Below are 144,179 nucleotides of genomic sequence, written 5' to 3' on the forward strand. Positions count from 1 at the left end.
GCACATCTGGAGGCATTCTGTAATCTGGGGACTATCAGAGTGTTGTTGATACACAGAAATTGCATCGGGATTAAATACAACAGTCACCATTCGCACTTTCCTCCATGGGAGTAATGTCTCAAACAGTCAACGCTTTGATTGTTCCCTGGAAGTCCAGTAGTAGTTTCGATTCACATCTGGAGGCATTCTGTAATCTGTGGACCTTCAAAGTGTTGATGAAACACAGAAATTGCATCGGGATTGAATACAATTGTCACCATGCGCACTTTCCTCCATGGGAGTAATGTCCCAAACAGTCTTCGCATTGATCGTTCCCTGGAAGACCAGTAGTGGTTTCCGATGCACATCTGGTGGCATTCTGTAATCTGTGGATTATCAGAGTGTTGATGAAACACAGAAATTGCGTCCGGATTGAATACAACAGTCACCATGCGCAGTTTCCTCCACGGGAGTAACGTGTCAAACAGTCTACGCTGTTATCGTTCCCTGGCAGACCGGTAGTAGTTTCGATTCACATCTGGAGGCATTCTGTAATCTGTGGACCTTCAAAGTGTTGATGAAACACAGAAATTGCATCGGGATCGAATACAACAGTCACCATGCGCACTTTCCTCCATGTGAGAAATGTCTCAAACAGTCTACGTTTGTATGGTTCCCTGGAAGGAAAGTAGTACTTTCTGATGCACATCTGGAGGCAATCTGTAATCTGTGGACTAACAGAGTGTTGTTGAAACACAGAAATTGCATCGCTATTTAATGCAACAGTCACCAAGTGCACTTTCCTCCATGGGAGTAAAGTCTCAAACAGTCTACGTTTTGGTCGTTTTCTGGAAGGCCAGTAGTAGTTTCCGATGCACATCTGGAGGCATACTGTAATCTGTTTACTATCAGAGGGTTGTTGAAAGACAGAAATTGCATCGGGATTGAATACAGCAGTCGCCATGCGGACTTTCCTCCATGGGAGTAACGTCTCAAACAGTCTACGCTTTGATCGTTCCCTGGAAGACCAGTAGTTCTTTCTGATGCACATCTGGTGGCATTCTGTAATCTGTATACTAACAGAGTGTTTTTGTTACACAGAAATTGCATCGGGATTGAATACAACAGTCACCATCCGCACTTCCCTCCATGGGAGTAATGTCTCAAACGGTCTACGCTGTGATCGTTCCCTGGCAGACCAGTAGTAGTTTCGATTCACATCTGGAGGCATACTGTAATCTGTGGACCTTCAAAGTGTTGATGAAACACAGAAATTGCATCGGGATTGAATACAACAGTCACCATGCGCACTTTCCTCCATGTGAGAAATGTCTCATACAGTCTACGTTTTGATGGTTCCCTGGAAGGTAAGTAGTACTTTCTGATGCACATCTGGAGGCATTCTGTAATCTGTGGACTAACAGAGTGTTGTTGAAACACAGAAATTGCATCGCGATTTAATGCGACAGTCACCAAGTGCACTTTCCTCCATGGGAGTAAAGTCTCAAACAGTCTACGCTTTGATCGTTTTCTGAAAGCCAGTAGTAGCTTCCGATGCACATCTGGAGGCATACTGTTATCTGTTTACTATCAGAGTTTTGTTGAAAGACAGAAAATGCATCGCGATTTAATGCAACAGTCACCAAGTGCACTTTCCTCCATGGGAGTAATGTCTCAAACAGTCTACGCTTTGATGGTCCACTGGAAGACCAGTAGTAGTTTCCGATGCACATCTGGAGGCATTCTGTAATCTGTGGACTATCAGAGTGTTGTTGAAACACAGTAATTGCATCGGGATTGAATACAACAGTCACCATCCGCACATTCCTCCATGGGAGTATTCTCTCAAACAGTCTACGCTTTGATCGTACCCTGGAAGACCAGTAGTAGTTGCGATTCACATCTGGATTCATTCTGTAATCTGTGGACCTTCAAAGTGTTGATGAAACACAGAAATTGCGTCGGGATTGAATACAATAGTCACCATGCGCAGTTTCCCCCACGGGAGTAGTGTCTCAAACAGTCTACGCTTTGATCGTTCCCTTAAATACCAGTAGTAGTATTTGATGCACATCTGGAGGCATTCCGTAATCTGACTTCTATCAGTGCGTTGTTGAAACACAGAAATTGCATCGGGATTGAATACAACAGTCACCATGCGGACTTTCCTCCATGGGAGTAATGTCTCAAACAGTCTACGCTTTGATCGTCCCCTGGAAGACCAGTATTAGTTTCCGATGCACATGTGGAGGCTTTCTTTAATCTGTCTTCTATCAGTGTGTTGTTGAATCACAGAAATTGCATCGGGATTGAATACAACAGTCACCATGCGGACTATCCTCCATGGGTGTAATGTCTCAAACAGTCTACGCTTTGATCGTCCCCTGGAAGACCAGTAGTCGCTTCCGATGCACATCTGGAGGCATTCTGTAATCTGTGGACCTTCAAAGTGCTGATGAAATACAGAAATTGCAACGGGATTGAATACAACAGTCACCATGCGGACTTTTCCTCCATGGGATGATGCCTCAAACAGTCTACGCTTTGATCGTTCCCTGGAAGACCAGTAGTAGTTTCCGATGCACATCTGGGGGCATTCTGTAACGTGTGGATTATCAGAGTGTTAATGAAACACAGAAGTTGCATCGGGACTGAATACAACAGTCACCATGACCACTTTCCTCCTTGGGAGTAATGTCTCAAACAGTCTACGCTTTGATCGTTCCCTGGAAGACCAGTAGTAGTTTCCGATGCTCATCTGGAGGCATTCTGTAATCTGTCTTCTATCAGTGTGTTGTTGAAACACAGAAATTGCATCGGGATTGAATACTACAGTCACCATGCGGACTTTCCTCCATGGGAGTAATGTCTCAAACAGTCTACGCTTTGATCGTCCCCTGGAAGACCAGTATTAGTTTCCGATGCACATCTGGAGGCTTTCTGTAATCTGTCTTCTATCAGTGTGTTGTTGAAACACAGAAATTGCATCGGGATTGAATACAACTGTCACCATGCGGACTTTCCTCCATGAGAGTAATGTCTCAAACAGTCTACGCTTTGATCGTCCCCTGGAAGACCAGTAGTAGTTTCCGATGCATATCTGGAGGCATTCTGTTATCTGTGGACTATCAGAATGTTGTTGAAACACAGAAATTGCATTGGGATTGAATACAACAGTCACCATCCGCACATTCCTCCATGGGAGTAATGTCTCAAACAGACTACGGTTTGATCGTACCCTGGAAGACCAGTAGTAGTTTCGATTAACATCTGGAGGCATTCTGTAATCTGTGGACTAACAGAGTGTTGTTGAAACACAGAAATTGCATCGCGATTTAATGCAACAGTCACCAATTGCACTTTCCTCCATGGGAGTAAAGTCTCAAACAGTCTACGTTTTGGTCGTTTTCTGGAAGGCCAGTAGTAGTTTCCGATGCACATCTGGAGGCATACTGTAATCTGTTTACTATCAGAGGGTTGTTGAAAGACAGAAATTGCATCGGGGTTGAATACAGCAGTCGCCATGTTGTCTTTCCTCCATGGGAGTAACGTCTCAAACAGTCTACGCTTTGATCGTTCCCTGGAAGACCAGTAGTTCTTTCCGATGCACATCTGGAGGCATTCTGTAATCTGTGGACTAACAGAGTGTTGTCGTTACACAGAAATTGTATCGGGATTGAATACAACAGTCACCATCCGCATTTTCCACCATGGGAGTAATGTCTGAAACAGTCTACGCTGTGATCGTTCCCTGGCAGACCAGTAGTAGTTTCGATTCACATCTGGAGGCATTCTGTAATCTGTGGACTTTCAAAGTGTTGATGAAACACAGAAATTGCATCGGGATTGAATACAACAGTCACCATTTGCACTTTCCTCCATGTGAGTAATGTCTCAAACAGTCTACGTTTTGATGGTTCCCTGGAAGGTAAGTAGTACTTTCTGATGCACAGCTGGAGGCATTCTGTAATCTGTGGACTAACAGAGTGTTGTTGTAACACAGAAATTGCATCGCGATTTAATGCAACAGTCACCAAGTGCACTTTCCTCCATGGGAGTAAAGTCTCAAACAGTCTACGCTTTGATCGTTTTCTGGAAGCCAGTAGTAGCTTCCGATGCACATCTGGAGGCATACTGTAATCTGTTTACTATCAGAGTTTTGTTGAAAAACAGAAATTGCATCGGGATTGAATACAACAGTCGCCATGTGAACTTTCCTACATGGGACTAACGTCTCAAACAGTCTACGATTTGATCGTTCACTGGAAGACCAGTAGTAGTTTCCGATGCACATCTGGAGGCATTCTGTATCTGCGGACTATCAGAGTGTTGTTGAAACACAGAAATTGCATCGGGATTGAATACAACAGTCACCATCCGCACATTCCTCCATGGGAGTATTCTCTCAAACAGTCTACGCTTTGATCGTACCCTGGGAGACCAGTAGTAGTTTCCGATGCACATCTGGAGGCATTCTGTAATCTGTGGACCTTCAAAGTGTTGATGAAACACAGAAATTGCATCGGGATTGAATACAATAGTCACCATGCGCAGTTTCCTCCACGGGAGTAGTGTCTCAAACAGTCTACGCTTTGATCGTTCCCTTGAATACCAGTAGTAGTTTTTGATGCACATCTGGTGGCATTCTGTAATCTGTGGACTATTAGAGTGTTGATGAAATACAGAAATTGCATCGGGAAAAAATACAACAGTCACCATGCGCACTTTCCTCCATGGGTGTTATGTCTCAAACAGTCTACGCTTTGATCATTCCCTATAAGACCTGTAGTAGTTTCCGATGAACATCTGGGGGCATTCTGTAAAGTGTGGACTATCAGAGTGTTGATGAAACACAGAAATTGCATCGGTATTGTATACAACAGTCACCATGCGCACTTCCCTCCATGGGAGTAATGTCTCAAACTGTCATCGATTTGATCGTTCCCTGAAGACCAGTAGTAGTTTCCAATGCACATCTGGAGGCATTCTGTAATCTGTGGACTATCAGAGTATTGATGAAACACAGAAATTGCATCGGGATTGAATACAACAGTCACCATGCGCACTTTCCTCCATGGGAGTAATGTCTAAAACAGACTACGCTTTGATCGTTCACTGGAAGACCAGTAATAGTTTCCGATGCACATCTGGGGGCATTCTGTACTCTGTGGACCATCAGAGTGTTGATGAAACACAGATATTACATCAAGATTGAATACAACAGTCACCATACGCCCTTTCCTACATAGGAGTAATGTCCCAAACAGTCTAGGCATTGATCGTTCCCTGGAAGACCAGTAGTAGTTTCCGATGCACATCTGGAAGCATTCTGTAATCTGTGGACTATCAGAGTTTTGATGAAACACAGAAATTGCATCGGGATTGAATACAACAGTAACCATGCGCACTTTGCTACATGGGAGTAATGTCTCAAACAGTATACGTTTGATCGCTCCCTGGAAGCCAGTAGTAGTTTCCGATGCACATCTGGAGGCATTCTGTAATATGTTTACTATCAGAGTGTTGTTGAAACACAGAAATTGCATCGGGATTGAATACAACTCTCACCATGCGGACTTTCCTCCAGGGGAGTAATGTCTCAAACAGTCTACGCTTTGATCGTCCCCTGGAAGACCAGTAGTAGTTTCCGATGCACATCTGGAGGCATTCTGTAATCTGTGGACTATCAGAGTGCTGTTGTTACACAGAAATTATATCGGGATTGAATACAACAGTAACCATGCGCACTTTCCTCCATGGGATGATGTCTCAATCAGTCTACGCTTTGATCGTTCCCTGGAAGACCAGTAGTAGTTTTCGATGCACATCTGGAGGCCTTCTGTAATCTGTGGACCTTCAAAGTGTTGATGAAACACAGAAATTGCATCGGGATTTAATACAAGAGTCACCATGCGCACTTTCCTCCATGGGAGTAAGGCCTCAAACAGTCTACGCTTTGATCGTTTTCTGGAAGACCAGTAGTAGTTTCCGATGCAAATCTGGAGGCATACTGTAATCTGTTTACTATCAGAGTGCTGTTGAAAGACAGAAATTGCATCGGGATTGAATACAACAGTTGCCATGCGGACTTTCCTCCATGGGAGTAACGTCTCAAACAGTCTACGCTTAGATCGTTCCCTGGAAGACCAGTAGTTCTTTCCGACGATAATCTGGAGGCATTCTGTAATCAGTGGACTATTAGAGTGTTGTTGTTACACAGAAATTGTATCGGGATGGAATACAACAGTCACCATCCGCACTTTCCTCCATGGGAGTAATGTCTCAAACAGTCTACGCTGTGATCGTTCCCTGGCAGACCAGTAGTAGTTTCGATTCACATCTGGAGGCATTCTGTAATCTGTGGACCTTCAAAGTGTTGATGAAACACAGAAATTGCATCGGGATTGAATACAACAGTCACCATCCGCACATTCCTCCATGGGAGTATTCTCTCAAACAGTCTACGCTTTGATCGTACCCTGGAAGACCAGTAGTAGTTTCGATTCACATCTGGAGGCATTCTGTAATCTGTGGACCTTCAAAGTGTTGATGAAACACAGAAATTGCGTCGGGATTTAATACAATAGTCACCATGCGCAGTTTCCTCCGTGGGAGTAGTGTCTCAAACAGTCTACGATTTGATCGTTCCCTTGAATACCAGTAGTAGTTTTTGATGCACATCTGGAGGCATTCCGTAATCTGTCTTCTATCACTGTGCTGTTGAAACACAGAAATTGCATCGGGATTGAATACAACAGTCACCATGCGGACTTTCCTCCATGGGAGTAATGTCTCAAACAGTCTACGCTTTGATCGTCCCCTGGACGACCAGTATTAATTTCTGATGCACATCTGGAGGCTTTCTTTAATCTGTCTTCTATCAGTGTGTTGTTGAATCACAGAAATTGCATCGGGATTGAATACAACAGTCACCATGCGGACTATCCTCCATGGGTGTAATGTCTCAAACAGTCTACGCTTTGATCGTCCCCTGGAAGACCAGTAGTAGTTTCCGATGCACATCTGGAGGCATTCTGTAATCTGTGGCCCTTCAAAGTGCTGATGAAATACAGAAATTGCATCGGGATTGAATACAACAGTCACCATGCGCAACTTACTCCATGGGATGATGTCTCAAACAGTCTACGCTTTGATCGTTCCCTGGAAGACCAGTAGTAGTTTCCGATGCACATCTGGAGGCATTCTGTAATCTGACTTCTATCAGTGTGTTATTGAAACACAGAAATTGCATCGGGATTGAATGCAACTGTCACCATGCGGACTTTCCTCCATGAGAGTAATGTCTCAAACAGTCTACGCTTTGATCGTCCCCTGGAAGACCAGTAGTAGTTTCCGATGCATATCTGGAGGCATTCTGTAATCTGTGGACTATCAGAGTGTTGTTGAAACCTAGAAATTGCATTGGGATTGAATACAACAGTCACCATCCGCACATTCCTCCATGGGAGTAATGTCTCAAACAGTCTACGGTTTGATCGTACCCTGGAAGACCAGTAGTAGTTTCGATTAACATCTGGAGGCATTCTGTAATCTGTGGACTTTCAAAGTGCTGATGAAATACAGAAATTGCATCGGGATTGAATACAACAGTCACCATGCGCACTTTCCTCCATGTGAGAAATGTCTCAAACAGTCTACGTTTTGATGGTTCCCTGGAAGGAAAGTAGTACTTTCTGATGCACATCTGGTGGCAATCTGTAATCTGTGGACTAACAGAGTGTTGTGAAACACAGAAATTGCATCGCGATTTAATGCAACAGTCACCAAGTGCACTTTCCTCCATGGGAGTAACGTCTCAAACAGTCTACGCTTTGATCGTTTTCTGGAAGCCAGTAGTAGCTTCCGATGCACATCTGGAGGCATACTGTAATCTGTTTACTATCAGAGTGTTGTTGAAAGACAGAAATTGCATCGGGATTGAATACAACAGTCGCCATGTGAACTTTCCTACATGGGACTAACGTCTCAAACAGTCTACGATTTGATCGAACCCTGGAAGACCAGTAGTAGTTTCGATTCACATCTGGAGGCATTCTGTAATCTGTGGAACTTCAAAGTGTTGATGAAACACAGAAATTTCATCGGGATTGAATACAATAGTCACTATGCGCAGTTTCCTCCACGGGAGTAGTGTCTCAAAGAGTCTACGCTTTGATCGTTCCCTTGAATACCAGTAGTAGTTTTTGATGCACATCTGGTGGCATTCTGTAATCTGTGGACTATCAGAGTGTTGATGAAACACAGAAATTGCATCGGGAAAAAATACAACAGTCACCATGCGGACTTTCCTCCATGGGTGTAATGTCTCAAACAGTATACGCTTTGATCATTCCCTATAAGACCTGTAGTAGTTTCCGATGAACATCTGGGGGCATTCTGTAATGAGTGGACTATCAGAGTGTTGATGAAACACAGAAATTGCATCGGTATTGTATACAACAGTCACCATGCGCACTTCCCTCCATGGGAGTAATGTCTCAAACTGTCATCGATTTGATCGTTCCCTGAAGACCAGTAGTAGTTTCCAATGCACATCTGGAGGCATTCTGTAATCTGTGGACTATCAGAGTATTGATGAAACACAGAAATTGCATCGGGATAGAATACAACAGTCACCATGCGCACTTTCCTCCATTTGAGTAATGTCTCAAACAGACCACGCTTTGATCGTTCACTGGAAGACCAGTAGTAGTTTCCGATGCACATCTGGGGGCATTCTGTAATCTGTGGACCATCAGAGTGTTGATGAAACACAGAAATTACATCAAGATTGGATACAACAGTCACCATGCGCCCTTTCCTACATAGGAGTAATGTCCCAAACAGTCTACGCATTGATCGTTCCCTGGAAGACCAGTAGTAGTTTCCGATGCACATCTGGAAGCATTCTGTAATCTGTGGACTATCAGAGTTTTGATGAAACACAGAAATTGCATCGGGATTGAATACAACAGTCACCATGCGCACTTTCCTACATGGGAGTAATGTCTCAAACAGTATACGTTTGATCGCCCCCTGGAAGACCAGTAGTAGTTTCCGATGCACATCTGGAGGCATTCTGTAATCTGTTTACTATCAGAGTGTTGTTGAAACACAGAAATTGCATCGGGATTGAATACAACTGTCACCATGCGGACTTTCCTCCATGGGAGTAATGTCTCAAACAGTCTACGCTTTGATCGTCCCCCGGAAGACCAGTAGTAGTTTCCGATGCACATCTGGAGGCATTCTGTAATCTGTGGACTATCAGAGTGTTGTTGAAACACAGAAATTGCATTGGGATTGAATACAACAGTCACCATCCGCACATTCCTCCATGGGAGTAATGTCTCAAACAGTCTACGCTTTGATCGTACCCTGGAAGACCAGTAGTAGTTTCGATTCACATCTGGAGGCATTCTGTAATCTGTGGACCTTCAAAGTGTTGATGAAATACAAAAATTGCATCGGGATTGAATACAACAGTCACCATGCGCATTTTCCTCCATGGGATGATGTCTCAAACAGTCTACGCTTTGATCGTTCCCTGGAAGACCAGTAGTAGTTTCCGATGCACATCTGGAGGCTTTCTGTAATCTGTGGACTATCAGAGTGTTGTTGAAACACAGAAATTACATCGGGATTGAATACAACAGTCACCATGCGCACTTTCCTCCATTTGAGTAACGTCTCAAACAGTCTACGATTTGATCGTTCCGTGGAAGACCAGTAGAAGATTCCGATGCACATCTGGAGGCCTTCTGTAATCTGTGGACCTTCAAAGTGTTGATGAAACACAGAAATTGAATCGGGATTTAATACAAGAGTCACCATGCGCACTTTCCTCCATGGGAGTAATGCCTCAAACAGTCTACGCTTTGATCGTTTTCTGGAAGACCAGTAATAGTTTCCGATGCACATCTGGAGGCATACTGTAATCTGTTTACTATCAGAGTGTTGTTGTAAGACAGAAATTGCATCGGGATTGAATACAGCAGTCGCCATGCGGACTTTCCTCCATGGGAGTAACGTCTCAAACAGTCTACGCTTTGATCGTTCCCTGGAAGACCAGTAGTACTTTCCGATGCACATCTGGAGGCATTCTGTAATCTGTGGACTATTAAGTGTTGTTGTTACACAGAAATGTTATCGGGACAGAATACAACAGTCACCATCCGCACTTTCCTCCATGGGATTAATGTCTCAAACAGTCTACGCTGTGATCGTTCCCTGGCAGACCAGTAGTAGTTTCGATTCACATCTGGAGGCATTCTGTAATCTGTGGACCTTCAAAGTGTTGATGAAACACAGTAATTGCATCGAGATTGAATACAACAGTCACCATGCGCACTTTCTTCCATGTGAGAAATGTCTCAAACAGTCTCCCTTTTGATGGTTCCCTGGAAGGAAAGTAGTACTATCTGATGCACATTTGGAGGCATTCTGTAATCTGTGGACTATCAGAGTGTTGTTGAAACGCAGAAATTTCATCGCGATTTAATGCAAAGGTCACCAAGTGCACTTTCCTCCATGGGACTAATGTCTCAAATAGTCTACGCTTTGCTCGTCCCCTGGAAGACCAGTAGTAGTTTCCGATGCACATCTGGAGGCATTCTGTAATCTGTGGACTATCAGAGTTTTGTTGAAACACAGAAATTGCTTCTGGATTGAATACAACAGTCACCATCCGCACATTCCTCCATAGGAGTATTCTCTCAAAGAGTCTACGCTTTGATCGTACCCTGGAAGACCAGTAGTAGTTTCGATTCACATCTGGAGGCATTCTGTAATCTGTGGACCTTCAAAGTGTTGATGAAACACAGAAATTGCGTCGGGATTGAATTCAATAGTCACCATGCGCAGTTTCCTCCACGGGAGTAGTGTCTCAAACAGTCTACGCTTTGATCGTTCCCTTGAATACCAGTAGTAGTTTTTGATGCACATCTGGAGGCATTCTGTAATCTGTCTTCTATCAGTGTGTTGTTGAAACACAGAAATTGCATCGGGATTGAATACAACAGTCACCATGCGGACTTTCCTCCATGGGAGTAATGTCTCAAACTGTCTACGCTTTGATCGTCCGCTGGAAGACCAGTATTAGTTTCCAATGCACATCTGGAGGCTTTCTGTAATCTGTCTTCTATCAGTGTGTTGTTGAATCACAGAAATTGCATCGGGATTGAATACAACAGTCACCATGCGGACTTTCCTCCATGGGAGTAATGTCTCAAACAGTCTACGCTTTGATCGTCCCCTGGAAGACCAATAGTAGTTTCCGATGCACATCTGGAGGCATTCTGTAATCTGTGGACCTTCAAAGTGCTGATGAAATACAGAAATTGCATCGGGATTGAATACAACAGTCACCATGCGCACTTTACTCCATGGGATGATGTCTCAAACAGTCTACGCTTTGATCATTCATTGGAAGACCAGTAGTAGTTTCGGATGCACATCTGGGGGCATTCTGTAATGTGTGGATTATCAGAGTGTTAATGAAACACAGAAGTTGCATCGGGACTGAATACAACAGTCACCATGACCACTTTCCTCCATGGGAGTAATGTCTCAAACAGTCTACGCTTTGATCGTTCCCTGGAAGACCAGTAGTAGTTTCCGATGCACATCTGGAGGCATTCTGTAATCTGTCTTCTATCAGTGTGTTGTTGAAACACATAAATTGCATCGGGATTGAATACAACAGTCACCATGCGGACTTTCCTCCATGGGAGTAATGTCTCAAACAGTCTACGCTTTGATCATCCCCTGGAAGACCAGTATTAGTTTCCGATGCACGTCTGGAGGCTTTCTGTAATCTGTCTTCTATCAGTGTGTTGTTGAAACACAGAAATTGCATCGGGATTGAATACAACTGTCACCATGCGGACTTTCCTCCATGGGAGTAATGTCTCAAACAGTCTACGCTTTGATCGTCCCCTGGAAGACCAGTAGTAGTTTCCGATGCACATCTGGAGGCATTCTGTAATCTGTGGACTATCAGAGTGTTGTTGAAACACAGAAATTGCATTGGGATTGAATACAACAGTCACCATTCGCACATTCCCCCATGGGAGTAATGTCTCAAACAGTCTACGCTTTGATCGTACCCTGGAAGACCAGTAGTAGTTTCGATTAACATCTGGAGGCATTCTGTAATCTGTGGACTTTCAAAGTGTTGATGAAATACAGAAATTGCATCGGGATTGAATACAACAGTCACCATGCGCACTTTCCTCCATGTGAGAAATGTCTCAAACAGTCTACGTTTTGATGGTTCCCTGGAAGGAAAGTAGTACTTTCTGATGCACATCTGGAGGCATTCTGTAATCTGTGGACTAACAGAGTGTTGTTGAAACACAGAAATTGCATCGCGATTTAATGCAACAGTCACCAAATGCACTTTCCTCCATGGGAGTAAAGTCTCAAACAGTCTACGCTTTGATCGTTTTTTGGAAGGCCAGTAGTAGTTTCCGATGCACATCTGGAGGCATACTGTAATCTGTTTACTATCAGAGGGTTGTTGAAAGACAGAAATTGCATCGGGATTGAATACAGCAGTCGCCATGCGGACTTTCCTCCATGGGAGTAACGTCTCAAACAGTCTACGCTTTGATCGTTCAGTGGAAGACCAGTAGTTCTTTCCAATGCACATCTGGAGGCATTCTGTAATCTGTGGACTAACAGAGTGTTGTTGAAACACAGAAATTGCATCGCGATTTAATGCAACAGTCACCAAGTGCTCTTTCCTCCATGGGAGTAAAGTCTCAAACAGTCTACGCTTTGATCGTTTTCTGGAAGCCAGTAGTAGTTTCCGATGCACATCTGGAGGCATACTGTAATCTGTTTACTATCAGAGTGTTGTTGAAAGACAGAAATTGCATCGGGATTGAATACAACAGTCACCATCCGCACATTCCTCCATGGGAGTATTCTCTCAAACAGTCTACGCTTTGATCGTACCCTTGAAGACCGGTAGTAGTTTCGATTCACATCTGGAGGCTTTCTGTAATCTGTGGACCTTCAAAGTGTTGATGAAACACAGAAATTGCGTCTCAATTGAATACAATAGTCACCATGCGCAGTTTCCTCCACGGGAGTAGTGTCTCAAACAGTCTACGCTTTGTTCGTTCCCTTGAATACCAGTAGTAGTTTTTGATGCACATCTGGTGGCATTCTGTAATCTGTGGACTATTAGAGTGTTGATGAAACACGGAAATTGCATCGGGAAAAAATACAACAGTCACCATGCGCACTTTCCTCCATGGGTGTAATGACTCAAACAGTCTACGCTTTGATCATTCCCTATAAGACCTGTAGTAGTTTCCGATGCACATCTGGGGGCATTCTGTAATTTGTGGACTATCAGAGTGTTGATGAAACACAGAAATTGCATCGGTATTGTATATAACAGTCACCATGCGCACTTCCCTCCATGGGAGTAATGTCTCAAACTGTCATCGATTTGATCGTTCCCTGAAGACCAGTAGTAGTTTCCAATGCTCATCTGGAGGCATTCTGTAATCTGTGGACTATCAGAGTGTTGATGAAACACAGAAATTGCATCGGGATTGAATACAACAGTCACCATGCGCACTTTCCTCCACGGGAGTAATGTCTCAAACAGTCTACGCTTTGATTGTTCCCTGGAAGACCAGTAGTAGTTTCCGATGCACATCTGGTGGCATTCTGTAATCTGTCGACTATCAGAGTGTTGATGAAACACAGAAATTACACCGGGATGAATATAACAATCACCATGCGCACTTTCCCCCATGGGTGTGATGTCTCAAACAGACTACGCTTTGATCGTTCCCTAGAAGACCAGTGGTAGTTTCCGATGCACATCTGGGTGCATTCTGTAGTGTGTGGACTATCAGAGTGTAGATGAAACACAAAAATTGCATCGGTATTGAATACACCAGTCACCATCCGCACCCCCCTCTATGGGAGTAATGTCTCAAACTGTCTACGCTTTGATCGTTCCCTGGAGACCAGTAGTAGTTTCCGATGCACATCTGGAGGCATTCTGTACACTGTGGACTATCAGAGTGGTGATGAAACACAGAAATTGCATCGGGATAGAATACAATAGGCACCATGCGGACTTTCCTGCATGGCACTAATGTCTCAAACAGTCAACGCTTTGATCGTTCCCTGGAAGACCAGTAGTAGCTTCCGAGGCACATCTGGAGGCATTCTGTAATCTGTGGACCTTCAAAGTGTTGATGAAACACAGAAATTGCATCGGGATTGAATACAACAGGCACCATGCTTACATTTCTCCATTGGAGTAATGTCTAAACTGTCATCGCTTACATCGTTCCCTGATGACCAGTAGTAGTTTCCGATGCACTTCTTTAGGCATTCTGTAATTGTGGACTATCAGAGTGTTGATGAAACACAGAAAGTGCATCGGGATTGAATACAAGACTCACCATGCGCATTTTCTTCCATGGGAGTAATGTCGCAAACAGTCTACGATTTGATCGGTCCCTGGAAGACCAGTAGTAGTTTCCGATGCACATCTGGAGGCATTCTGTAATCTGTTTACTATCAGAGTATTGTTGAAACACAGAAATTGCATCGGGATTGAATACAACTGTCACCATGCGGACTTTCCTCCATGGGAGTAATGTCTCAAATAGTCTACGCTTTGATCGTTCCCTGGAAGACCAGTAGTAGTTTCCGATGCACATCTGGAGGCATTCTGTAATCTGTGTACTGTCAGAGTGTTGTTGAAACACTGAAATTGCATCGGGATTGAATACAACACCTCCATGCGCACTTTCATCTATGGGAGTAATGTCTCAAACAGTCTACGCTTTGATCGTTCCCTGGAAGACCAGTAGTAGTTTCCGATGCACATCTTGAGGCATTTTGTAATCTGTGGACTATCAGAGTGTTGATGAAACACAGAAATTGCATCGGGATTGAATACAACAGACACAATGCGCACTTTCCTACATAGGAGTAATGTCTCAAACAGTCTACGCTTTGATCGTTACCTGGAAGACCAGTAGTAGTTTCCGATGCACATCTGGAAGCATTCTGTAATCTGTGGAGTATCAGAGTGTTGATGAAACACAGAAATTGCATCGGGATTGAATACAACAGTCACCATGCGCACTTTCCTCCATGGGAGAAATGTCTCAAACAGTTTACGTTTTGATCGCTCCCTATAAGACCAGTAGTAGTTTCCCATTCACATCTGGAGGCATTCTGTAATCTGTGGACTATCAGAGTGTTGATGAACACAGAAATTGCATCGGGATTGAATACAACAGTCGCAATGCGCACTTCCCTCTATTGGAGTAATGTTTCAAACAGTCTAACCTTGATCGCTCCCTGGAAGGCCAGTAGTAGTTTCCGATGCAAATCTGGAGGCCTTCTGTAATCTGTGTTCTATCAGAGTGTTGATGAAACACAGAAATTGCATCGGGATTGAATACAATAGGCACCATGCGGACTTTCCTCCATGGGATTAACGTCTCAAACAGTCTACGATTTGATCGTTCTCTGGAAGACCAGTAGTAGTTTCCGACGCACATCTGGAGGCATTCTGTAATCTGTGGACTACCAGAGTGTTGTTGATACACAGAAATTGCATCGGGATTGAATACAACAGTCACCATCCAAACTTTCCTCCATGGGAGTAATGTCTCAAACAGTCTACGCTTTGATCGTTCCCTGGAAGACCAGTAGTAGTTTCGATTCACATCTGGAGGCATTCTGTAATCTGTGGACCTTCAAAGGATTGATGAAACACAGAAATTGCATCGGGATTGAATACAACAGTCTCCATGCGCACTTTCCTCCATGGGAGTAATGTCTCAAACAGTCTACGCTTTGATCGTTCCCTGGAAGACCAGTAGTGTTTTCCGATGCACATCAGGTGGCATTATGTTATCTGCGGACCTTCAAAGTGTTGATGAAACACAGAAATTGCATCGGGATTGAATACAACAGGCACCATGCGTACATTTCTCCATTGGAGTAATGTCTAAACTGTCATCGCTTAGATCGTTCCCTGAAGACCAGTAGTAGTTTCCGATGCACATCTGCAGGCATTGTGTTATCTGTGGACTATCCGAGTGTTAATGAAACACAGAAATTGCGTCGGGATTGAATACAACAGTCACCATGCGTACTCCCCTCCATGGGAGTAAACTCTCAAACAGTCTACGCTTTGATCGTTTTCTGGAAGCCAGTAGTAGTTTCCGATGCACATCTGGAGGCATACTGTAATCTGTTTTCTATCAGAGTGTTGTTGAAAGACAGAAATTGCATCGGGATTGAATACAACAGTCGCCATGTGAACTTTCCTCCATGGGACTAACGTCTCAAACAGTCTACGATTTGATCGTTCACTGGAAGACCAGTAGTAGTTTCCGATGCACATCTGGACGCATTCTGTAATCTGCGGACTATCAGAGTGTTGTTGAAACACAGAAATTGCATCGGGATTGAATACAACAGTCACCATCCGCACATTCCTCCATGGGAGTATCTCTCAAACAGTCTACGCTTTGATCGTACCCTTGAAGACCGGTAGTAGTTTCGATTCACATCTGGAGGCTTTCTGTAATCTGTGGACCTTCAAAGTGTTGATGAAACACAGAAATTGCATCGGTATTGAATACACCAGTCACCATCCGCACTCCCCTCTATGGGAGTAATGTCTCAAACTGTCTACGCTTTGATCGTTCCCTGGAGACCAGTAGTAGTTTCCGATGCACATCTGGAGGCATTCTGTACTCTGTGGACTATCAGAGTGGTGATGAAACACAGAAATTGCATCGGGATAGAATACAATAGGCACCATGCGGACTTTCCTGCATGGCACTAATGTCTCAAACAGTCAACGCTTTGATCGTTCCCTGGAAGACCAGTAGTAGCTTCCGAGGCACATCTGGAGGCATTCTGTAATCTGTGGACCTTCAAAGTGTTGATGAAACACAGAAATTGCATCGGGATTGAATACAACAGGCACCATGCTTACATTTCTCCATTGGAGTAATGTCTAAACTGTCATCGCTTACATCGTTCCCTGATGACCAGTAGTAGTTTCCGATGCACTTCTTTAGGCATTCTGTAATTGTGGACTATCAGAGTGTTGATGAAACACAGAAAGTGCATCGGGATTGAATACAAGACTCACCATGCGCATTTTCCTCCATGGGAGTAATGTCGCAAACAGTCTACGATTTGATCGGTCCCTGGAAGACCAGTAGTAGTTTCCGATGCACATCTGGAGGCATTCTGTAATCTGTTTACTATCAGAGTGTTGTTGAAACACAGAAATTGCATCGGGATTGAATACAACTGTCACCATGCGGACTTTCCTCCATGGGAGTAATGTCTCAAATAGTCTACGCTTTGATCGTTCCCTGGAAGACCAGTAGTAGTTTCCGATGCACATCTGGAGGCATTCTGTAACCTGTGTACTGTCAGAGTGTTGTTGAAACACATAAATTGCATCGGGATTGAATACAACACCTCCATGCGCACTTTCATCTATGGGAGTAATGTCTCAAACAGTCTACGCTTTGATCGTTCCCTGGAAGACCAGTAGTGGTTTCCGATGCACATCTTGAGGCATTCTGTAATCTGTGGACTATCAGAGTGTTGATGAAATACAGAAATTGCATCGGGATTGAATACAACAGACACAATGCGCACTTTCCTACATACGAGTAATTTCTCAAACAGTCTACGCTTTGATCGTTACCTGGAAGACCAGTAGTAGTTTCCGATGCACATCTGGAAGCATTCTGTAATCTGTGGAGTATCAGAGTGTTGATGAAACACAGAAATTGCATCGGGATTGAGTACAACAGTCACCATGCGCACTTTCCTCCATGGGAGAAATGTCTCAAACAGTTTACGTTTTGATCGCTCCCTGTAAGACCAGTAGTAGTTTCCCATTCACATCTGGAGGCATTCTGTAATCTGTGGACTATCAGAGTGTTGATGAACACAGAAATTGCATCGTGATTGAATACAACAGTCGCAATGCGCACTTCCCTCTATTGGAGTAATGTTTCAAACAGTCTAACTTTGATCGCTCCCTGGAAGGCCAGTAGTAGTTTCCGATGCAAATCTGGAGGCATTCTGTAATCTGTGTTCTATCAGAGTGTTGATGAAACACAGAAATTGCATCGGGATTGAATACAGTAGGCACCATGCGGACTTTCCTCCATGGGATTAACGTCTGAAACAGTCTACGATTTGATCGTTCTCTGGAAGACCAGTAGTAGCTTCCGACGCACATCTGGAGGCATTCTGTAATCTGTGGACTACCAGAGTGTTGTTGATACACAGAAATTGCATCGGGATTGAATACAACAATCACCATCCAAACTTTCCTCCATGGGAGTAATGTCTCAAACAGTCTACGCTTTGATCGTTCCCTGGAAGACCAGTAGTAGTTTCGATTCACATCTGGAGGCATTCTGTAATTTGTGGACCTTCAAAGGATTGATGAAACACAGAAATTGCATCGGGATTGAATACAACAGTCACCATGCGCACTTTCCTCCATGGGAGTAATGTCTCAAACAGTCTACGCTTTGATCGTTCCCTGGAAGACCAGTAGTGTTTTCCGATGCACATCAGGTGGCATTATGTTATCTGCGGACCTTCAAAGTGTTGATGAAACACAGAAATTGCATCGGGATTGAATACAACAGGCACCATGCGTACATTTCTCCATTGGAGTAATGTCGAAACTGTCATCGCTTAGATCGTTCCCTGAAGACCAGTAGTAGTTTCCGATGCACATCTGCAGGCATTGTGTTATCTGTGGACTATCCGAGTGTTAATGAAACACAGAAATTGCGTCGGGATTGAATACAACAGTCACCATGCGTACTCCCCTCTATGGGAGTAATGTCTCAAACTGTCTACGCTTTGGTCGTTCCCTGGAGACCAGTAGTAGTTTCCGATGCACATCTGGAGGCATTCTGTAGTCTGTGGACTATCAGAGTGGTGATGAAACATAGAAATTGAATCGGGATAGAATACAATAGGCACCATGCGGACTTTCCTGCATGGCACTAATGTCTCATTCAGTCTACGCTTTGATCGTTCCCTGGAAGACCAGTAGTAGCTTCCGAGGCACATCTGGAGGCATTCTGTAATCTGTGGACCTTCAAAGTGTTGATGAAACACAGAAATTACATCGGGATGAATATAACAATCACCATGCGCACTTTCCTCCATGGGTGTGATGTCTCAAACAGTCTACGCTTTGATCGTTCCCTGAAGACCCGTAGTAGCTTCCAATGCACATCTGGAAGCATTCTGTAATCTGTGGACTATCAGAGTGTTGATGAAACACAGAAAGTGCATCGAGATTGAATACAAGACTCACCATGCGCATTTTCTTCCATGGGAGTAATGTCTCAAACAGTCTACGATTTGATCGTTCCCTGGAAGACCAGTAGTAGTTTCCGATGCATATCTTGAGGCATTCTGTAATCTGTGGACTATCAGAGTGTTGATGAAACACAGAAATTGCATCGGGATTGAATACAACAGTCACAATGCGCACTTTCCTACATAGGAATAATGTCTCAAAGAGTCAATGCTTTGATCGTTCCCTGTAAGACCAGTAGTAGTTTCCGATGCACATCTGGAAGCATTCTGTAATCTGTGGAGTATCAGATTGTTGATGAAACACAGAAATTGCATCGGGATTGAATACAACAGTCACCATGCGCACTTTCCTCCATGGGAGTAATGTCTCAAACTGTCTAACTTTGATCGTCCTCTGGAAGACCAGTAGTAGTTTCCGATGCACTTCTGTAGGCATTGTGTTATCTGTGGACTATCCGAGTGTTAATGAAACACAGAAATTGCGTCGGGATTGAATACAACCGTCCCCATGACCACTTTAGTCCATGGGAGTAATGTCTCAAACAGCCTACGCTTTGATCGTTCCCTGGAAGACCAGTAGTAGTTTCCTATGCACATCTGGAGGCATTCTGTAATCTGTTTACTATCAGAGTGTTGTTGAAACACAGATATTGCATCGGGATTGAATACAACAGTCGCCATGTGGACTTTCCTACATGGGACTAACGTCTCAAACAGTCTACGATTTGATCGTTCCCTGGAAGACCAGTAGTACTTTCGAATCACATCTGGAGGCATTCGGTAATCTGTTTACTATCAGAGTGTTGTTGAAACACAGAAATTGAATCGGGATTGAATACAACAGTCGCCATGTGAACTTTCCCCCATGGGACTAACGTCTCAAACAGTCTACGAATTGATCGTTCACTGGAAGACCAGTAGTAGTTTGAGATGCACATCTGGAGGCATTCTGTAATCTGTGGACTATCAGAGTGTTGTTGATACACAGAAATTGCATCGGGATTGAATACAACAGTCACCATCCGCACTTTCCTCTATGGGAGTAATGTCTCAAACAGTCTACGCTTTGATCGTTCCCTTTAAGACCAGTAGTAGTTTCGATTCACATCTGGTGGCATTCTGTAATCTGTGGACCTTCAAAGTGTTGATGAAGCACAGAAATTGCATGAGGATTGATTACAACAGTTACCACGCGCACTTTCCTCCATGGGAGTAATGTCTCAAATAGCCTACGCTTTGATGGTTCCCTGGATTGAAAGTAGTGTTTTCTGATGCACATCTGGAGGCATTCTGTAATCTGTGGACTATCAGAGTGTTGTTGAAACACAGAAATTGCATCGCGATTTAATGCAACAGTCACCAAGAGCACTTTCCTCCATGGGAGTAATGTCTCAAACAGTCTACGCTTTCATCGTTCCCTGGAAGACCAGTATTGGTTTCCGATGCACATGAGGTGGCTTTCTGTAATCTGTGGATTATCAGAGTGTTGTTGAAACACAGAAATTGCGTCGGGAATGAATACAACAGTCACCATGCGTAGTTTCCTCCACGGGAGTAGTGTCTCAAACAGTCTACGCTTTGATCGTTCCCTGGAATACCAGTAGTAGTTTTTGATGCACATCCGGTGTCATTCTGTAATCTGTGGACTATCAGAGTGTTGATGAAACACAGAAATTGCATCGTTAATGAATACAACAGTCACCATGCGCACTTTCCTCCATGGGTGTAATGTCTCAAACAGTCTACGCTGTGATCGTTCCCTATAACACCAGTACTAGTTTCCGATGCACATCTGGGGGCATTCTGCAATGTGTGGACTATCAGAGTGTTGATGAAACACAGAAATCGCATCGGTATTGAATACAACAGTCACCATGCGCACCTTCCTCCATGGGAGTAATGTCTCAAACTGTCATCGATTTGACCGTTCCCTGAAGACCAGTAGTAGTTTCCAATGCACATCTGGAAGCATTCTGTAATCTGTGGACTATCAGAGTGTTGATAAAACACAGATATTGCATCGGGATTGAATACAACAGTCACCATGCCCACTTTCCTCCATGGGAGTAATGCCTCAATCAATTTACGCTTTGATCGCTTCCTGGAAGTCCAGAAGTAGTTTCCGATGCACACCTGGAGGCATTCTGTTATCTGTGGACCTTCAAAGTTTTGATGAAACACAGAATTTGCGTCGAGATTGATTACAACAGTCACCATGCGCAATTTCCACCATGGGAGTAATGTCTCAAACAGTCTACGCTTTGATAGTTCCCTGGAACGAAAGTAGTGTTTTCCGATGCACATCTGGAGGCATTCTGTAAACTGGGGACTATCAGAGTGTTGATGAATAAAGAAATTGCGTTGGGGATTGTATACAACAGTCACCATGTGCAATTTCCTCCATGGGTGTAATGTCTCAAACACTCTACGCTTTGCTCGTTCCCTGGAAGACCAGTAGTAGCTTCCGATGCACATCTGGAGGCATTCTGTAATCTGTGGACTATCAGAGTGTTGATGAAACAAAGAAATTGCATCGGGATTGAATACAACAGTCACAATGCGCACTTTCTTACATAGGAGTAATGTCTCAAACAGTCTACGCTTTGATCGTTCCCTGGAAGACCAGTAGTAGTTTCCGATGCACATCTGGAAGCATTCTGTAATCTGTGGAGTATCAGAGTGTTGATGAAACACAGAAATTGCATCGTGAATGAATACAAAAGTCACCATGTGGCCTTTCCTCCATGGGAGTAATGTCTCAAACAGTTTACGTTTTGATCGCTCCCTATAAGACCAGTAGTAGTTTCCCATTCACATCTGGAGGCATTCTGTAATCTGTGGACTATCAGAGTGTTGATGAACACAGAAATTGCATCGGGATTGAATACAACAGTCACAATGCGCACTTCCCTCTATTGGAGTAATGTTTCACACAGTCAAACTTTGATCGCTCCCTGGAAGGCCAGTAGTAGTTTCCGATGCACATCTGGAGGCATTCAGTAATCTATGTTCTATCAGAATGTTGATGAAACACAGGAATTGCATCGGGATTGAATACAATAGGCACCATGAGGACTTTCCTCCATGGGATTAACGTCTCAAACAGTCTACGATTTGATCGTTCTCTGGAAGACCAGTAGTAGTTTCAGATGCACATCTGGAGGCATTCTGTAATCTGTGGACTATCAGAGTGTTGTTGATACACAGAAATTGCATCGGGACTGAATACAACAGTCACCATCCAAACTTTCCTCCATGGGAGTAATGTCTCAAACAGTCTACGCTTTGATCGTTCCCTGGAAGACCAGTAGTAGTTTCGATTCACATCTGGAGGCATTCTGTAATCTGTGGACCTTCAAAGGATTGATGAAACACAGAAATTGCATCGGGATTGAATACAACAGTCACCATGCGCACTTTCCTCCATGGGAGTAATGTCTCAAACAGTCTACGCTTTGATCGTTCCCTGGAAGACCAGTAGTTTTTTCCGATGCACATCAGGTGGCATTATGTTATCTGTGGACCTTCAAAGTGTTGATGAAACACAGAAATTGCATCGGGATTGAATACAACAGCCACCATGCGTACATTTCTCCATTGGAGTAATGTCTAAACTGTCATCGCTTAGATCGTTCCCTGAAGACCAGCAGTAGTTTCCGATGCACATCTGCAGGCATTGTGTTATCTGTGGACTATCCGAGTGTTAATGAAACACAGAAATTGCGTCGGGATTGAATACAACCGTCACCATGACCACTTTCCTCCATGGGAGTAATGTCTCAAACAGTCTACGCTTTGATCGTTCCCTGGAAGACCAGTAGTAGTATTTGATGCACAACTGGTGGCATTCTGTAGTGTGTGGACTATCCGAGTGTAGATGAAACACAAAAATTGCATCGGTATTGAATACACCAGTCACCATCCGCACTTTCCTCCATGGGAGTAATGTCTCAAACAGTCTACGCTTTGATCGTTCCCTGGAAGATCAGTAGTAGTTTCGATTCACATCTGGAGGCATTCTGTAATCTGTGGACCTTCAAAGTGTTGATGAAACACAGAAATTGCATCGGGTTTGATTACAAGAGTTACCATGCGCACTTTCCTCCATGGGAGTAATGTCACAAACTGTCATCGATTTGATCGCTCCCTGAAGACCAGTAGTAGTTTCCAATGCACATCTGGAAGCATTCTGTAATCTGTGGACTATCAGAGTGTTGCTGAAACACAGAAATTGCATCGGGATTGAATACAACAGTCATCATGCGGACTTTCCTCCATGGGGGTAATGTCTCAAAAAGTCTACGCTTGGATCGTTCAATGGAAGACCAGTAGTAGTTTCCGATGCACATCTGGAGGCATTCTGTAGTCTGTGGACTATCAGAGTGGTGATGAAACACAGAAATTGCATCGGGATAGAATACAATAGGCACAATGCGGACTTTCCTGCATGGCTCTAATGTCTCAAACAGTCTACGCTTTGATCGTTCCCTGGAAGACCAGTAGTAGCTTCCGAGGCACATCTGGTGGCATTCTGTAATCTGTGGACCTTCAAAGTGTTGATGAAACACAGATATAGCATCGGGATTGAATACAACTGGCACCATGCGTACATTTCTCCATTGGAGTAATGTCTAAACTGTCATCGCTTACATCGTTCCCTGAAGACCAGTAGTAGTTTCCGATGCACTTCTTGAGGCATTCTGTAATCTGTGGACTATCAGAGTGTTAATGAAACACAGAAATTGCGTCGGGATTGAATACAACCGTCACCATGACCACTTTCCTCCATGGGAGTAATGTCTCAAACAGTCTACGATTTGATCGTTCCCTGGAAGACCAGTAGTAGTTTCCGATGCACATCTGGAGGCATTCTGTAATCTGTTTACTATCAGAGTGTTGTTGAAACACAGAAATTGCATCGGGATTGAATACAACTGTCACCATGCGGACCCTCCTCCATGGGAGTATTGTCTCAAATAGTCTACGCTTTGATCGTTCCCTGGAAAACCAGTAGTAGTTTCCGATGCACATCTGGAGGCATTCTCTAATCTGTGTACTGTCAGAGTGTTGTTGAAACAATGAAATTGCATCGCGATTGAATACAACACTCACCATGCGCACTTTCATCCATGGGAGTAATGTCTCAAACAGTCTACGCTTTGATCGTTCCCTGGAAGACCAGTAGTAGTTTCCGATGCATATCTTGAGGCATTCTGTAATCTGTGGACTATCAGAGTGTTGATGAAACACAGATATTGCATCGGGATTGAATACAACAGTCACCATGCGCACTTTCCTCCATGGGAGTAATGTCTCAAACAGTTTACGTTTTGATCGCTCCCTATATGACATCTGGAGGCATTCTGTTCTCTGTGGAATATCAGAGTGTTGATGAACACAGAAATTGCATCGGGATTGAATACAACGGTCACCATGCGCACTTCCCTCTATTGCAGTAATGTTTCAAACAGTCTAACTTTGATCGTCCTCTGGAAGACCAGTAGTAGTTTCCGATGCACATCTGGAGGCATTCTGTAATCTGTGGACTATCAGAGTGTTGTTGATACACAGAAATTGCATCGTGATTGAATACAACAGTCACCATCCGCACTTTCCTCCATGGGAGTAATGTCTCAAACAGTCTACGCTTTGATCGTTCCCTGGAAGACCAGTAGTAGTTTCGATTCACATCTGGAGGCATTCTGTAATCTGTGGACCTTCAAAGTGTTGATGAAACACAGAAATTGCATCGGGATTGAATACAACAGGCACCATGCGTACATTTCTCCATTGGAGTAATGTCTAAACTGGCATCGCTTACATCGTTCCCTGAAGACCAGTAGTAGTTACCGATGCACTTCTGTAGGCATTGTGTTATCTGTGGACTATCCGAGTGTTAATGAAACACAGAAATTGCGTCGGGATTGAATACAACCGTCCCCATGACCACTTTCCTCCATGGGAGTAATGTCTCAAACAGTCTACGCTTTGATCGTTCCCTGGAAGACCAGTAGTAGTTTCCTATGCACATCTGGAGGCATTCTGTAATCTGTTTACTATCAGAGTGTTGTTGAAGCACAAAAATTGCATCGGGATTGAATACAACAGTCGCAATGTGAACTTTCCTCCATGGGACTAACGTCTCAAACAGTCTACGATTTGATCGTTCACTGGAAGACCAGTACTAGTTTCCGATGCACATCTGGCGGCATTCTGTAAACTGTGGACTATCAGAGTGTTGATGAACACAGATATTGCAGCGGGATCTAATACAACAGTCACCATGCGCACTTTCCTCCATGGGTGTAATGTCTCAAACACTCTACGCTTTGATCGTTCCCTGGAAGACCAGTAGTAGCTTCCGATGCACATCTGGAGGCATTCTGTAATCTGTGGACCTTCAAAGTGTTGATGAAACACAAAAATTGCATCGGGATTGAATACAACAGGCACCATTTCTCCATTGTAGCAATGTCTCAAACTCTCATCGCTTTGATCGTTCCCTCAAGACCAGTAGTAGTTTCCGATGCACATCTGGAGGCATTCTGTAATCTGTGGACTATCAGAGTGTTGTTCAAACACAGAAATTGCATCGGGTTTGAATACAACAGTCACCATCCGCACTTTCATCCATGGGAGTAATGTCTCAAACAGTCTAAAATTTGATCGTTCCGTGGAAGACCAGTAGTAGTTTCGATTCACATCTGGAGGTATTCTGTAATCTGTGGACCTTCCAAGTGTTGATGAAACACAGAAATTGCATCGGGATTGAATACAACAGTCACCATGCACACTTTCCTCCATGTGAGAATTGTCTCAAAAAGTCTACGCTTTGATGGTTCCCTGGAAGCAAAGTAGTACTTTCCGATGCACATCTGGAGGTATTCTGTAATCTGTGGACTATGAGAGTGTTATTAAAACACAGAAATTGCATCGCGATTTAATGCAACAGTCACCAAGAGCACTTTCCTCCATGGGAGTAATGTCTCAAACAGTCTACGTTTTGATCGTCCCCTGGAAGACCAGTAGTAGTTTCCGATGCACATCTGGATGTATTCTGTAATCTGTGGACTATCAGAGTGTTGTTGAAACACAGAAATTGCATCGGGATTGAATACAACAGTCACCATCAGCACATTCCTCCATGGGAGTAATGTCTCAAACAGTCTACGCTTTGATCGTACCCTGGAAGACCAGTAGTAGTTTCGATTCACATCTGGAGGCATTCTGTAATCTGTGGACCTTCAAAGTGTTGATGAAACACAGAAATTGCGTCGGGATTGAACACAATAGTCACCATGTGCAGTTTCCTCCACGGAAGTAGTGTCTCAAACAGTCTACGCTTTGATCGTTCCCTTGAATACCAGTAGTAGTTATTGATGCACATCTGGTGGCATTAAGTAATCTGTGGACTATCAGAGTGTTGATGAAACACGGAAATTGCATCGGGAAAGAATACAACAGTCACCATGCGCACTTTCCTCCATGGGTGTAATGTCTCAAACAGTCTACGCTTTGATCGTTCCCTATAAGACCAGTAGTTGTTTCCGATGCACATCTGGGGGCATTCTGTAATGTGTGGACTATCAGAGTGTTGATGAAACACAGAAATTGCATCGGTATTAAAATACAACAGTTACCATGCGCACTTTCCTCCATGGGAGTAATGTCTCAAACGGTCATCGATTTGATCGTTCCCTGAAGACCAGTAGTAGTTTCCAATGCACATCTGGAAGCATTGTGTAATCTGTGGACTATCAGAGTGTTGATGAAACACAGAAATTGCATCGGGATTGAATACGACAGTCACCATGCGCAATTTCCTCAATGGGAGTAATGTCTCAAACAGTTTACTATTTGATCGCTCCCTGGAAGTCCAGTAGTAGTTTCCTATGCACATCTGGAGGCATTCTGTTAACTGTGGACTATCAGAGTGTTGATGAAATAGAGAAATTGCATCGGGATTGGATACAACAGTCACCATGCCGACTTTCCTCCATTGGAGTAATGTCTCAAACAGTCTGCGCTTTGATCGTCCCCTGGAAGACCAGTAGTAGTTTCCGCTGCACATCTGGAAACATTTTGTAATCTGTGGACCTTCAAAGTGTTGATGAGATACAGAAATTTCATCGGGATTGAATACAACAGTCACCATGCCGACTTTCCTCCATGGGAGTAATGTCTCAAACAGTCTACGCTTTGATCGTTCCCTGGATGACCAGTAGTAGTTTCGATTCACATCTGGAGGCATTCTGTAATCTGTGGACTATCTGAGTGTTGATGAAACACAGAACTTGCATCGGGATTGAATATAACAGTCACCATGCGCACTTTCCTCCATGGGAGTAATGTCTCAAACAGTTTACGCTTTGATCGCTCCCTGAAAGTCCAGTAGTAGCTTCCGATGCACATCTGGAGGCATTCTGTAAACTGTGGACTATCAGAGTGTTGATGAACACAGAAATTGCGTTGGGGATTGAATACAACAGTCACCATGCGCAATTTCCTATGGTGTAATGTCTCAAACACTCTACGCTTTGATCGTTCCCTGGAAGACCAGTAGTAGCTTCCGATGCACATCTGGAGGCATTCTGTAATCTGTGGACCTTCAAAGTGTTGATGAAACACAGAAATTGCATCGGGATTGAATACAACAGGCACCATTTCTCCATTGTAGTAATGTCTCAAACTGCCATCGCATTGATCGTTCCCTCAAGACCAGTAGTAGTTTCCGATGCACATCTGGAGGCAATCTGTAATCTGTGGACTATCAGAGTGTTGTTGAAACACAGAAATTGCATCGGGTTTGAATAAAACAGTCTTCATCCGCACTTCCATCCATGGGAGTAATGTCTCAATCAGTCTACGCTTTGATCGTTCCCTGGAAGACCAGTAGTAGTTTCGATTCACATCTGGAGGCATTCTGTAATCTGTGGACCATCAAAGTGTTGTTGAAATACAGAAATTGCATCGGGATTGAATACAACAGTCACCATGCGCACTTTCCTCCATGGGATAATGTCTCAAACAGTCTACGCTTTGATCGTTCCCTGGAATACCAGTAGTAGTTTCCTATGCACATCTGGAGGCATTCTGTAATCTGTTTACTATCAGAGTGTTGTTGAAACACAGAAATTGCATCGGGTTTGAATACAACAGTCACCGTCCGCACTTTCATCCATGGGAGTAATGTCTCAAACAGTCTACGCTTTGATCGTTCCCTGGAAGACCAGTAATAGTTTCGATTCACATCTGGAGGCATTCTGTAATCTGTGGACCTCTATAGTGTTCATGAAACACAGAAATTGCGCCGGGATTGATTACAAGAGTCACCATGCGCAATTTCCTCCATGGGAGTAATGTCTTAAACAGTCTACGCTTTGATGGTTCCGTGGAACGAAAGTAGTGTTTTCCGATGCACATCTGGAGGCATTCTGTAATCTGTGGACTATCAGAGTGTTGTTGAAACACAGAAATTGCATCGCAATTTAATGCAACAGTCACCATGCGCACTTTCCTCCATCGGAGTAATGTCTCAAACAGTCTACGCTTTGATCGTTCCCTGGAAGACCAGTAGTAGTTTCCGATGCACATCTTGAGGCATTCTGTAATCTGTTTACTATCAGAATGTTGTTGAAAGACAGAAATTGCATCGGGATTGAATACAGCAGTCGTCATTCGGACTTTCCTCCATGGGAGTAACGTCTCAAACAGTCTACGTTTGATCGTTCCCTGGAAGACCAGTAGTTGGTTCCGATGCACATCTGGAGGCATTCTGTAATCTGTGGAATATCAGACTGTTGTTGATACACTGAAATTACATCGGGATTGAATACAACAGTCACCATTCGCACTTTCCTCCATGGGAGTAATGTCTCAAACAGTCTAAAATTTGATCGTTCCGTGGAAGACCAGTAGTAGTTTCGATTCACATCTGGAGGGATTCTGTAATCTGTGGACCTTCCAAGTGTTGATGAAACACAGAAATTGCATCGGGATTGAATACAACAGTCACCATGCACACTTTCCTCCAAGTGAGAATTGTCTCAAAAAGTCTACGCTTTGATGGTTCCCTGGAAGCAAAGTAGTACTTTCCGATGTTCATCTGGGGGTATTCTGTAATCTGTGGACTATGAGAGTGTTATTAAAACACAGAAATTGCATCGCGATTTAATGCAACAGTCACCAAGTGCACTTTCCTCCATGGGAGTAATGTCTCAAACAGTCTACGTTTTGATCGTTCCCTAGAAGACCAGTAGTAGTTTCCGATGCACATCTGGATGCATTCTGTAATCTGTGGACTATCAGAGTGTTGTTCAAACACAGAAATTGCATCGGGATTGAAACAACAGTCACCATCCGCACATTCCTCCATGGGAGTAACGTCTCAAACATTCTACGCTTTAATCGTTCCCTGGAAGACCAGTAGTAGTTTCCGATGCACATCTGGAGGCATTCTGTAATCTGTGGACTATCAGAGTGTTGTTGATACACAGAAATTGAATCGGGATTGAATACAACAGTCACCATCCGAACTTACCTCCATGGGAGTAATGTCTCAAACAGTCTACGCTGTGATCGTTCCCTGGCAGACCAGTAGTAGTTTCGATTCACATCTGGAGGCATTCTGTAATCTGTGGACCTTCAAAGTGTTGATGAAACACAGAAATTGCATCGGGATTGAATGCAACAGTCACCATGCGCACTTTCCTCCATGTGAGAAATGTCTCAAACAGTCTACGCTTTGATCGTTCCCTGGAAGACCAGTAGAGGTTTCCGATGCACAACTGGTGGCATTCTGTAATCTGTGGGCTATCAGAGTGTTGATGAAACACAGAAATTGCATCGGGAATGAATACAACAGTCAACATGCTCACTTTCCTCCATGGGTGTAATCTCTCACACAGTCTATGTTTTGATCGTTCCCTATAAGACCAGTAGTAGTTTCCGATGCACATCTGGGGGCATTCTGTAATGTGTGGACTATCAGAGTGTTGATGAAACACAGAAATTGCATCGGTATTAAATTCAACAGTCACCATGCGCACTTTCCTCCATAGGAGTAATGTCTCAAACTGTCATCGATTTGATCGTTCCCTGAAGACCAGTAGTAGTTTCCAATGCACATCTGGAAGCATTATGTAATCTGTGGACTATCAGAGTGTTAATCAAACACAGAAATTGCATCGGGATTGAATACAACAGACACCATGCCGACTTTCCTCCACGGGAGTAGTGTCTCAAACAGTCTACGCTTTGATCGTTCCCTTGAGTACCAGTAGTAATTTTTGATGCACTTCTGGTGGCATTCTGTAATCTGTGGACTATCAGAGTGTTGATGTAACTCGGAAATTGCATCGGGAAAGAATACAACAGTCACCATGCGCACTTTCCTTCATGGGTGTAATGTCTCAAACAGTCTACGCTTTGATCGTTCCCTATAAGACCAGTAGTTGTTCCCGATGCACATCTGGGGGCATTCTGTAATGGGCGGACTATCAGAGGTTTGATGAAACACAGAAATTGCATCGGTATTGAATACAACAGTCACCATGAGCACTTTCCTCCATGGGAGTAATGTCTCAAACGGTAATCGATTTGATCGTTCCCTGAAGACCAGTAGTAGTTTCCAATGCACATCTGGAAACATTCTGTAATCTGTGGACTATCAGAGTGTTGATGAAACACAGGAATTGCATCGGGATTGAATACGACAATCACCATGCGCTCTTTCCTCCATGGGAGTAATGTCTCAAACAGTTTACGCTTTGATCGCTCCCTGGGAGTCCAGTAGTAGTTTCCGATGCTCATCTGGAGGCATTCTGCAAACTGTGGACTATCAGAGTGTTGATGAAATACAGAAATTGCATCGGGATTGAATACAACAGTCACCATGCGCACTTTACTCCATGGAATAATGTCTCAAACAATCTACGCTTTGATCTTTCCCTGGAAGACCAGTAGTAGCTTCCGATGCACATCTGGAGGCATTCTGTAATCTGTGGACTTACAAAGTGTTGATGAAACACAGAAATTGCATCGGGATTGAATACAACGGGCACCATGCTTACATTTCTCCATTGTAGTAATGTCTCAAACTGTCATCGCTTTTATAGTTCCCTCTAGACCAGTAGTAGTTTCCGATGCACATCTGGGGGCATTCTGTAATCTGTGGATTATCCGAGTGTTAATGAAACACAGAAATTGCATCGGGATTGAATACAACAGTCACCAGGCGCTATTTCCTCCATGGGAGTAATGTCTCAAACAGTCTACGCTTTGATCGTTCCCTAGAAGACCAGTAGTAGTTTCCGATGCACATCTGGAAGCATTCTGTAATCTGTTTTCTATCAGAGTGATGTTGAAACACAGAAATTGCATCAGGATAGAATACAACAGTCACCATGCCGACTTTCCTCCATGGGAGTAATGTCTCAAACAGTCTACGCTTTGATCGTCCCCTGGAATACCAGTAGTAGTTTCCGATGCACATCAGGAGTCATTCTGTAATCTGTGGACTATCAGAGTGTTGTTGAAACACAGAAATTGCATCGGGATTGAATACAGCAGTCGCCATACGTACTTTCCTCCATGGGAGTAACGTCTCAAACAGTCTACGCTTTGATCGTTCCCTGGATGACCAGTAGTAGTTTCCGATGCACATCTGGAGGCATTCTGTAATCTGTGGACTATCAGAGTGTTGATGAAACACAGAAATTGCATCGGGAATGAACACAACAGTCACCATGCGCACTTTCCTCCATGGGTGTAATGTCTCAAACAGTCTACGCTTTGATCGTTCCCTATAAGACCAGTAGTAGTTTCCGATGCATCCGATGCACATCTGGAAGCATTCTGTAATCTGTGAACTATCAGAGTGTTGATGAAACACAGAACTTGCATCGGGATTGAATATAACAGTCACCATGCGCACTTTCCTCCATGGGAGTAATGTCTCAAACAGTTTACGCTTTGATCGCTCCCTGAGAGTCCAGTAGTAGCTTCCGATGCACATCTGGAGGCATTCTGTAAACTGTGGACTATCAGAGTGTTGATGAACACAGAAATTGCGTTGGGGATTGAATACAACAGTCACCATGCGCAATTTCCTCCATGGGAGTAATGTCTCAAACACTCTACGCTTTGATCGTACCCTGGAAGACCAGTAGTAGTTTCGATTCACATCTGGAGGCATTCTGTAATCTGTGGACCTTCAAAGTGTTGATGAAACACAGAAATTGCGTCGGGATTGAACACAATAGTCACCATGTGCAGTTTCCTCCACGGAAGTAGTGTCTCAAACAGTCTACGCTTTGATTGTTCCCTTGAATACCAGTAGTAGTTATTGATGCACATCTGGTGGCATTAAGTAATCTGTGGACTATCAGAGTGTTGATGAAACACGAAAATTGCATCGGTATTAAAATACAACAGTTACCATGCGCACTTTCCTCCATGGGAGTAATGTCTCAAACGGTCATCGATTTGATCGTTCCCTGAAGACCAGTAGTAGTTTCCAATGCACATCTGGAAGCATTGTGTAATCTGTGGACTATCAGAGTGTTGATGAAACACAGAAATTGCATCGGGATTGAATACGACAGTCACCATGCGCAATTTCCTCAATGGGAGTAATGTCTCAAACAGTTTACTATTTGATCGCTCCCTGGAAGTCCAGTAGTAGTTTCCTATGCACATCTGGAGGCATTCTGTTAACTGTGGACTATCAGAGTGTTGATGAAATACAGAAATTGCATCGGGATTGAATACAACAGTCACCATGCCGACTTTCCTCCATGGGAGTAATGTCTCAAACAGTCTGCGCTTTGATCGTCCCCTGGAAGACCAGTGGTAGTTTCCGCTGCACATCTGGAAACATTTTGTAATCTGTGGACCTTCAAAGTGTTGATGAGATACAGAAATTTCATCGGGATTGAATACAACAGTCACCATGCCGACTTTCCTCCATGGGAGTAATGTCTCAAACAGTCTACGCTTTGATCGTTCCCTGGATGACCAGTAGTAGTTTCGATTCACATCTGGAGGCATTCTGTAATCTGTGGACTATCTGAGTGTTGATGAAACACAGAACTTGCATCGGGATTGCATATAACAGTCACCATGCGCACTTTCCTCCATGGGAGTAATGTCTCAAACAGTTTACGCTTTGATCGCTCCCTGAAAGTCCAGTAGTAGCTTCCGATGCACATCTGGAGGCATTCTGTAAACTGTGGACTATCAGAGTGTTGATGAACACAGAAATTGCGTTGGGGATTGAATACAACAGTCACCATGCGCAATTTCCTATGGTGTAATGTCTCAAACACTCTACGCTTTGATCGTTCCCTGGAAGACCAGTAGTAGCTTCCGATGCACATCTGGAGGCATTCTGTAATCCTTGGACCTTCAAAGTGTTGATGAAACACAGAAATTGCATCGGGATTGAATACAACAGGCACCATTTCTCCATTGTAGTAATGTCTCAAACTGCCATCGCATTGATCGTTCCCTCAAGACCAGTAGTAGTTTCCGATGCACATCTGGAGGCAATCTGTAATCTGTGGACTATCAGAGTGTTGTTGAAACACAGAAATTGCATCGGGTTTGAATAAAACAGTCTTCATCCGCACTTCCATCCATGGGAGTAATGTCTCAATCAGTCTACGCTTTGATCGTTCCCTGGAAGACCAGTAGTAGTTTCGATTCACATCTGGAGGCATTCTGTAATCTGTGGACCTTCAAAGTGTTGTTGAAATACAGAAATTGCATCGGGATTGAATACAACAGTCACCATGCGCACTTTCCTCCATGGGATAATGTCTCAAACAGTCTACGCTTTGATCGTTCCCTGGAAGACCAGTAGTAGTTTCCTATGCACATCTGGAGGCATTCTGTAATCTGTTTACTATCAGAGTGTTGTTGAAACACAGATATTGCATCGGGATTGAATACAACAGTCGCCATGTGGACTTTCCTACATGGGAGTAACGTCTCAAACAGTCTACGATTTGATCGTTCCCTGGAAGACCAGTAGTACTTTCGATTCACATCTGGAGGCATTCGGTAATCTGTTTACTATCAGAGTGTTGTTGAAACACAAAAATTGCATCGGGATTGAATACAACAGTCGCAATGTGAACTTTCCTCCATGGGACTAACGTCTCAAACAGTCTACGATTTGATCGTTCACTGGAAGACCAGGAATAGTTTCCGATGCACATCTGGCGGCATTCTGTAAACTGTGGACTATCAGAGTGTTGATGAACACAGAAATTGCATCGGGATCTAATACAACGGCCACCATGCGCACTTTCCTCCATGGGTGAAATGTCTCAAACACTCTACGCTTTGATCGTTCCCTGGAAGAGCAGTAGTAGCTTCCGATGCACATCTGGAGGCATTCTGTAATCTGTGGACTATCAGAGGGTTGTTGAAACACAGAAATTGCATCGGGTTTGAATACAACAGTCACCGTCCGCACTTTCATCCATGGGAGTAATGTCTCAAACAGTCTACGCTTTGATCGTTCCCTGGAAGACCAGTAATAGTTTCGATTCACATCTGGAGGCATTCTGTAATCTGTGGACCTCTATAGTGTTCATGAAACACAGAAATTGCGCCGGGATTGATTACAAGAGTCACCATGCGCAATTTCCTCCATGGGAGTAATGTCTTAAACAGTCTACGCTTTGATGGTTCCGTGGAACGAAAGTAGTGTTTTCCGATGCACATCTGGAGGCATTCTGTAATCTGTGGACTATCAGGGTGTTGTTGAAACACAGAAATTGCATCGCAATTTAATGCAACAGTCACCATGCGCACTTTCCTCCATCGGAGTAATGTCTCAAACAGTCTACGCTTTGATCGTTCCCTGGACGACCAGTAGTAGTTTCCGATGCACATCTTGAGGCATTCTGTAATCTGTTTACTATCAGAATGTTGTTGAAAGACAGAAATTGCATCGGGATTGAATACAGCAGTCGTCATTCGGACTTTCCTCCATGGGAGTAACGTCTCAAACAGTCTACGTTTGATCGTTCCCTGGAAGACCAGTAGTTGGTTCCGATGCACATCTGGAGGCATTCTGTAATCTGTGGACTATCAGACTGTTGTTGATACACTGAAATTACATCGGGATTAAATACAACAGTCACCATCCGCACTTTCCTCCATGGGAGTAATGTCTCAAACAGTCTAAAATTTGATCGTTCCGTGGAAGACCAGTAGTAGTTTCGATTCACATCTGGAGGGATTCTGTAATCTGTGGACCTTCCAAGTGTTGATGAAACACAGAAATTGCATCGGGATTGAATACAACAGTCACCATGCACACTTTCCTCCATGTGAGAATTGTCTCAAAAAGTCTACGCTTTGATGGTTCCCTGGAAGCAAAGTAGTACTTTCCGATGCACATCTGGAGGTATTCTGTAATCTGTGGACTATGAGAGTGTTATTAAAACACAGAAATTGCATCGCGATTTAATGCAACAGTCACCAAGAGCACTTTCCTCCATGGGAGTAATGTCTCAAACAGTCTACGTTTTGATCGTTCCCTAGAAGACCAGTAGTAGTTTCCGATGCACATCTGGATGCATTCTGTAATCTGTGGACTATCAGAGTGTTGTTCAAACACAGAAATTGCATCGGGATTGAAACAACAGTCACCATCCGCACATTCCTCCATGGGAGTAACGTCTCAAACATTCTACGCTTTGATCGTTCCCTGGAAGACCAGTAGTAGTTTCCGATGCACATCTGGAGGCATTCTGTAATCTGTGGACTATCAGAGTGTTGTTGATACACAGAAATTGAATCGGGATTGAATACAACAGTCACCATCCGAACTTACCTCCATGGGAGTAATGTCTCAAACAGTCTACGCTGTGATCGTTCCCTGGCAGACCAGTAGTAGTTTCGATTCACATCTGGAGGCATTCTGTAATCTGTGGACCTTCAAAGTGTTGATGAAACACAGAAATTGCATCGGGATTGAATGCAACAGTCACCATGCGCACTTTCCTCCATGTGAGAAATGTCTCAAACAGTCTACGCTTTGATCGTTCCCTGGAAGACCAGTAGAGGTTTCCGATGCACAACTGGTGGCATTCTGTAATCTGTGGGCTATCAGAGTGTTGATGAAACACAGAAATTGCATCGGGAATGAATACAACAGTCAACATGCTCACTTTCCTCCATGGGTGTAATCTCTCAAACAGTCTATGCTTTGAACGTTCCCTATAAGACCAGTAGTAGTTTCCGATGCACATCTGGGGGCATTCTGTAATGTGTGGACTATCAGAGTGTTGATGAAACACAGAAATTGCATCGGTATTAAATTCAACAGTCACCATGCGCACTTTCCTCCATAGGAGTAATGTCTCAAACTGTCATCGATTTGATCGTTCCCTGAAGACCAGTAGTAGTTTCCAATGCACATCTGGAAGCATTATGTAATCTGTGGACTATCAGAGTGTTAATCAAACACAGAAATTGCATCGGGATTGAATACAACAGACACCATGCCGACTTTCCTCCACGGGAGTAGTGTCTCAAACAGTCTACGCTTTGATCGTTCCCTTGAGTACCAGTAGTAATTTTTGATGCACTTCTGGTGGCATTCTGTAATCTGTGGACTATCAGAGTGTTGATGTAACTCGGAAATTACATCGGGAAAGAATACAACAGTCACCATGCGCACTTTCCTTCATGGGTGTAATGTCTCAAACAGTCTACGCTTTGATCGTTCCCTATAAGACCAGTAGTTGTTTCCGATGCACATCTGGGGGCATTCTGTAATGGGCGGACTATCAGAGGTTTGATGAAACACAGAAATTGCATCGGTATTGAATACAACAGTCACCATGAGCACTTTCCTCCATGGGAGTAATGTCTCAAACGGTAATCGATTTGATCGTTCCCTGAAGACCAGTAGTAGTTTCCAATGCACATCTGGAAACATTCTGTAATCTGTGGACTATCAGAGTGTTGATGAAACACAGAAATTGCATCGGGATTGAATACGACAATCACCATGCGCTCTTTCCTCCATGGGAGTAATGTCTCAAACAGTTTACGCTTTGATCGCTCCCTGGGAGTCCAGTAGTAGTTTCCGATGCTCATCTGGAGGCATTCTGCAAACTGTGGACTATCAGAGTGTTGATGAAATGCAGAAATTGCATCGGGATTGAATACAACAGTCACCATGCGCACTTTACTCCATGGAATAATGTCTCAAACAGTCTACGCTTTGATCGTTCCCTGGAAGACCAGTAGTAGCTTCCGATGCACATCTGGAGGCATTCTGTAATCTGTGGACTTACAAAGTGTTGATGAAACACAGAAATTGCATCGGGATTGAATACAACGGGCACCATGCTTACATTTCTCCATTGTAGTAATGTCTCAAACTGTCATCGCTTTTATAGTTCCCTCTAGACCAGTAGTAGTTTCCGATGCACATCTGGGGGCATTCTGTAATCTGTGGATTATCCGAGTGTTAATGAAACACAGAAATTGCATCGGGATTGAATACAACAGTCACCAGGCGCTATTTCCTCCATGGGAGTAATGTCTCAAACAGTCTACGCTTTGATCGTTCCCTAGAAGACCAGTAGTAGTTTCCGATGCACATCTGGAAGCATTCTGTAATCTGTTTTCTATCAGAGTGATGTTGAAACACAGAAATTGCATCAGGATTGAATACAACAGTCACCATGCCGACTTTCCTCCATGGGAGTAATGTCTCAAACAGTCTACGCTTTGATCGTCCCCTGGAATACCAGTAGTAGTTTCCGATGCACATCTGGAGTCATTCTGTAATCTGTGGACTATCAGAGTGTTGTTGAAACACAGAAATTGCATCGGGATTGAATACAGCAGTCGCCATACGTACTTTCCTCCATGGGAGTAACGTCTCAAACAGTCTACGCTTTGATCGTTCCCTGGATGACCAGTAGTAGTTTCCGATGCACATCTGGAGGCATTCTGTAATCTGTGGACTATCAGAGTGTTGATGAAACACAGAAATTGCATCGGGAATGAACACAACAGTCACCATGCGCACTTTCCTCCATGGGTGTAATGTCTCAAACAGTCTACGCTTTGATCGTTCCCTATAAGACCAGTAGTAGTTTCCGATGCATCCGATGCACATCTGGAAGCATTCTGTAATCTGTGAACTATCAGAGTGTTGATGAAACACAGAAATTGCATCGGGATTGAATACAACAGGCACCATTTCTTCATTGTAGTAATGTCTCAAACTGCCATCGCTTTGATCGTTCCCTCAAGACCAGTAGTAGTTTCCGATGCACATCTGGAGGCATTCTGTAATCTGTGGACTATCAGAGTGTTGTTGAAACACAGAAATTGCATCGGGTTTGAATACAACAGTCACCATCCGCACTTCCATCCATGGGAGTAATGTCTCAATCAGTCTACGCTTTGATCGTTCCCTGGAAGACCAGTAGTAGTTTCGATTCACATCTGGAGGCATTCTGTAATCTGTGGACCTTCAAAGTGTTGTTGAAATACAGAAATTGCATCGGGATTGAATACAACAGTCACCATGCTCACTTTCCTCCATGGGAGTAATGTCTCAAACAGTCTATGTTTGGTCGTTCCCTATAAGACCAGTAGTAGTTTCCGATGCACATCTGGGGGCATTCTGTAATGTGTGGACTATCAGAGTGTTGATGAAACACAGAATTTGCATCGGTATTAAATTCAACAGTCACCATGCGCACTTTCCTCCATGGGAGTTATGTCTCAAACTGACATCGATTTGATCGTTCCCTGAAGACCAGTAGTAGTTTCCAATGCACATCTGGAAGCATTATGTAATCTGTGGACTATCAGAGTGTTAATCAAACACAGAAATTGCATCGGGATTGAATACAACAGCCACCATGCCGACTTTCCTCCATGGGAGTAATGTCTCAAACTGTCTACGCTTTGATCGTTCCCTGGAGGAGCATTAGTAGTTTCCGATGCACATCTGATGGCATTCTGTAATCTGTGGACTATCAGAGTGTTGATGAAACACAGATATTGCATCGGGAATGAATGCAACAGTCACCATGTGCACTTCCCTCCATGGGAGTAATGTCTGAAACAGTCTACGCTTTGATTGTTCCCTGGAGGATCATTAGTAGTTTCTGATGCACATCTGGTGGCATTCTATAATCTGTGGACTATCAGAGTGTTGATGAAACACAGAGATTGCATTGGGATTGAATACAATAGTCACCATGCGCAGTTTCCTCCACGGGAGTAGTGTCTCAAACAGTCTACGCTTTGATCGCTCCCTTGAATACCAGTAGTAATTTTTGATGCACTTCTGGTGGCATTCTGTAATCTGTGGACTATCAGAGTGTTGATGAAACACAGAAATTGCATCGGGATTGAATACAACAGTCACCATGCGCACTTTCCTCCATGGAATAATGTCTCAAACAGTCTACGCTTTGATCGTTCCCTGGAAGACCAGTAGTAGCTTCCGATGCACATCTGGAGGCATTCTGCAAACTGTGGACTATCAGAGTGTTGATGAAATACAGAAATTGCATCGGGATTGAATACAACAGTCACCAGGCGCTATTTCCTCCATGGGAGTAATGTCTCAAACAGTCTACGCTTTGATCGTTCCCTAGAAGACCAGTAGTAGTTTCCGATGCACATCTGGAAGCATTCTGTAATCTGTTTTCTATCAGAGTGATGTTGAAACACAGAAATTGCATCGGGATTGAATACAACAGTCACCATGCCGACTTTCCTCCATGGGAGTAATGTCTCAAACAGTCTACGCTTTGATCGTCCACTGGAATACCAGTAGTAGCTTCCGATGCACATCTGGAGTCATTCTGTAATCTGTGGACTATCAGAGTGTTGTTGAAACACAGAAATTGCATCGGGATTGAATACAGCAGTCGCCATACGTACTTTCCTCCATGGGAGTAACGTCTCAAACAGTCTACGCTTTGATCGTTCCCTGGAAGACCAGTAGTAGTTTCCGATGCACATCTGGAGGCATTCTGTAATCTGTGGACTATCAGAGTGTTGTTGATACACAGAAATTGCATCGTGATTGAATACAACAGTCACCATCCGCACTTTCCTACATGGGAGTAATGTCTCAAACAGTCTACGCTGTGATCGTTCCCTGGCAGACCAGTAGTAGTTTCATTTCACATCTGGAGGCATTCTGTAATCTGTGGAATTTCAAAGTGTTGATGAAACACAGAAATTGCATCGGGATTGAATACAACAGTCACCATGGGCCCATTCCTCTATTCGAGAATTGTCTCAAACAGTCTACGCTTTGATCGTTACCTGGAGGACCAGTAGACGTTTCCGATGCACATCTGGAAGCATTCTGTAAACTGTGGACTATCAGAGTGTTGATGAAACACAGAAATTTCATCGGGAATGAATACAACAGTCACCATGCGCACTTTCCTCCATGCGTGTAATGTCTCAAACAGTCTACGCTTTGATCGTTCCCTATAAGACCAGTAGTAGTTTCCGATGCACATCTGGGGGCATTCTGTAATGTGTGGACTATCAGAGTGTTGATGAAACACAGAAATTGCATCGGTATTGAATTCAACAGTCACCTTGCGCACTTTCCTCCATGGGAGTAATGTCTCAAACTGTCATCGATTTGATCGTTCCCTGAAGACCAGCAGTAGTTTCCAATGCACATCTGGAAGCATTCTGTAATCTGTGGACTATCAGAGTGTTGATGAAACACAGTAATTGCACCGGTATAGAATACGACAGTCACCATGCGCACTTTCCTCCATGGGAGTAATGTCTCAAACAGTTTTCGCTTTGATCGCTCCCTGGAAGTCCAGTAGTAGTTTCCGATGCACATCTGGAGGCATTCTATAAACTGTGGACTATCAGAGTGTTGATGAACACAGAAATTGCGTTGGGATTGAATATAACAGGCATCATGCGTACATTTCTCCATTGTAGTAATGTCTCAAACTGTCATCGCTTTGATCGTTCCCTCAAGACCAGTAGTAGTTTCCGATGCACATCTGGAGGCATTCTGTAATCCGTGGACTATCAGAGTGTTGTTGAAACACAGAAATTGCATCGGGTTTGAATACAACAGTCACCATGCGCACTTTCCTCCATGGGAGTAATGTCACAAACACTCTACGGTTTGATCGTTCCCTGGAAGACCAGTAGAAGATTCAGATGCACATATGGAGGCATTCTGTTATCTGTGGACCTTCAAAGTGTTGATGAAACACAGAATTTGCATCGAGATTGAATACAACAGTGACCATCCGCACTTTCCTCAATGGGAGTAATGTCTGAAACAGTCCACGCTTTGTTCGTTCCCTGGAAGACCAGTAGTAGTTTCCAATGCACATCTGGTATCATTCTGTAATCTGTGGATTATCAGAGTGTTGATGAAACACAGAAATTGCATCGGGATTGAATACAACATTCACCATGCGCACTTTCCTCCACGTGAGTAATGAGTCAAACAGTATACGCTTTGATCGTTCCCTGGAAGAGCAGCAGTAGTTTCCGATGCACATCTGGGGGCATTCTGTAATGTGTGGACTATCAGAGTGAAGATAAAACTTAGAAATTGCATCGGTATTAAATTTAACAGTCACCATGAGCACTTTCCTCCATGGGAGTAATTTCTCAAACTGTCATCGATTTGATCGTTCCCTGAAGTCCAGTAGTAGTTTCCAATACACATCTGGAAGCATTCTGTAATCTGTGGACTATCAGAGTGTTGATGAAACACAGAAATTGCATCGGGATTGAATACAACAGGCACCATGCGTACATTTCTCCATTGTAGTAATGTCTCAAACTGTCATCGCTTTGATCGTTCCCTCAAGACCAGTAGTATTTTCCGATGCACATCTGGAGGCATTCTGTAATCTGTGGATTATCCGAGTGCTAATGAAACACAGATATTGCATCGGGATTGAATACAACACTCACCATTCACACTTTCCTCCATGGGAGTAATGTCTCAAACAGTCTACGCTTTGATCGTCCCCTGGAATACCAGTAGTAGTTTCCGATGCACATCTGGAGTCATTCTGTAATCTGTGGACTATCAGAGTGTTGTTGAAACACAGAAATTGCATCGGGATTGAATACAACAGTCACCATCCGCACTTTTCACCATGGTAGTAATGTCTCAAACAGTCTACGCTTTGATCGTTCCCTGGAAGACCAGTCGTAGTTTCGATTCACATCTGGACTCATTCTGTAATCTGTGGACCTTCAAAGTGTTGTTGAAACACAGAAATTGCATCGGGATTGAATACAACAGTCACCATGCGCACTTTCCTCCATTCGAGAAATGTCTCAAACAGTCTACGCTTTGATCGTTCCCTGGAAGACCAGTAGAGGTTTCCGATGCACATCTGGAAGCATTCTGTAACCTGTGGACTATCAGAGTGTTGATGAAACAAAGAAATTTCATCGGGAAAGAATACAACAGTCACCATGCGCACTTTCCTCCATGGGTGTAATGTCTCAAACAGTCTACGCTTTGATCGTTCCCTCGAAGACCAGTAGAAGTTTCCGATGCACATCTGGGGGAATTCTGTAATCTGTGGACTATCAGAGTGTTGATGAAACACAGAAATTGCATCGGGATTGAATACAACAGTCACTATGCGCACTTTTCTGAACGGGAGTAATGTCTGAAACAGTTTACGCTTTGATCCTTCCCTGGAAGACCAGTAGTAGTTTCCAATGCACATCTGGTATCACTCTGTAATCTGTGGATTATCAGAGTGTTGATGAAACACAGAAATTTCATCGGGATTGAATACAACATTCACCATGCGCACTTTCCTCCACGGGAGTAATGAGACAAACAGTCTACGCTTTGATCGTTCCCTGGAAGAGCAGTAGTAGTTTCCGATGCACATCTGGGGGCATTCTGTAATGTGTGGACTATCAGAGTGTTGATGAAACTTAGAAATTGCATCGGTATTAAATTTAACAGTCACCATGAGCACTTTCCTCCATGGGAGTAATTTCTCAAACTGTCATCGATTTGATCGTTCCCTGAAGACCAGTAGTAGTTTCCAATACACATCTGGAAGCATTCTGTAATCTGTGGACTATCAGAGTGTTGATGAGACTCAGAAATTGCATCGGGTTTGATTACGACAGTCACAATGCGCACTTTCCTACAAGGGAGTAATGTCTCAAACAGTTTACGCTTTGATCGCTCCCTCGAAGTCCAGTAGTAGTTTCCGATGCACATCTGGAGGCATTCTGTAATCTGTGGATTATCCGAGTGTTAATGAAACACAGATATTGCATCGGGATTGAATACAACAGTCACTATTCACACTTTCCTCAATGGGAGTAATGTCTGAAACAGTCCGCGCTTTGATCGTTCCCTGGAAGACCAGTAGAAGTTTCCGATGCACATCTGGAGGCATTCTGTAATCTGTTTTCTATCAGGGTGATGTTGAAACACAGAAATTGCATCGGGATTGAATACAACAGTCACCATGCCGACTTTCCTCCATGGGAGTAATGTCTCAAATTGTCGTTGATTTGATTGTTCCCTCCAGACCAGTAGTTGTTTCAGATTCACATCTGGAGGCATTCTGTAATCTGTGGCCTATCCGGGTGTTGATGAAACACAGAAATAGCATCGGCTTTGAATACAACAGTCACCATGCGCACTATCCTCCATGGGAGTAATGTCTCAAACAGTCTACGGTTTGATCGTTCCCTGGAAGACCAGTAGAAGATTCAGATGTACATATCGAGGCATTCTGTTATCTGTGGACCTTCAAAGTGTTGATGAAACACAGAATTTGCATCGAGATTGAATACAACAGTCACCATCCGAACTTTCCTCAATGGGAGTAATGTCTGAAACAGTCCACGCTTTGATCGTTCCCTGGAAGACCAGTAGAATTTTCCGATGCACATCTTGGGGAATTCTGTAATCTGTGGACTATCAGAGTGTTGATGAAACACAGAAATTGCATCGGGATTGAATACAACAGTCACCATGCGCACTTTCCTGAACGGGAGTGATGTCTGAAATAGTTTACGCTTTGATCGTTCCCTGGAAGACCAGTAGTAGTTTCCGATGCACATCTGGGGGCATTCTGTAATGTGAGGACTATCAGAGTGTTGATGAAGCTTAGAAATTGCATCGGTATTAAATTCAACAGTCTCCATGCGCACTTTCCTCCATGGGAGTAATTTCTCAAAGTGTCATCGATTTGATCGTTCCCTGAAGTCCAGTAGTAGCTTCCAATGCACATCTGGAAGCATTCTGTAATATGTGGACTATCAGAGTGTTGATGAAACACAGAAATTGCATCGGGATTGATTACGACTGTCACAATGCGCACTTTCCTACACGGGAGTAATGTCTGAAACATTTAACGCTTTGGTCGCTCCCTGGAAGTCCAGTAGTAGTTTCCGATGCACATCTGTAGGCATTCTGTAAACTGTGGACTATCAGAGTGTTGATGAACACAGAAATTGCGTTGGGGATTGAATACAACAGTCACCATGCGCAATTTCCTCCATGGGAGTAATGTCTAAAACACTCTACGCTTTGATCGTTCCCTGGAAGACCAGTAGTAGCTTCCGATGCATATCTGGAGGCATTCTGTAATCTGTGGACCTTCAAAGTATTGATGAAACACAGAAATTGCATCGGGATTCAATACAACAGGCACCATGCGTACATTTCTCCATTGTAGTAATGTCTCAAACTGTCATCGCTTTGATCGTTCCCTCAAGACCAGTAGTATTTTCCGATGCACATCTGGATGCATTCTGTAATCTGTGGATTATCCGAGTGTTAATGAAACACAGATATTGCATCGGGATTGAATACAACAGTCACCATGCCGACTTTCCTTCATGGGAGTAATGTCTCAAACTGTCTACGTTTTGATCGTCCCCTGGTAGACCAGTAGTAGTTTCCGATGCACATCTGGAGGCATTCTGTAATCTGTGGCCTATCCGGGTGTTGATGAAACACAGAAATAGCTTCGGCTTTGAATACAACAGTCACCATGCGCACTTATCTAAATAGGGGTAATGTCTCAAACAGTCTACGCTTTGATCGTTCCGTGGAAGACCAGTAGTTGTTTCAGATTCACATCTGGAGGCATTCTGTAATCTGTGGCCTATCCGGGTGTTGATGAAACACAGAAATAGCATTGGCTTTGAATACAACAGTCACCATGTGCACTTTCCTCCATGGCAGTATGTCTCAAACTGTCTACGGTTTGATCATTCCCTGGAAGACCAGTATAAGGTTCAGATGCACATATGGAGGCATTCTGTTATCTGTGGACCTTCAAAGTGATGATGAAACACAGAATTTGCATCGGAATTGAATACAACAGTCACCATCCGCACTTTCCTCAATTGGAGTAATGTCTGAAACAGTCCACGCCTTGATCGTTCCCTGTAAGACCAGTAGAAGTTTCCTATGCATATCTGGTGGCATTCTGTTATGTGTGGACTATCAGAGTGTTGATGAAACACAGAAATTGCATCGGGATTGAATACAACAGTCACCATGCGCACTTTCCTCAACGGGAGTAATGTCTCAAACAGTTTAAGCTTTGATCGTTGACTTGAAGACCAGTAGTAGTTTCCAATGCACATCTGGTATCATTCTGTAATCTGTGGATTATCAGAGTGTTGATGAAACACAGAAATTGCATCGGGATTGAATACAACATTCACAATGCGCACTTTCCTCCACGGGAGTAATGAGTCAAACAGTCTACGCTTTGATCGTTCCCTGGAAGAGCAGTAGTAGTTTCCGATGCACATCTGGTGACATTTTGTAATCTGTGGACCATCAGAGTGTTGATGAGACAGAGAAATTGCATCGGGATTGAATACAACAGTAACCATGCGCACTTATCTCCATGGGAGTAATGTCTCAAACAGTCTACGCTTTGAACGTTCCATGGAAGACCAGTAGTGGTTTCCGATGCACATCTGGTGGCATTCTGTAATCTGTGGATTATCAGAGTGTTGTTGAAACACAGAAATTGCGTCGGGATTGAATACAACGGTCACCATGCGCAGTTTCCTCCCTGGGAGTAGTGTCTAAAACAGTCTACGCTTTGATCGTTCCCTGGAATACCAGTAGTAGTTTCCGATGCACATCTGGTGGCATTCTGTAATCTGTGGTTTATCAGAGTGTTGATCAAACACAGAAATTGCATCGGGATTGAATACAACAGGCACCATGGGTACATTTCTCCATTGTAGTAATGTCTCAAACTGTCATCGCTTTGATCGTTCCCTCAAGACCAGTAGTATTTTCCGATGCACATCTGGAGGCATTCTGTAATCTGTGGATTATCCGAGTGCTAATGAAACACAGATATTGCATCGGGATTGAATACAACAGTCACCATGCGCACATTAATCCATTCGAGAAATGTCTCAAACAGTCTACGCTTTGATCGTTCCCTTGAAGACCAGTAGAGGTTTCCGATGCACATCTGGAAGCATTCTGTAATCTGTGGACTATCAGAGTGTTGATGAAACAAAGAAATTTCATCGGGAAAGAATACAACAGTCACCATGCGCACTTTCCTCCATGGGTGTAATGTCTCAAACAGTCTACGCTTTGATCGTTCCCTATAAGACCAGTAGTAGTTTCCGATGCACATCTTCGGGCATTCTGTAATCTGTGGACCTTCAAAGTGTTGATGAAACACAGAAATTGCATCGGGATTTAATACAACAGGCACCATGCGTACATTTCTCCATTGTAGTAATGTCTCAAACTGTCATCGCTTTGATCGTTCCCTCAAGACCAGTAGTAGTTTCCGATGCACATCTGGAGGCATTGTGTAATCTGTGGATTATCCGAGTGTTAATGAAACACAGAAATTGCATCGGGATTGAATACAACTGTCACCCTTCACACTTTCCTCCATGGGAGTAAAGTCTCAAACAGTCTACGATTTGATCGTTCCCTGGAATACCAGTAGTAGTTTCCGAGGAACATCTGGAGGCATTGTGTAATCTGTTTTCTATCAGAGTGATGTTGAAACACATAAATTGCATCGGGATTGAATACAACAGTCACCATTCACACTTTCCTCCATGGGAGTAATGTCTCAAACAGGCTACGGTTTGATCGTTCCCTGGAAGACCAGTAGAAGATTCAGATGCACATATCGAGGCATTCTGTTATTTGTGGACCTTCAAAGTGTTGATGAAACACAGAATTTGCATCGAGATTGAATACAACAGTCACCATCCGCACTTTCCTCAATGGGAGTAATGTCTGAAACAGTCCGCGCTTTGATCGTTCCCTGGAAGACCAGTAGAAGTTTCCGATGCACATCTGGGTGAATTCTGTAATCTGTGGACCATCAGAGTGTTGATGAGACACAGAAATTGCATCGGGATTTTATACAACAGTCACTATGCGCACTTTTCTGAACGGGAGTAATGTCTGAAACAGTTTACGCTTTGATCGTTCCCTGGAAGACCAGTAGAAGATTCAGATGCACATATCGAGGCATTCTGTTATTTGTGGACCTTCAAAGTGTTGATGAAACACAGAATTTGCATCGAGATTGAATACAACAGTCACCATCCGCACTTTCCTCAATGGGAGTAATGTCTGAAACAGTCCGCGCTTTGATCGTTCCCTGGAATACCAGTAGTAGTTTCCGATGCACATCTGGTGGCATTCTGTAATCTGTGGTTTATCAGAGTGTTGATCAAACACAGAAATTGCATCGGGATTGAATACAACAGGCACCATGCGTACATTTCTCCATTGTAGTAATGTCTCAAACTCTCATCGCTTTGATCGTTCCCTCAAGACCAGTAGTATTTTCCGATGCACATCTGGAGGCATTCTGTAATCTGTGGATTATCCGAGTGCTAATGAAACACAGATATTGCATCGGGATTGAATACAACAGTCACCATTCACACTTTCCTCCATGGGAGTAATGTCTCAAACAGTCTACGCTTTGATCGTCCCCTGGAATACCAGTAGTAGTTTCCGATGCACATCTGGAGTCATTCTGTAATCTGTGGACTATCAGAGTGTTGTTGAAACACAGAAATTGCATCGGGATTGAATACAACAGTCACCATCCGCACTTTTCACCATGGGAGTAATGTCTCAAACAGTCTACGCTTTGATCGTTCCCTGGAAGACCAGTAGTAGTTTCGATTCACATCTGGACTCATTCTGTAATCTGTGGACCTTCAAAGTGTTGTTGAAACACAGAAATTGCATCGGGATTGAATACAACAGTCACCATGCGCACTTTCCTCCATTCGAGAAATGTCTCAAACAGTCTACGCTTTGATCGTTCCCTTGAAGACCAGTAGAGGTTTCCGATGCACATCTGGAAGCATTCTGTAATCTGTGGACTATCAGAGTGTTGATGAAACAAAGAAATTTCATCGGGAAAGAATACAACAGTCACCATGCGCACTTTCCTCCATGGGTGTAATGTCTCAAACAGTCTACGCTTTGATCGTTCCCTATAAGACCAGTAGTAGTTTCCGATGCACATCTTCGGGCATTCTGTAATCTGTGGACCTTCAAAGTGTTGATGAAACACAGAAATTGCATCGGGATTGAATACAACAGGCACCATGCGTACATTTCTCCATTGTAGTAATGTCTCAAACTGTCATCGCTTTGATCGTTCCCTCAAGACCAGTAGTAGTTTCCGATGCACATCTGGAGGCATTGTGTAATCTGTGGATTATCCGAGTGTTGATGAAACACAGAATTTGCATCGGGATTGAATACAACTGTCACCCTTCACACTTTCCTCCATGGGAGTAATGTCTCAAACAGTCTACGGTTTGATCGTTCCCTGGAAGACCAGTAGAAGATTCAGATGCACATATCGAGGCATTCTGTTATCTGTGGACTTTCAAAGTGTTGATGAAACACAGAATTTGCATCGAGATTGAATACAACAGTCACCATCCGCACTTTCCTCAATGGGAGTAATGTCTGAAACAGTCCGCGCTTTGATCGTTCCCTGGAAGACCAGTAGAAGTTTCCGATGCACATCTGGGGGAATTCTGTAATCTGTGGACTATCAGAGTGTTGATGAAACACAGAAATTTCATCGGGATTGAATACAACATTCACCATGCGCACTTTCCTCTACGGGAGTAATGAGACAAACAGTCTACGCTTTGATCGTTCCCTGGAAGAGCAGTAGTAGTTTCCGATGCACATCTGGGGGCATTCTGTAATGTGTGGACTATCAGAGTGTTGATGAAACTTAGAAATTGCATCGGTATTAAATTTAACAGTCACCATGAGCACTTTCCTCCATGGGAGTAATTTCTCAAACTGTCATCGATTTGATCGTTCCCTGAAGACCAGTAGTAGTTTCCAATACACATCTGGAAGCATTCTGTAATCTGTGGACTATCAGAGTGTTGATGAAACACAGAAATTGCATCGGGATTGATTACGACAGTCACAATGCGCACTTTCCTACATGGGAGTAATGTCTCAAACAGTTTACGCTTTGATCGCTCCCTGGAAGTCCAGTAGTAGTTTCCGATGCACATCTGGAGGCATCCTGTAATCTGTATATTATCCGAGTGTTAATGAAACACAGATATTGCATCGGGATTGAATACAACAGTCACCATTCACACTTTCCTCCATGCGAGTAATGTCTCAAACAGTCTACGCTTTGATCGTTCCCTGGAAGACCAGTAGTAGTTTCCGATGCACATCTGGAGGCATTCTCTAATCTGTTTTCTATCAGGGTGATGTTGAAACACAGAAATTGCATCGGGATTGAATACAACAGTCACCATGCCGACTTTCCTCCATGGGAGTAATGTCTCAAATAGTCTACGCTTTGATCGACCCCTGGAAGACCAGTAGTAGTTTCCGATGCACATCTGGAGGCATTCTGTAATCTGTGGACTATCAGAGTGTTGATGAAATACAGAAATTGCATCGGGTTTGAATATAACAGTCACCATGCGCACTTTCCTCCATGGGATAACGTCTCAAATTGTCGTTGATTTGATTGTTCCCTCCAGACCAGTAGTTGTTTCAGATTCACATCTGGAGGCATTCTGTTATCTGTGGCATATCCGGGTGTTGATGAAACACAGAAATAGCATCGGCTTTGAATACAACAGTCACCATGCGCACTTTCCTCCATGGGAGTAATGTCTCAAACAGTCTACGGTTTGATCGTTCCCTGGAAGACCAGTAGAAGATTCAGATGTACATATCGAGGCATTCTGTTATCTGTGGACCTTCAAAGTGTTGATGAAACACAGAATTTGCATCGAGATTGAATACAACAGTCACCATCCGAACTTTCCTCAATGGGAGTAATGTCTGAAACAGTCCACGCTTTGATCGTTCCCTGGAAGACCAGTAGAATTTTCCGATGCACATCTGGGGGAATTCTGTATCTGTGGACTATCAGAGTGTTGATGAAACACAGAAATTGCATCGGGATTGAATACAACAGTCACCATGCGCACTTTCCTGAACGGGAGTGATGTCTGAAATAGTTTACGCTTTGATCGTTCCCTGGAAGACCAGTAGTAGTTTCCAATGCACATCTGGTATCATTCTGTAATCTGTGGATTATCAGAGTGTTGATGAAACACAGAAATTTCATCGGGATTGAATACAACATTCACCATGCGCACTTTCCTCCACGGGAGTAATGAGTCAAACAGTCTACGCTTTGTTCGTTCCCTGGAAGAGCAGTAGTAGTTTCCGATGCACATCTGGGGGCATTCTGTAATGTGTGGACTATCAGAGTGTTGATGAAGCTTAGAAATTGCATCGGTATTAAATTCAACAGTCTCCATGCGCACTTTCCTCCATGGGAGTAATTTCTCAAAGTGTCATCGATTTGATCGTTCCCTGAAGTCCAGTAGTAGCTTCCAATGCACATCTGGAAGCATTCTGTAATATGTGGACTATCAGAGTGTTGATGAAACACAGAAATTGCATCGGGATTGATTACGACTGTCACAATGCGCACTTTCCTACACGGGAGTAATGTCTCAAACATTTTACGCTTTGGTCGCTCCCTGGAAGTCCAGTAGTAGTTTCCGATGCACATCTGTAAGCATTCTGTAAACTGTGGACTATCAGAGTGTTGATGAACACAGAAATTGCGTTGGGGATTGAATACAACAGTCACCATGCGCAATTTCCTCCATGGGAGTAATGTCTCAAACACTCTACGCTTTGATCATTCCCTGGAAGACCAGTAGTAGCTTCCGATGCATATCTGGAGGCATTCTGTAATCTGTGGACCTTCAAAGTATTGATGAAACACAGAAATTGCATCGGGATTCAATACAACAGGCACCATGCGTACATTTCTCCATTGTAGTAATGTCTCAAACTGTCATCGCTTTGATCGTTCCCTCAAGACCATTAGTATTTTCCGATGCACATCTGGATGCATTCTGTAATCTGTGGATTATCCGAGTGTTAAAGAAACACAGATATTGCATCGGGATTGAATACAACAGTCACCATGCCGACTTTCCTCCATGGGAGTAATGTCTCAAACTGTCTACGTTTTGATCGTCCCCTGGAAGACCAGTAGTAGTTTCCGATGCACATCTGGAGGCATTCTGTAATCTGTGGGCTATCCGGGTGTTGATGAAACACAGAAATAGCTTCGGCTTTGAATACAACAGTCACCATTCGCACTTATCTCCATAGGGGTAATGTCTCAAACAGTCTACGCTTTGATCGTTCCGTGGAAGACCAGTAGTTGTTTCTGATTCACATCTGGAGGCATTCAGTAATCTGTGGACCTTCAAAGTGATGATGAAACACAGAATTTGCATCGGAATTGAATACAACAGTCACCATCCGCACTTTCCTCAATGGGAGTAATGTCTGAAACAGTCCACGCTTTGATCGTTCCCTGGAAGACCAGTAGAAGTTTCCGATGCATATCTGGTGGCATTCTGTTATGTGTGGACTATCAGAGTGTTGATGAAGCACAGAAATTGCATCGGGATTGAATACAACAGTCACCATGCGCACTTTCCTCAACGGGAGTAATGTCTCAAACAGTTTAAGCTTTGATCGTTGACTTGAAGACCAGTAGTAGTTTCCAATGCACATCTGGTGTCATTCTGTAATCTGTGGATTATCAGAGTGTTGATGAAACACAGAAATTGCATCGGGATTGAATACAACATTCACAATGCGCACTTTCCTCCACAGGAGTAATGAGTCAAACAGTCTACGCTTTGATCGTTCCCTGGAAGAGCAGTAGTAGTTTCCGATGCACATCTGGTGACATTTTGTAATCTGTGGACCATCAGAGTGTTGATGAGACACAGAAATTGCATCGGGATTGAATACAACAGTCACCATGCGCACTTATCTCCATGGGAGTAATGTCTCAAACAGTCTACGCTTTGAACGTTCCATGGAAGACCAGTAGTGGTTTCCGATGCACATCTGGTGGCATTCTGTAATCTGTGGATTATCAGAGTGTTGTTGAAACACAGAAATTGCGTCGGGATTGAATACAACAGTCACCATGCGCAGTTTCCTCCCTGGGAGTAGTGTCTAATACAGTCTACGCTTTGATCGTTCCCTGGAATACCAGTAGTAGTTTCCGATGCACATCTGGTGGCATTCTGTAATCTGTGGTTTATCAGAGTGTTGATGAAACACAGAAATTTCATCGGGAATGAATACAACAGTCACCATGCGCACTTTCCTATATGGGAGTAATGTCACAAAGAGTCTACGCTTTGATCGTTCCCTGGAAGACCAGTAGTAGTTTCCGATGCACATCTGGGGGCATTCTGTAATGTGTGGACTATCAGAGTGTTGATGAAACACAGAAATTGCATCGGGATTGAATACAACAGCCACCATGCGCACTTTCCTCCATGGGAGTAATGTCTCAAAGAGTCTACGCATTGATCGTTCCCAGGAAGACCAGTAGTAGTTTCGATTCACATCTGGTGGCATTCTGTTATCTGTGGACCTTCAAAGTGTTGATGAAACACAGAAATTGCGTCTTGATTGAATACAATAGTCACCATGCGCAGTTTCCTCCACGGGAGTAGTGTCCCAAACAGTCTACGCTTTGATCGTTCCCTTGAATACCAGTAGTATTTTATGATGCACATCTGTTGGCATTCTGTAATCTGTGGTTTATTAGAGTGTTGATCAAACACAGAAATTGCATCGGGAATGATTACAACAGTCACCATGCCGACTTTCCTAAATGGGAGTAATGTCTCAAACAGTCTACATATTGATCGTTCCCAGGAAGACCAGTAGTAGTTTCGGGTCACATCTGGAGGCATTCTGTAATCTGTGGACTATCAGAGTGTTGTTGAAACACAGAAATTGCATCGGGTTTGAATACAACAGTCCCCATCCGCACTTTCCTCCTTGGAAGTAGTGTCTCAAACAGTCTACGCTTTGATCGTTCCCTGGAAGACCAGTAGTAGTTTCGACTCAAATCTGGAGGCATTCTGTTATCTTTGGACCGTCAAAGTGTTGTTGAAACACAGAAATTGCATCAGGATTGAATACAGCAGTCGCCATGAGGACGTTCCTCCATGGGAGTAGCGTCTCAAACAGTCTACGCACTGATCGTTCCCTGGAAGACCAGTAGTAGTTTCCGATGCACACCTGGAGGCATTCTGTAATCTATGGACTATCAGAGTGTTGATACACAGAAATTGCATCGGGATTGAGTACAACAGTCACCATCCGCCCTTTCCTCCATGGGAGTAATGTCTCAAACAGTCTACGCTGTGATCGTTCCCTGGCAGACCAGTAGCAGTTTCGATTCACATCTGGAGGCATTCTGTAATCTGTGGACTTTCAAAGTGTTGATGAAACACAGAAATTGCATCGCGATTGAATACAACAGTCACCATGCGCACTTTCCTCCATGTGAGAAATGTCTCAAACAGTATACGCTTTGATCGTTCTCTGGAAGACCTTTAGAGGTTTCCGATGCACATCTGGTGGCATTCTGTAATCTGTGGACTATCAGAGTGTTGATGAAACACAGAAATTGAATCGGGAATGAATACAACGGTCACCAAGCGCACTTTCCTCCATGGGAGAAATGTCTCTAACTGTCATCGATTTGATTGTTCCCTGAAGACCAGTAGTAGTTTCCAATGCACATCTGGAAGCATTCTGTAAACTGTGGACTATCAGAGAGTTGATTAACACAGAAACTGCGTTGGGGATTGAATACAACATTCACCATGCGCACTTTCCTCCATACGATAATGTCTCAAACAGTCTACGTTTTGATCGTTCCCAGGAAGACCAGTAGTAGTTTCCGATGCACATCTGGTGTCATTCTGTAATCTGTGGACTATCAGAGTGTTGTTGAAACACAGAAATTGCATCGGGATTGAATACAACAGTCACCATGCGCACTTTCATCCATGGGAGTAATGTCTCAAACAGTCTACGATTTGATAGTTCCGTGGAAGACCAGTAGAAGATTCCGATGCACATCTGGATGCCTTCTGTAATCTGTGGACCTTCAAAGTGTTGATGAAACACAGAAATTGCATCGGGATTTAATAAAACAGTCACCATGGGCATTTTCCTCCATAGGAGTAATGTCTCAAACAGTCTAGGTTTTGATCGTTCCTTGGAACAACAGTAGTAGTTTCCGATGCACATCTGGAGGCGTTCTGTAATCTGTGGACAATGAGAGTGTTGATGAAACACAGAAATTGCATCGGGATTGAATACAACAGTCACCATGCGCACTTTCCACCATGGGAGTAATGTCTCAAACAGTCTACGGTTTGGTCTTTCCCTGGAAGACCAGTAGAAGATTCCGATGCACATATGGAGGCATTCTGTTATCTGTGGACCTTCAAAGTTTTGATGAAACACAGGATTTGCATCGAGATTGAATACAACAGTCACCATCAGGACTTTCCTCAATGGGAGTAATGGCTGAAACAGTCCACGCTTTGATCGATCCCTGGAAGACCAGTAGTAGTTTCCGATGCACATCTGGTGGCATTCTGTAATCTGTGGCCTATCCGGGTGTTGATGAAACACAGAAATAGCATTGGCTTTGAATACAACAGTCACCATGTGCACTTTCCCCCATGGCAGTATGTCTCAAACTGTCTACGGTTTGATCATTCCCTGGAAGACCAGTATAAGGTTCAGATGCACATATGGAGGCATTCTGTTATCTGTGGACCTTCAAAGTGATGATGAAACACAGAATTTGCATCGGAATTGAATACAACAGTCACCATCCGCACTTTCCTCAATTGGAGTAATGTCTGAAACAGTCCACGCCTTGATCGTTCCCTGTAAGACCAGTAGAAGTTTCCGATGCATATCTGGTGGCATTCTGTTATGTGTGGACTATCAGAGTGTTGATGAAACACAGAAATTGCATCGGGATTGAATACAACAGTCACCATGCGCACTTTCCTCAACGGGAGTAATGTCTCAAACAGTTTAAGCTTTGATCGTTGACTTGAAGACCAGTAGTAGTTTCCAATGCACATCTGGTATCATTCTGTAATCTGTGGATTATCAGAGTGTTGATGAAACACAGAAATTGCATCGGGATTGAATACAACATTCACAATGCGCACTTTCCTCCACGGGAGTAATGAGTCAAACAGTCTACGCTTTGATCGTTCCCTGGAAGAGCAGTAGTAGTTTCCGATGCACATCTGGTGACATTTTGTAATCTGTGGACCATCAGAGTGTTGATGAGACAGAGAAATTGCATCGGGATTGAATACAACAGTAACCATGCGCACTTATCTCCATGGGAGTAATGTCTCAAACAGTCTACGCTTTGAACGTTCCATGGAAGACCAGTAGTGGTTTCCGATGCACATCTGGTGGCATTCTGTAATCTGTGGATTATCAGAGTGTTGTTGAAACACAGAAATTGCGTCGGGATTGAATACAACGGTCACCATGCGCAGTTTCCTCCCTGGGAGTAGTGTCTAAAACAGTCTACGCTTTGATCGTTCCCTGGAATACCAGTAGTAGTTTCCGATGCACATCTGGTGGCATTCTGTAATCTGTGGTTTATCAGAGTGTTGATCAAACACAGAAATTGCATCGGGATTGAATACAACAGGCACCATGGGTGCATTTCTCCATTGTAGTAATGTCTCAAACTGTCATCGCTTTGATCGTTCCCTCAAGACCAGTAGTATTTTCCGATGCACATCTGGAGGCATTCTGTAATCTGTGGATTATCCGAGTGCTAATGAAACACAGATATTGCATCGGGATTGAATACAACAGTCACCATGCGCACATTAATCCATTCGAGAAATGTCTCAAACAGTCTACGCTTTGATCGTTCCCTTGAAGACCAGTAGAGGTTTCCGATGCACATCTGGAAGCATTCTGTAATCTGTGGACTATCAGAGTGTTGATGAAACAAAGAAATTTCATCGGGAAAGAATACAACAGTCACCATGCGCACTTTCCTCCATGGGTGTAATGTCTCAAACAGTCTACGCTTTGATCGTTCCCTATAAGACCAGTAGTAGTTTCCGATGCACATCTTCGGGCATTCTGTAATCTGTGGACCTTCAAAGTGTTGATGAAACACAGAAATTGCATCGGGATTTAATACAACAGGCACCATGCGTACATTTCTCCATTGTAGTAATGTCTCAAACTGTCATCGCTTTGATCGTTCCCTCAAGACCAGTAGTAGTTTCCGATGCACATCTGGAGGCATTGTGTAATCTGTGGATTATCCGAGTGTTAATGAAACACAGATATTGCATCGGGATTGAATACAATAGTCACCATTCACACTTTCCTCCATGCGATTAATGTCTCAAACAGTCTACGCTTTGATCGTTCCCTGGAATACCAGTAGTAGTTTCCGATGCACATCTGGTGGCATTCTGTAATCTGTGGTTTATCAGAGTGTTGATCAAACACAGAAATTGCATCGGGATTGAATACAACAGGCACCATGCGTACATTTCTCCATTGTAGTAATGTCTCAAACTCTCATCGCTTTGATCGTTCCCTCAAGACCAGTAGTATTTTCCGATGCACATCTGGAGGCATTCTGTAATCTGTGGATTATCCGAGTGCTAATGAAACACAGATATTGCATCGGGATTGAATACAACAGTCACCATTCACACTTTCCTCCATGGGAGTAATGTCTCAAACAGTCTACGCTTTGATCGTCCCCTGGAATACCAGTAGTAGTTTCCGATGCACATCTGGAGTCATTCTGTAATCTGTGGACTATCAGAGTGTTGTTGAAACACAGAAATTGCATCGGGATTGAATACAACAGTCACCATCCGCACTTTTCACCATGGGAGTAATGTCTCAAACAGTCTACGCTTTGATCGTTCCCTGGAAGACCAGTAGTAGTTTCGATTCACATCTGGACTCATTCTGTAATCTGTGGACCTTCAAAGTGTTGTTGAAACACAGAAATTGCATCGGGATTGAATACAACAGTCACCATGCGCACTTTCCTCCATTCGAGAAATGTCTCAAACAGTCTACGCTTTGATCGTTCCCTTGAAGACCAGTAGAGGTTTCCGATGCACATCTGGAAGCATTCTGTAATCTGTGGACTATCAGAGTGTTGATGAAACAAAGAAATTTCATCGGGAAAGAATACAACAGTCACCATGCGCACTTTCCTCCATGGGTGTAATGTCTCAAACAGTCTACGCTTTGATCGTTCCCTATAAGACCAGTAGTAGTTTCCGATGCACATCTTCGGGCATTCTGTAATCTGTGGACCTTCAAAGTGTTGATGAAACACAGAAATTGCATCGGGATTGAATACAACAGGCACCATGCGTACATTTCTCCATTGTAGTAATGTCTCAAACTGTCATCGCTTTGATCGTTCCCTCAAGACCAGTAGTAGTTTCCGATGCACATCTGGAGGCATTGTGTAATCTGTGGATTATCCGAGTGTTGATGAAACACAGAATTTGCATCGGGATTGAATACAACTGTCACCCTTCACACTTTCCTCCATGGGAGTAATGTCTCAAACAGTCTACGGTTTGATCGTTCCCTGGAAGACCAGTAGAAGATTCAGATGCACATGTCGAGGCATTCTGTTATCTGTGGACTTTCAAAGTGTTGATGAAACACAGAATTTGCATCGAGATTGAATACAACAGTCACCATCCGCACTTTCCTCAATGGGAGTAATGTCTGAAACAGTCCGCGCTTTGATCGTTCCCTGGAAGACCAGTAGAAGTTTCCGATGCACATCTGGGGGAATTCTGTAATCTGTGGACTATCAGAGTGTTGATGAAACACAGAAATTTCATCGGGATTGAATACAACATTCACCATGCGCACTTTCCTCTACGGGAGTAATGAGACAAACAGTCTACGCTTTGATCGTTCCCTGGAAGAGCAGTAGTAGTTTCCGATGCACATCTGGGGGCATTCTGTAATGTGTGGACTATCAGAGTGTTGATGAAACTTAGAAATTGCATCGGTATTAAATTTAACAGTCACCATGAGCACTTTCCTCCATGGGAGTAATTTCTCAAACTGTCATCGATTTGATCGTTCCCTGAAGACCAGTAGTAGTTTCCAATACACATCTGGAAGCATTCTGTAATCTGTGGACTATCAGAGTGTTGATGAAACACAGAAATTGCATCGGGATTGATTACGACAGTCACAATGCGCACTTTCCTACATGGGAGTAATGTCTCAAACAGTTTACGCTTTGATCGCTCCCTGGAAGTCCAGTAGTAGTTTCCGATGCACATCTGGAGGCATCCTGTAATCTGTATATTATCCGAGTGTTAATGAAACACAGATATTGCATCGGGATTGAATACAACAGTCACCATTCACACTTTCCTCCATGCGAGTAATGTCTCAAACAGTCTACGCTTTGATCGTTCCCTGGAAGACCAGTAGTAGTTTCCGATGCACATCTGGAGGCATTCTCTAATCTGTTTTCTATCAGGGTGATGTTGAAACACAGAAATTGCATCGGGATTGAATACAACAGTCACCATGCCGACTTTCCTCCATGGGAGTAATGTCTCAAATAGTCTACGCTTTGATCGACCCCTGGAAGACCAGTAGTAGTTTCCGATGCACATCTGGAGGCATTCTGTAATCTGTGGACTATCAGAGTGTTGATGAAATACAGAAATTGCATCGGGTTTGAATATAACTGTCACCATGCGCACTTTCCTCCATGGGATAACGTCTCAAATTGTCGTTGATTTGATTGTTCCCTCCAGACCAGTAGTTGTTTCAGATTCACATCTGGAGGCATTCTGTTATCTGTGGCATATCCGGGTGTTGATGAAACACAGAAATAGCATCGGCTTTGAATACAACAGTCACCATGCGCACTTTCCTCCATGGGAGTAATGTCTCAAACAGTCTACGGTTTGATCGTTCACTGGAAGACCAGTAGAAGATTCAGATGTACATATCGAGGCATTCTGTTATCTGTGGACCTTCAAAGTGTTGATGAAACACAGAATTTGCATCGAGATTGAATACAACAGTCACCATCCGAACTTTCCTCAATGGGAGTAATGTCTGAAACAGTCCACGCTTTGATCGTTCCCTGGAAGACCAGTAGAATTTTCCGATGCACATCTGGGGGAATTCTGTATCTGTGGACTATCAGAGTGTTGATGAAACACAGAAATTGCATCGGGATTGAATACAACAGTCACCATGCGCACTTTCCTGAACGGGAGTGATGTCTGAAATAGTTTACGCTTTGATCGTTCCCTGGAAGACCAGTAGTAGTTTCCAATGCACATCTGGTATCATTCTGTAATCTGTGGATTATCAGAGTGTTGATGAAACACAGAAATTTCATCGGGATTGAATACAACATTCACCATGCGCACTTTCCTCCACGGGAGTAATGAGTCAAACAGTCTACGCTTTGTTCGTTCCCTGGAAGAGCAGTAGTAGTTTCCGATGCACATCTGGGGGCATTCTGTAATGTGTGGACTATCAGAGTGTTGATGAAGCTTAGAAATTGCATCGGTATTAAATTCAACAGTCTCCATGCGCACTTTCCTCCATGGGAGTAATTTCTCAAAGTGTCATCGATTTGATCGTTCCCTGAAGTCCAGTAGTAGCTTCCAATGCACATCTGGAAGCATTCTGTAATATGTGGACTATCAGAGTGTTGATGAAACACAGAAATTGCATCGGGATTGATTACGACTGTCACAATGCGCACTTTCCTACACGGGAGTAATGTCTCAAACATTTTACGCTTTGGTCGCTCCCTGGAAGTCCAGTAGTAGTTTCCGATGCACATCTGTAAGCATTCTGTAAACTGTGGACTATCAGAGTGTTGATGAACACAGAAATTGCGTTGGGGATTGAATACAACAGTCACCATGCGCAATTTCCTCCATGGGAGTAATGTCTCAAACACTCTACGCTTTGATCATTCCCTGGAAGACCAGTAGTAGCTTCCGATGCATATCTGGAGGCATTCTGTAATCTGTGGACCTTCAAAGTATTGATGAAACACAGAAATTGCATCGGGATTCAATACAACAGGCACCATGCGTACATTTCTCCATTGTAGTAATGTCTCAAACTGTCATCGCTTTGATCGTTCCCTCAAGACCATTAGTATTTTCCGATGCACATCTGGATGCATTCTGTAATCTGTGGATTATCCGAGTGTTAAAGAAACACAGATATTGCATCGGGATTGAATACAACAGTCACCATGCCGACTTTCCTCCATGGGAGTAATGTCTCAAACTGTCTACGTTTTGATCGTCCCCTGGAAGACCAGTAGTAGTTTCCGATGCACATCTGGAGGCATTCTGTAATCTGTGGGCTATCCGGGTGTTGATGAAACACAGAAATAGCTTCGGCTTTGAATACAACAGTCACCATTCGCACTTATCTCCATAGGGGTAATGTCTCAAACAGTCTACGCTTTGATCGTTCCGTGGAAGACCAGTAGTTGTTTCTGATTCACATCTGGAGGCATTCAGTAATCTGTGGACCTTCAAAGTGATGATGAAACACAGAATTTGCATCGGAATTGAATACAACAGTCACCATCCGCACTTTCCTCAATGGGAGTAATGTCTGAAACAGTCCACGCTTTGATCGTTCCCTGGAAGACCAGTAGAAGTTTCCGATGCATATCTGGTGGCATTCTGTTATGTGTGGACTATCAGAGTGTTGATGAAGCACAGAAATTGCATCGGGATTGAATACAACAGTCACCATGCGCACTTTCCTCAACGGGAGTAATGTCTCAAACAGTTTAAGCTTTGATCGTTGACTTGAAGACCAGTAGTAGTTTCCAATGCACATCTGGTATCATTCTGTAATCTGTGGATTATCAGAGTGTTGATGAAACACAGAAATTGCATCGGGATTGAATACAACATTCACAATGCGCACTTTCCTCCACAGGAGTAATGAGTCAAACAGTCTACGCTTTGATCGTTCCCTGGAAGAGCAGTAGTAGTTTCCGATGCACATCTGGTGACATTTTGTAATCTGTGGACCATCAGAGTGTTGATGAGACACAGAAATTGCATCGGGATTGAATACAACAGTCACCATGCGCACTTATCTCCATGGGAGTAATGTCTCAAACAGTCTACGCTTTGAACGTTCCATGGAAGACCAGTAGTGGTTTCCGATGCACATCTGGTGGCATTCTGTAATCTGTGGATTATCAGAGTGTTGTTGAAACACAGAAATTGCGTCGGGATTGAATACAACAGTCACCATGCGCAGTTTCCTCCCTGGGAGTAGTGTCTAATACAGTCTACGCTTTGATCGTTCCCTGGAATACCAGTAGTAGTTTCCGATGCACATCTGGTGGCATTCTGTAATCTGTGGTTTATCAGAGTGTTGATGAAACACAGAAATTTCATCGGGAATGAATACAACAGTCACCATGCGCACTTTCCTATATGGGAGTAATGTCACAAAGAGTCTACGCTTTGATCCTTCCCTGGAAGACCAGTAGTAGTTTCCGATGCACATCTGGGGGCATTCTGTAATGTGTGGACTATCAGAGTGTTGATGAAACACAGAAATTGCATCGGGATTGAATACAACAGCCACCATGCGCACTTTCCTCCATGGGAGTAATGTCTCAAAGAGTCTACGCATTGATCGTTCCCAGGAAGACCAGTAGTAGTTTCGATTCACATCTGGTGGCATTCTGTTATCTGTGGACCTTCAAAGTGTTGATGAAACACAGAAATTGCGTCTTGATTGAATACAATAGTCACCATGCGCAGTTTCCTCCACGGGAGTAGTGTCCCAAACAGTCTACGCTTTGATCGTTCCCTTGAATACCAGTAGTATTTTATGATGCACATCTGTTGGCATTCTGTAATCTGTGGTTTATTAGAGTGTTGATCAAACACAGAAATTGCATCGGGAATGATTACAACAGTCACCATGCCGACTTTCCTAAATGGGAGTAATGTCTCAAACAGTCTACATATTGATCGTTCCCAGGAAGACCAGTAGTAGTTTCGGGTCACATCTGGAGGCATTCTGTAATCTGTGGACTATCAGAGTGTAGTTGAAACACAGAAATTGCATCGGGTTTGAATACAACAGTCCCCATCCGCACTTTCCTCCTTGGAAGTAGTGTCTCAAACAGTCTACGCTTTGATCGTTCCCTGGAAGACCAGTAGTAGTTTCGACTCAAATCTGGAGGCATTCTGTTATCTTTGGACCGTCAAAGTGTTGTTGAAACACAGAAATTGCATCAGGATTGAATACAGCAGTCGCCATGAGGACGTTCCTCCATGGGAGTAGCGTCTCAAACAGTCTACGCACTGATCGTTCCCTGGAAGACCAGTAGTAGTTTCCGATGCACACCTGGAGGCATTCTGTAATCTATGGACTATCAGAGTGTTGATACACAGAAATTGCATCGGGATTGAGTACAACAGTCACCATCCGCCCTTTCCTCCATGGGAGTAATGTCTCAAACAGTCTACGCTGTGATCGTTCCCTGGCAGACCAGTAGCAGTTTCGATTCACATCTGGAGGCATTCTGTAATCTGTGGACTTTCAAAGTGTTGATGAAACACAGAAATTGCATCGCGATTGAATACAACAGTCACCATGCGCACTTTCCTCCATGTGAGAAATGTCTCAAACAGTATACGCTTTGATCGTTCTCTGGAAGACCTTTAGAGGTTTCCGATGCACATCTGGTGGCATTCTGTAATCTGTGGACTATCAGAGTGTTGATGAAACACAGAAATTGAATCGGGAATGAATACAACGGTCACCAAGCGCACTTTCCTCCATGGGAGAAATGTCTCTAACTGTCATCGATTTGATTGTTCCCTGAAGACCAGTAGTAGTTTCCAATGCACATCTGGAAGCATTCTGTAAACTGTGGACTATCAGAGAGTTGATTAACACAGAAACTGCGTTGGGGATTGAATACAACATTCACCATGCGCACTTTCCTCCATACGATAATGTCTCAAACAGTCTACGTTTTGATCGTTCCCAGGAAGACCAGTAGTAGTTTCCGATGCACATCTGGTGTCATTCTGTAATCTGTGGACTATCAGAGTGTTGTTGAAACACAGAAATTGCATCGGGATTGAATACAACAGTCACCATGCGCACTTTCATCCATGGGAGTAATGTCTCAAACAGTCTACGATTTGATAGTTCCGTGGAAGACCAGTAGAAGATTCCGATGCACATCTGGATGCCTTCTGTAATCTGTGGACCTTCAAAGTGTTGATGAAACACAGAAATTGCATCGGGATTTAATAAAACAGTCACCATGGGCATTTTCCTCCATAGGAGTAATGTCTCAAACAGTCTAGGTTTTGATCGTTCCTTGGAACAACAGTAGTAGTTTCCGATGCACATCTGGAGGCGTTCTGTAATCTGTGGACAATGAGAGTGTTGATGAAACACAGAAATTGCATCGGGATTGAATACAACAGTCACCATGCGCACTTTCCACCATGGGAGTAATGTCTCAAACAGTCTACGGTTTGGTCTTTCCCTGGAAGACCAGTAGAAGATTCCGATGCACATATGGAGGCATTCTGTTATCTGTGGACCTTCAAAGTTTTGATGAAACACAGGATTTGCATCGGGATTGAATACAACAGTCACCATCAGGACTTTCCTCAATGGGAGTAATGGCTGAAACAGTCCACGCTTTGATCGATCCCTGGAAGACCAGTAGTAGTTTCCGATGCACATCTGGTGGCATTCTGTAATCTGTGGACTATCAGAGTGTTGATGAAGCACAGAAATTGCATCGGGAAAGAATACAACAGTCGCCATGCGTACTTTCCCCCACGGGAGTTATGTCTCAAACAGTCTACGCATTGATCGTTCCCTGGAAGACCAGTAGTAGTTTCCGATGCACATATGGTGGCATTCTGTAATCACTGGACTATCAGAGTGTTGATGAAACACAGAAATTGCATCGGGATTGAATACAACAGTCACCATGCGCACTTCGCTCCATGGGAGTAATGTCTCAAACAGTCTACGCTTTGATCGTTCCCTGGAAGACCAGTAGTAGTTTCCGATGCACATCTGGGGGCATTTTGGAATGTGTGGACTATCAGAGTGTTGATGAAACAGAGGAATTGCATCGGGATTGAATACAACAATCACAATGCGCACTTTCCTCCATGGGAGAAATGTCTCAAACAGTCTACGCTTTGATCGTTCCCTGGAAGACCAGTAGTAGTTTCCGATGCACATCTGGTGGCATTCTGTAATCTGTGGACTATCAGAGTGTTGATGAAACACAGAAATTGCATCGGGATCGAATACAACAGTCACCATACGCACTTTCCTCCATGGGAGTAATGTCTCAAACTGTCATCGATTTGATCGTTCCCTCAAGACCAGTAGTAGTTTCCGATGCACATCTGCAGGCATTCTGTAATCTGTGGTCTATCCAGGTGTTGATGAAACACAGAAATAGCATCGGCTTTGAATACAACAGTCACCATGAGCACTTTCCTATAAGGGTGTAATGTCTGAAACAGTCTACGTCTTGATCGTTCCCTGGAAGAAGAGTAGTAGTTTCCGATGCACATCTGAAGGTATTCTGTAATCTGTGGACTATCAGAGTGTTGTTGAAACACAGAAATTGCATCGGATTTGAATACAACAGTCACCATGCGCACTTTCCTCCATGGGAGTAGTGTCTCAAACAGTCTACGGTTTGATCGTCCCCTGGAAGACCAGTAAAAGATTCCGATGCACATATGGAGGCATTCTGTTATCTGTGGACCTTTAAGTTTTGATGGAACCCAGAATTTGCATCGGGATTGAATACAACAGTCACCATCAGCACTTTCCTCAATGGGAGTAATGGCTCAAACAGTCCACGCTTTGATCGTTCTCTGGAAGACCAGTAGTAGTTTCCGATGCACATCTGGTGGCATTCTGTAATCTGTGGACTATCAGAGTGCTGATGTAACACAGAAATTGCATCGGGAATGAATACAACAGTCGCCATGCGCACTTTCCTCAACGGGAGTAATGTCTCAGACAGTTTACGCTTTGATCGTTACCTGTAAGACCAGTAGTAGTTTCCAATGCACATCTGGTATCATTCGGTAATCTGTGGACTATCAGAGTGTTGATGAAACACAGAAATTGCATCGAGATTGAATACAACATTCGTCATGCGCACTTTCCTCCACGGGAGTAATGTCTCAAACAGTCTACGCTTTGATCGTTCCCTGGAAGACCAGTAGTAGTTTCCGATGCACATCTGGAGGCAATCTGTAATCTGTGGACTATCAGAGTGTTGATGAAACACAGAAAATGCATCGGGATTGAATACAACAGTCACTATCCTCACTTTCCTCCATGGGAGTAATGTCTGAAACAGTCTACGCTTTGAACGTTCCCTGGAAGACCAGTAGTGGTTTCCGATGCACATCTGGAGGCATTCTGTAATCTGTGGATTATCAGAGTGTTCTTGAAACACAGAAATTGCGTCGGGATTGAATACAACAGTCACCATGCGCAGTTTCCTCCCTGGGAGTAGTGTCTCAAACAGTCTACGCTTTGATCGTTACCTGGAATACCAGTAGTAGTTTCCGATGCACATCTGGTGGCATTCTGTAATCTGTGGTTTATCAGAGTGTTGATGAAACACAGAAATTGCAATGGGAATGAATACAACAGTCACCATGCGCACTTTCCTCCATGGGAGTAATGTCTCAAACCGTCTACGATTTGATCGTTCCCTGGAAGACCAGTAGTAGTTTCCGATTCACATCTGGGGGAATTCTGGAATGTGTGGACTATCAGAGTGTTGATGAAACACAGAAATTGCATCGGGATTGGATACAACATTCACCATGCGCACATTCCTCCATGGGTGAAATGTCTCAAACAGTCTACGGTTTGATCGTTCCCTGGAAGACCAGTAGTAGTTTCCGATGTACATCTGGAGGCAATCTGTAAGCTGTGGACCTTCAAAGTGTTGATGAAATACAGAAATTGCATCGGGATTGAATACAACAGTCGCCATGCGCACTTTCCTCTATGGGAGTAGTGTCTCAAACAGTCTACGCATTGATCGTTCCCAGGAAGACCAGTAATAGTTTCCGATGCACATCTGGAGGCAATCTGTAATCTGTGGACTATCAGAGTGTTGATGAAACACAGAAAATGCATCGGGATTGAATACAACAGTCACTATCCTCACTTTCCTCCATGGGAGTAATGTCTGAAACAGTCTACGTTTGAACGTTCCCTGGAAGACCAGTAGTAGTTTCCGATGCACATCTGGATGCATTCTGTACTCTGTGGACCTTCAAAGTGTTGATGAAACACAGAAATTGCATCGGGAGTGAATACAACAGTCACCATCCTCACTTTCCTCCATGGGAGTAGCGTCCGAAACAGTCTACGCTTTGATCGTTCCCTGGAGGACCAGTAGTAGTTTCCGATGCACATCTGGGGGAACTCTGGAATGTGTGAACTATCAGAGTGTTGATGAAACACAGAAATTGCATCGGGATTGTATACAACATTCACCATGCGCACTTTCCTCCATGGGAGAAATGTCTCAAACAGTCTACGCTTTGATCGATCCCTGTAAGACCAGTAGTAGTTTCCGATGCGCATCTGGAGGCAATATGTAAGCTGTGGACCTTCAAAGTGTTTATGAAACACAGTAATTGCATCGGGAGTGAATACAACAGTCACCATCCTCACATTCCTCCATGGGAATAACGTCTGAAACAGTCTACGCTTTGATCGTTCCCTGGAAGACCAGTAGTAGTTTCCGATGCACATCTGGAGGCATTCTGCAATCTGTGGACCTTCAAAGTGTTGATGAAACACAGAAATTCGATCGGGATTGAATACAACAGTCGCCATGCGCACTTTCCTCCATGGGAGTAATGTCTCAAACAGTCTACGCTTTGATCGTTCCCTGGAACACCAGTAGTAGTTTCCGATGCTCATCTGTTGGCATTCTGTAATCTGTGGATTATCAGAGTGTTGATGAAACACAGAAATTGCATAGGGATTGAATACAACAGTCACCATGCGCACTTTCCTCCATGGGGGTAATATCTCAAAGAGTCTACGGTTTGATCGTTCCCTGGAAGACCAGTAGAAGATTCCGATGCACATATGGAGGCATTATGTTATATGTGGACCTTCAAAGTGTTGATGAAACACAGAATTTGCATCGGGATTGAATACAGCAGTAACCATCCGCACTTTCCTCAATGGGAGTAATGTCTGAAACAGTCCACGCTTTGATCGTTCCCTGGAAAACCAGTAGAAGTTTCCGATGCACATCTGGCGGCATTCTGTAATCTGTGGACTATCAGAGTGTTGATGAAACACAGAAATTGCATCGGGATTGAATACAACAGTCACCATGCGCACTTTCCTCAATGGGAGTAATGTCTCAAACAGTTTACGCTTTGATCGTTCCCTGGAAGACCAGTAGTAGTTTCCAATGCACATCTCGTATCATTCTGTAATCTGTGGACTATCAGAGTGTTGATGAAACACAGAAATTGCATCGGGATTGAATACAACATTCACCAAGCGCACTTTCCTGCACGGGAGTAATGAGTCAAACAGTCTACGCTTTGATCGTACCCTGGAAGAGCAGTAGTAGTTTCCGATGCACATCTGGTGGCATTCTGTAATCTGTGGACTATCAGAGTGTTGATGAAACACAGAAATAGCATCGGGATTGAATACAACAGTCACCATATGCACTTATCTCCTTAGGAGTAATGTCTCAAACAGTCTACGGCTTGATCGTTCCCTGGAAGACCAGTAGTGGTTTCCGATGCACATCTGGTGGCATTCTGTAATCTGTGGATTATCAGAGTGTTGTTGAAACACAGATATTGCGTCGGGATTGAATACAACAGTCACCATGCGCAGTTTCCTCCCTGGGAGTAGTGTCTCAAACAGTCTACGATTTTATCGTTCCCTGGAATACCAGTAGTAGTTTTCGATGCACATGTGGTGGCATTCTGTAATCTGTGGTTTATCAGAGTGTTGATCAAACACAGAAATTGCAAGGGGAATGAATACAACAGTCACCATGCGCACTTTCCTCCATGGGAGTGATGTCTCAAACAGTCTACGCTTTGATCGTTCCCTGGAAGAACAGTAGTAGTTTCCGATGCGCATCTGGAGGCAGTCTGTAAGCTGTGGACCTTCAAAGTGTTGATGAAACACAGAAATTGCATCGGGATTGAATACAACTGTCACCATGCGCACTTTCCTCTATGGGAGTAATGTCTCAAACAGTATACGCATTGATCGTTCCCAGGAAGACCAGTAATAGTTTCCGATGCACATCTGGAGGCAATCTGTAATCTGTGGACTATCAGAGTGTTGATGAAACACAGAAATTGCATCGGGATTGTATACAACAGTCACCATCCTCACTTTCCTCCATGGGAGTAATGTCTGAAACAGTCTACGCTTTGAACGTTCCCTGGAAGACCAGTAGTAGTTTCCGATGCACATCTGGAGGCATTCTGTACTCTGTGGACCTTCAAAGTGTTGATGAAACACAGAAATTGCATCGGGAGTGAATACAACAGTCACCATCCTCACTTTCCTCCATGGGAGTAACGTCTGAAACAGTCTACGCTTTGATCGTTCCCTGGAAGACCAGTAGTAGTTTCCGATGGATATCTGGAGGCAATCTGTAAGCTGTGGACCTTCGAAGTGTTGATGAAACGCAGAAATTGCATCGGGATTAAATACAACAGTCACCATGCACACTATCCTCCATGGGAGTAATGTCTCAAACAGTCTACGCTTTGATCGTTCCCAGGAAGACGAGTACTAGTTTCCGATGCACATCTGGAGGCAAACTGTAATCTGTGGACTACCAGAGAGTTGATGGAACACAGAAATTGCATCGCGATTGTATACAACAGTCACAATCCTCACTTTCCTCCATGGGAATAATGTCTAAAACAGTCTACGCTTTGATCGTTCCCTGGAAGACCAGTGGTAGTTTCCGATGCACATCTGTAGGCATTCTGTAATCTGTGGACTATCAGAGTGTTGATAAAACACAGAAATTGCATCAGAATTGAATACAACTGTCACCATGCACACTTTCCACCATGGGTGTAATGTCTCTAACAGTCTACGCTTTGATCGATCCCTGGAAGACCAGTAGTAGTTTCCGAAGCACATCTGGAGGCATTCTGTAACCTGTTGACTATCAGAGTGTTGATAAAACACAAAAATTGCGTCGGGATTGAATACAACAGTCACCATGTGCACTTTCCTCCATGGGAGTATTGTCTCAAACAGTCTACGCTATGATCGTTCCCTGGAAGACCAGTAGTAGTTTCGGATGCATATCTGGAGGCATTCTGTAATCTGTGGACCTTCAATCTGTTGATGAAACACAGAAATTGCACCGGGATTGAATACAACGTTCACCATGCGTACTTTTCTCCATTGTAGTAATGTCTCAAACTGCCATCACTTTGATCGTTCCCTCAAGACCAGTAGTATTTTCCGATGCACGTCTGGAGGCATTCTGTAATCTGTGGACTATCAGAGTGTTGATGAAGCACAGAAATTGCATCGGGATTGAATACAACAATCACAATGCGCACTTTCCTCCATGGGAATAATGTCTCAAACTGTCATTAATTTGATCGTTCCCTCAAGACCAGTAGTAGTTTCCAAATCACATCTGGAGGCATTCTGTAATCTGTGGTCTATCCGGGTGTTGGTGAAACACAGAAGTAGCATCGGCTTTGAATACAACGGTCACCATGCGCACATTCTTCCATGGGAGTAATGTCTCAAACAGTCTACGGTTTGATCGTTCCCTTGAAGACCAGTAGAAGATTCCGATGCACATATTGACGCATTCTGTTATCTGTGGTACTTCAAAATTTGATGAAACACAGAATTTGCATCGGGATTGAATACAACAGTCACCATCAGGACTTTCCTCAATGGGAGTAATGGCTAAAACAGTCCACGCTTTGATCGTTCCCTGGAAGACCAGTAGTAGTTTCCGATGCACATCTGGTGGCATTCTGTAATCTGTGGACTATCAGAGTGTTGATGAAACACAGAAATTCCATCGGGATTGAATACAACAGTAACTATCCTCACTTTCCTCCATGGGAGTAATGTCTGAAACAGTCTACGTTTGAACGTTCCCTGGAAGACCAGTAGTAGTTTCCGATGCACATCTGGATGCATTCTGTACTCTGTGGACCTTCAAAGTGTTGATGAAACACAGAAATTGCATCGGGAGTGAATACAACAGTCACCATCCTCACTTTCCACCATGGGAGTAGCGTCTGAAACAGTCTACGCTTTGATCGTTCCCTGGAAGACCAGTAGTAGTTTCCGATGCACATCTGGGGGAATTCTGGAATGTGTGAACTATCAGAGTGTTGATGAAACACAGAAAATGCATCGGGATTGGATACAACATTCACCATGCGCACTTTCCTCCATGGGAGAAATGTCTCAAACAGTCTACGCTTTGATCGATCCCTGGAAGACCAGTAGTAGTTTTCGATGCGCATCTGGAGGCAATCTGTAAGCTGTGGACCTTCAAAGTGTTGATGAAACACAGTAATTGCATCGGGAGTGAATACAACAGTCACCATCCTCACATTCCTCCATGGGAGTAACGTCTGAAACAGTCTACGCTTTGATCGTTCCCTGGAAGTCCAGTAGTATTTTCCGATGCACATCTGGAGGCATTCTGCAATCTGTGGACCTTCAAAGTGTTGATGAAACACAGAAATTCGATCGGGATTGAATACAACAGTCACCATGCGCACTTTCATCTATGGGAGTAATGTCTCAAACAGTCTACGATTTGATTGTTCCCTGGAATACCAGTAGTAGTTTCCGATGCACATCTGGTGGCATTCTGTAATCTGTATACTATCAGAGTGTTGATGAAACACAGAAATTGCATCGGGTTTGAATAGAACAGTCACCATGCGCACTTTCCTCCATGGGAGAAATGTCTCAAACAGTCTACGCTTTGATCGTTCCCTGGAAGACCAGTAGTAGTTTCCGATGCTCATCTGTTGGCATTCTGTAATCTGTGGACTATCAGAGTGTTGATGAAACACAGAAATCGCATAGGGATTGAATACAACAGTCACCATGCGCACTTTCCTCCATGGGGGTAATATCTCAAAGAGTCTACGGTTTGATCGTTCCCTGGAAGACCAGTAGAAGATTCCGATGCACATATGGAGACATTATGTTATATGTGGACCTTCAAAGTGTTGATGAAACACAGAATTTGCATCGGGATTGAATACAGCAGTAACCATCCGCACTTTCCTCAATGGGAGTAATGTCTGAAACAGTCCACGCTTTGATCGATCCCTGGAAAACCAGTAGAAGTGTCCGATGCACATCTGGCGGCATTCTGTAATCTGTGGACTATCAGAGTGTTGATGAAACACAGAAATTGCATCGGGATTGAATACAACAGTCACCATGCGCACTTTCCTCAATGGGAGTAATGTCTCAAACAGTTTACGCTTTGATCGTTCCCTGGAAGACCAGTAGTAGTTTCCAATGCACATCTCGTATCATTCTGTATTCTGTGGACTATCAGAGTGTTGATGAAACACAGAAATTGCATCGGGATTGAATACAACATTCACCAAGCGCACTTTCCTCCACGGGAGTAATGAGTCAAACAGTCTACGCTTTGATCGTGCCCTGGAAGAGCAGTAGTAGTTTCCGATGCACATCTGGTGGCATTCTGTAATCTGTGGACTATCAGAGTGTTGATGAAAGACAGAAATAGCATCGGGATTGAATACAACAGTCACCATATGCACTTATCTCCTTAGGAGTAATGTCTCAAACAGTCTACGGCTTGATCGTTCCCTGGAAGACCAGTAGTAGTTTCCGATGCGCATCTGGAGGCAATCTGTAAGCTGTGGACCTTCAAAGTGTTGATGAAACACAGAAATTGCATCGGGATTGAATACAACTGTCACCATGCGCACTTTCCTCTATGGGAGTAATGTCTCAAACAGTATACGCATTGATCGTTCCCAGGAAGACCAGTAATAGTTTCCGATGCACATCTGGAGGCAATCTGTAATCTGTGGACTATCAGAGTGTTGATGAAACACAGAAAATGCATCGTGATTGCATACAACAGTCACCATCCTCACTTTCCTCCATGGGAGAAATGTCTGAAACAGTCTACGCTTTGAACGTTCCCTGGAAGACCAGTAGTAGTTTCCGATGCACATCTGGAGGCATTCTGTACTCTGTGGACCTTCAAAGTTTTGATGAAACACAGAAATTGCATCGGGAGTGAATACAACAGTCACCATCCTCACTTTCCTCCATGGGAGTAACGTCTGAAACAGTCTACGCTTTGATCGTTCCCTGGAAGACCAGTAGTAGTTTCCGATGGATATCTGGAGGCAATCTGTAAACTGTGGACCTTCGAAGTGTTGATGAAACACAGAAATTGCATCGGGATTAAATACAACAGTCACCATGCACACTTTCCTCCATGGGAATAATCTCTCAAACAGTCTACGCTTTGATCGTTCCCAGGAAGACGTGTACTAGTTTCCGATGCACATCTGGAGGCAAACTGTAATCTGTGGACTACCAGAGAGTTGATGGAACACAGAAATTGCATCGGGATTGTATACAACAGTCACAATCCTCACTTTATTCCATGGGAATAATGTCTCAAACAGTCTACGCTTTGATCGTTCCCTGGAAGACCAGTGGTAGTTTCCGATGCACATCTGTAGGCATTCTGTAATCTGTGGACTATCAGAGTGTTGATAAAACACAGAAATTGCATCAGAATTGAATACAACTGTCACCATGCACACTTTCCACCATGGGTGTAATGTCTCTAACAGTCTATGCTTTGATCGATCCCTGGAACACCAGTAGTAGTTTCCGATGCACATCTGGAGGCATTCTGTAACCTGTTGACTATCAGAGTGTTGATAAAACACAGAAATTGCATCGGGATTGAATACAACAGTCACCATGTGCACTTTCCTCCATGGGAGTATTGTCTCAAACAGTCTACGCTATGATCGTTCCCTGGAAGACCAGTAGTAGTTTCGGATGCATATCTGGAAGCATTCTGTAATCTGTGGACCTTCAATCTGTTGATGAAACACAGAAATTGCATCAGGATTGAATACAACGTTCACCATGCGTACATCTCTCCATTGTAGTAATGTCTCAAACTGCCATCGCTTTGATCGTTCCCTCAAGACCAGTAGTATTTTCCGATGCACTCTGGAGGCATTCTGTAATCTGTTTTCTATCAGAGTGTTGTTGAAACTCAGAAATTGCATCGGGATTGAATACAACAGTCACCATCCGCACTTTCCTCTATGGGAGTAATGTCTCAAACAGTCTACCGTTTGGTCGTACCCTGGAAGACCAGTGGTAGTTTCCGATGCACATCTGTAGGCATTCTGTAATCTGTGGACTATCAGAGTGTTGATAAAACACAGAAATTGCATCAGAATTGAATACAAATGTCACCATGCACACTTTCCACCATGGGTGTAATGTCTCTAACAGTCTATGCTTTGATCGATCCCTGGAACACCAGTAGTAGTTTCCGATGCACATCTGGAGGCATTCTGTAACCTGTTGACTATCAGAGTGTTGATAAAACACAGAAATTGCATCGGGATTGAATACAACAGTCACCATGTGCACTTTCCTCCATGAGAGTATTGTCTCAAACAGTCTACGGTTTGGTCGTACCCTGGAAGACCAGTAGTAGTTTCCGATGCACATCTGGAGGCATTCTGTACTCTGTGGACCTTCAAAGTGTTAATGAAACACAGAAATTGCATCGGGATTGAATACAACAGTCACCATGACCACTTTCCTCCATGGGAGTAATGTCTCAAACAGTCTACGCTTCGATCGTTCCCTGGAAGACCAGTAGTAGTTTCCGATGCACATCTGGAGGCATCCTGTAATCTGTTTTCTATCAGAGTGTTGTTGAAACTCAGAAATTGCATCGGGATTGAATACAACAGTCACCATCCGCACTTCCCTCTATGGGAGTAATGTCTCAAACAGTCTAGGGTTTGGTCGTACCCTGGAAGACCAGTAGTAGTTTCGATTCACATCTGGAAGCATTCTGTAATCTGTGGACCTTCAAAGTGTTGATGAAATACAGAAATTGCATCGGGATTGAATACAACATTCACCATGCGCACTTTCCTCCATGGGATAATGTCTCAAACAGTCTACGCTTTGATCGTTCCCTGGAAGAACAGTAGTAATTTCCGATGCACGTCTGGAGGCATTCTGTAATCTGTGGACTATCAGAGTGTTGATGAAGCACAGAAATTGCACCGGGATCGAATACAACAATCACAATGCGCACTTTCCTCCAAGGGAATAATGTCTCAAACTGTCATTGATTTGATCGTTCCCTCAAGACCAGTAGTAGTTTCCGAATCACATCTGGAGGCATTCTGTAATCTGTGGTCTATCCGGGTGTTGGTGAAACACAGAAGTAGCATCGGCTTTGAATACAACGGTCACCATGCGCACATTCCTCCATGGGAGTAATGTCTCAAACAGTGTACGGTTTGATCGTTCCCTTGAAGACCAGTAGAAGTTTCCGATGCACATATTGACGCATTCTGTTATCTGAGGTACTTCAAAGTTATGATGAAACACAGAATTTGCATCGGGATTGAATACAACAGTCACCATCAGGACTTTCCTCAATGGGAGTAATGGCTCAAACAGTTTACGCTTTGATCGTTAACTGTAAGGCCAGTAGTAGTTTCCAATGCACATATGGTATCATTCTGTAATCTGTGGACTATCAGAGTGTTAATGAAACACAGAAATTGCATCTGGATTGAATACAACAGTCACCATGCGCACTTCGCTCCATGGGAGTAATGTCTCAAACAGTCTATGCTTTGATCGTTCCCTGGAATACCAGTAGTAGTTTCCGATGCATATCTGGTGGCATTCTGTAATCTTTGGTTTATCGGAGTGTTGATGAAACACAGAAATTGCATCGGGAATGAATACAACAGTCACCATGCACACTATTCTCCATCTGAGTAATGTCTCAAACAGTTTACGCTTTGATCAATCCCTGGAAGACCAATAGTAGTTTCCGATGCACATCTGGAGGCATTCTGCAATCTGTGGACCTTCAAAGTGTTTATGAAACACAGAAATTGCATCGGGATTGAATACAACAGTCACCATGCGCACTTTCCTCCATGGGAGTAGTGTCTCAAACAGTCTACGGTTTGGTCGTTCCCTGGAAGACCAGTAGAAGATTCCGATGCACATATGGAGGCATTCTGTTATCTGTGGACCTTCAAAGTTTTGATGAGACACAGAATTTGCATCGGGATTGAATACAACAGTCACCATCAGCACTTTCCTCAATTGGAGTAAGGGCTGAAACAGTCCACGCTTTGATAGGTCCCTGGAAGACCAGTAGTAGTTTCCGATGCACATCTGGTGGCATTCTGTAATCTGTGGACTATCAGAGTTTTGATGAAACACAGAAATTGCATCGGGACTGAGTACAACAGTCGCCATGCGCACTTTCCTCAACGGGAGTAATGTCTCAAACAGTTTACGTTTTAATCGTTCCCTGTAAGACCAGTAGTAGTTTCCAATGCACATCTGGTATCATTCTGTAATCTGTGGACTATCAGAGTATTGATGAAACACAGAAATTGCAACGTGATTGAATACAACATTCTCCATGCGCACTTTTCTCCGCGGGAGTAATGTCTCAAACAGTCTACGCTTTGATCGTTCAACGGAAGACCAGTAGTAGTTTCCGATGCACATGTGGTGGCATTCTGTAAGCAGTGGTCTATCAGAGTGTTGATGAGACACAGTAATTGCATCGGTATTGAATACAACAGTCACCATGCGCCCTTTACTCCATGGGAGTAATGTCTCAAACAGTCTACGCTTTGGTCGATCCCTGGAAGACCAGTAGTAGTTGCCGATGCACATCTGGGGGCATTCTGTAATGTGTGGACTATCAGAGTGTAGATGAAACACAGAAATTGCATCGGGATTGAATACAACAGTCACCATGCGCACTTTCCCCTATGGGAGTATTGTCTCAAACAGTCTACGATTTGATCGTTCCCTGGAAGACCAGTAGTAGTTTCCGATGCACATCTGGTGGCATTCTGTAATATGTATACTATCAGAATGTTGATGAATCACAGAAATTGCATCGGGTTTGAATAGAACAGTCACCATGTGCACTTCGCTCCATGGGAGTAATGTCTCAAACAGTCTACGCTTTGATCGTTCACTGGAATACCAGTAGTAGTTTCCGATGCACATCTGGTGGCATTCTGTAATCTTTGGTTTATCGGAGTGTTGATGAAACACAGAAATTGCATCGGGAATGAATACAACAGTCAACATGCGCACTATTCTCCATCTGAGTAATGTCTCAAACAGTCTACGCTTTGATCAATCCCTGGAAGACCAGTAGTAGTTTCCGATGCACATCTGGGGGCATTCTGTAATGTGTGGAATATCAGAGTGTTTATGAAACACAGAAATTGCATCGGGATTGAATACAACAGTCACCATGCGCACTTTCCTCCATGGGAGAAATGTCTCAAACAGTCTACGCTTTGATCGTTCCCTGGAAGACCAGTAATAGTTTCCGATGCACATCTGGAGGCATTCTGTAATCTGTGGACTAACAGAGTGTTGATGAAACACAGAAATTGCATCGGGATTGAATACAACAGTCACCATGCGCACTTTCCTCCATGGGAGAAATGTCTCAAACAGTCTACGCTTTGATCGTTCCCTGGAAGACCAGTAATAGTTTCCGATGCACATCTGGTGGCATTCTGTAATCTGTGGACTATCAGAGTTTTGATGAAACACAGAAATTGCATCGGGAATGAATACAACAGTCGCCATGCGCACTTTCCTCAACGGGAGTAATGTCTCAAACAGTTCACGCTTTGATCGTTCCCTGTAAGACCAGTAGTAGTTTCCAATGCACATCTGGTATCATTCTGTAATCAGCGGACTATCAGAGTGTTGATGAGACACAGAAATTGCATGGGTATTGAATACAACAGTCACCATGCGCCCTTCGCTCCAAGGGAGAAATGTCTCAAACAGTCTACGCTTTGGTCGTTCCCTGGATTACCAGTAGTAGTTTCCGATGCACATCTGGTGGCATTCTGTAATCTTTGGTTTATCGGAGTGTTGATGAAACACAGAAATTGCATCGGGAATGAATACAACAGTCACCATGCGCACTATTCTCCATCTGAGTAATGTCTCAAACAGTCTACGCTTTGATCAATCCCTGGAAGACCAGTAGTAGTTTCCGATGCACATCTGGGGGCATTCTGTAATGTGTGGACTATCAGAGTGTTTATGAAACACAGAAATTGCATCGGGATTGAATACAACAGTCACCATGCGCACTTTCCTCCATGGGAGAAATGTCTGAAACAGTCTACCCTTTGATCGTTCCCTGGAAGACCAGTAATAGTTTCCGATGCACATCTGGAGGCATTCCGTAATCTGTGGACTAACAGAGTGTTGATGAAACACAGAAATTGCATCTGGATTGAATACAACAGTCACCATGCGCACTTTCCTACATGGGAGTAGTGTCTAAAACTGTCATCGATTTGATCGTTCCCTCAAGACCAGTAGTAGTTTCCGATGCACATCTGGAAGCATTCTGTAATCTGTGGACCTTCAAAGTGTTGATGAAATACAGAAATTGCATCGGGATTGAATACAAGATTCACCATGCGCACTTTCCTCCATAGGATAATGTCTCAAACAGTCTACGTTTTGATCGTTCCCTGGAGGACCAGTAGTAGTTTCCGATGAACATCTGGAGGCATTCTGTAATCTGTGGACTATCAGAGTGTTGTTGAAACACAGAAATTGCATCGGGATTGAATACAACAGTCACCATGCGCACTTCGCTCCATGGGAGTAATGTCTCAAACATTCTATGCTTTGACCGTTCCCTGGAATACCAGTAGTAGTTTCCGATGCCCATCTGGTGGCATTCTGTAATCTTTGGTTTATCGGAGTGTTGATGAAACGCAGAAATTGCATCGGGAATGAATACAACAGTCACCATGCACACTATTCTCCATCTGAGTAATGTCTCAAACAGTCTACGATTTGATCAATCCCTGGAAGACCAGTAGTAGTTTCCGATGCACATCTGGGTGCATTCTGTAATGTGTGGACTATCACAGTGTTTATGAAACACAGAAATTGCATCGGGATTGAATACAACTGTCACCATGCGCACTTTCCTCCATGGGAGAAATGTCTCAAACAGTCTACGCTTTGATCGTTCCCTGGAAGACCAGTAATAGTTTCCGATGCACATCTGGAGGCATTCTGCAATCTGTGGACCTTCAAAGTGTTGATGAAACACAGAAATTCCATCGGGATTGAATACAACAGTCACCATGCGCACTTTCCTCCATGGGAGTAGTGTCTCAAACAGTCTACGGTTTGGTCGTTCCCTGGAAGACCAGTAGAAGATTCCGATGCACATATGGAGGCATTCTGTTATCTGTGGACCTTCAAAGTTTTGATGAAACACAGAATTTGCATCGGGATTGAAAACAACAGTCACCATCAGCACTTTCCTCAATTGGAGTAATGGCCGAAACAGTCCACGCTTTGATAGGTCCCTGGAAGACCAGTAGTAGTTTCCGATGCACATCTGGTGGCATTCTGTAATCTGTGGACTATCTCAGTTTTGATGAAACACAGAAATTGCATCGGGAATGAATACAACAGTCGCCATGCGCTCTTTCCTCAACGGGAGTAATGTCTCAAACAGTTTACGCCTTAATCGTTCCCTGTAAGACCAGTAGTAGTTTCCAATGCACATCTGGTATCATTCTGTAATCTGTGGTCTATCAGAGTGTTGATGAAACACAGAAATTGCATCGTGATTGAATACAACATTCACCATGCGCACTTTTCTCCGCGGGAGTAATGTCTCAAACAGTTTACGCTTTGATCGTTCAACGGAAGACCAGTAGTAGTTTCCGATGCACATCTGGTGGCATTCTGTAATCAGTGGTCTATCAGAGTGTTGAAGAGAAACAGAAATTGAATCGGTATTGAATACAACAGTCACCATGCGCCCTTCACTCCATGGGAGTAATGTCTCAAACAGTCTACGCTTTGGTCGTTCCCTGGAAGACCAGTAGTAGTTTCCGATGCACATCTGGTGGCATTCTGTAATGTGTGGACTATCAGAGTGTAGATGAAACACAGAAATTGCATCGGGATTGAATACAACAGTCACCATGCGCACTTTCCCCTATGGGAGAAATGTCTCAAACAGTCTACGCTTTGATCGTTCCCTGGAAGACCAGTAATAGTTTCCGATGCACATCTGGAGGCATTCTGTAATCTGTGGACGAACAGAGTGTTGATGAAACACAGAAATTGCTTCTGGATTGAATACAACAGTCACCATGCGCACTTTCCTCCATGGGAGTAGTGTCTAAAACTGTCATCGATTTGATCGTTCCCTCAAGACCAGTAGTATTTTCCGATGCACATCTGGAGGCATTCTGTAATCTGTGGTCTATCCAGGTGTTGATGAAACACAGAAATAGCATCGGCTTTGAATAGAACAGTCACCATGCGCACTTTCCTCAACGGGAGTAATGTCTCAAACAGTTTACGCTTTGATCGTTAACTGTAAGACCAGTAGTAGTTTCCGTGGCACGTTTGGAGGCATTCTGTAATCTGTGGTCTATCCAGGTGTTGATGAAACACAGAAATAACATCGGCTTTGAATACAACATTCACCATGAGCACTTACCTCCATGGGTGTAATGTCTCAAACAGTCTACGCCTTGATCGTACCCTGGAAGGAAAGTAGTAGTTTCCGTTGCACATCTGAAGGTATTCTGCTATCAGTGGACTATAAGAGTGTTGTTGAAACACAGAAATTGCATCGGGATTAAATACAACAGTCACCATGCGCACTTTCCTCCACGAAGTAATGTCTCAAACAGTCTACGCTTTGATCGTTCCCTGGAAGACCAGTAGTAGTTTCCGATACACATCTGGTGGCATTCTGTAATCTTTGGTTTATCGGAGTGTTGATGAAACACAGAAATTGCATCGGGATTGAATACAACAGTCTCCATGCGCACTTTCCTCCATGGGAGTAATATCTCAAACAGTCTACGCTTTGATCGTTCCCTGGAAGACCAGTAGTAGTGTCCGATGCACATCTGGTGGCATTCTGTAATCTGTGGACTATCAGAGTGTTGATGAAACACAGAAATTGCATCGGGAATGGATACAACAGTCGCCATGCGTACATTCCACAACGGGAGTAATGTCTCAAACAGTTTACGCTTTGATCGTTAACTGTAAGACCTGTAGTAGTTTCCAATGCACATATGGTATCATTCTGTAATCTGTGGACTATCAGAGTGTTTATGAAACACAGAAATTGCATCGGGATTGAATACAACGGTCACCATGCGCACTTTCCTTCATGGGCGAAATGTCTCAAACAGTCTACGATTTGATCGTTCCCTGGAATACCAGTAGTAGTTTCCGATGCACATCTGGTGGCAATCTGTAAACTTTGGTTTATCGGAGTGTTGATGAAACACAGAAATTGCATTGGGAATGAATACAACAGTCACCATGCGCACTATCCTCCATCTGAGTAATGTCTCAAACAGTATACGCTTTGATCAATCCCTGGAAGACCAGTAGTAGTTTCCGATGCACATCTGGGGGCATTCTGTAATGTGTGGACTATCAGAGTGTTTATGAAACACAGAAATTGCATCGGGATTGAATACAACAGTCACCATGCGCACTTTCCTCCATGGGAGAAATGTCTCAAACAGTCTACGCTTTGATCGTTCCCTGGAAGACCAGTAATAGTTTCCAATGCACATCTGGAGGCATTCTGTAATCTGTGGACTAACAGAGTGTTGATGAAACACAGAAATTGCATCTGGATTGATTACAACAGTCACCATGCGCACTTTCCTCCATGGGAGTAGTGTCTAAAACTGTCATCGATTTGATCGTTCCCTCAAGACCAGTAGTAGTTTCCGATGCACATCTGGAGGCATTCTGTAATCTGTGGTTTATCGGAGTGTTGATGAAACACAGAAATTGCATCGGGATTGAATACAACAGTCACCATGCGCACTTTCCTCAACGGGAGTAATGTCGCAAACAGTTTACGCTTTGATCGTTAACTGTAAGGCCAGTAGTAGTTTCCAATGCACATATGGTATCATTCTGTAATCTGTGGACTATCAGAGTGTTGATGAAACACAGAAATTGCATCGGGATTAAATACAACAGTCACCATGCGCACTTTCCTCCACGGGAGTAATGTCACAAACAGTCTACGCTTTGATCGTTCCCTGGAAGACCAGTAGTAGTTTCCGATGCACATCTGGTGGCATTCTGTAATCTTTGGTTTATCGGAGTGTTGATGAAACACAGAAATTGCATCGGGATTGAATACAACAGTCTCCATGCGCACTTTCCTCCATGGGAGTAATGTCTCAAACAGTCTACGCTTTGATCGTTCCCTGGAAGAACAGTAGTAGTTTCGATTCACATCTGGAAGCATTCTGTAATCTGTGGACCTTCAAAGTGTTGATGAAATACAGAAATTGCATCGGGATTGAATACAAGATTCACCATGCGCACTTTCCTCCATGGGATAATGTCTCAAACAGTCTACGATTTGATCGTTCCCTGGAAGACCAGTAGTAGTTTCCGATGAACATCTGGAGGCCTTCTGTAATCTGTGGACTATCAGAGTGTTGTTGAAACACAGAAATTGCATCGGGATTGAATACAACAGTCACCATGCGCACTTTCCTCGATGCAAGTAATGTCTCAAACAGTCTACGATTTGATAGTTCTGTGGAAGAGCAGTAGAAGATTCCGATGCACGTCTGGAGGCGTTCTGTAATCTGTGGACCTTCAAAGTGTTGATGAAACACAGAAATTGCATCGGGATTGAATACAACTGTCACCATGCGCACTTTCCTCCATGGGAGTAATGTCTCAAACAGTCTACGCTTTGATCGTCCCCTGGAAGAACAGTAGTAGTTTCCGATGCACGTCTGGAGGCATTCTGTAATCTGTGGACTATCAGAGTGTTGATGAAGCACAGAAATTGCATCGGGATTGAATACAACAATCACAATGCGCACTTTCCTCCATGGGAATAATGTCTCAAACTATCATTGATTTGATCGTTCCCTCAAGACCAGTAGTAGTTTCCGAATCACATCTGGAGGTATTCTGTAATCTGTGGTCTATCCGGGTGTTGATGAAACATAGAAATAGCATCAGCTTTGAATACAACGGTCACCATGCGCACATTCCTCCATGGGAGTAATGTCTCAAACATTCTACGGTGTGATCGTTGCCTTGAAGACAAGTAGAAGATTCCGATGCACATATTGACGCATTCTGTTATCTGTGGTACTTCAAAGTTTTGATGAAACACAGATTTTGCATCGGGATTGAATACAACAGTCACCATCAGGACTTTCCTCAATGGGAGTAATGGCTGAAACAGTCCACGCTTTGATCGTTCCCTGGAAGACCAGTAGTAGCGTCCGATGCACATCTGGTGGCATTCTGTAATCTGTGGACTATCAGAGTGTTGATGAAACACAGAAATTGCATCGGGAATGAATACAACAGTCGCCATGCGTACTTTCCACAACGGGAGTAATGTCTCAAACAGTTTACGCTTTGATCGTTAACTGTAAGGCCTGTAGTAGTTTCCAATGCACATATGGTATTATTCTGTAATCTGTGGACTATCAGAGTGTTTATGAAACATAGAAATTGCATCGGGATTGAATACAACAGTCACCATGCGCACTTTCCTCCATGGGAGAAATGTCTCAAACATTCTACGCCTTGATCGTTCCCTGGAAGACCAGTAATAGTTTCCGATGCACATCTGGAGGCATTCTGCAATCTGTGGACCTTCAAAGTGTTGATGAAACACAGAAATTCCATCGGGATTGAATACAACAGTCACCATGCGCACTTTCCTCCACGGGAGTAGTGTCTCAAACAGTCTACGGTTTGGTCGTTCCCTGGAAGACCAGTAGAAGATTCCGATGCACATTTGGAGGCATTCTGTTATCTGTGGACATACAAAGTTTTGATGAAACACAGAATTTGCATCGGGATTGAATACAACAGTCACCATCAGCACTTTCCTCAATTGGAGTATTGGCTGAAACAGTCCACGCTTTGATAGTTCCCTGGAAGTCCAGTAGTAGTTTCCGATGCACATCTGGTGGCATTCTGTAATCTGTGGACTATCAGAGTTTTGATGAAACACAGAAATTGCATCGGGAATGAATACAACAGTCGCCATGCGCACTTTCCTCAACGGGAGTAATGTCTCAAACAGTTTACGCTTTGATCGTTCCCTGTAAGACCAGTAGTAGTTTCCAATGCACATCTGGTATCATTCTGTAATCTGTGGACTATCAGAGTGTTGATGAAACACAGAAATTGCATAGTGATTGAATACAACATTCACTTTGCGCACTTTTCTCCGCGGGAGTAATGTCTCAAACAGTCTACGCTTTGATCGTTCAACGGAAGACCAGTAGTAGTTTCCGATGCACATCTGGTGGCATTCTGTAATCAGTGGACTATCAGAGTGTTGATGAGACACAGAAATTGCATGGGTATTGAATACAACAATCACCATGCGCCCTTCGCTCCATCGGAGAAATGTCTCAAACAGTCTACGCTTTGGTCGTTCCCTGGAAGACCAGTAGTAGTTTCCGATGCACATCTGGTGGCATTCAGTAGTCTGTATACTATCAGAATGTTGATGAAACACAGAAATTGCATCGGGTTTGAATAGAACAGTCACCATGCGCACTTCGCTCCATGGGAGTAATGTCTCAAACAGTCTACGCTTTGATCGTTCCCTGGAATACCAGTAGTAGTTTCCGATGCACATCTGGTGGCATTCTGTAATCTTTGGTTTATCGGAGTGTTGATGAAACACAGAAATTGCATCGGGAATGAATACAACAGTCACCATGCGCACTATTCTCCATCTGAGTAATGTCTCAAACTGTCTACGCTTTGATCAATCCGTGGAAGACCAGTAGTAGTTTCCGATGCACATCTGGGGGCATTCTGTAATGTGTGGACTATCAGAGTGTTTATGAAACACAGAAATTGCATCGGGATTGAATACAACAGTCACCATGCGCACTTTCCTCCATGGGAGAAATGTCTCAAACAGTCTACGCTTTGATCGTTCCCTGGAAGACCAGTAATAGTTTCCGATGCACATCTGGAGGCATTCTGTAATCTGTGGTCTAACAGAGTGTTGATGAAACACAGAAATTGCATCGGGATTGAATACAACAGTCACCATGTGCACTTCGCTCCATGGGAGTAATGTCTCAAACAGTCTACGCTTTGATCGTTCCCTGGAATACCAGTAGTAGTTTCCGATGCACATCTGGTGGCATTCTGTAATCTTTGGTTTATCGGAGTGTTCATGAAACAGAGAAATTGCATCGGGAATGAATACAACAGGCACCATCCGCACTATTCACCATCTGAGTAATGTCTCAAACAGTCTACGCTTTGATCAATCCCTGGAAGACCAGTAGTAGTTTCCGATGCACATCTGGGGGCATTCTGTAATGTGTGGACTATCAGAGTGTTTATGAAACACAGAAATTGCATCGGGATTGAATACAACAGTCACCATGCGCACTTTCCTCCATGGGAGAAATGTCTCAAACAGTCTACGCTTTGATCGTTCCCTGGAAGACCAGTAATAGTTTCCGATGCACACCTGGAGGCATTCTGCAATCTGTGGACCTTCAAAGTGTTGATGAAACACAGAAATTCCATCGGGATTGAATACAACAGTCACCATGCGCACTTTCCTCCATGGGACTAGTGTCTCAAACAGTCTACGGTTTGGTCGTTCCCTGGAAGACCAGTAGAAGATTCCGATGCACATATGGAGGCATTATGTTATCTGTGGACCTTCAAAGTTTTGATGATACACAGAATTTGCATCGGGATTGAATACAACAGTCACCATCAGCACTTTCCTCAATTGGAGTAATGGCTGAAACAGTCCACGCTTTGATAGTTCCCTGGAAGACCAGTAGTAGTTTCCGATGCACATCTGGTGGCATTCTGTAATCTGTGGACTATCAGAGTTTTGATGAAACACAGAAACTGCATCGGGAATGAATACAACAGTCGCCATGCGCACTTTCCTCAACGGGAGTAATGTCTCAAACAGTTTACGCTTTGATCGTTCCCTGTAAGACCAGTAGTAGTTTCCAATGCACATCTGGTATCATTCTGTAATCTGTGGACTATCAGAGTGTTTATGAAACACAGAAATTGCATCGTGATTGAATACAAAATTCACCATGCGCACTTTTCTCCGCGGGAGTAATGTCTCAAACAGTCTACGTTTTGATCTTTCAACGGAAGACCAGTAGTAGTTTCCGACGCACATCTGGTGGCATTCTGTAATCAGTGGACTATCAGAGTGTTGATGAGACACAGAAATTGCATCGGTATTGAATACAACAGTCACCATGCGCCCTTCGCTCCATGGGAGTAATGTCTCAAACAGTCTACGCTTTGGTCGTTCCCTGGAAGACCAGTAGTAGTTTCCGATGCACATCTGGGGGAATTCTGTAATGTGTGGACTATCAGAGTGTAGATGAATTACAGAAATTGCATCGGGATTGAATACAACAGTCACCATGCGCACTTTCCTCCATGGGCGAAATGTCTCAAACAGTCTACGATTTGATCGTCCCCTGGAAGACCAGTAGTAGTTTCCGATGCACATGTGGAGGCATTCTGCAATCTGTGGACCTTCAAAGTGTTGATGAAACACAGAAATTCCATCGGGAATGAATACAACAGTCACCATGAGCACTTTCCTCTATGGGAGTAATGTCTCAAACAGTCTACGATTTGATCGTTCCCTGGAAGACCAGTAGTAGTTTCCGATGCACAACTGGTGGCATTCTGTAATCTGTATACTATCAGAATGTTGATGAAATACAGAAATTGCATCGGGTTTGAATAGAACAGTCACCATGCGCACTTCGCTCCATGGGAGTAATGTCTCAAACAGTCTACGCTTTGATCGTTCCCTGGAACACCAGTAGTAGTTTCCGATGCACATCTGGTGGCATTCTGTAATCTTTGGTTTATCGGAGTGTTGATGAAACACAGAAATTGCATCGGGGATGAATACAACAGTCACCATGCGCACTATTCTCCATCTGAGTAATGTCTCAAACAGTCTACGCTTTGATCGTTCCCTGGAAGACCAGTAGTAGTTTCCGATCCACAACTGGGGGCATTCTGTAATGTGTGGACTATCAGAGTGTTTATGAAACACAGAAATTGCATCGGGATTGAATACAACAGTCACTATGCGCACTTTCCTCCATGGGAGTAATGTCTCAAACAGTCTACGCTTTGATCGTTCCCTGGAACACCAGTAGTAGTTTCCGATGCACATCTGGTGGCATTCTGTAATCTTTGGTTTATCGGAGTGTTGATGAAACACAGAAATTGCATCGGGGATGAATACAACAGTCACCATGCGCACTATTCTCCATCTGAGTAATGTCTCAAACTGTCTACGTTTTCATCGTTCCCTGGAAGACCAGTAGTAGTTTCCGATGCACGTTTGGAGGCATTCTGTAATCTGTGGTCTATCCAGGTGTTGATGAAACACAGAAATAGCATCGGCTTTGAATACAACATTCACCATGAGCACTTACCTCCATGGGTGTAATGTCTCAAACAGTCTACGCCTTGATCGTACCCTGGAAGGAAAGTAGTAGTTTCCGTTGCACATCTGAAGGTATTCTGTTATCTGTGGACTATAAGAGTGTTGTTGAAACACAGAAATTGCATCGGGATTGAATACAACAGTCACCATGAGCACTTTCCTCTATGGGAGTAATGTTTCAAACAGTCTACGATATGATCGTTCCCTGGAAGACCAGTAGTAGTTTCCGATGCATAACTGGAGGCATTCTGTAATCTGTGGACATTCAAAGTGTTGATGAAACACAGAAATTGCATCGGGATTAAATACAACAGGCAACATGCGTACATTTCTCCATTGTAGTAATGTCTCAAACAGTCATCGCTTTGATCGTTCCCTCAAGACCAGTAGTATTTTCCGATGCACAACTGGAGGCATTCTGTAATCTGTGGATTATCCGAGTGTTAATGAAACACAGAAATTGCATCGGGATTGAATACAACAGTCACCATGCGCACTTTCCTCCATGCGAGTATTGTCTCAAACAGTCTATGCTTTGATCGTCCCCTGGAAGACCAGTAGTAGTTTCCGATGCACATCTGGAGGCATTCTGTAATCTGTGGACTATCAGAGTGTTGTTGAAACACAGAAATTGCTTAGGGATTGAATACAACAGTCACCATCCGCACTTTAATTTATGGGAGTAATGTCTCAAACAGTCTACGTTTTGATCGTTCCCTGGAAGAACAGTAGTAGTTTCCGATGCACGTCTGGAGGCATTCTGTAATCTGTGGACTATCAGAGTGTTGATGAAGCACAGAAATTGATTCGGGATTGAATACAAGAATCACAATGCGCACTTTCCTCCATGGGAATAATGTCTGAAACTGTCATTGATTTGATCGTTCCCTCAAGACCAGTAGTAGTTTCCGAATCACATCTGAGAGCATTCTGTTATCTGTGGTATATCCGGGAGTTGATGAGACACAGAAATAGCGTCTGGAATGAATACAATAGTCGCCATGCGTACTTTCCTCAACGGGAGTAATGTCTCAAACAGTTTACGCTTTTTTCGTTAACTGTAAGGCCAGTAGTAGTTTCCAATGCACATATGGTATCATTCTGTAATCTGTGGACTATCAGAGTGTTGATGAAACACAGAGATTGCACCGGGATAAAATACAACATTCACCATGCGCACTTTCCTCCACGGGAGTAATGTCTCAAACAGTCTACGCTTTGGTCGTTCCCTGGAAGACCAGTAGTAGTTTCCGATGCACATCTGGTGGCATTGTGTAATCTGTGGTTTATCGGAGTGTTGATGAAACACAGAAATTGCATCAGGAATGAATACAACAGTCACCATGCGCACTATTCTCCATTTGAGTAATGTCTCAAACAGTCTACGCTTTAATCATTCCCTGGAAGACCAGTAGTAGTTCCCGATGCACATCTGGGGGCATTCTGTAATGTGTGGACTATCGGAGTGTTTATGAAACACAGAAATTGCATCGGGATTGAATACAACAGTCACCATTTGCACTTTCCTCCATGGGAGAAATGTCTCAAACAGTCTACGCTTTGATCGTTCCCTGGAAGACCAGTAATAGTTTCCGATGCACATCTGGAGGCATTCTGGAATCTGTGGACCTTCAAAGAGTTGATGAAACACAGAAATTCCATCGGGATTGAATACAACAGTCACCATGCGCACTTTCCTCTATGGGAATAATGTCTCAAACAGTCTACGATTTGATCGTTCCCTGGAAGAGCAGCAGTAGTTTCCGATTCACATCTGGTGGCATTCTGTAATCTGTGGACTATCAGAGTGTTGATGAAACACAGAAATTGCATCGGGTTTGAATAGAACAGTCACCATGATGCACTTTCCTCCATGGGTGTAATGTCTTAAACAGTCTACGCCTTGATCGTTCCCTGGAAGAAAAGTAGTAGTTTCCGATGCTAATCTGAAGGTATTCTGTTACCTGTGGACTATCAGAGTGTTGACGAAACACAGCAATTGCATCCGGAATGAATACAAGAGTCGCCATGCGTACTTTCCTCAACAGGAGTAATGCCTCAAACAGTTTACGCTTTTTTCGTTAACTGTAAGGCCAGTAGTAGTTTCCAATGCACATATGGTATCATTCTGTAATCTGTGGACTATCAGAGTGTTGATGAAACACAGAAATTGCATAGGGATTGAATGCAACAGTCACCATGCGCACTTTCCTCCATGGGAGTAATGTTTCAAACAGTCTACGCTTTGATCGTTCCCTGGAAGGACAGTAGTAGTTTCCGATGCACATCGGAAGACATTCTATAATCTGTGGACTATCAGAGTGTTGATGAAACACAGAAATTGCATCGGGATTGAATACAAAAGTCACAATGCGCACTTTCCTCCATGGGAGTAATGTCTCAAACTGTCACTGATTTGATTGGTCCCCCAAAACCAGTAGTAGTTTCCGATTCACATCTGGAGGCATTCTGTAATCTGTGGTCTATCCGGGTGTTGATGAAACACAGAAATAGCATCTTCTTTGAATACAACAGTCACCATGCACAATTTCCTCCATGGGAGTAGTGTGTCAAACAGTCTACGGTTTGATCGTTCCCTGGAAGACCAGTAGAAGATTCCGATGCACATATGGAGGCATTCTGTTATCTGTGGACCTTAAAAGTTTTGATGAAACACAGATTTTGCATCGGGATTGAATACAACAGTCACCATCAGCACTTTCCTCAATTGGAGTAATTGCTGAAACAGTCCACGCTTTGATAGTTCCCTGGAAGGCCAGTAGTAGTTTCCGATGCACATCTGGTTGCATTCTGTAATCTGTGGACTATCAGAGTGTTGATGAAACACAGAAATTGCATCGGGAATGAATACAACAGTCGCCATGCGCAGTTTCCTCAACGGGAGTAATGTCTCAAACAGTTTACGCTTTGATCGTTCCCTGTAAGACCAGTAGTAATTTCCGATGCACATCTGGGGGCATTTTGTAATGTGTGGACTATCAGAGTGTACATGAAACACAGATATTGCATCGTGATTGAATACAACATTCACCATGCGCATTTTTCTCCACGGGAGTAATGTCTCAAACAGTCTACGCTTTGATCGTTCCCATGAAGACCAGTAGTAGTTTCCGATGCACATCTGGAGGCATTCTGTAATCTGTTTTCTATCAGAGTGTTGTTGAAACACAGAAATTGCATCGGGATTAAATACAACAGTCACCATGCGCACTTTCCTCCATGCGAGTATTGTCTCAAACAGTCTACGCTTTGATCGTCCCCTGGAAGACCAGTAGTAGTTTCCGATGCACATCTGGAGGCATTCTGTAATCTGTGGACTATCAGAGTGTTGTTGAAACACAGAAATTGCTTAGGGATTGAATACAACAGTCACCATCCGCACTTTAATTTATGGGAGTAATGTCTCAAACAGTCTACGTTTTGATCGTTGCCTGGAAGACCAGTAGTAGTATCCGATGAACATCTGGAGACATTCTGTAATCTGTGGACTATCAGAGTGTTGTTGAAACACAGAAATTGCATCGGGATGGAATACAACAGTCACCATGCGCACTTTCCTCCATGGGAGTAATGTCTCAAACAGTCTACGTTTTCATCGTTCCCTGGAAGAACTGTAGTAGTTTCCGATGCACGTCTGGAGGCATTCTGTAATCTGTGGACTATCAGAGTGTTGATGAAGCACAGAAATTGATTCGGGATTGAATACAAGAATCACAATGCGCACTTTCCTCCATGGGAATAATGTCTGAAACTGTCATTGATTTGATCGTTCCCTCAAGACCAGTAGTAGTTTCCGAATCACATCTGAGAGCATTCTGTTATCTGTGGTATATCCGGGTGTTGATGAAACACAGAAATAGCTTCTGGAATGAATGCAATAGTCGCCAAGGGTACTTACCTCAACGGGAGTAATGTCTCAAACAGTTTACGCTTTTTTCGTTAACTGTAAGGCCAGTAGTAGTTTCCAATGCACATATGGTATCATTCTGTAATCTGTGACTATCAGAGTGTTGATGAAACACAGAAATTGCATCGGGATTAAATACAACATTCACCATGCGCACTTTCCTCCACGGGAGTAATGTCTCAAACAGTCTACGCTTTGATCGTTCCCTGGAAGACCAGTAGTAGTTTCCGATGCACATCTGGTGGCATTCTGTAATCAGTGGACTATCAGAGTGTTGATGAAACACAGAAATTGCATGAGGATTGAATACAACAGTCACCATGCGCACTTCGCTTCATGGGAGTAATGTCTCAAACAATCTACGCTTTGATCGTTCCCTGGAATACCAGTAGTAGTTTCCGATGCACATCTGGTGGCATTCTGTAATCTGTGGTTTATCGGAGTGTTGATGAAACACAGAAATTGCATCAGGAATGAATACAACAGTCACCATGCGCACTATTCTCCATCTGAGTAATGTCTCAAACAGTCTACCCTTTAATCATTCCCTGGAAGACCAGTAGTAGTTCCCGATGCACATCTGGGTGCATTCTGTAATGTGTGGACTATCAGAGTGTTTATGAAACACAGAAATTGCATCGGGATTCAATACAACAGTCACCATTTGCACTTTCCTCCATGGGAGAAATGTCTCAAACAGTCTACCCTTTGATCGTTCCCTGGAAGACCAGTAATAGTTTCCGATGCACATCTGGAGGCATTCTGCAACCTGTGGACCTTCAAAGTGTTGATGAAACACAGAAATTCCATCGGGATTGAATACAACAGTCACCATGCGCACTTTCCTCTATGGGAGTAATGTCTCAAACAGTCTACGATTTGATTCTTCCCTGGAAGAGCAGCAGTAGTTTCCGATTCACATCTGGTGGCATTCTGTAATCTGTGGACTATCAGAGTGTTGATGAAACACAGAAATTGCATCGGGTTTAAATAGAACAGTCACCATGAGCACTTTCCTCCATGGGTGTAATGTCTCAAACAGTCTACGCCTTGATCGTTCCCTGGAAGAAAAGTAGTAGTTTCCGATGCCCATCTGAAGGTATTCTGTTATCTGTGGACTATCAGAGTGTTGACGAAACACAGCAATTGCATCCGGAATGAATACAACAGTCGCCATGCGTACTTTCCTCAACAGGAGTAATGTCTCAAACAGTTTACGCTTTTTTCGTTAACTGTTGGGCCAGTAGTAGTTTCCAATGCACATATGGAATCATTCTGTAATCTGTGGACTATCAGAGTGTTGATGAAACACAGAAATTGCATAGGGATTGAATACAACAGTCACCATGCGCACTTTCCTCCATGGGAGTAATGTTTCAAACAGTCTACGCTTTGATCGTTCCCTGGAAGAACAGTAGTAGTTTCCGATGCACAACGGTAGGCATTCTGTAATCTGTGGACTATCAGAGTGTTGATGAAACACAGAAATTGCATCGGGATTGAATACAAAAGTCACAATGCGCACTTTCTCCATAGGAGTAATGTCTCAAATTGTCACTGATTTGATTAGCCCCCCAAAACCAGTAGTAGTTTCCGATTCACATCTGGAGGCATTCTGTAATCTGTGGTCTATCCGGGTGTTGATGAAACACAGAAATAGCATCGGCTTTGAATACAACAGTCACCATGCGCACTTTCCTCCATGGGACTAGTGTCTCAAACAGTCTACGGTTTGATCGTTCCCTGGAAGACCAGTAGAAGATTCCGATGCACATATGGAGGCATTCTGTTATCTGTGTACCTTCAAAGTTTTGATGAAACACAGAATTTGCATCGGGATTGAATACAACAGTCACCATCAGGACTTTCCTCAATGGGAGTAATAGCTGAAACAGTCCACGCTTTGATCGTTCCCTGGAAGACCAGTAGTAGTTTCCGATGCACATCTGGTGGCACTCTGTATTCTGTGGACTATCAGAGTGTTGATGAAACACAGCAATTGCATCCGGAATGAATACAACAGTCGCCATGCGTACATTCCTCAACAGGAGTAATGTCTCAAACATGATTCGCTTTTTTCGTTAACTGTAAGGCCAGTAGTAGTTTCCAATGCACATATGGTATCATTCTGTAATCTGTGGACTATCAGAGTGTTGATGAAACACAGAAATTGCATCGGGATTAAATACAACATTCACCATGCGCACTTTCCTCCACGGGTGTAATGTCTCAAACAGTCTACGCTTTGATCGTTCCCTGGAAGACCAGTAGTAGTTTCCGATGCACATCTGGTGGCATTCTGTAATCAGTGGACTATCAGAGTGTTAATGAAACACAGAAATTGCATTGGGATTGAATACAACAGTACCATGCGCACTTCGCTCCATCGGAGTAATGTCTCAAACAGTCTACGCTTTGGTCGTTCCCTGGAAGACCAGTAGTAGTTTCCGATGCACATTTGGGGGCATTTTGTAATGTGTGGACTATCAGAGTGTAGATGAAACACAGATATTGGATCGGGATTGAATACAACAGTCACCATGCGCACTTTCCTCCATGGGCGAAATGTCTCAAACAGTCTACGATTTGATCGTCCCCTGGAAGACCAGTAGCAGTTTCCGATTAACATGTGGAGGCATTCTGCAATCTGTGGACCTTCAAAGTGTTGATGAAACACAGAAATTCCATCGGGATTGAATACAACAGTCACCATGCGCACTTTCCTCCATGGGTGTAATGTCTCAAACAGTCTACGCCTTGATCGTTCCCTGGAAGAAAAGTAGTAGTTTCCGATGCTCATCTGAAGGTATTCTGTTATCTGTGGACTATGAGAGTGTTGTTGAAACACAGAAATTGCATAGGGATTGAATACAACAGTCACCATGCGCACTTTCCTCCATGGGAGTAATGTCTCAAACAGTCTACGCTTTGATCGTTCCCTGGAAGAACAGTAGTAGTTTCCGATGCACATCTGGAGGCATTCTGTAATCTGTGGTCTATCCGGGTGTTGATGAAACACAGAAATAGCATCGGCTTTGAATACAACAGTCACCAGGCGCACTTTCCTCCATGGGAGTTGTGTCTCAAAGAGTCTAAGGTTTGATCGTCCCTGGAAGACCAGTAGAAGATTCCGATGCACATATGGAGGCATTCTGTTATCTGTGGACCTTCAAAGTTTTGATGAAACACAGAATTTTCATTGGGATTGAATACAACAGTCACCATCAGCACTTCCCTCAATTGGAGTAATGGCTGAAACAGTCCACGCTTTGATAGTTCCGTGGAAGACCAGTAGTAGCTTCCGTTGCAGATCTGGTGGCATTCTGTAATCTGTGGACTATCAGAGTGTTGATGAAACACAGAAATTGCATCGGGAATGAATACAACAGACGCCATGCGCACTTTCCACAACGGGAGTAATGTCTCAAACAGTTTACGCTTTGATCGTTACCTGTAAGACCAGTAGTAGTTTCCAATGCACATCTGGTATCATTCTGTAATCTGTGGACTATAAGAGTGTTGATGAAACACAGAAATTGCATCGTGATTGAATACAACATTCACCATGCGCACTTTTCTGCACGGGAGTAATGTCTCAAACAGTCTACGCTTTGATCGTTCATTAGAATACCAGTTGTAGTTTCCGATGCACATCTGGTGGCATTCTGTAATCAGTGGACTATCAGAGTGTTGATGAGACACAGAAATTGCATCGGTATTGAATACTACAGTCACCATGCGCACTTCGCTCCATGGGAGTAATGTCTCAAACAGTCTACGCTTTGGTCGTTCCCTGGAAGACCAGTAGTAGTTTCCGATGCACATCTGGGGGCATTTTGTAATGTGTGGACTATCAGAGTGTAGATGAAACACAGAAATTGCATCGGGATTGAATACAACAGTCACCATGCGCACTTCCCTCTATGGGAGTAATGTCTCAAACAGTCTACGATTTGATCGTTCCCTGGAAGACCAGTAGTAGTTTCCGATGCACATCTGGTGGCATTCTGTAATGTGTATACTATCTGAAAGTTGATGAAACTCAGAAATTGCATCGGGTTTGAATAAAACAGTCACCATGCGCACTTTCCTCCATGGGAGTAATGTCTCAAACAGTCTACGCTTTGATCGTTCCCTGGAAGACCAGTAGTAGTTTACGATGCACATCTGGGGGCATTCTGTAATCTGTGGCCTATCCAGGTGTTGATGAAACACAGAAATAGCATCGGCTTTGAATACAACAGTCACCATGCGCAGTTTCCTCCATGGGTGTAATGTCTCAAACAGTCTACGGCTTGATCGTTCCCCGGAAGAAAAGTAGTAGTTTCCGATGCACATCTGAAGGTATTCTGTAATTTGTGGACTATCAGAGTATTGTTGAAACACAGAAATTGCATCGGGATTGAATACAACAGTTACCATGCGCACTTTCCGCAATGGGAGTAGAGTCTCAAACAGTCAAAGCTTTGATCGTTAACTGAAGACCAGTAGTAGTTTCCGATGCACATCTGGAGGCATTCTGTAATCTGTGAACTATCAGAGTGTTGTTGAAACACTGAAATAGCATCGGGATTGAATACAACAGTCACCATCCGCACTTTCCTCCATGCGAGTAATGTCTAAAACAGTCTAAGCTTTGATCGTTCCCTGGAAGACCAGTAGTAGTTTCTATTCACATCTGGAGGCATTCTGTAATCTCTGTACCTTTAAAGTGTTGATGAAACACAGAAATTGCATCGGGTCTGAATAAAACAGTCACCATGCGCACTTTCCTCCATGGGAATAATGTCTCAAACAGTCTACGCTTTGATCGTTCCCTGGAAGACCAGTAGTAGTTTCCGATGCACATCTGGAGACATTCTGTAATCTCTGGACTATCAGAGTGTTGTTGAAACACAGAAATCGCATCGGGATTGAATACAACAGCCACCATGCGCACTTTCCTCCATGGGAGTAATGTCTCAAAGAGTCTATGGTTTGATCGTTCCCTGGAAGACCAGTAGAAGATTTCGATGCACATCTGGAGACATTCTGTTATCTGTGGACCTTCAAAGTAGTCATGAAACCCAGAAATTGCATCGAGATTGAATACAACAGTCACCATTCGCACATTCCTCCATGGGAGTAATGTCTGAAACAGTCCACGCTTCGATAGTTCCCTGGAAGACCAGTAGTATATTCCGATGCCCATCTGGTGGCATTCTGTAATCTGTGGACTATCAGAGTGTAGATGAAACACAGAAATTGCATCGGGATTGAATACAACAGTCACCATGCACACTTTCCTCCATGGGCGAAATGTCTCAAACAGTCTACGATTTGATCGTCCCCTGGAAGACCAGTAGTAGTTTCCGATGAACATGTGGAGGCATTCTGCAATCTGTGGACCTTCAAAGTGTTGATGAAACACAGAAATTCCATCGGGATTGAATACAACAGTCACCATGCGCACTTCCCTCTATGGGAGTAATGTCTCAAACAGTCTACGATTTGATCGTTCCCTGGAAGACCAGTAGTAGTTTCCGATGCACATCTGGTCTCATTCTGTAATAGCTATACTATCAGAATGTTGATGAAACACAGAAATTGCATCGGGTTTGAATAGAACAGTCACCATGCGCTCTTTCCTCCATGGAAGTAATGTCTCAAACAGTCTACGCTTTGATCGTTCCCTGGAAGACCAGTAGTAGTTCCCGATGCACATCTGGGGGCATTCTGTAATCTTTGGACTATCAGGGTGTTGATGAAACACAGAAATTGCATCGGGATTGAATACAACAGTCACCATGCGCACTTTCCTCCATGGGAGTAATGTCTCAAACTGTCATCGATTTGATCGTTCCCTCAAGACCAGTAGTAGTTTCCGATGCACATCTTGTGGCATTCAGTAATCTGTGGACTATCAGAGTCTTAATGAAACACAGAAATTGCATCGGGTTTAAATACGTCAGTCACCATGCGCACTTTCCTCAATGGGAGTGATATCTGAAACAGTCCCCGTTTTGATCCTTCCCTGGAAGACCAGTAGTAGTTTCCGATGCACATCTGGTATCATTCTGTAATCTGTGGACTATCAGAGTGTTGACGAAACACAGAAATGGCATCCGGATTGAATACAACAGTCACCATGCGCACTTTCCTCCATGGGAGAAATGTCTCAAACAGTCTACGATTTGATCGTCCCCTGGAATACCAGTAGTAGTTTCCGATGCACATCTGGAGGCAATCTGCAATCTGTGGACCTTCAAAGTGTTGACGAAACACCGAAATTCCATCGGGATTGAATACAACAGTCACCATGCGCACTTTCCTCTATGGGAGTAATGTCTCAAACAGTCTACGATTTGATCGTCCCTGGAAGACCAGTAGTAGTTTCCGATGCACATCTGGTCTCATTCTGTAATCTCTATACTATCAGAATGTTGATGAAACACAGAAATTGCATCGGGTTTGAATAGAACAGTCACCATGCGCTCTTTCCTCCATGGAAGTAATGTCTCAAACAGTCTACGCTTTGATCGTTCCCTGGAAGACCAGTAGTAGTTCCCGATGCACATCTGGGCTCATTCTGTAATCTGTGGACTATCAGAGTGTTGATGAAACACAGAAATTGCATCGGGATTGAATACAACAGTCACCATGCGCACTTTCATCCATGGGAGTAATGTCTCAAACTGTCATCGATTTGATCGTTCCCTCAAGACAAGTAGTAGTTTCCGAAGCACATCTGGAGACATTCTGTAATCTGTGGTCTATCCAGGTGTTGATGAAACACAGAAGTAGCATCGGCTTTGAATACAACAGTGACCATGCGCACTTTCCTCCATGGGTGTAATGTCTCAAAAAGTCTATGCCCTGATCGTTTCCCGGAAGAAAAGTAGTAGTTTCTGATGCACATCTGAAGGTATTCTATAATCTGTGGACTATCAGAGTGTTGATGAAACACAGAAATTGCGTCGGGATTGAATACAACAGTCACCATGAGCACTTTCCTCCATGGGAGTAATGTCTCAAACAGTCAAAGGTTTGATCGCTCCCTGACGACCAGTAGTAGTTTACGATGCACATCTGGAGGCATTCTGTAATCTGTGGACTATCAGAGTGTTGTTGAAACACTGAAATTGCATCGGGATTGAATACAACAGTCACCATCCGCACTTTCCTCCATGGGCGTAGTGTCTCAATCAGTCTACGCTTTGATCGTTCTCTGGAAGACCAGTAGTAGTTTCGATTCACATCTGGAGGCATTCTGTAATCTCTGGACCATCAAAGTGTTGATGAAACACAGAAATTGCATAGGGATTGAATACAACTGTCACCAGGCGCACTTTCCTCCATGGGAGTAATGTCTCAAACAGTATACGCTTTGATCGTTCCCTGGAAGACCAGTAGTAGTTTCCGATGCACATCTGGAGACATTCTGTAATCTCTGGACTATCAGAGTGTTGTTGAAACACAGAAATTGCATCGGGATTGAATACAAGAGCCACCATGCGCACTTTCCTCCGTGGTAGTAATGTCTCAAACAGTCTACGCTTTGATCGTTCCCTGGAAGACCAGTAGTAGTTTCCAATGCACATCTGGGATCATTCTGTAATCTGCGGACTATCAGAGTGTTGATGAAACACAGAAATTGCATCGGGATTGAATACAACAGTCACCATGTGCACTTTCCTCCATGGGAGAAATGTTTCAAACAGTCTACGTTTTGATCGTTCCCTGGAAGACCAGTAGTAGTTTCCGATGCACATCTGGAGGCATTCTGCAATCTGTGGAACTTCAAAGTGTTGATGAAACACAGAAATTTCATCGGGAGTTAATACAACAGTCTCCATGCGCACTTTCCTCTATGAGAGTAATGTCTCAAACAGTCTACGATTTGATCGTTCCCTGGAAGACCAGTAGTAGTTTCCGATGCACATCTTGTGGCATTCAGTAATCTGTGGACTATCAGAGTCTTAATGAAACACAGAAATTGCATCGGGTTTAAATACATCAGTCACCATGCGCACTTTCCTCAATGGGAGTGATATCTGAAACAGTCCCCGTTTTGATCGTTCCCTGGAAGACCAGTAGTAGTTTCCGATGCACATCTGGTATCATTCTGTAATCTGTGGACTATCAGAGTGTTGATGAAACACGGATATTGCATCGGGATTGAATATCACAGTCACCATGCACACTTTCCTCCATGGGAGTAATGTCTCAAGCAGTCAACGCATAGATCCCTCCCAGGAAGACCAGTAGTAGTTTCCGATGCACATCTGGAGGCAATCTGTAATCTGTGGACTATCAGAGTGTTGATGAAACACAGAAATTGCATCGGGATTGAATACAACAGTCACAATCCTCACTTTCCTCCATGGGGGTAATGTCTGAAACAGTCTACGATTTGATAGTTCCCTGGAAGACCAGTAGTAGTTTCCGATGCACGTCTGGAGGCATTCTGTACTCTGTGGACCTTCAAAGTGTTGATGAAACACACAAAATTGCATCGGGAGTGAATACAACAGTCACCATCCGCACTTTCCTCCATGGGAGTAACGTCTCAAACAGTCTACGATTTGATCGTTCCTGGAAGAACAGTGGAAGTTCCCGATGCACATCTGGAGTCATTCTGTAATCTGTTGACTATCAGAGTGTTAATGAAACAAAGAAATTGCATCTGGATTGAATACAAGAGTTACCATGCGCACTTTCCTCCATGGGAGAAATGTCTCAAACAGTCTACGCTTTGATCCTTCCCTGGAAGACCACTAGTAGTTTCCGATGCACATCTGGAGGCATTCTGTAATCTGTGGACTATCAGAGATTTGTTGAAACACAGAAATTGCATCGGGATTGAATACAACATTCACCATGCGCACTTTCCTCCTTGGGAGTATTGTCTCAAACAGTCTACGATTTGATCGTTCCGTGGAAGACTAGTAGAAGATTCCGATGCACAACTGGAGGCATTCTATAATCTGTGGACCTTCGAAGTGTTGATGAAACACAGAAATTGCATCGGGATTTAATACAACAGGCACCATTCGCACTCTCCTCCATTGGAGTAATATCTCAAACAGTCTACGATTTGATCGTTCCCTGGAAGACCAGTAGTACATTCCAATGCACATCTTGAGGCATTCAGTAATCTGTGGACCTTCAAAGTGTTGATGAAACACAGAAATTGAATCGGGATTGAATACTACAGTCACCATGCGCACTTTCCTCCATGGGAGTAATGTCTCAAACAGTCTACCCTTTGATCTTTCCCTGGAAGAACAGTAGTAGTTTCCGATGCACATCTGGAGGCATTCTGTAATCTGTTTACTATCACAGTGAGGATGAAACACAGAAATTGCATCGGGATTGAATACAACAGTCACAATGCGCACTTTCCTCCATGGGAGTAATGTCTCAAACTGTCATTGATTTGATCGTTCCCTCAAGACCAGTAGTAGTTTCCGATTCACATCTGGAGGCTTTCTGTAATCTGTGGTCTATCCGGGTGTTGATGAAACACAGAAATAGCATCGGCTTTGAATACAACAGTCAGCGTGCGCACTTTCCGCCATGGGAGTAATGTCTCAAACAGTCTACGCTTTAATCGTTCCCTGGAAGACCAGTAGTAGTTTCCGATGCACATCTGGGGGCATTGTGTAATGTGTGGACTATCAGAGTGTTGATGAAACACAGAAATTGCATCGGGACTGAATGCAACAGTCACGATATTCACTTTCATCCATGGGAGTAATGTCTCAAACAGTCAACGGTTTGATCGTTCCCTGAAGACCAGTAGTAGCTTCCGATGCACATCTGGAGGCATTCTGTAATCTGTAGACTATCGGAGTGTTGTTGAAACACAGAAATTGCATCGGGATTGAATACAACAGGCACCATCCGCACTTTCCTCCATGGCAGTAGTGTCTCAAACATTCTACGCTTTGATCGCTCCCTGGAAGACGAGTAGTAGTTTCAGTTCACATCTGGAGGCATTCTGTAATCTGTGGACCTTCAAAGTGTTGATGAAACACAGAAATTACATCGGGATTGAATACAATAGTCACCATGCGCAATTTCCTCCATGGGAGTAATGTCTCAAAGAGTCTACGCTTTGATCGTTCACTGGAAGACCAGTAGTAGTTTCCGATGCACATCTGGAGACATTCTGTAATCTCTGGACCATCAGAGTGTTGTTGAAACACGGAAATTGCATCGGGATTGAATACAACAGTCACCATGCGCACTTTCCTCCGTGGGAGTAATGTCTCAAACAGTCTACGCTTTGATCGTTCCCTGGAAGACCAGTACTAGTTTCCAATGCACAACTGGTATCATTATGTAATCTGTGGACTATCAGAGTGTTGATGAAACACAGAAATTGCATAGGGATTGAATATCACAGTCACCATGCCCACTTTCCTCCATGTGAGTAATGTCTCAAAAAGTCTACGCATTGATCGTTCCCAGGAAGACCAATAGTAGTTTCCGATGCACATCTGTAGGCAATCTGTAATCTGTGGACTATCAGAGTGATGATGAAACCCAGAAATTGCATCGGGATTGAATACAACAGTCACCATCCTCAATTACCTCCATGGGAGTAATGTCTGAAACAGTATACGATTTGATCGTTCCCTGGAAGGACAGTAGTAATTTCCGATGCACATCTGGAGGCATTCTGTACTCTGTGGACCTTCAAAGTGTTGATGAAACACAGAAATAGCATCGGGAGTGAATACAACAGTCACCATCCGCACTTTTCTCCATGGGAGTAACGTCTGAAACTGACTACGCTCTGATCGTTCCCTGGAAGACCAGTAGTAGTTTCCGATGCAAATCTGGAGGCAATCTGTAAGCTGTGGACCTTCAAAGTGTTGATGAAACACAGAAATTGCATCGGGATTGAATACAACAGTCACCATGCACACTTTCCTCCATGGGAGTAATGTCTCAAACAGTATACGCTTTGATCGTTCAAAGGAAGACCAGTAATAGTTTAAGATGCACATCTGGAGGCACTTCTGTAATCTGTGGACTACCAGAGAGTTGATGAAACACATATATTGCATCGGGATTGAATACAACAGTCACCATGCTCACTTTCCTTCATGGGAGTAATGTCTCAAACAGTCTACGCTTCGATCGTTCCCTGGAAGACCAGTAGTATATTCCGATGCACATCTTGAGGCATTCTGTAATCTGTGGACCTTCAAAGTGTTGATGAAACAGAGAAATTGCCTCGGGATTGAATACAACAGTCACCATGCGCACTTTCCTCCATGGGAGTAATGTCTCAAACAGTCTACGCTTTGATCGTTCCCTGAAAGAACAGGAGTATTTTCCGATGCACATCTGGAGGCATTCTGTAATCTGTGGACTATCAGAGTGTTGATGAAACACAGAAATTGCATCGGGATTGAATACAACAGTCACAATGCGCACTTTCCTCCATGGGAGTAATGTCTCAAACTGTCATTGATTTGATTGTTCCCTCAAGACCAGTAGTAGTTGTCGATTCACATCTGGAGGAAATCTGTAATCTGTGGTCTATCCGGGTGCTGATGAAACACAGAAATTGGATCGGCTTTGAATACAACAATCACCATGCGCACTTTCCTCCATGGGTGTAATATTTCAAACAGAGTAAGCCTTGTTCGTTCCATGGAAGACCAGTAGTAGTTTCCGATGCACATCTGAAGGCATTTTGTAATCAGTGGACTATCAGAGTGTTGTTGAAACACAGAAATTGCATCGGGATTGAATACAACAGTCACCATGCGCAATTTCCTCCATGGGAGTAATGTCTCAACAGTCAACGGTTTGATCGTTCCCTGAAGACCAGTAGTAGATTCCGATGCACATCTTGAGGCATTCTGTAATCTGTGGACTATCAGAGTGCTGATGAAACACAGAAATTGCATCGGGTTTGAATACAACTGTCACCATGCGCAATTTCCTCCATGGGTGTAATGTCTCAAACAGTCTACGCCTTGATCGTTCCCTGGAAGAAAAGTAGTAGTTTCCGATGCAAATCTGAAGGCATTCTGTAATCTGTGGACTATCAGAGTGTTGTTGAAACACAGAAATTGCATCGTGATTTAATACAACAGGCACCATCCGCACTTTCCTCCATGGGAGTAATGTCTCAAACAGTCTACGCCTTGATCGTTCCCTGGAAGGCCAGTAGTAGTTTCGATTCACATCTGGAGGCATTCTGTAAACTTTTTACATTCAAAGTGTTGATGAAACACAGAAATTGCAACGGGATTGAATACAAAAGTCACCATGCGCACTTTCCTCCATGGGAATAATGTCTCAAACAGTCTACGCTTTGATCATTCCCTGGAAGACTAGTAGCAGTTTCCGATGCACATCTGGAGACATTCTGTAATCTCTGGACTATCAGAGTGTTGTTGAAACACAGAAATAGCATCGGGATTGAATACAACAGTCACCATGCCAACTTTCCTCCATGGGAGTAATGTCTCAAACAGTCTACGGTTTCATCGTTCCCTGGAAGACCAGTAGAAGATTCCGATGCACATCTCGAGGCATTGTGTTATCTGTGGACCTTGAAAGTAGTGATGAAACACAGAAATTGCATCGGGATTGAATACAACAGTCCCCATCCGCACTTTACTCAATGGGGGTAATGTCTGATACAGTCACGCTTTGATAGTTCCCTGGACGACCAGTAGTAGTTTCCGATGGACATCTGGTGGCATTCTGTAATCTGTGGACTATCAGAGTGTTGACGAAACACTGAAATTGCATCGGGATTGAATACACCAGTCACCATGCGCACTTTCCTCAACGGGAGTAATATCTCAAACAGTCTACGCTTTGATCGTTCCCTCAAGACCAGCAGTACTTTCCGATTCACATCTGTAGGAATTCTGTAATCTGTGGTCTATCCAGGTGTTGATGAAACACAGTAATAGCATCGGCTTTGAATACAACAGTCACCATGCGCACTTTCCTCCATGGGAGTATTGTCTCAAACTGTCATCGATTTGATCGTTTCCTCAAGACAAGTAGTAGTTTCCGATGCACATCTGGAGGCATTCTGTAATCTGTCGTCTATCCGGGTGTTGATGAAACACAGAAATAACATCGGCTTTGAATTCAACAATCACCATGCGCTCTTTCCTCCATGGGTGTAATGTCTCAAACAGTCTACGCCTTGATCGTTCCATGGAAGAAAAGTAGTAGTTTCCGATGCACATCTGAAGGCATTCTGTAATCTGTGGACCTTCAAAGTGTTGATGAAACACAGATATTGCATCGGGATTGAATACAACAGTCACCATGCGCACTTTCCTCCATGGGAGTTATGTCTCAAACAGTCAACGGTTTGATTGTTCCCTGAAGACCAGTAGTAGTTTCCGATGCACATCTGGAGGCATTCTGTAATCTGTGGACAATCAGAGTGTTGTTGAAACACAGAAATTGCATCAGGATTGAATACAACAGGCACCATCCGCACTTTCCTCCATTGGAGTAATGTCTCAAACAGTCTACGCTTTGATCGTTCCCTGGAAGGCCAGTAGTAGTTTCGATTCACATCTGGAAACATTCTGTAATCTTTTAACATTCAAAGTGTTGATGAAACACCGAAATTGCATCGGGATTGAATACAATAGTCACCATGCGCACTTTCCTCCATGGGAGTAATGTCTCAAAGAGTCTACGCTTTGATCGTTCACTGGAAGACCAGTAGTAGTTTCCGATGCACATCTGGAGACATTCTGTAATCTCTGGACTATCAGAGTGTTGTTGAAACACGGAAATTGCATCGGGATTGAATACAACAGTCACCATGCGCACTTTCCTCCGTGGGAGTAATGTCTCAAACAGTCTGCGCTTTGATCGTTCCCTGGAAGACCAGTACTAGTTTCCAATGCACATCTGGTATCATTCTGTAATCTGTGGACTATCAGAGTGTGATGAAACACAGAAATTGCATCGGGATTGAATATCACAGTCACCATGCCCACTTTCCTCCATGTGAGTAATGTCTCAAAAAGTCTACGCATTGATCGTTCCCAGGAAGACCAATAGTAGTTTCCGATGCACATCTGTAGGCAATCTGTAATCTGTGGACTATCAGAGTGTTGATGAAACACAGAAATGGCATCGGGATTGAATACAACAGTCACCATCCTCAATTTCCTCCATGGGAGTAATGTCTGAAACAGTATACGATTTGATCGTTCCCTGGAAGGACAGTAGTATTTTCCGATGCACATCTGGAGGCATTCTGTTCTCTGTGGACCTTCAAAGTGTTGATGAAACACAGAAATAGCATCGGGAGTGAATACAACAGTCACCATCCGCACTTTTCTCCATGGGAGTAACGTCTGAAACTGACTACACTCTGATCGTTCCCTGGAAGACCAGTAGTAGTTTCCGATGCACATCTGGAGGCAATCTGTAAGCTGTGGACCTTCAAAGTGTTGATGAAACACAGAAATTGCATCGGGATTGAATACAACAGTCACCATGCACACTTTCCTCCATGGGAGTAATGTCTCAAACAGCATACGCTTTGATCGTTCAAAGGAAGACCAGTAGTGGTTTACGATGCACATCTGGAGGCATTTCTGTAATCTGTGGACTATCAGATTGTTGATGAAACACTTAAATTGCATCGGAATTGATTACAACAGTCACCATGAGCACTTTCCTCCATGGGAGTAATGTCTCAAACAGTCTACGCTTTGATCGTTCCCTGGAAGACCAGTAGTAGTTTCGATTCACATCTGGAGGCATTCTCTAATCTGTGGACTTTCAAAGTGTTGATGAAACACAGAAATTGCATTGGGTTTGAATACAAAAGTCACCATGCACACCTTCCTCCATGGGAGTAATGTCTCAAACAGTCTACGCTTTGATCGTTCCCTGAAAGAACAGGAGTATTTTCCGATGCACATCTGGAGGCATTCTGTAATCTGTGGACTATCAGAGTGTTGATGAAACACAGAAATTGCATCGGGATTGAATACAACAATCACCATGCGCACTTTCCTCCATGGGTGTAATATTTCAAACAGTCTAAGCCTTGATCGTTCCATGGAAGACCAGTAGTAGTTTCCGATGCACATCTGAAGGCATTTTGTAATCTGTGGACTATCAGAGTGTTGTTGAAACACAGAAATTGCATCGGGATTGAATACAACAGTCACCATGCGCAATTTCCTCCATGGGAGTAATGTCTCAAACAGTCAACGGTTTGATCGTTCCCTGAAGACCAGTAGTAGATTCCGATGCACATCTTGAGGCATTCTGTAATCTGTGGACCTTCAAAGTGTTGATGAAACACAATAATTGGATCGGGATTGCATACAACGTTCACCATGCGCACTTTCCTCCATGGGAGAAATGTCTCAAACAGTCTACGCTTTGATCGTTCCCTGGAAAACCAGTAGTAGTTTCCGATGGACATCTGGAGGCATTCTGTAATGTGTGGACTATCAGAGTGTTATTGAAACACAGAAATTGCATCGGGATTGAATACAACAGTCACCATGCGCACTTTCCTCTATGGGAGTAATGTCTCAAACAGTCTACGATTCGATCGTTCTGCTGAAGACCAGTAGAAAATTCCGATCCACATCTGGAGGTATTCTGTAATCTGTGGACCTTCAAAGTGTTTTGAAACAAGGAAACTGCATCGGGATTTTATACAACAGTCACCGTGTGCACTTTCCTGCATGGGATAATGTCTCAAACAGTCTACGTTTTGATCGTACCCTGGAACACCAGTAGTGTTTCCGATGCACATCTGGAGGCATTCTGTAATCTGTGGACTATCACAGTGTTTATGAAACACAGAAATAGAATCGGCTTTGAATACAACAGTCACCATGCGCACTTTCCTCCATGGCTGTAATGTCTCAAACAGTCTACGCCTTGATCGTTCCCAGGAAGAAAAGTAATAGTTTCCGATGCACATCTGGAGGCGTTCTGTAATCTGTGGACTATCAGAGTGTTGTTGAAACACAGAAATTGCATCGGGATTTAATACAACAGGCACCATCCGCACTTTCCTCAATGGGAGTAATGTCTGAAATAGACCACGCTTTGATAGTTCCCTGGAAGACCAGTAGTAGTTTCCGATGCACATCTGGTGGCATTCTGTAATCTGTGGACTATCAGAGTGTTGATAAAACACAGAAATTGCATCGGGTTTGAATACAACTGTCACCATGCGCACTTTTCTCCATGGGAGTAATGTCTCAAACAGTCTACGCTTTGATCTTTCCCTGGAAGACCAGTAGTAGCTTCCGAAGCACACCTGGAGGCATTCTGTAATGTGTGGACTATCAGAGTGTTGTTGAAACACAGAAATTGCAGCGGGATTGAATACAACAGTCACCATGCGCACTTTCCGCCATGGGAGTAATGTCTCAAACAGTCTACGATTTGATCGTTCCGTGGAAGACCAGTAGAAGATTCCGATGCACATCTGGAGGCATTCTGTAATCTGTGGACTATCAGAGTGTTGATGAAACACAGAAATTGCATCGGGATTGAATACAACAGTCACCATGAGCACTTTCCTCCATGGGAGTAATGTCTCAAACTGTCATCGATTTGATCGTTCCCTCAAAACAAGTAGTAGTTTCCGGTGCACATCTGGAGGAATTCTGTAATCTGTGGTCTATCCGGGTGTTGATGAAACACAGAAATAGCATCGGCTTTGAATACAACACTCACCATGCGCACTTTCCTCCATGGGCGTAATGTCCCAAACAGTCTACGCCTTGATCGTTCCCTGGAAGAAAAGTAGTAGTTTCCGATGCACATCTGAAGGCATTCTGTCATCTGTGGACTATCAGAGTGTTGTTGAAACACAGAAATTGCATCGGGATTGAATACAAAAGTCACCATGCGCACTTTCCCCCATGGGAGTAATGTCACAAACAGTCTACGCTTTGATCGTTCCCTGGAACACCAGCAGTAGTTTCCGATACACATCTGGAGGCATTCTGTAATTTGTGGACTATCAGAGTGTTGATGAAACACAGAAATTGCATCGGCTTTCAATACAACAGTCACCATGCTCAATTTCCTCCATGGGTGTAATGTCTCAAACAGTCTACGCCTTGATCGTTCCCTGGAAGAAAAGTAGTAGTTTCCGATGCACATCTGAAGGCATTCTGTAATCTGTGAACTATCAGAGTGTTGTTGAAACACAGAAATTGCATCGTGATTTAATACAACAGTCACCATGCGCACTTTCCTCCATGGGAGTAATGTCTCAAACAGTCTACGCCTTGATCGTACCCTGGAAGGCCAGTAGTAGTTTCGATTCACATCTGGAGGCATTCTGTAAACTTTTTACATTCAAAGTGTTGATGAAACACAGAAATTGCAACGGGATTGAATACAAAAGTCAACATGCGCACATTCCTCCATGGGAGTAATGTCTCAAACAGTCTACTCTTTGATCATTCCCTGGAAGATAAGTAGTAGTTTCCGATGCACATCTGGAGACATTCTGTAATCTCTGGACTATCAGAGTGTTGTTGAAACACAGAAATAGCATCGGGATTGAATACAACAGTCACCATGCGAACTTTCCTCCATGGGAGTAATGTCTCGAACAGTCTACGGTTTCATCGTTCCCTGGAAGACCAGTAGAAGATTCCGATGCACATCTCGAGACATTGTGTTATCTGTGGACCTTGAAAGTAGTGATGAAACACAGAAATTGCATCGGGATTGAATACAACAGTCACCATCCGCACTTTACCCAATGGGGGTAATGTCTGAAACAGTCACGATTTGATCGTTCCCTGGAAGACCAGTAGTAGTTTCCAATGCACATCTGGAGGCATTCTGTAATCTGTGGACTGTCAGAGTGTTGACGAAACTCAGAAATTGCTTCAGGATTGAATACAACAGTCAGCATGCGCAGTTTCCTCCATGGGAGTAATGTCTCAAACAGTCTACGGTTTCATCGTTCCCTGGAAGACCAGTAGAAGATTCCGATGCACATCTCGAGACATTGTGTTATCTGTGGACCTTGAGAGTAGTGATGAAACACAGAAATTGCATCGGGATTGAATACAACAGTCACCATCCGCACTTTACGCAATGGGGGTAATGTCTCAAACAGTCTACGCTTTGATCGTTCCCTGGAAGACCAGTAGTACTTTCCGATGCACATCTGTAGGCATCCTGTAATCTGTTGACAATTGAGTGTTGATGAAACACAGAAATTGCATCGGGATTGAATACAACAGTCAATATTCGCACTTTCCTCCATGGGAGTAATGTCTCAAACAGTATACCCTTTGATCGTTACCTTGAAGACCAGTAGTAGTTTCCGATGCACATCAGGAGGCATTCTGTAATCTGTGGACAATCAGAGTGTTGATGAAACACAGAAATACCATCGGGATTGAATACTATACTGTCACCATGCGCACTTTCCTCCATGGGAGTAATTCTCAAACAGTCTACGCTTTGATCGTTCCCTGGAAGACCAGTAGTAGTTTCCGCTCCACATCTGGAGGCAATCTGTAATCTGTGGACTATCAGAGTGTTGACGAAACACAGAAATTGCATCAGATTGAAAACAACAGTCACCATGCGCACTTTCCTCCACGGGAGTAATGTCTCAAACAGTCTACGCTTTGATCGTTTCCTGGAAGACCAGTAGTAGTTTCCGATGCACATCTGGAGGCATTCTGTAATCTGTGGACTATCAGACTGTTGATGAAACACAGAAATTGCATAGGGATTTAATACAAGAGTCAATATTCGCACTTTCCTCCGTGGGAGTAATGTCTCAAACAGTCTACGCTTTGATCGTTCCCTGGAAGACCAGTAGTAGTTTCCGATGCACATCTGGAGGCATTCTGTAATCTGTGGACTATCAGAGTGTTCATGAAACACAGAAATTGTATCGGGATTGAATACAACAGTCACCATGCACACTTTCCTCCATGGGAGTAATATCTCAATGAGTCTGCGCTTTGATCGATCCCTGGAAGACCAGTAGCAGTTTCCGATGCACATCTGGAGGCAATCTGCAATCTGTATACTATCGGACTGTTGATGAAACACAGAAATTGCATCGGGATTGAATACAACACTCAATATTCGCACTTCCTCCATGGGAGTAATGTCTCAAACAGTATACGATTTGATCGTTCAGTGGAAGACCAGTGGTAGTTTCCGATGCACATCTGGATTCATTCTGTAATCTGTGGACTATCAGAGTGTTGATGAAACACAGAAATGCCATCGGGATTGAATACAACAGTCACCATGCGCACTTTCCTCCATGGGCGTAATTCTCAAACAGTCTACACTTTGATCGTTCCCTGGATGACCAATAGTAGTTTCCGATGCACCTCAGTAGGCAATCTGTAATCTGTGGACTATCAGAGTTTGATGAAACACAGTAATTGCATCGCGATTGAATAGAACAGTCACCATGCGCACTTTCCTTCATTGGGAGTAATGTCTGAAACAGTCTAAACTTTGATCGTACCCAGGAAGACCAGTAGTAGTTTCCGATGCACATCTGGAGACAATCTGTAATGTGTGGACTATCAGAGTGTTGATGAAACACAGGAATTGCATCGGGATTGAATACAACATTCACCATCCGCACTTTCCTCCATGGCAGTAACGTCTGAAACAGTCTACGCTTTGATCGTTCCCTGGAAGACCAGTAGTAGTTTACGATGCACATCTGGAGGCATTCTATAATCTGTGGACCCTTAAAGTGTTGATGAAACACAGAAATTGCATCGGGATTGAATACAACAGTCACCATGCGCACTTTCCTCCATGGGAGTAATGTCTCAAACAGTCTACGCATTGATCGTTCCCTGGAAGACCAGTGGTAGTTTCCGATGCACATCTGGAGGCATTCTGAAATCTGTGGACCTTCAAAGTGTTGATGATAAACAGAAATTGCATCGGGATTGAATACAACAGTCACCATGCACACTTTCCTCCATGGGAGTAATGTCTCTAACAGTCTACGCTATGATCGTTCCCTGGAAGACAAGTAGTAGTTTCCGATGCCCATCTGGAGGCAGTCTGTAATCTATGGACTGTCGGAGTGTTGATGAAACACAGAAATTGCATCGGGATTGAATACAACAGTCACCATGCGCACTTTCCTCCATGCGAGTAATGTCTCAAACAGTCTACGCTATGATCGTTCCCTGGAAGACCAGTAGTAGTTTCCGATGGACATATGGAGGCATTCTGTAATCTGTGGGCCTTCAAAGTGTTGATGAAACACAGAAATTGCATCGGGAGTGAATACAGCAGTCACCATCTGCACTTACCTCCATGGGAGTAATGTCTGAAACAGTGTATGGTTTCATCGTTCCCAGGAATACCAGTAGTAGTTTCCGATGCACATCTGGAGACAATCTGTAATGTGTGGACTGTCATCGTATTGATGAAACACAGAAATTGCATCGGGATTGAATACAACATTCACCATCCGTACTTCCCTCCATGGCAGTAACGTCTGAAACAGTCTACGCTTTGATCGTTCCCTGGAAGACCAGTAGTAGTTTTCGATGCACATCTGGAGGCATTCTGTAATCTGTGGACCGTCAAAGTGTTGATGAAACACAGAAATTGCATCGGGATTGTATACAACAGTCACCATGCGCACTTTCCTCCATGGGAGTAACGTCTCTAACAGTCTACGCTTTGATCGTTCCCTGGAAGACCAGTAGTAAATCCCGTTGCACATCTGGAGGCATTCTGAATCTGTGGACTATCAGAGTGTTGATGAAACAAAGAAATTGCATCGGGATTGAATACAACAGTCACCATGCGCTCTTTCCTAAATGGGTGTAATGTCTCAAACAGTCTACGCTTCGATCGTTCCCTGGAAGACCAGTAGTAGTTTCCAATGCACATCTGGAGGCATTCTGTAATCTGTGGACTATCAGAGTGTTGATGAAACTCAGAAATTGCATCAGGATTGAATACAACAGTCACCATGCGCAGTTTCCCCCATGGGGGTAATGTCTCAAACAGTCCACGCTTTGATCGTTCCCTGGAAGAGCAGTAGTACTTTCCGATGCACATCTGTTGGCATTCTGTATTTGTGGGCTATCAGAGTGTTGATGAAACTCAGAGAATGCATCGGGTTTGAATACAACATTCACCATGCGCACTTTCCTTAATGGGAGTATGTCTCAAAGACTCTACGCTTTGATCGTTCCCTGGAAGACCAGTAGTAGTTTCCGATGCACATCTGGTGGCATTCTGTAATCTGTAGACTATCAGTGTGTTGATGAAACACAGAAATCGCATAGGGATTGATAACAACAGTCACCATGCGCACATTCCTCCACGAGAGTAATGCCTCAAACAGTATACGCTTTGATCGTACCTTGGAAGACCAGTAGTAGTTTCCGATGCACATCTGGAGACAATCTGTAATCTGTGGACTATCAGATTGTTGATGAAACGCAGAAATTACATCGGGATTGAATACAACAGTCACCATCCGCACTTTCCTCCATGGAAGTAATGTCTTAACAGTCTACGTTTTGTTCGTTCCCAGGAAGACCAGTAGTAGTTTCCGATCCACATCTGGAGGCAATCTGTAATCTGTGGACTATCAGAGTGTTGATGAAACACAGAAATTGCATCAGATTGAAAACAACAGTCACCATGCCCACTTTACTCCATTGGAGTAATGTGTGAAACAGTCTACGCTTTGATCGTTCCCTTGAAGACCTGTAGTAGTTTCCGATGCACATCTGGAGTTAATCTGTAATCTGTGGACCTTCAAAATGTTGATGAAATACAGAAATTGCATCAGGAGTGAACACAACAGTCACCATGCGCACTTTCCTCGTTGGGAGTAATGTCTGAAACAGTCTACGGTTTGATCGTTCCCAGGAAGACCAGTAGTAGTTTCCGATGCACATCTGGAGACAATCTGATCTCTGTGGACTATCAAAGTGTTGATGAAACACAGAAATTGCATCGGGATTGAATACAACAGTCAACATCCGCACTTTCCTCCATGGGAGTAACGTTTGAAACAGTCTACGATTTGACCGTTCCCTAGAAGACCAGTAGTAGTTTCCGATGCACATCTGGAGGCATTCTGTAATCTGTGGGCCTTCAAAGTGTTGATGAAACACAGAAATTGCATCAGGAGTGAATACAGCAGTCACCATCCGCACTTTCCTCCATGGGAGTAATGTCTGAAACAGTCTATGGTTTGATCTTTCCCAGGAAGACCAGTAGTAGTTTCCGATACACATCTGGAGACAATCTGTAATGTGTGGACAGTCATCGTATTGATGAAACACAGAAATTGCATCGGGATTGAATACAACGATCACCATCCGCACTTTCCTCCATGGCAGTAACGTCTGAAACAGTCTACGCTTCGATCGTTCCCTGGAAGAGCAGTGCTAGTTTCCGATGCACATCTGGAGGCATTCTGTAATCTGTGGACCGTCAAAGTGTTGATGAAACACAGAAATTGCATCGGGATTGTATACAACAGTCACCATGCACACTTTCCTCAAAGGGTGTAATGTCTGAAACAGTCTAGGCTCTAATCATTCCCTGGAAGACCAGTAGTAGTTTCCGATGCACATCTGGAGGCAATCTGTAATCTGTGGACTATCAGAGTGTTGATGAAACACAGAAATTGCACCGGGGTTGAATACAACAGTCACCATGCGCACTTTCCTCCATGGGAGTAATGTCTGAAACAGTCTACGCTTCGATCGTTCCCTGGAAGACCAGTAGTAGTTTCCGATGCACATCTGTTGGCATTCTGTATTTGTGGACTATCAGAGTGTTGATGAAACACAGAAATTGCATCGGGATTGAATACAACAGTCACCATACGCACTTTCCTCCATGGGAGTAATGTCTCAAACAGTCTACGCTTTGATCGTTCCCTGGGAGACCAGTAGTAGTTTCCGATGCACATCTGGAGGTAATCTGTAATCTGTGGACTATCAGAGTGTTGATGAAACACAGAAATTGCATCGCGATTGAATACAACAGTCACTATGCGCACTTTCCTCCATGGGAATAATGTCTGAAACAGTCTAAGCTTTCATCGTTCCCAGGAAGACCAGTTGTAGTTTCCGATTAACATCTGGAGGCATTCTGCAATCTGTGGACTGTCAGAGTGTTGATGAAACACAGAAATTGCATCGGGATTGAATACAATAGTCACCATGCGCACTTTCCTCCATGGGAGTAATGTCCCAAACAGACTACGCTTTGATCGTTCCCTGGAAGACCAGTAGTAGTTTCCGGTGCACCTCTGGAAGAATTCAGTAATCTGTGGACCAACAAAGTGTTGATGAAACACAGAAATTTCATCAGGATTGAATATACAACAGTAACCATGCGCACTTTCCTCCATGGGATTAATGTCTCAAACAGTCTACGTTTTGATCGTTCCCTGAAAGACCAGTAGTAGTTTCCGATGCACATCTTTAGGCATTCTGTAATCTGTGGACCTTCAAAGTGTTGATGAAACACAGAAATTGCATCGGGATTGAATACAACATTCACCATGCACACTTTCCTCCATGACAGTAATGTCCCAAACAGTCTACGCTTTGATCGTTCCCTGGAAGTCCCGTAGTATTTTCCGATGCACATCTGGATGCAATCTGTAATCTGTGGACTACCAGAGAGTTGATGAAACACAGAAATTGCATCGGGATTGAATACAACAGTCACCATGCGGACTTTCCTCCATGGGAGTAATGTCTCAAACAGTCTACGCTTTGATCGTTCGGTGGAAGACCAGTAGTAAATTCCGATGCACATGTGGATGCATTCTGTAATCTGTGGACTATCAGAGTGTTGATGAAACAAAGAAATTGCATCGGGATTGAATACAACAGTCACCATGCGCTCTTTTCTAAACGGGAGTAATGTCTCAAACAGTCTACCCTTTGATCGTTCCCTGGGAGACCAGTAGTAGTTTCCGATGCACATCTGGAGGTAATCTGTAATCTGTGGACTATCAGAGTGTTGATGAAACACAGAAATTGCATCGCGATTGAATACTACAGTCACTATGCGCACTTTCCTCCATGGGAATAATGTCTGAAACAGTCTAAGCTTTCATCGTTCCCAGGAAGACCAGTTGTAGTTTCCGATTAACATCTGGAGGCATTCTGCAATCTGTGGACTGTCAGAGTGTTGATGAAACACAGAAATTGCATCGGGATTGAATACAACAGTCACCATGCGCACTTTCCTCCATGGGAGTAATGTCCCAAACAGACTACGCTTTGATCGTTCCCTGGAAGACCAGTAGTAGTTTCCGGTGCACCTCTGGAAGAATTCAGTAATCTGTGGACCAACAAAGTGTTGATGAAACACAGAAATTTCATCAGGATTGAATATACAACAGTAACCATGCGCACTTTCCTCCATGGGATTAATGTCTCAAACAGTCTACGTTTTGATCGTTCCCTGAAAGACCAGTAGTAGTTTCCGATGCACATCTTTAGGCATTCTGTAATCTGTGGACCTTCAAAGTGTTGATGAAACACAGAAATTGCATCGGGATTGAATACAACATTCACCATGCACACTTTCCTCCATGACAGTAATGTCCCAAACAGTCTACGCTTTGATCGTTCCCTGGAAGACCAGTAGTACTTTCCGATGCACATCTGTAGGCATTCTGTAATCTGTGGACTATCAGAGTGTTGATGAAACTCAGAAATTGCATCAGGATTTAATACAACAGTCACCATGCGCAGTTTCCCCCATGGGGGTAATGTCTCAAACAGTCTACGCTTTGATCGTTCCCTGGAAGACCAGTAGTACTTTCCGATGCACATCTGTAGGCATTCTGTAATCTGTTGACTATCAGAGTGTTGATGAAACACAGACATTGCATCGGGATTGAATACAACAGTCAATATTCGCACTTTCCTCCATGGGAGTAATGTCCCAAACAGTATACGCTTTGATCGTTACCTGGAAGACCAGTAGTAGTTTCCGATGCACATCTGGAGGCATTCTGTAATCTGTGGACAATCAGAGTTTTGATGAAACACAGAAATTTCATCGGGATTGAATACTATACTGTCACCATGCGCACTTTCCTCCATGGGAGTAATTCTCAAACAGTCTACGCTTTGATCGTTCCCTGAAACACCAATAGTAGTTTCCGATGCACATCTGTTGGCATTCTGTATTTGTGGGCTATCAGAGTGTTGATGAAACTCAGTGAATGCATCGGGTTTGAATACAACATTCACCATGCGCACTTTCCTTAATGGGAGTATGTCTCAAAGACTCTACGCTTTGATCGTTCCCTGGAAGACCAGTAGTAGTTTCCGATGCACATCTGGTGGCATTCTGTAATCTGTAGACTATCAGTGTGTTGATGAAACACAGAAATCGCATAGGGATTGATAACAACAGTCACCATGCGCACATTCCTCCACGAGAGTAATGCCTCAAACAGTATACGCTTTGATCGTACCTTGGAAGACCAGTAGTAGTTTCCGATGCACATCTGGAGACAATCTGTAATCTGTGGACTATCAGATTGTTGATGAAACGCAGAAATTACATCGGGATTGAATACAACAGTCACCATCCGCACTTTCCTCCATGGAAGTAATGTCTTAACAGTCTACGTTTTGTTCGTTCCCAGGAAGACCAGTAGTAGTTTCCGATCCACATCTGGAGGCAATCTGTAATCTGTGGACTATCAGAGTGTTGATGAAACACAGAAATTTCATCAGATTGAAAACAACAGTCACCATGCCCACTTTACTCCATTGGAGTAATGTGTGAAACAGTCTACGCTTTGATCGTTCCCTTGAAGACCTGTAAGAGTTTCCGATGCACATCTGGATTTAATCTGTAATCTGTGGACCTTCAAAATGTTGATGAAATACAGAAATTGCATCAGGAGTGAACACAACAGTCACCATGCGCACTTTCCTCGTTGGGAGTAATGTCTGAAACAGTCTACGGTTTGATCGTTCCCAGGAAGACCAGTAGTAGTTTCCGATGCACATCTGGAGACAAACTGATCTCTGTGGACTATCAAAGTGTTGATGAAACACAGAAATTGCATCGGGATTGAATACAACAGTCACCATCCGCACTTTCCTCCATGGGAGTAACGTTTGAAACAGTCTACGATTTGACCGTTCCCTAGAAGACCAGTAGTAGTTTCCGATGCACATCTGGAGGCATTCTGTAATCTGTGGGCCTTCAAAGTGTTGATGAAACACAGAAATTGCATCAGGAGTGAATACAGCAGTCACCATCCGCACTTTCCTCCATGGGAGTAATGTCTGAAACAGTCTATGGTTTGATCTTTCCCAGGAAGACCAGTAGTAGTTTCCGATGCACATCTGGAGACAATCTGTAATGTGTGGACTGTCATCGTATTGATGAAACACAGAAATTGCATCGGGATTGAATACAACATTCACCATCCGCACTTTCCTCCATGGCAGTAACGTCTGAAACAGTCTACGCTTCGATCGTTCCCTGGAAGAGCAGTGCTAGTTTCCGATGACATCTGGAGGCATTCTGTAATCTGTGGACCGTCAAAGTGTTGATGAAACACAGAAATTGCATCGGGATTGTATACAACAGTCACCATGCACACTTTCCTCAAAGGGTGTAATGTCTGAAACAGTCTAGGCTCTGATCATTCCCTGGAAGACCAGTAGTAGTTTCCGATGCACATCTGGAGGCAATCTGTAATCTGTGGACTATCAGAGTGTTGATGAAACACAGAAATTGCACCGGGGTTGAATACAACAGTCACCATGCGCACTTTCCTCCATGGGAGTAATGTCTCAAAGAGTCTCCGCTTTGATAGTTCCCTGGAAGACCAGTAGTAGTTTCCGATGCACATCTGTTGGCATTCTGTATTTGTGGACTATCAGAGTGTTGATGAAACACAGAAATTGCATCGGGATTGAATACAACAGTCACCATGCGCACTTTCCTCCATGGGAGTAATGTCTCAAACAGTCTACGCTTTGATCGTTCCCTGGGAGACCAGTAGTAGTTTCCGATGCACATCTGGAGGTAATCTGTAATCTGTGGACTATCAGAGTGTTGATGAAACACAGAAATTGCATCGCGATTGAATACAACAGTCACTATGCGCACTTTCCTCCATGGGAGTAATGTCTGAAACAGTCTAAGCTTTCATCGTTCCCAGGAAGACCAGTTGTAGTTTCCGATTAACATCTGGAGGCATTCTGCAATCTGTGGACTGTCAGAGTGTTGATGAAACACAGAAATTGCATCGGGATTGAATACAACAGTCACCATGCGCACTTTCCTCCATGGGAGTAATGTCCCAAACAGACTACGCTTTGATCGTTCCCTGGAAGACCAGTAGTAGTTTCCGGTGCACCTCTGGAAGAATTCAGTAATCTGTGGACCAACAAAGTGTTGATGAAACACAGAAATTTCATCAGGATTGAATATACAACAGTAACCATGCGCACTTTCCTCCATGGGATTAATGTCTCAAACAGTCTACGTTTTGATCGTTCCCTGAAAGACCAGTAGTAGTTTCCGATGCACATCTTTAGGCATTCTGTAATCTGTGGACCTTCAAAGTGTTGATGAAACACAGAAATTGCATCGGGATTGAATACAACATTCACCATGCACACTTTCCTCCATGACAGTAATGTCCCAAACAGTCTACGCTTTGATCGTTCCCTGGAAGTCCCGTAGTATTTTCCGATGCACATCTGGAGGCATTCTGTAATCTGTGGACCGTCAAAGTGTTGATGAAACACAGAAATTGCATCGGGATTGTATACAACAGTCACCATGCGCACTTTCCTCCATGGGAGTAACGTCTCTAACAGTCTACGCTTTGATCGTTCCCTGGAAGACCAGTAGTAAATTCCGATGCACATCTGGAGGCATTCTGAATCTGTGGACTATCAGAGTGTTGATGATACAAAGAAATTGCATCGGGATTGAATACAACAGTCACCATGCGCTCTTTCCTAAATGGGTGTAATGTCTCAAACAGTCTACGCTTCGATCGTTCCCTGGAAGACCAGTAGTAGTTTCCAATGCACATCTGGAGGCATTCTGTAATCTGTGGACTATCAGAGTGTTGATGAAACTCAGAAATTGCATCAGGATTGAATACAACAGTCACCATGCGCAGTTTCCCCCATGGGGGTAATGTCTCAAACAGTCCACGCTTTGATCGTTCCCTGGAAGAGCAGTAGTACTTTCCGATGCACATCTGTTGGCATTCTGTATTTGTGGGCTATCAGAGTGTTGATGAAACTCAGAGAATGCATCGGGTTTGAATACAACATTCACCATGCGCACTTTCCTTAATGGGAGTATGTCTCAAAGACTCTACGCTTTGATCGTTCCCTGGAAGACCAGTAGTAGTTTCCGATGCACATCTGGTGGCATTCTGTAATCTGTAGACTATCAGTGTGTTGATGAAACACAGAAATCGCATAGGGATTGATAACAACAGTCACCATGCGCACATTCCTCCACGAGAGTAATGCCTCAAACAGTATACGCTTTGATCGTACCTTGGAAGACCAGTAGTAGTTTCCGATGCACATCTGGAGACAATCTGTAATCTGTGGACTATCAGATTGTTGATGAAACGCAGAAATTACATCGGGATTGAATACAACAGTCACCATCCGCACTTTCCTCCATGGAAGTAATGTCTTAACAGTCTACGTTTTGTTCGTTCCCAGGAAGACCAGTAGTAGTTTCCGATCCACATCTGGAGGCAATCTGTAATCTGTGGACTATCAGAGTGTTGATGAAACACAGAAATTGCATCAGATTGAAAACAACAGTCACCATGCCCACTTTACTCCATTGGAGTAATGTGTGAAACAGTCTACGCTTTGATCGTTCCCTTGAAGACCTGTAGTAGTTTCCGATGCACATCTGGAGTTAATCTGTAATCTGTGGACCTTCAAAATGTTGATGAAATACAGAAATTGCATCAGGAGTGAACACAACAGTCACCATGCGCACTTTCCTCGTTGGGAGTAATGTCTGAAACAGTCTACGGTTTGATCGTTCCCAGGAAGACCAGTAGTAGTTTCCGATGCACATCTGGAGACAATCTGATCTCTGTGGACTATCAAAGTGTTGATGAAACACAGAAATTGCATCGGGATTGAATACAACAGTCAACATCCGCACTTTCCTCCATGGGAGTAACGTTTGAAACAGTCTACGATTTGACCGTTCCCTAGAAGACCAGTAGTAGTTTCCGATGCACATCTGGAGGCATTCTGTAATCTGTGGGCCTTCAAAGTGTTGATGAAACACAGAAATTGCATCAGGAGTGAATACAGCAGTCACCATCCGCACTTTCCTCCATGGGAGTAATGTCTGAAACAGTCTATGGTTTGATCTTTCCCAGGAAGACCAGTAGTAGTTTCCGATACACATCTGGAGACAATCTGTAATGTGTGGACAGTCATCGTATTGATGAAACACAGAAATTGCATCGGGATTGAATACAACGATCACCATCCGCACTTTCCTCCATGGCAGTAACGTCTGAAACAGTCTACGCTTCGATCGTTCCCTGGAAGAGCAGTGCTAGTTTCCGATGCACATCTGGAGGCATTCTGTAATCTGTGGACCGTCAAAGTGTTGATGAAACACAGAAATTGCATCGGGATTGTATACAACAGTCACCATGCACACTTTCCTCAAAGGGTGTAATGTCTGAAACAGTCTAGGCTCTAATCATTCCCTGGAAGACCAGTAGTAGTTTCCGATGCACATCTGGAGGCAATCTGTAATCTGTGGACTATCAGAGTGTTGATGAAACACGGAAATTGCACCGGGGTTGAATACAACAGTCACCATGCGCACTTTCCTCCATGGGAGTAATGTCTGAAACAGTCTACGCTTCGATCGTTCCCTGGAAGACCAGTAGTAGTTTCCGATGCACATCTGTTGGCATTCTGTATTTGTGGACTATCAGAGTGTTGATGAAACACAGAAATTGCATCGGGATTGAATACAACAGTCACCATACGCACTTTCCTCCATGGGAGTAATGTCTCAAACAGTCTACGCTTTGATCGTTCCCTGGGAGACCAGTAGTAGTTTCCGATGCACATCTGGAGGTAATCTGTAATCTGTGGACTATCAGAGTGTTGATGAAACACAGAAATTGCATCGCGATTGAATACAACAGTCACTATGCGCACTTTCCTCCATGGGAATAATGTCTGAAACAGTCTAAGCTTTCATCGTTCCCAGGAAGACCAGTTGTAGTTTCCGATTAACATCTGGAGGCATTCTGCAATCTGTGGACTGTCAGAGTGTTGATGAAACACAGAAATTGCATCGGGATTGAATACAACAGTCACCATGCGCACTTTCCTCCATGGGAGTAATGTCCCAAACAGACTACGCTTTGATCGTTCCCTGGAAGACCAGTAGTAGTTTCCGGTGCACCTCTGGAAGAATTCAGTAATCTGTGGACCAACAAAGTGTTGATGAAACACAGAAATTTCATCAGGATTGAATATACAACAGTAACCATGCGCACTTTCCTCCATGGGATTAATGTCTCAAACAGTCTACGTTTTGATCGTTCCCTGAAAGACCAGTAGTAGTTTCCGATGCACATCTTTAGGCATTCTGTAATCTGTGGACCTTCAAAGTGTTGATGAAACACAGAAATTGCATCGGGATTGAATACAACATTCACCATGCACACTTTCCTCCATGACAGTAATGTCCCAAACAGTCTACGCTTTGATCGTTCCCTGGAAGTCCCGTAGTATTTTCCGATGCACATCTGGATGCAATCTGTAATCTGTGGACTACCAGAGAGTTGATGAAACACAGAAATTGCATCGGGATTGAATACAACAGTCACCATGCGGACTTTCCTCCATGGGAGTAATGTCTCAAACAGTCTACGCTTTGATCGTTCGGTGGAAGACCAGTAGTAAATTCCGATGCACATCTGGATGCATTCTGTAATCTGTGGACTATCAGAGTGTTGATGAAACAAAGAAATTGCATCGGGATTGAATACAACAGTCACCATGCGCTCTTTTCTAAACGGGAGTAATGTCTCAAACAGTCTACCCTTTGATCGTTCCCTGGGAGACCAGTAGTAGTTTCCGATGCACATCTGGAGGTAATCTGTAATCTGTGGACTATCAGAGTGTTGATGAAACACAGAAATTGCATCGCGATTGAATACAACAGTCACTATGCGCACTTTCCTCCATGGGAATAATGTCTGAAACAGTCTAAGCTTTCATCGTTCCCAGGAAGACCAGTTGTAGTTTCCGATTAACATCTGGAGGCATTCTGCAATCTGTGGACTGTCAGAGTGTTGATGAAACACAGAAATTGCATCGGGATTGAATACAACAGTCACCATGCGCACTTTCCTCCATGGGAGTAATGTCCCAAACAGACTACGCTTTGATCGTTCCCTGGAAGACCAGTAGTAGTTTCCGGTGCACCTCTGGAAGAATTCAGTAATCTGTGGACCAACAAAGTGTTGATGAAACACAGAAATTTCATCAGGATTGAATATACAACAGTAACCATGCGCACTTTCCTCCATGGGATTAATGTCTCAAACAGTCTACGTTTTGATCGTTCCCTGAAAGACCAGTAGTAGTTTCCGATGCACATCTTTAGGCATTCTGTAATCTGTGGACCTTCAAAGTGTTGATGAAACACAGAAATTGCATCGGGATTGAATACAACATTCACCATGCACACTTTCCTCCATGACAGTAATGTCCCAAACAGTCTACGCTTTGATCGTTCCCTGGAAGACCAGTAGTACTTTCCGATGCACATCTGTAGGCATTCTGTAATCTGTGGACTATCAGAGTGTTGATGAAACTCAGAAATTGCATCAGGATTTAATACAACAGTCACCATGCGCAGTTTCCCCCATGGGGGTAATGTCTCAAACAGTCTACGCTTTGATCGTTCCCTGGAAGACCAGTAGTACTTTCCGATGCACATCTGTAGGCATTCTGTAATCTGTTGACTATCAGAGTGTTGATGAAACACAGACATTGCATCGGGATTGAATACAACAGTCAATATTCGCACTTTCCTCCATGGGAGTAATGTCCCAAACAGTATACGCTTTGATCGTTACCTGGAAGACCAGTAGTAGTTTCCGATGCACATCTGGAGGCATTCTGTAATCTGTGGACAATCAGAGTTTTGATGAAACACAGAAATTTCATCGGGATTGAATACTATACTGTCACCATGCGCACTTTCCTCCATGGGAGTAATTCTCAAACAGTCTACGCTTTGATCGTTCCCTGAAACACCAATAGTAGTTTCCGATGCACATCTGTTGGCATTCTGTATTTGTGGGCTATCAGAGTGTTGATGAAACTCAGTGAATGCATCGGGTTTGAATACAACATTCACCATGCGCACTTTCCTTAATGGGAGTATGTCTCAAAGACTCTACGCTTTGATCGTTCCCTGGAAGACCAGTAGTAGTTTCCGATGCACATCTGGTGGCATTCTGTAATCTGTAGACTATCAGTGTGTTGATGAAACACAGAAATCGCATAGGGATTGATAACAACAGTCACCATGCGCACATTCCTCCACGAGAGTAATGCCTCAAACAGTATACGCTTTGATCGTACCTTGGAAGACCAGTAGTAGTTTCCGATGCACATCTGGAGACAATCTGTAATCTGTGGACTATCAGATTGTTGATGAAACGCAGAAATTACATCGGGATTGAATACAACAGTCACCATCCGCACTTTCCTCCATGGAAGTAATGTCTTAACAGTCTACGTTTTGTTCGTTCCCAGGAAGACCAGTAGTAGTTTCCGATCCACATCTGGAGGCAATCTGTAATCTGTGGACTATCAGAGTGTTGATGAAACACAGAAATTTCATCAGATTGAAAACAACAGTCACCATGCCCACTTTACTCCATTGGAGTAATGTGTGAAACAGTCTACGCTTTGATCGTTCCCTTGAAGACCTGTAAGAGTTTCCGATGCACATCTGGATTTAATCTGTAATCTGTGGACCTTCAAAATGTTGATGAAATACAGAAATTGCATCAGGAGTGAACACAACAGTCACCATGCGCACTTTCCTCGTTGGGAGTAATGTCTGAAACAGTCTACGGTTTGATCGTTCCCAGGAAGACCAGTAGTAGTTTCCGATGCACATCTGGAGACAAACTGATCTCTGTGGACTATCAAAGTGTTGATGAAACACAGAAATTGCATCGGGATTGAATACAACAGTCACCATCCGCACTTTCCTCCATGGGAGTAACGTTTGAAACAGTCTACGATTTGACCGTTCCCTAGAAGACCAGTAGTAGTTTCCGATGCACATCTGGAGGCATTCTGTAATCTGTGGGCCTTCAAAGTGTTGATGAAACACAGAAATTGCATCAGGAGTGAATACAGCAGTCACCATCCGCACTTTCCTCCATGGGAGTAATGTCTGAAACAGTCTATGGTTTGATCTTTCCCAGGAAGACCAGTAGTAGTTTCCGATGCACATCTGGAGACAATCTGTAATGTGTGGACTGTCATCGTATTGATGAAACACAGAAATTGCATCGGGATTGAATACAACATTCACCATCCGCACTTTCCTCCATGGCAGTAACGTCTGAAACAGTCTACGCTTCGATCGTTCCCTGGAAGAGCAGTGCTAGTTTCCGATGACATCTGGAGGCATTCTGTAATCTGTGGACCGTCAAAGTGTTGATGAAACACAGAAATTGCATCGGGATTGTATACAACAGTCACCATGCACACTTTCCTCAAAGGGTGTAATGTCTGAAACAGTCTAGGCTCTGATCATTCCCTGGAAGACCAGTAGTAGTTTCCGATGCACATCTGGAGGCAATCTGTAATCTGTGGACTATCAGAGTGTTGATGAAACACAGAAATTGCACCGGGGTTGAATACAACAGTCACCATGCGCACTTTCCTCCATGGGAGTAATGTCTCAAAGAGTCTCCGCTTTGATAGTTCCCTGGAAGACCAGTAGTAGTTTCCGATGCACATCTGTTGGCATTCTGTATTTGTGGACTATCAGAGTGTTGATGAAACACAGAAATTGCATCGGGATTGAATACAACAGTCACCATGCGCACTTTCCTCCATGGGAGTAATGTCTCAAACAGTCTACGCTTTGATCGTTCCCTGGGAGACCAGTAGTAGTTTCCGATGCACATCTGGAGGTAATCTGTAATCTGTGGACTATCAGAGTGTTGATGAAACACAGAAATTGCATCGCGATTGAATACAACAGTCACTATGCGCACTTTCCTCCATGGGAGTAATGTCTGAAACAGTCTAAGCTTTCATCGTTCCCAGGAAGACAAGTTGTAGTTTCCGATTAACATCTGGAGGCATTCTGCAATCTGTGGACTGTCAGAGTGTTGATGAAACACAGAAATTGCATCGGGATTGAATACAACAGTCACCATGCGCACTTTCCTCCATGGGAGTAATGTCCCAAACAGACTACGCTTTGATCGTTCCCTGGAAGACCAGTAGTAGTTTCCGGTGCACCTCTGGAAGAATTCAGTAATCTGTGGACCAACAAAGTGTTGATGAAACACAGAAATTTCATCAGGATTGAATATACAACAGTAACCATGCGCACTTTCCTCCATGGGATTAATGTCTCAAACAGTCTACGTTTTGATCGTTCCCTGAAAGACCAGTAGTAGTTTCCGATGCACATCTTTAGGCATTCTGTAATCTGTGGACCTTCAAAGTGTTGATGAAACACAGAAATTGCATCGGGATTGTATACAACAGTCACCATGCGCACTTTCCTCCATGGGAGTAACGTCTCTAACAGTCTACGCTTTGATCGTTCCCTGGAAGACCAGTAGTAAATTCCGATGCACATCTGGAGGCATTCTGAATCTGTGGACTATCAGAGTGTTGATGATACAAAGAAATTGCATCGGGATTGAATACAACAGTCACCATGCGCTCTTTCCTAAATGGGTGTAATGTCTCAAACAGTCTACGCTTCGATCGTTCCCTGGAAGACCAGTAGTAGTTTCCAATGCACATCTGGAGGCATTCTGTAATCTGTGGACTATCAGAGTGTTGATGAAACTCAGAAATTGCATCAGGATTGAATACAACAGTCACCATGCGCAGTTTCCCCCATGGGGGTAATGTCTCAAACAGTCCACGCTTTGATCGTTCCCTGGAAGAGCAGTAGTACTTTCCGATGCACATCTGTTGGCATTCTGTATTTGTGGGCTATCAGAGTGTTGATGAAACTCAGAGAATGCATCGGGTTTGAATACAACATTCACCATGCGCACTTTCCTTAATGGGAGTATGTCTCAAAGACTCTACGCTTTGATCGTTCCCTGGAAGACCAGTAGTAGTTTCCGATGCACATCTGGTGGCATTCTGTAATCTGTAGACTATCAGTGTGTTGATGAAACACAGAAATCGCATAGGGATTGATAACAACAGTCACCATGCGCACATTCCTCCACGAGAGTAATGCCTCAAACAGTATACGCTTTGATCGTACCTTGGAAGACCAGTAGTAGTTTCCGATGCACATCTGGAGACAATCTGTAATCTGTGGACTATCAGATTGTTGATGAAACGCAGAAATTACATCGGGATTGAATACAACAGTCACCATCCGCACTTTCCTCCATGGAAGTAATGTCTTAACAGTCTACGTTTTGTTCGTTCCCAGGAAGACCAGTAGTAGTTTCCGATCCACATCTGGAGGCAATCTGTAATCTGTGGACTATCAGAGTGTTGATGAAACACAGAAATTGCATCAGATTGAAAACAACAGTCACCATGCCCACTTTACTCCATTGGAGTAATGTGTGAAACAGTCTACGCTTTGATCGTTCCCTTGAAGACCTGTAGTAGTTTCCGATGCACATCTGGAGTTAATCTGTAATCTGTGGACCTTCAAAATGTTGATGAAATACAGAAATTGCATCAGGAGTGAACACAACAGTCACCATGCGCACTTTCCTCGTTGGGAGTAATGTCTGAAACAGTCTACGGTTTGATCGTTCCCAGGAAGACCAGTAGTAGTTTCCGATGCACATCTGGAGACAATCTGATCTCTGTGGACTATCAAAGTGTTGATGAAACACAGAAATTGCATCGGGATTGAATACAACAGTCAACATCCGCACTTTCCTCCATGGGAGTAACGTTTGAAACAGTCTACGATTTGACCGTTCCCTAGAAGACCAGTAGTAGTTTCCGATGCACATCTGGAGGCATTCTGTAATCTGTGGGCCTTCAAAGTGTTGATGAAACACAGAAATTGCATCAGGAGTGAATACAGCAGTCACCATCCGCACTTTCCTCCATGGGAGTAATGTCTGAAACAGTCTATGGTTTGATCTTTTCCAGGAAGACCAGTAGTAGTTTCCGATACACATCTGGAGACAATCTGTAATGTGTGGACAGTCATCGTATTGATGAAACACAGAAATTGCATCGGGATTGAATACAACGATCACCATCCGCACTTTCCTCCATGGCAGTAACGTCTGAAACAGTCTACGCTTCGATCGTTCCCTGGAAGAGCAGTGCTAGTTTCCGATGCACATCTGGAGGCATTCTGTAATCTGTGGACCGTCAAAGTGTTGATGAAACACAGAAATTGCATCGGGATTGTATACAACAGTCACCATGCACACTTTCCTCAAAGGGTGTAATGTCTGAAACAGTCTAGGCTCTAATCATTCCCTGGAAGACCAGTAGTAGTTTCCGATGCACATCTGGAGGCAATCTGTAATCTGTGGACTATCAGAGTGTTGATGAAACACAGAAATTGCACCGGGGTTGAATACAACAGTCACCATGCGCACTTTCCTCCATGGGAGTAATGTCTGAAACAGTCTACGCTTCGATCGTTCCCTGGAAGACCAGTAGTAGTTTCCGATGCACATCTGTTGGCATTCTGTATTTGTGGACTATCAGAGTGTTGATGAAACACAGAAATTGCATCGGGATTGAATACAACAGTCACCATACGCACTTTCCTCCATGGGAGTAATGTCTCAAACAGTCTACGCTTTGATCGTTCCCTGGGAGACCAGTAGTAGTTTCCGATGCACATCTGGAGGTAATCTGTAATCTGTGGACTATCAGAGTGTTGATGAAACACAGAAATTGCATCGCGATTGAATACAACAGTCACTATGCGCACTTTCCTCCATGGGAATAATGTCTGAAACAGTCTAAGCTTTCATCGTTCCCAGGAAGACCAGTTGTAGTTTCCGATTAACATCTGGAGGCATTCTGCAATCTGTGGACTGTCAGAGTGTTGATGAAACACAGAAATTGCATCGGGATTGAATACAACAGTCACCATGCGCACTTTCCTCCATGGGAGTAATGTCCCAAACAGACTACGCTTTGATCGTTCCCTGGAAGACCAGTAGTAGTTTCCGGTGCACCTCTGGAAGAATTCAGTAATCTGTGGACCAACAAAGTGTTGATGAAACACAGAAATTTCATCAGGATTGAATATACAACAGTAACCATGCGCACTTTCCTCCATGGGATTAATGTCTCAAACAGTCTACGTTTTGATCGTTCCCTGAAAGACCAGTAGTAGTTTCCGATGCACATCTTTAGGCATTCTGTAATCTGTGGACCTTCAAAGTGTTGATGAAACACAGAAATTGCATCGGGATTGAATACAACATTCACCATGCACACTTTCCTCCATGACAGTAATGTCCCAAACAGTCTACGCTTTGATCGTTCCCTGGAAGTCCCGTAGTATTTTCCGATGCACATCTGGATGCAATCTGTAATCTGTGGACTACCAGAGAGTTGATGAAACACAGAAATTGCATCGGGATTGAATACAACAGTCACCATGCGGACTTTCCTCCATGGGAGTAATGTCTCAAACAGTCTACGCTTTGATCGTTCGGTGGAAGACCAGTAGTAAATTCCGATGCACATCTGGAGGCATTCTGTAATCTGTGGACTATCAGAGTGTTGATGAAACAAAGAAATTGCATCGGGATTGAATACAACAGTCACCATGCGCTCTTTTCTAAACGGGAGTAATGTCTCAAACAGTCTACCCTTTGATCGTTCCCTGGGAGACCAGTAGTAGTTTCCGATGCACATCTGGAGGTAATCTGTAATCTGTGGACTATCAGAGTGTTGATGAAACACAGAAATTGCATCGCGATTGAATACAACAGTCACTATGCGCACTTTCCTCCATGGGAATAATGTCTGAAACAGTCTAAGCTTTCATCGTTCCCAGGAAGACCAGTTGTAGTTTCCGATTAACATCTGGAGGCATTCTGCAATCTGTGGACTGTCAGAGTGTTGATGAAACACAGAAATTGCATCGGGATTGAATACAACAGTCACCATGCGCACTTTCCTCCATGGGAGTAATGTCCCAAACAGACTACGCTTTGATCGTTCCCTGGAAGACCAGTAGTAGTTTCCGGTGCACCTCTGGAAGAATTCAGTAATCTGTGGACCAACAAAGTGTTGATGAAACACAGAAATTTCATCAGGATTGAATATACAACAGTAACCATGCGCACTTTCCTCCATGGGATTAATGTCTCAAACAGTCTACGTTTTGATCGTTCCCTGAAAGACCAGTAGTAGTTTCCGATGCACATCTTTAGGCATTCTGTAATCTGTGGACCTTCAAAGTGTTGATGAAACACAGAAATTGCATCGGGATTGAATACAACATTCACCATGCACACTTTCCTCCATGACAGTAATGTCCCAAACAGTCTACGCTTTGATCGTTCCCTGGAAGACCAGTAGTACTTTCCGATGCACATCTGTAGGCATTCTGTAATCTGTGGACTATCAGAGTGTTGATGAAACTCAGAAATTGCATCAGGATTTAATACAACAGTCACCATGCGCAGTTTCCCCCATGGGGGTAATGTCTCAAACAGTCTACGCTTTGATCGTTCCCTGGAAGACCAGTAGTACTTTCCGATGCACATCTGTAGGCATTCTGTAATCTGTTGACTATCAGAGTGTTGATGAAACACAGACATTGCATCGGGATTGAATACAACAGTCAATATTCGCACTTTCCTCCATGGGAGTAATGTCCCAAACAGTATACGCTTTGATCGTTACCTGGAAGACCAGTAGTAGTTTCCGATGCACATCTGGAGGCATTCTGTAATCTGTGGACAATCAGAGTTTTGATGAAACACAGAAATTTCATCGGGATTGAATACTATACTGTCACCATGCGCACTTTCCTCCATGGGAGTAATTCTCAAACAGTCTACGCTTTGATCGTTCCCTGAAACACCAATAGTAGTTTCCGATGCACATCTGTTGGCATTCTGTATTTGTGGGCTATCAGAGTGTTGATGAAACTCAGTGAATGCATCGGGTTTGAATACAACATTCACCATGCGCACTTTCCTTAATGGGAGTATGTCTCAAAGACTCTACGCTTTGATCGTTCCCTGGAAGACCAGTAGTAGTTTCCGATGCACATCTGGAGTTAATCTGTAATCTGTGGACCTTCAAAATGTTGATGAAATACAGAAATTGCATCAGGAGTGAACACAACAGTCACCATGCGCACTTTCCTCGTTGGGAGTAATGTCTGAAACAGTCTACGGTTTGATCGTTCCCAGGAAGACCAGTAGTAGTTTCCGATGCACATCTGGAGACAAACTGATCTCTGTGGACTATCAAAGTGTTGATGAAACACAGAAATTGCATCGGGATTGAATACAACAGTCACCATCCGCACTTTCCTCCATGGGAGTAACGTTTGAAACAGTCTACGATTTGACCGTTCCCTAGAAGACCAGTAGTAGTTTCCGATGCACATCTGGAGGCATTCTGTAATCTGTGGGCCTTCAAAGTGTTGATGAAACACAGAAATTGCATCAGGAGTGAATACAGCAGTCACCATCCGCACTTTCCTCCATGGGAGTAATGTCTGAAACAGTCTATGGTTTGATCTTTCCCAGGAAGACCAGTAGTAGTTTCCGATGCACATCTGGAGACAATCTGTAATGTGTGGACTGTCATCGTATTGATGAAACACAGAAATTGCATCGGGATTGAATACAACATTCACCATCCGCACTTTCCTCCATGGCAGTAACGTCTGAAACAGTCTACGCTTCGATCGTTCCCTGGAAGAGCAGTGCTAGTTTCCGATGACATCTGGAGGCATTCTGTAATCTGTGGACCGTCAAAGTGTTGATGAAACACAGAAATTGCATCGGGATTGTATACAACAGTCACCATGCACACTTTCCTCAAAGGGTGTAATGTCTGAAACAGTCTAGGCTCTGATCATTCCCTGGAAGACCAGTAGTAGTTTCCGATGCACATCTGGAGGCAATCTGTAATCTGTGGACTATCAGAGTGTTGATGAAACACAGAAATTGCACCGGGGTTGAATACAACAGTCACCATGCGCACTTTCCTCCATGGGAGTAATGTCTCAAAGAGTCTCCGCTTTGATAGTTCCCTGGAAGACCAGTAGTAGTTTCCGATGCACATCTGTTGGCATTCTGTATTTGTGGACTATCAGAGTGTTGATGAAACACAGAAATTGCATCGGGATTGAATACAACAGTCACCATGCGCACTTTCCTCCATGGGAGTAATGTCTCAAACAGTCTACGCTTTGATCGTTCCCTGGGAGACCAGTAGTAGTTTCCGATGCACATCTGGAGGTAATCTGTAATCTGTGGACTATCAGAGTGTTGATGAAACACAGAAATTGCATCGCGATTGAATACAACAGTCACTATGCGCACTTTCCTCCATGGGAGTAATGTCTGAAACAGTCTAAGCTTTCATCGTTCCCAGGAAGACCAGTTGTAGTTTCCGATTAACATCTGGAGGCATTCTGCAATCTGTGGACTGTCAGAGTGTTGATGAAACACAGAAATTGCATCGGGATTGAATACAACAGTCACCATGCGCACTTTCCTCCATGGGAGTAATGTCCCAAACAGACTACGCTTTGATCGTTCCCTGGAAGACCAGTAGTAGTTTCCGGTGCACCTCTGGAAGAATTCAGTAATCTGTGGACCAACAAAGTGTTGATGAAACACAGAAATTTCATCAGGATTGAATATACAACAGTAACCATGCGCACTTTCCTCCATGGGATTAATGTCTCAAACAGTCTACGTTTTGATCGTTCCCTGAAAGACCAGTAGTAGTTTCCGATGCACATCTTTAGGCATTCTGTAATCTGTGGACCTTCAAAGTGTTGATGAAACACAGAAATTGCATCGGGATTGAATACAACATTCACCATGCACACTTTCCTCCATGACAGTAATGTCCCAAACAGTCTACGCTTTGATCGTTCCCTGGAAGTCCCGTAGTATTTTCCGATGCACATCTGGATGCAATCTGTAATCTGTGGACTACCAGAGAGTTGATGAAACACAGAAATTGCATCGGGATTGAATACAACAGTCACCATGCGGACTTTCCTCCATGGGAGTAATGTCTCAAACAGTCTACGCTTTGATCGTTCGGTGGAAGACCAGTAGTAAATTCCGATGCACATCTGGAGGCATTCTGTAATCTGTGGACTATCAGAGTGTTGATGAAACAAAGAAATTGCATCGGGATTGAATACAACAGTCACCATGCGCTCTTTTCTAAACGGGAGTAATGTCTCAAACAGTCTACCCTTTGATCGTTCCCTGGAAGACCAGTAGTAGTTTACAATGCACATCTGGAGGCATTCCGTAATCTGTGGACTATCAGAGTGTTGATGAAACTCAGAAATTGCATCAGGATTTAATACAACAGTCACCATGCGCAGTTTCCCCCATGGGGGTAATGTCTCAAACAGTCTACGCTTTGATCGTTCCCTGGAAGACCAGTAGTACTTTCCGATGCACATCTGTAGGCATTCTGTAATCTGTTGACTATCAGAGTGTTGATGAAACACAGAAATTGCATCGGGATTGAATACAACAGTCAATATTCGCACTTTCCTCCATGGCAGTAATGTCTCAAACAGTCTACGCGTTGATCGTTCCCTGGAAGACCAGTAGTAGTTTCCGATGCACATCTGGAGTTAATCTGTAATCTGTGGACCCTCAAAATGTTGATAAAATACAGAAATTGCATCAGGAGTGAACACAACAGTCACCATGCGCACTTTCCTCCATGGGAGTAATGTCTGAAACAGTCTACGGTTTGATCGTTCCCAGGAAGTCCAGTAGTAGTTTCCGATGCACATCTGGAGACAATCTGTAATCTGTGGACTATCAAAGTGTTGATGAAACACAGAAATTGCATCGGGATTGAATAAAACAGTCAACATCCGCACTTTCCTCCATGGAAGTAACGTTTGAAACAGTCTACGCTTTGACCGTTCCCATGAGGACCAGTAGTAGTTTCCGATGCACATCTGGAGGCATTCTGTAATCTATGGACCTTCAAAGTGTTGATGAAACACAGAAATTGCATCGGGACTGAATACAACAGTCGCCATGCACACTTACCTCCATGGGAGTAATGTCTCAAAGAGTCTACGCTTTGATCGTTGCCAGGAAGACCAGTAGTAGTTTCCGATGCTCATCTGGAGGCATTCTGTAATCTGTGGAACTTCAATGTGTTGATGAAACACAGAAATTGCATCGGGATTGAATACAACAGTCACCATGCACACTTTCCTCCATGGGAGTAATGTCTCAAACAGTCTACGCTCTGATCGATCCCTGGAAGACCAGTAGTAGTTCCCTATTCACATCTGGTGGCAATCTGTAATCTGTGGACTACCTGAGAGTTGATGAAACACAGAAATTGCATCGGGATTGAATACAACAGTCACCATGCACACTTTCCTCTTTGGGAGTAATGTATCAAAGACTCTACACTTTGCTCGTTCCCTGGAGGACCAGTAGTAGTTTCCGATGCACATCTGGACGCAATCTGTAGTCTGTGGACCTTCAAAGTGTTGATGAAACACAGAAATTGCTTCAGGAGTGAACACAACACTCACCATGCGCACTTTTCTCCATGGGAGTAATGTCTGAAACAGTCTACGGTTTGATCGCTCCCAGGAAGACCAGTAGTAGTTTCCGATGCACATCTGGAGACAATCTGTAATCTGTGGACTATCAGAGTGTTGATGAAACACATAAATTGCATCGGGGTTGAATACAACAGTCACCATCCGCACTTTCCTCCATGGGAGTAACGTCTGAAACAGTCTACGCTTTGACCGTTCAATAGAAGACCAGTAATAGTTTCCGATGCACATCTGGAGGCATTCTGTAATCTGTGGACCTTCAAAGTGTTGATGAAACACAGAAAATGCATCGGAATTGAATACAACAGTCACCATGCACACTTCCTTCCATGGGAGTAATGTCTCAAACAGTCTACGATTTGATCGTTGCCAGGAAGACCAGTAGTAGTTTCCGATGCACAACTGGAGGCAATCTGTAATCTGTGGACTATCAGAGTGTTGATGAAACACAGAAATTGCATCGGGACTGAATACTACAGACACCGTGCGCACGTTAATCCATGGGAGTAATGTCTCAAACGGTCTACGCTTTGATCGTTCCCTGGAAGACCAGTGGTAGTTTCCGATGCACATCTGGAGGCATTCTGTAATCTGCGGACTATCAGAGTGTTGATGAAACACAGAAATTGTATCGGAATTGAATACAACAGTCACCATGCGCACTTTCCTCCATGGGAGTAATGTCTCAAACAGTGATCGCTTTGATCGTTCCCTGGAAGATCAGTAGTAGTTTCGATTCACATCAGGAGGCAATCTGTAATCTGTGGACATTCAAAGTGTTAAAGAAACACAGAAATTGCATCGGGATTGATTACAACAGTCACCTTGCGACCTTACCTCCATGGGGGTAATGTCTCAAACAGTCTACGCTATGATCGTTCCCTGGAAGACCAGTAGTAGTTTCGATTCACATCTGGAGGCATTCTGTAATCTGTGGATCTTCAAAGAGTCGATGAAACACAGATATTGCATCGGGATTGAATACAACAGTCACCATGCACACATTCCCCCATTTGAGTAATGTCTCAGACAGTCTACGCCTTGATCGTTCCCTGGAAGACCAGTGGTAGTTTCCGATGCACATCTGGAGGTATTCTGTAATCTGCGGACTATCAGAGTGTTGATGAAACACAGAAATTGTATCGGAATTGAATACAACAGTCACCATGCGTACATTTCTCCATGGGAGTAATGTGTCAAACTGTCATCGCTTTGATCGTTCCCTGAAGTCCAGTAGTAGTTTCCGATGCACATCTGGAGGCATTCTGTAATCTGTGGACAATCCGAGTGTTGATGAAACAAAGAAATTGCATCGGGATTGAATACAACATTCACGATGCGTACATTTCTCCATGGGAGTAATGTCTCAAACTGTCATCGCTTTGATCGTTCCCTGAAGACCAATAGTAGTTTCCGATGCACACCTGGAGGTATTCTGTAATCTGTGGATTATCCGAGTGTTGATCAAACACAGAAATTGCATCGGGAATGAATACAACAGTCACCATGACCCCTTACCTCCATGAGAGTAATGTCTCAAACAGTCTAAGCTTTGATCGTTCCCTGGAAGATCAGTAGTAGTTTCGATTCACATCTGGAGGCAATCTGTAATCTGTGGACATTCAAAGTGTTAAAGAAACACAGAAATTTCATCGGGATTGATTACAACAGTCACCTTGCGACCTTACCTCCATGGGGGTAATGTCTCAAACAGTCTACGCTATGATCGTTCCCTGGAAGACCAGTAGTAGTTTCGATTCACATCTCGAGGCATTCTGTAATCTGTGGATCTTCAAAGAGTCGATGAAACACAGATATTGCATCGGGATTGAATACAACAGTCACCATGCACACATTCCCCCATTTGAGTAATGTCTCAGACAGTCTACGCCTTGATCGTTCCCTGGAAGACCAGTGGTAGTTTCCGATGCACATCTGGAGGTATTCTGTAATCTGCGGACTATCAGAGTGTTGATGAAACACAGAAATTGTATCGGAATTGAATACAACAGTCACCATGCGCACTTTCCTCCATGGGAGTAATGTCTCAAACAGTGATCGCTTTGATCGTCCCCAGGAAGACCAGTAGTAGTTTCCGATGCACATCTGGAGGCATTCTGTAATCTGTGGACTATCAGAGTGTTCATGAAACACAGAAATTGTATCGGGATTGAATACAACAGTCACCATGCTCACTTTCCTCCATGGGAGTAATATCTCAATCAGTCTGCGCTTTGATCGATCCCTGGAAGACCAGTAGCAGTTTACGATGCACATCTGGAGGCAATCTGCAATCTGTATACTATCGGACTGTTGATGAAACACAGAAATTGCATCGGGATTGAATACAACACTCAATATTCGCACTTCCTCCATGGGAGTAATGTCTCAAACAGTATACGAATTGATCGTTCCCTGGAAGGCCAGTACTAGTTTCCGATGCACATCTGGATTCATTCTGTAATCTGTGGACTATCAGAGTGTTGATGAAACACAGAAATTCCATCGGGATTGAATACAACAGTCACCATGCGCACTTTCCTCCATGGGCGTAATTCTCAAACAGTCTACACTTTGATCGTTCCCTGGATGACCAATAGTAGTTTCCGATGCACCTCAGTAGGCAATCTGTAATCTGTGGACTATCAGAGTGTTGATGAAACACAGTAATTGCATCGCGGTTGAATAGAACAGTCACCATGCGCACTTTCCTTCATTGGGAGTAATGTCTGAAACAGTCTAAACTTTGATCGTACCCAGGAAGACCAGTAGTAGTTTCCGATGCACATCTGGAGACAATCTGTAATGTGTGGACTATCAGAGTGTTGATGAAACACAGGAATTGCATCGGGATTGAATACAACATTCACCATCCGCACTTTCCTCCATGGCAGTAACGTCTGAATCAGCCTACGCTTTGATCGTTCCCTGGAGGACCAGTAGTAGTTTCCGATGCACATCTGGAGGCATTCTGTAATCTGTGGACAATCCGAGTGTTGATGAAACAAAGAAATTGCATCGGGATTGAATACAACATTCACGATGCGTACATTTCTCCATGGGAGTAATGTCTCAAACTGTCATCGCTTTGATCGTTCCCTGAAGACCAATAGTAGTTTCCGATGCACACCTGGAGGTATTCTGTAATCTGTGGATTATCCGAGTGTTGATCAAACACAGAAATTGCATCGGGAATGAATACAACAGTCACCATGACCCCTTACCTCCATGAGAGTAATGTCTCAAACAGTCTAAGCTTTGATCGTTCCCTGGAAGATCAGTAGTAGTTTCGATTCACATCTGGAGGCAATCTGTAATCTGTGGACATTCAAAGTGTTAAAGAAACACAGAAATTTCATCGGGATTGATTACAACAGTCACCTTGCGACCTTACCTCCATGGGGGTAATGTCTCAAACAGTCTACGCTATGATCGTTCCCTGGAAGACCAGTAGTAGTTTCGATTCACATCTCGAGGCATTCTGTAATCTGTGGATCTTCAAAGAGTCGATGAAACACAGATATTGCATCGGGATTGAATACAACAGTCACCATGCACACATTCCCCCATTTGAGTAATGTCTCAGACAGTCTACGCCTTGATCGTTCCCTGGAAGACCAGTGGTAGTTTCCGATGCACATCTGGAGGTATTCTGTAATCTGCGGACTATCAGAGTGTTGATGAAACACAGAAATTGTATCGGAATTGAATACAACAGTCACCATGCGCACTTTCCTCCATGGGAGTAATGTCTCAAACAGTGATCGCTTTGATCGTCCCCAGGAAGACCAGTAGTAGTTTCCGATGCACATCTGGAGGCATTCTGTAATCTGTGGACTATCAGAGTGTTCATGAAACACAGAAATTGTATCGGGATTGAATACAACAGTCACCATGCTCACTTTCCTCCATGGGAGTAATATCTCAATCAGTCTGCGCTTTGATCGATCCCTGGAAGACCAGTAGCAGTTTACGATGCACATCTGGAGGCAATCTGCAATCTGTATACTATCGGACTGTTGATGAAACACAGAAATTGCATCGGGATTGAATACAACACTCAATATTCGCACTTCCTCCATGGGAGTAATGTCTCAAACAGTATACGAATTGATCGTTCCCTGGAAGGCCAGTACTAGTTTCCGATGCACATCTGGATTCATTCTGTAATCTGTGGACTATCAGAGTGTTGATGAAACACAGAAATTCCATCGGGATTGAATACAACAGTCACCATGCGCACTTTCCTCCATGGGCGTAATTCTCAAACAGTCTACACTTTGATCGTTCCCTGGATGACCAATAGTAGTTTCCGATGCACCTCAGTAGGCAATCTGTAATCTGTGGACTATCAGAGTGTTGATGAAACACAGTAATTGCATCGCGGTTGAATAGAACAGTCACCATGCGCACTTTCCTTCATTGGGAGTAATGTCTGAAACAGTCTAAACTTTGATCGTACCCAGGAAGACCAGTAGTAGTTTCCGATGCACATCTGGAGACAATCTGTAATGTGTGGACTATCAGAGTGTTGATGAAACACAGGAATTGCATCGGGATTGAATACAACATTCACCATCCGCACTTTCCTCCATGGCAGTAACGTCTGAATCAGCCTACGCTTTGATCGTTCCCTGGAAGACCAGTAGTAGTTTACGATGCACATCTGGAGGCATTCTATAATCTGTGGACCCTTAAAGTGTTGATGAAACAGAGAAATTGCCTCGGGATTGAATACAACAGTCACCATGCGCACTTTCCTCCATGGGAGTAATGTCTCAAACAGTCTACGCATTGATCGTTCCCTGGAAGACCAGTGGTAGTTTCCGTTGCACATCTGGAGGCATTCTGAAATCTGTGGACCTTCAAAGTGTTGATGATAAACAGAAATTGCATCGGGATTGAATACAACAGTCACCATGCGCACTTTCCTCCATGCGAGTAATGTCTCAAACAGTCTACGCTATGATCGTTCCCTGGAAGACCAGTAGTAGTTTCCGATGGACATCTGGAGGCATTCTGTAATCTGTGGGCCTTCAAAGTGTTGATGAAACACAGAAATTGCATCGGGAGTGAATACAGCAGTCACCATCTGCACTTTCCTCCATGGGAGTAATGTCTGAAACAGTGTATGGTTTCATCGTTCCCAGGAATACCAGTAGTAGTTTCCGATGCACGTCTGGAGACAATCTGTAATGTGTGGACTGTCATCGTATTGATGAAACACAGAAATTGCATCGGGATTGAATACAACATTCACCATCCGTACTTCCCTCCATGGCAGTAACGTCTGAAACAGTCTACGCTTTGATCGTTCCCTGGAAGACCAGTAGTAGTTTCCGATGCACATCTGGAGGCATTCTGTAATCTGTGGACCGTCAAAGTGTTGATGAAACACAGAAATTGCATCGGGATTGTATACAACAGTCACCATGCGCACTTTCCTCCATGGGAGTAACGTCTCTAACAGTCTACGCTTTGATCGTTCCCTGGAAGACCAGTAGTAAATTCCGATGCACATCTGGAGGCATTCTGAATCTGTGGACTATCAGAGTCTTGATGAAACAAAGAAATTGCATCGGGATTGAATACAACAGTCACCATGCGCTCTTTCCTAAATGGGTGTAATGTCTCAAACAGTCTACGCTTCGATCGTTCCCTGGAAGACCAGTAGTAGTTTCCAATGCACATCTGGAGGCATTCTGTAATCTGTGGACTATCAGAGTGTTGATGAAACTCAGAAATTGCATCAGGATTGAATACAACAGTCACCATGCGCAGTTTCCCCCATGGGGGTAATGTCTCAAACAGACCACGCTTTGATCGTTCCCTGGAAGAGCAGTAGTACTTTCCGATGCACATCTGTAGGCATTCTGTAATCTGTTGACTATCAGAGTGTTGATGAAACACAGAAATTGCATCGGGTTTGAATACAACAGTCAATATTCGCACTTTCCTCCATGGGAGTAATGTCCCAAACAGTATACGCTTTGATCGTTACCTGGAAGACCAGTAGTAGTTTCCGATGCACATCTGGAGGCATTCTGTAATCTGTGGACAATCAGAGTTTTGATGAAACACAGAAATTTCATCGGGATTGAATACTATACTGTCACCATGCGCACTTTCCCCCATGGGAGTAATTCTCAAACAGTCTACGCTTTGATCGTTCCCTGGAAGACCAATAGTAGTTTCCGATGCACATCTGTTGGCATTCTGTATTTGTGGGCTATCAGAGTGTTGATGAAACTCAGTGAATGCATCGGGTTTGAATACAACATTCACCATGCGCACTTTCCTTAATGGGACTATGTCTCAAAGACTCTACGCTTTGATCGTTCCCTGGAAGACCAGTAGTAGTTTCCGATGCACATCTGGTGGCATTCTGTAATCTGTAGACTATCAGTGTGTTGATGAAACACAGAAATCGCATAGGGATTGATAACAACAGTCACCATGCGCACATTCCTCCACGAGAGTAATGCCTCAAACAGTATACGCTTTGATCGTACCTTGGAAGACCAGTAGTAGTTTCCGATGCACATCTGGAGACAATCTGTAATCTGTGGACTATCAGATTGTTGATGAAACGCAGAAATTACATCGGGATTGAATACAACAGTCACCATCCGCACTTTCCTCCATGGAAGTAATGTCTTAACAGTCTACGTTTTGTTCGTTCCCAGGAAGACCAGTAGTAGTTTCCGATCCACATCTGGAGGCAATCTGTAATCTGTGGACTATCAGAGTGTTGATGAAACACAGAAATTGCATCAGATTGAAAACAACAGTCACCATGCCCACTTTACTCCATTGGAGTAATGTGTGAAACAGTCTACGCTTTGATCGTTCCCTTGAAGACCTGTAGTAGTTTCCGATGCACATCTGGAGTTAATCTGTAATCTGTGGACCTTCAAAATGTTGATGAAATACAGAAATTGCATCAGGAGTGAACACAACAGTCACCATGCGCACTTTCCTCGTTGGGAGTAATGTCTGAAACAGTCTACGGTTTGATCGTTCCCAGGAAGACCAGTAGTAGTTTCCGATGCACATCTGGAGACAATCTGATCTCTGTGGACTATCAAAGTGTTGATGAAACACAGAAATTGCATCGGGATTGAATACAACAGTCACCATCCGCACTTTCCTCCATGGGAGTAACGTTTGAAACAGTCTACGATTTGACCGTTCCCTAGAAGACCAGTAGTAGTTTCCGATGCACATCTGGAGGCATTCTGTAATCTGTGGGCCTTCAAAGTGTTGATGAAACACAGAAATTGCATCAGGAGTGAATACAGCAGTCACCATCCGCACTTTCCTCCATGGGAGTAATGTCTGAAACAGTCTATGGTTTGATCTTTCCCAGGAAGACCAGTAGTAGTTTCCGATGCACATCTGGAGACAATCTGTAATGTGTGGACTCTCATCGTATTGATGAAACACAGAAATTGCATCGGGATTGAATACAACATTCACCATCCGCACTTTCCTCCATGGCAGTAACGTCTGAAACAGTCTACGCTTCGATCGTTCCCTGGAAGAGCAGTGCTAGTTTCCGATGCACATCTGGAGGCATTCTGTAATCTGTGGACCGTCAAAGTGTTGATGAAACACAGAAATTGCATCGGGATTGTATACAACAGTCACCATGCACACTTTCCTCAAAGGGTGTAATGTCTGAAACAGTCTAGGCTCTGATCATTCTCTGGAAGACCAGTAGTAGTTTCCGATGCACATCTGGAGGCAATCTGTAATTTGTGGACTATCAGAGTGTTGATGAAACACAGAAATTGCACCGGGGTTGAATACAACAGTCACCATGCGCACTTTCCTCCATGGGAGTAATGTCTCAAAGAGTCTCCGCTTTGATAGTTCCCTGGAAGACCAATAGTAGTTTCCGATGCACATCTGTTGGCATTCTGTATTTGTGGACTATCAGAGTGTTGATGAAACACAGAAATTGCATCGGGATTGAATACAACAGTCACCATGCGCACTTTCCTCCATGGGAGTAATGTCTCAAACAGTCTACGCTTTGATCGTTCCCTGGGAGACCAGTAGTAGTTTCCGATGCACATCTGGAGGTAATCTGTAATCTGTGGACTATCAGAGTGTTGATGAAACACAGAAATTGCATCGCGATTGAATACAACAGTCACTATGCGCACTTTCCTCCATGGGAGTAATGTCTGAAACAGTCTAAGCTTTCATCGTTCCCAGGAAGACCAGTTGTAGTTTCCGATTAACATCTGGAGGCATTCTGCAATCTGTGGACTGTCAGAGTGTTGATGAAACACAGAAATTGCATCGGGATTAAATACAACAGTCACCATGCGCACTTTCCTCCATGGGAGTAATGTCCCAAACAGACTACGCTTTGATCGTTCCCTGGAAGACCAGTAGTAGTTTCCGGTGCACCTCTGGAAGAATTCAGTAATCTGTGGACCAACAAAGTGTTGATGAAACACAGAAATTTCATCAGGATTGAATATACAACAGTAACCATGCGCACTTTCCTCCATGGGATTAATGTCTCAAACAGTCTACGTTTTGATCGTTCCCTGAAAGACCAGTAGTAGTTTCCGATGCACATCTTTAGGCATTCTGTAATCTGTGGACCTTCAAAGTGTTGATGAAACACAGAAATTGCATCGGGATTGAATACAACATTCACCATGCACACTTTCCTCCATGACAGTAATGTCCCAAACAGTCTAAGCTTTGATCGTTCCCTGGAAGTCCCGTAGTATTTTCCGATGCACATCTGGATGCAATCTGTAATCTGTGGACTACCAGAGAGTTGATGAAACACAGAAATTGCATCGGGATTGAATACAACAGTCACCATGCGGACTTTCCTCCATGGGAGTAATGTCTCAAACAGTCTACGCTTTGATCGTTCGGTGGAAGACCAGTAGTAAATTCCGATGCACATCTGGAGGCATTCTGTAACCTGTGGACTATCAGAGTGTTGATGAAACAAAGAAATTGCATCGGGATTGAATACAACAGTCACCATGCGCTCTTTTCTAAACGGGAGTAATGTCTCAAACAGTCTACCCTTTGATCGTTCCCTGGAAGACCAGTAGTAGTTTCCAATGCACATCTGGAGGCATTCTATAATCTGTGGACTATCAGAGTGTTGATGAAACTCAGAAATTGCATCAGGATTTAATACAACAGTCACCATGCGCAGTTTCCCCCATGGGGGTAATGTCTCAAACAGTCTACGCTTTGATCGTTCCCTGGAAGACCAGTAGTACTTTCCGATGCACATCTGTAGGCATTCTGTAATCTGTTGACTATCAGAGTGTTGATGAAACACAGAAATTGCATCGGGATTGAATACAACAGTCAATATTCGCACTTTCCTCCATGGCAGTAATGTCTCAAACAGTCTACGCGTTGATCGTTCCCTG

Source organism: Schistocerca gregaria, chromosome 10 (assembly GCF_023897955.1).
Source record: "Schistocerca gregaria isolate iqSchGreg1 chromosome 10, iqSchGreg1.2, whole genome shotgun sequence".
NCBI classification, from domain to species: Eukaryota; Metazoa; Arthropoda; class Insecta; order Orthoptera; family Acrididae; genus Schistocerca; species Schistocerca gregaria.